A 144,179-nucleotide genomic window follows, 5' to 3' on the forward strand; every position below is an offset into this window, starting at 1 on the left:
AGCGGGCTGCACAGGCTGGTACTGTAGTGATAATGGGAGATTTTAATTAGCGGGACACTTAATTTTAAGAAGGCCATTTTCCCCAGGATGAGGGCTGCAATTCAGGATATAGACTAGGAAGAACTAATGTCAAATAATGGTACAGATGATAAACGGGAGATTTTCAAATCTACTTTGGGTAATTATACTGCAAAATGTATTCCTATAGGTAACAAGTATAAACAACTAAAATTAAACTCCACATGGCTTACACCTTCTGTAAAAAGGGCAATACATGACAAAAAAGGGCATTTGAAAAATACAAATCTGAGGGTACAGCTGTAGCCTTTGTAAAATATAAAGAGCTTAATAAAATCGGTAAAAAGTTAAAGCCTGAAAATATCCCCGTAATTTCAGCCGTCACGGCATGTGCAGGTGCTTGAACGCCGCGTCAATTACGGACGTAATTGGCGCTGCTATTCATTGGAGTCAATGAATAACGGTTATAAGTGGTGTACCCCAGGGTTCAGTGCTGGGACCACTATTATTCAACTTATTTATTAACGATATAGAGGATGGGATTAACCCTTTCACGAAAATGCACTTCCTGGTCGGCTGCTAGTTCCCGCACCAGGACGTGCATTTTCGTCCGCATTTCAAACTGTCACTCTGTGTAAACACAGAGTGACAGATGCGCGCTGACAGCTGTCCTAGACAGCTGAGACATCAGTCTCGCCGGACAGCGGACCATCGCCGCTGCTTTCGGCAGTTAACCCCTTAAGTGCGGCGATGGATTGCCGTCGCCGCATTTAAGTGGTTTGAAGCACATCGGCAGCCCCCACGAAGTGATCGTGGGGGCTACCGATGCTTGTCACGGCAATCGGAGGTCAGATAATGACCTCCGGGTTGCCATGTATGGAAGCCTCGGAGGAACAGCCCCCGGCCGTTCCTCCTCTGCTTCCTGTCAGTGTGACAGTTACGTCACAATGACAGTTAGAGTACATTACACTACGTGTGTAGTGTAATGTACTCTAGCAGCGATCAAAGCTGCAAGTCTAAGTGTCCCCTAGTGGGACAAGTGAAAAAGTAAAAAAAAGTAATACATTTTTTTTCCAAAAAGTGTAAAAATAAAAGTTATAAGTTCTATAAACACTAAATGCTTTTTTTTCCCTATAATAAGACTTTTATTATAGAAAAAAAATGAACACGTTAAAAAAGTACACATATTTTGTATCACCGCGTTCGTAACGACCCCAACTATAAAATTTTAATGTTATTTTCCCCGCACGATGAACACCCCAAAAAAAATCAATAAAAAACTACGACAGAATCACAATTTTTTTGGTCACCACCCCTCCCTAAATAAAGAATAAAAAGTGATCAAAAAGTCGCATGTTCCCAAAAATAGTACCAATAAAAACTTATATCTGTCCCGCAAAAAACAAGCCCTTACACAGCTTTTTTGACTAAAAAATAAAAAAATTATGGCTCTCAGAATATGGTGACACAGAATTTTTTTTTGTTCATAAATAAGTCATTTTATTGTGCAAACGCTAAAAAAAAGGACCAAACCTATATACATCTGGTATCGCCGTAATCGTACCGACCCGCAGAATAAAGTAAAAATTTAATTTATAGCGTACGGTGAGCGGCCCGCAAAAAGAAAACCTAAAAAACGGTGTCAGAATTCCTGTTTTTTGCTCAGGATTGCAAAAAAATTGAACAAAAAGTGATAAAAAAAAAAATCGCACGTACCCCAAAATGGTACCAATGAAAACTACAGATTGTCCCACAACAAATAAGCCCTCACATGGCTCCGGTGGTGAAAAAATAAAAAAGTTCTGGCTTTCAGAATATGGCGATGCAAAATGTTCCAAAAGCGGATAAGATCGGGCGTCATTTATCAGTGCGACACCGGCCACATATCTATGAAATATTATTTATTTACCCCATTATTATACCCTCTTATTATACCCTGATGTACACCGCACAGATTACATATACCCTGATGTACCCCGCACAGATTACATATGCCCCCCACATTATAAACTGAAATACCAGCGAAACCCAAAACAGAAAAACTACCAAGCAAAATCTGCGCTCCAAAAGCAAAATGGCGTCCCTCCCTTCTGAGCCCTGCAGCGTGCCCAAGCAGCAGTTTGCGCCCACACATACGGCGTCGCCATACCCGAGAGAACCTGCTTAACGTTTTATGAGGTATTTGTCTTCTGTGGCACAAACTGGGCACAACATATTATGCACTAAAATGGCATATCAGTGGAAAATTGCAATTTTTCACTTTGAACCATCTGCTGCGCATTAACCCCTTTGCGAACTATGACTTAATTGCCTGTCATGGTGCGGCGGTTGAGGTACGGAGCCGGCTCACGTGCTGAGCCCGCTCCATACGCTGCGGGTGTCGGCTGTGTATTACAGCAGGCCCCCTCGGTACTAACGGACAGGAACAGCGATCGCGCTGTTACAGAAGCCTGTAAGAATAACAATATACTGCAATACATTAGTATTGCAGTGTATAGTACCAGTGATCCAATGATCGCTGGATCAAGTCCCCTAAGGGGATTGATTAATAAAATGTGTAGAAGAATTATAGTTATTAGTAGTGAGAATTTTTTTTTTTAAAGTTAAAAAAACAAAACACCTTTTCGCATTTTTCTTCTAAAGTAATGTAAAAAAATGAACAAAATTGGTATCGCTACGTCCGTAAAAGTCCGAACTATTACAATATACCATTATTTAATTTGCACAGTGCACACCTTAAACAGGGGCGTAGCTAGGGGGGGGCAGGCGGGGGAATCGTGCCCCGGGCGCAGTTCAGAGGGGGGCGCCAGCACCCCCTCCTCCTGCACTATAATTGTACCTGTGTCGCAAGGACACAGGTACAATTAGAAGCAATGAATGACCGGGCACGTTCCGTGCCCGGCCATTCAGCGCCTCTCCACGAATGAAGCGACTGGTACCTTTTGTACCAGTGACGCTTCCGTCGATGAAAGGCGCTGACTGACTGGCAGGGAAAGTCATCCTGCCCAGCCAATCAGCGCCTTTCATAGACGCCGCGTTCAACCCCCTGGAGACCTGCGCAGAAGAGAGCAGGTCTCCATGGCTGCCGGACGGCGTGGGAGCGGGAATAAGGTGAGTTTGAAATGTTTTTTTGTTTTTTTTTTAAATTGTAATAGAAGTGTGCGGCTGTATCTGCGGGGGGGGGGGACGACTTTGTCTACCTACGGGGGGTGTCTATATACAGGGCTGGGCTATATACAGGGGGACTATATCTGCTGGGCTATATACAGGGGGGCTATATCTACAGGGGAGCTATATACAGGGGGACTATATCTACAGGGGAGCTATATACTGGAGTGGGCTGTCTATAGAGCACCATATACAGGGGTGGGCTATATACAGGGGGACTATATCTACAGGGGGGGCTATATACTGGAGTGGGCTGTCTATAGAGCACCATATACAGGGGTGGGCTATATAGTATATAGCCCCCTGTAGATATAGCCCACCCCTGTATATGGTGCTCCATAGATAGCCCACCCCAGTATATAGCCCCCCCTGTAGATATAGTCGCCCTGTATATAGCCCCCTGTAGATATATTCCCCCTGTAGATATATTCCCCCTGTATATAGCCCACCCCTGTATATAGCCCCCCTATGTATAGCCCACCACTGTATATATAGCCCCCCTGTGTATAGCCCACCCCTGTATATAGCCCCCCTCTGTAGATATAGCCCCCCTGTGTATAGCCCACCCCTGTATATAGCCCCCCTGTGTATATCCCAGCCCTGTGTATAGCCCACCCCTGTATATAGTATCCCACAAATAGCTCCCCCTATAGTGCTCCACAGAAAGCCCACCCCTGTATATAGCCCCCTTGTACATATAGTCCACCCCTGTATATAGTGCTCCACAGATAGCCCACCCTTGTATATAGTATATACAGGGGTGGGCTATCTGTGGAGCACTATATACAGGGGTGGACTATCTAGTGGAGCATTATATACAGGGGTGGACTATATGTACAAGGGGGGGCTATATACAGGGGTGGGCTATCTGTGAAACACTATATACAGGGTTGGACTATATGTGGAGCACTATATACAGAGGTGGGCTATATCTACAGGGGGGCTACATACATGGTTGGGCTATCTGTAGAGCTCTATATACAGGGGTGGGCTATATCTACAGGGGGCTATATACAGGGGTGGGCTATCTGTAGAGCACTATAGGGGGAGTTATTTGTGGGACACTATATACAGGGGTGGTCTATATGGGGGCACTATCTACAGGGGGCTCTATGGCAGGCACTATCTACAGGGGGCACAGTGTGTGTGTGTGGGGCACGGTGTGTGTGTGTGGGACAGGGTGTATGGTGCTATTATAATTAGAGGTGCAGTGTATGGCGCTATTAGATTTAGGGGCGTAGTGTGTGGTATAATGATAACTTTATATTTATTTATAGGTGCAGAAATGTTGGAAAAGTGAGAAGCTGAAGACATGTGAGCGGCAAAATGCAGAAATGGTCTGTGACCGGGAGAAGTCATCATAGAGGTCTGGACCAAATGGAGAAAAAGAACTAGAATCTGAGACGTCACCGGTGAGTCACTTAATGTAAATGTTTATTCTGCCTCTAATCAGTAATGTAGTCACTGTATGATCTGCAGCGAGATGATTATGATAGGATTTATTTTTTGTGAAACGGCATCTCCCAGCATATCCTTATCATTGTTCGGGCCATGCTGGGAGCTGTAGTTTTACGCCGTACAAACCTATACGGCAGGGGTTGCACAGCTGTATTTGTTCTGGGGCTGTATATATGTATCGAGCTTGGTTCTGGTGTTGTGTATAGAACCATATTGCTTGTGAAATGTACAAATAATTTTATGCTCGCGTTACATAAAAAGAAATGACACGTCGATTGGTAGAGAAAACAAACACGGCGAGGGGGAAGAAGAGGTTGGGGGGGGGGGTGCCAAACTGAATCTTTGCCCCGGGTGCTGGAGAACCTAGCTACGCCTCTGCCTTAAAAAAAAATAATAATTGAAACCGCCAAAATCGCAGTTTGTTTTTTTTGTCACCTTCGCTCTAAAAAAAAAATGTAATACAACTTTTGAATCACTTTTTATGTACCAAAAAATGGTACCAATAAGAACTGCAGCTCCTCCCGCAAGAAATAAGCCCTCACACCGCTCTATTGATGGAAAAATAAAAAAGTTATGGCTCTTGGAAAGCGGGGAGGGAAAATCTAAAATAAGAAAGCAAAAACTGGATCAGTCCTGAAAGGGTTAATTCATTTCTAATGAAAAAAACGTATGACCCCATGTGGGGTATTTCCGTACTCGGGAGAAATTGCTTTATAAAAAATGGTTGTTTTTTTCCTCCTTTATCCCTTGTGAAAATGAGAAAATGCAACATTTTAGTGGAAAAAAATTTGATATTAATTTTCGCGCCCTAATTCTAATAAACTCTGCAAAAGACCCGTGGGGTCTAAATGCTCACTATACCCCTAGAAAAATTCCTTGAAGGTTTTTCCAAAATGGGGTCACTTTTGGGGGGTTTCCACTGTTTTGGTCCCTCCAGTGCATTGCAAATGCGACATGGCACCGAAAACCATTCCAGCAAAATCATAAATCCAAATGGCGCTCCTTCCCTTCTGAGCCCTGCTGTGGGTCCAAACAGCAGTTTATTACCACATATGGGGTATTGTCGTAATTGGGAGACATTGCTTTACAAATGTTGGGGTGCATTTTCTTCGTTATTCCTTGTAAATAATAAAAATGTCTATGTTGTTTCAGAAGAAAAGTACATTTTAATTTTTACAGACTAATTCCAATATATTTAGCGAAAAACCTGTGTGGTCAAAATGCTAACTATACCCCTAGATAAATACCTTAAGGGGTCTAGTTTTCGAAATGGGGTCGTTTATGGGCAGTTTCTATCGTTCTGGCAGCTCAAAGCTTCTCCAAATGTACAGTAGGGCCTAAAACATTTTCAAGCAAAATATGAGTCCTGAAAGCCTCCGGGTGCTCCCTTCCTTTGGGGCCCTGCCGTGTGTCCAAACAATGCATTAGGGCCACAATGTGGGTATTTTTGAAAACAGGAGAAAGAGGGTGATAGATTTGGGTTTTTTTTTCTTCATTTTCGTGTTCGCTTTACAAAGAAATCGGTCTTCAAACAAATACTTTTATGAAAAAACTGAAATTATTTTTTTTTTCACCTGATATGCATTAAATTTAGCAAAGAACTGTGGGGTCAAAATAATTACTATACACCTAAATAATTACGTTATGGGGTCTAGTTTTCGAAATGGGGTAGTTTATGGGGAGTTTCTATCGTTCTGGCAGCTCAAAGCCTCTCCAAATGTACAGTGGGGAATAAAACATTTTCAAGCAAAATATGAGTCCTGAAAGCCTCCGGGTGCTCCCTCCCTTTCGGGCCCTGTCGTGTGTCTATGCAATGCATTAGGGTCACAATGGGGGCATTTTTGAAAACAGGAGAAACAGGGTGATATATTTTGGGGTGTGTTTCTTCATTCTCATAGTCACTTTACACAGAAATCGGTCTTCAAAGTGATACTTTTATGAAAAAAGTGAAATTATATTTTTTTACGCCTGCTTTGCATGAATTCTTACAAAAAAACTGTGGGGTCAAAATACTTACAACACCCCTTAATAAATACCTTAAGGGGTGTAGTTTTCAAAATGGGGTCACTTGTGGGGGTTTCCACCATTCTGACACCTATGAGCCTCTGAAAACCTGGCTTGGTGCAGGAAAACAAAATGTACTTCAAAATGTATAAAATGATTACTAAATTTGTAAGTCTTCCAAATTGCTGAAAAAAAAAAAAATGTTTTTCAAAAGTGCTGCCAAAATAGAGTAAAGAGATGGAAATATATATTTAGTTAAAAAAAATTGTGCAGTATGTATGTATATATGTGACGTATTGCAGTTAAAAATAGGGAAAAATTATCATTTTTACAAAATTTCTTCAATTTCTCTATATTTTAATCAATTTCCGCAAATCGTATCAGTCTACTTTTACCACTAAAATAAAGTACAACATGTGACGAAAAAACAATGTCAGAATTACTTGGATATTCAAAACTTTCATAGAGTTATTCTCTGATAAAGTCAGACATACCAGATTTGACAAATCTAGCTTGGTCATTAAGGTACAAACATGCCCGGTCATTAAGGAGTTAATAGCACTATTTCAATTTTTGCAGATGACACCAAGCTATGTAATATAGTTCAGACTATGGAAGATGTTTGTGAATTGCAAGCGGATTTAAACAAACTGAGTGTTTGGGCATCCACTTGTCAAATGAAGTTTAATGTAGATAAATGTAAAGTTATGCACCTGGGTACGAACAACCTGCATGCATCATATGTCCTAGGGGGAGCTACACTGGGGGAGTCACTTGTTGAGAAGGATCTGGGGGAACTTGGTAAATCATAAACTAAATAACAGCATGCAATGTCAATCAGCTGCTTCAAAAAGGCCAGCAAGATATTGTCGTGTATTAAAAGAGGCATGGACTCGCGGGACAGGGATATAATATTACCACTTTACAAAGCATCAGTGAGGACTCATCTAGAAAGGATGCCCTGGAGTTGAAAAAAATACAAAGAAGAGCAACGAAGCTAATTAGGGGCATGGAGAATCTAAGTTATGAGGAAAGATTAAAAGAACTAAACCTATTTAGCCTTGAAAAAAGACGACTAAGGGGGGACATGATTAACTTATATAAATATATGATTGGCACATACAAAAAATATGGTGAAATCCTGCTCCATGTAAAACCCCCTCAAAAAAAAAGGGGGCACTCTCTCCGTCTGGAAAAAGAAAGGTTCAACCTGCAGAGGCGACAAGCTTTCTTTACTGTGAGAACGGTGAATTTATGGAATAGTCTACCGCAGGAGCTGGTCATAGCAGGGACAGTAGATGGATTTAAAAAAGGGTTAGATAATTTCCTAGAACAAAAAAATATTAGCTCCTATGTGTAGAAATTTTTTACTTCCCTTTTCCCATCCCTTGGTTGAACTTGATGGACAGGTGTCTTTTTTCAATCGTACAAACTATAGAACTATGTAACATCCAATGCATTCACACTACCTGCCCTCCCCCCCCTCACCAGGTAATGAGACATCCTGGAGGGGTGGAAGCCATAAGAATGAGCACATGGCCTCCCCCCCCCCTCCACTTGCACGTGCATGAGCATGTCAGGTCACACATATGTGAATGGACAAGGTATAAGAGGGTCAACTGTTCCACACTCACTCTCTTCTTCCTGCCTCCCTCATGAGACACCAAATCACCAACTTTGGACCATATGAACAGCGAAGTATCCACGTGTAGCAGCAGCTACACGTAACCCACTCCCCCCTCCTTACTTCAACCCTTTACCTGCATATCCCCTGGTACCTGTACATCCCCTGGTACATGTTGAACCCTTTAACACCATTTACCTGCTATCCCCTGGTACGCAGCAACCCATTCCCCTTGTTAACCCTTTTACCTGATGAACCCTTAGTGTATAGGGACAGTTATATTAGGAGGGAGTGGGACAGAAATAGTGAGCATGTATTGTATTCATACACCGCATTCCAAATTATTATGCAAATGTTATTTTTCGCTGATTTTCCTAAATAGTCGATGCAAATGACAGTCAGTATAATCTTCAAGCCATGAACCGTTGGAGTATAATGCAAATTTTATTGAACAAATCTCCTAATGATAACAGATTTTTTTTTTAGAAGTAAAAAAAACTCAAAATGCACTGTTTCAAATTATTATGCACAACAGAGATCAAAACATTTTAAAGGTTGTAAAGAGAACTAAAATGCTGATTTGTTGAATTTGCAGCATCAGGAGGTCATAGTTACAGAAATCAAAAACTCTTTCAATAAAAAAAAACTAAACAGGCCAAGTTACATGTTAACATAGGACCCCTTTGTAATGATGGGGGTAGGGAAACAGACAAGTGAGCCCTAATCTACCCGCCACTCATTCCCTGCCTACTTGCAACGACCCGCCCTAGGCGACAGGGTACAACTGGGCGACGGTCCCTACGCTCAATAAGTGCATGACAGACAAACAGACAAGGGACACAGAAGCAAAGGGAAATGGGGCAGTTGCCAATGGCAACACCGCGAGCAACAAGAGTGGTGAACGAGCCGAGTCAAACCAGGAGTGTACGAGGTACCAAACGCAGAGCAGGAGAGTAGTGAACAAGCCGAGTCAAAACAGGAGTGTACGAGGTACCAAACGCAGAGCAGGAGAGTAGTCAGTAAGCCAGGGTCAATATGAAGCAGGGTCAAATGGTTCAAGAAGCTGCAGCAGGGCCAGGAAACAAAACAAGAAGAATCACAAGCAAGGAGGGACAGGAAAGGCAGGTATAAATAGACAGAGGGCGGGAGCTAGCTCCGTCTGGCCAGGCTGTGATAGGCTCTCCCACTCCTAAGCCTGCCATCCTGAGTGGTGGAAGATGGAGTCAGTCTCACAGACATAGAAGCAGGTGCAGACTGATTACCTATGGGTGTGGATACAGAAGCTGTGCCTGGCAGATCCTTAACACTGGTAAAAAATAACGCCCATAGAGCTTGTCTCGGGTTTAGCCTCCGGGCAGATTCTAGGAAAACCAGATTCTTGTGGTCGGTAAGGAAAGGACCGTTACCTGGTGCCTAGCCCCCTCCAGGAAGTGGCGCCACTCTTCAAATGCCCATTTAATGGCTAAGAGTTCGCGGTTGCCAATATCATAGTTACTCTCAGTGGGCGAAAACTTCCTGGAGAAGTAGGCACAGGGACGGAGATGGGTGAGGGACCTGGTACCCTGGGACAAGACAGCCCCCACTCCCACCTCGGATGCATCAACCTTCACGATAAATGGCTCCATTTGGTTGGGCTGAACCAGCACCGGGGCCGAGATAAAGCACTTCTTAAGGACCTCAAAAGCCTGGACAGCCTCAGGAGGCCAGTGGAGGAGATCAGCACCTTTGCGAGTGAGGTCCGTAAGAGGCTTAGCGATGACCGAGAAGTTAGCAATAAATCTCCTGTAATAATTAGCGAACCCCAAGAAGCACTGTAACGCCTTCAGGGAGGCAGGTTGGACCCATTCCGCCACAGCCTGGGCCTTGGCGGGGTCCATGCAGAATTCATGAGGAGTGAGGATTTGACCCAAAAATGGTATCTCCTGCACCCCAAACACACATTTTTCGGTCTTCGCAAACAGTTTGTTTTTCCGAAGGACCTGGAGCACCTTCCTGACATGCTCAATGTGGGAGGACCAGTCCTTGGAAAACACAAGTATGTCATCAAGGTACACTACAAGATATACCCCCAGGTAATCTCTTAAAATCTCATTTATGAAATTTTGGAAGACCGCGGGAGCATTACACAACCCAAAGGGCATGACGAGGTATTCGAAATGACCTTCGGGCGTGTTAAACGCAGTCTTCCACTCATCCCCCTCTTTGATGCGGATAAGGTTATACGCCCCCCATAGATCAAACTTAGAGAACCATTGGGCCCCCTGAACCTGATTAAAGAGATCAGGAATCAAAGGAAGGGGATATTAGTTCCTTACAGTGACCTTATTCAAGTTACGGTAGTCAATGCATGGCCTAAGACCACCATCCTTCTTCCCTACGAAGAAGAAGCCAGCACCTACCGGAGAAGTAGAGGGGCGAATGTAACCCTTGGCCAGGCATTCCTGGATATACTCTCTCATGGCTTCACGTTCGGGACAAGAGAGATTAAATATCCTACCCTTAGGGAGCTTAGCTCCTGGTACCAAATCGATAGCGCAATTGTATTCTCTATGAGGAGGTAACACTTCAGAGGCCTCCTTAGAGAAAACATCAGCGAAGTCCTGAACAAACTCAGGTAGCGTGTTCACCTCCTCAGGGGGAGAAATAGAATTAACAGAAAAATATGACGTCAAGCATTCATTACCCAATTTGGTAAGCTCCCCAGTATTCCAGTCAAACGTGGGATTATGCAACTGCAACCAGGGATGGCCTAAAACCAAATCGGACGATAATCCCTGCATCAACAGTACAGAGCACTGCTCCAAATGCATGGAGCCAACAAGGAGTTCAAAAACAGGGGTATGCTGTGTAAAATAACCATTAGCAAGAGGAGTGGAGTCGATACCCATTACCGGCACAGGTTTAGGCAAATCAATCAAAGGCATAGCTAGAGACATAGCAAATTCCACAGACATGATATTAGCAGAAGACCCTGAATCCACGAAGGCACTGCCGGTAGCAGACCTACCACCAAAAGAGACCTGAAAGGGAAGCAAGATTTTATTACGTTTCATATTTACGGGAAATACCTGTGCGCCCAAGTGACCTCCCCGATGATCACTTAGGCGCGGAAGTTTTCCGGCTGCTTATTCTTACGCCTAGGACAGGTGTTCACTTGATGCTTGTCATCCCCACAATAGAAGCAGAGACCATTCTTCCTGCGGAACTCTCTAACGTTGTCGGGGGGACACGGAGGCCCAGAGTTGCATAGGTACCTCCGAGTCTTCCGTGGAAGAGCGAAGCAACGGAACCTCGGGAGGCATCATGGGGGAGTCAGAGGGGAAAACACAAAAACTTTCAAGTTGTCGTTCCCTGGGACGTCGGTCAAGTCATACCGCTTAAGCCATAACCTGGTCTAGGGAGTCAGAAGAGGGATAGCTAACAAGCAGGTCTTTCAGGGCGTTCGACAGACCCAACCTAAACTGGCACCTTAAGGCAGGGTCATTCCACCGAGAAGCTACGCACCACTTCCTAAAGTCAGAACGATACTCCTCAACAGGTCTCTTACCCTGACGTAAGGTCACCAGCTGACTCTCGGCAAAGGCAGTCCTGTCAGTCTCGTCATAAATGAGTCCGAGAGCAGAAAAGAAAAGATCAACGGAGGAAAGTTCAGGGGCGTCAGGAGCCAAGGAGAAGGCCCATTCTTGGGGCCCTTCCTGGAGCCGGGACATAATTATACCCACCCGCTGGCTCTCAGAACCTGAGGAGTGGGGCTTTAAGCGAAAATAGAGCCTACAACTCTCCCGAAAGGAGAGAAAAGTCTTCCGGTCCCCTGAGAACCGGTAAGGCAACTTGAGGTGGGGTTCAAGAGGTGAGGTGAGGGGCACTACCATGGTAGCATCAGGCTGGTTGACCCTCTGAGCCAGGGCTGGACCTGTAGGGAGAGACCCTGCATTTGATGAACCAGGGTCTCAAGGGGGTCCATAGTAGTGTGAGGGACCAGGGTAGACTAGGTATATGGGCTTGTGATTATGTAATGATGGGGGTAAGGAAACAGACAAGTGAGCCCTAATCTACCCGCCACTCAGTCCCTGCCTACTTGCAACGACCCGCCCTAGGCGACGGTCCCTACACTCAATAAGTGCACGACAGACAAACAGACAAGGGACACAGAAGCAAAGGGAAATGGGGCAGTTGCCCACGGCAACACCGTGAGCAACAAGAGTGGTGAACGAGCCGAGTCAAACCAGGAGTGTACGAGGTACCAAACGCAGAGCAGGAGAGTAGTGAACAAGCCGAGTCAAACCAGGAGTGTACGAGGTACCAAACGCAGAGCAGGAGAGTAGTCAGTAAGCCAGGGTCAATATGAAGCAGGGTCAAATAGTTCAGAAGCTGCAGCAGGGCCAGGAAACCAAACGAGAAGAATCACAAGCAAGGAGGAACAGGAAAGGCAGGTATAAATAGACAGAGGGCGGGAGCTAGCTCCGTCTGGCCAGGCTGTGATAGGCTCTCCCACTCCTAAGCCTGCCATCCTGAGTGGTGGAAGATGGAGTCAGTCTCACAGACATAGAAGCAAGTGCAGACTGATTACCTATGGGCGTTGACACAGGAGCTGTGCCTGGCAGATCCTTTACACCCTTCTTTGATATAACCTTCACAGTTCTTGCATCCATTGAATTTGTGAGTATTTGGACAATTTCTGCTTGAATATCTTTGCAAGATGTCAGAATATCCTCCCAGAGCTTCTGTTTTGATGTCAACTGCCTCACACCCTCATAGATATTTTGCTTGAAGATGCTCCAAAGGTTCTCAATGGGGTTGAGGTCAGGGGAACATGAGTTTCTCTCCTTTTATGCCCATAGCAGCCAATGACACAGAGGTATTCTTTGCAGCATGAGATGGTGCATTGTCATGCATGAAGATAATTTTGCTACGGAAGGCACGGTTCTTTTTGTACCATGGAAGAAAGTGGTCAGTCATAAACTCGACGTACTTTGCAGAGGTCATTTTCACACCGTCAGGGACCCTAAAGGGCCCTACCAGCTCTCTCCCCATGATTCCAGCCAAAAACATGACTCCGCCACCTCCTTGCTGACGTCGCAGCCTTGTTGGAACATGGTGGCCATTCACCAACCATCCACTACTCCATCCATCTGGACCATCCAGGGTTGCATGGCACTCATCAGTAAACAACACGGTTTGAAAATTAGTCTTCATGTATTTCCGAGCCCACTGCAACCGTTTCTGCTTGTGAGCATTGTTTAGGGGTGGCCGAATAATAGCTTTATGCACACTTTCAAACCTCTGGAGGACCCTACACCTTGAGGTTTGCGAGACTTCAGAGGCACCAGCGACTTCAAATACCTGTTTGCTTCTTTGCAATGGCATTTTAGCAGCTGCTCTCCTAATCCTATTAATTTGTCTGGCAGAAACCTTCCTCATTATGCCTTTATCTGAACGAACCCGTCTGTGCTCTGAATCAGCCACAAATCTTTTCACAGTACGATGATCACGCTTACGTTTTCTTGAAATATACAATGTTTTCATACCTTGTCCAAGGTATTGCACTATTTCACGCTCTTCGGCAGCAGAGAGATCCTTTTTCTTTCCCATATTGCTTGAAACCTGTGGCCTGCTTAATAATGTGGAACGTCCTTCTTAAGTAGTTTTCCTTTGATTGGGCACACCTGGCAAACTAATTATCACAGGTGTCTGAGATTGATTACAATGATCCAAAGAGCCCTAAGACACAATACCATCCATGAGTTTAATTGAAAAACTAATAATTAAATGTTTATGACACTTAAATCCAATGTGCGTAATAATTTGGAACACAGTGTATGTATGTTTAGGTAAGTGGGTGGTGGTATAAAGTAGGTTTTCGATACCGTGTTTAAACTGTACTACGTATAGTGTGAGTATACTCACTATATATTAACTTGTTATATGTATTGGGGTATACTGATACTATACGGTGATCGGTTACTGTGGTCTGTGTATTTTATATGGAAGTGTGATTATTGTTAGTAATAAATATTACCCTTTATTTTTTATACAATTGTATTTATTGTACGGTCTTATACGCTTACATAGCAGCAAAGCAAGTAGATTAACTTTAATACAAGAAAAAGGTAGGGGAACTAGGTATAACCCTAGTGACCCGGATTATAAAAGGAGGTAGTAATAGTGGGTGACACAAGCAAGTGAAATCCACATTTACACCAGCCCTTTAACAAAAATGTTCGGGAGGACGGCTGGTGAATTTGATACTGTATTCTGAGGATACCACTCCCTGAACCAAACCAGACATTCCGAGATGTTCCGGGATGAATTAGTCTTTCACGTACTCTGCTTGGAAGCCTGAGGGTGTGGGCACCAGGAAGGACGGGGTTTAACCCCTTAATGACCATGCCAATTTGAGCTTTTTGGTTTTCATTTTTCCCTCCCCGCGTTCCAAAAGCCAAAACTTTTTAATTTTTTCGTCGACATGGCCGTATGAGGGCTTGTTTTTTTGCAGTAGTTGTCGTTTTTCACGACACCATTTATTGTACTGCATAATGTACTGGAAAGCTGAAAAAACATTATTTGTGGGGTGAAATGGGCAAAAAACAGCGTTTAGTTTTTTTGGGGGTTTTGTTTTTTCGGCGTCCATCAGGCGGTAAAAACGACATGATCATCTTATTCTAGAGGTTGATACGATTACGTCGATACCAAATGTGTTTTTTTTAAATGATTTACCACAAAAAATACAAAAACCTATTGGTGTTTTGCGCTGCCATACCGTAACGTTTTAATTTTTCTGTCAATTTAGCAATGTGAGCTCTTATATTTCGCGGAGTAAGCTGTAGTTTTTACTGATACCACTTTGGGGTACATGTGACTTTTTGATTACTTTTTATTCCATTTTTTTCGAGAGCTAGGGTGGCCAAAATAACAGCAATTTGCGTGATAAATATACTAGGCCTTCTCAATTAAGTAGATCATCAAAAAGTTAAGTTCAGTAATTCAAAAAGTGAAACTTATATATTATATAGATTCATTACATACAGTGTGATCTATTTCCCGAATTTTTTTTCCTTTTAATGTTGATGATTATGGCCAACAGTTAATGAAAACTCCAAATATAGTGTCTCAGAAAATTAGATTAAATAAGCCCAATTTCAAAATATTTTTAATACCGAAATGTTGGCCTACTGAAAAGTATGTCCAGTATATACCTTCAATACTTGGTCGGGGCTCCTTTTTCATGAATTACCGCATCAATGCGCCGTGGCATGGAGGCGATAAGCCTGTGGCGCTGCTGAGGTGTTATGGAAGTCCAGGTTGCTTTGATAGGGGCCTTTAGCTCGTCTGCATTGTTGGGTCCGGTGTCTCTCATCTGCCCCTTGACAATACCCCATAGAATCTCTAGGTCAGGCGAGTTTGCTGGCCAATCAAGTACAGTGATACTGTGGTTATTAACCCTTTCAGGACCGAGCTCATTTTGGCCTTCAGGACCAGACCCATTTTTTCAAATCTGACATATTTCACTTTATGTGGTAATAACTCCGGAATGCTTTTACCTATCAAAGCGATTCTGAGATTGTTTTCTCGTGGACTTTATGATAGTGGAAAAATGTGGTCGATAAATGTAATATTTATCAGTGAAAAACACCAAAATTTTGTGAAAAATTGCAAAAATTAGCATTTTTTTAAATGTAAATGTATCTGCTTGTAAGACAGGCAGTTATACCACACAAAATTGTTGCTAATTAACATCCCCCACATGTCTACTTTAGATTGGCATCGTTTTCTGAACGTCATTTTATTTTTCTATGACATCACAAGGCTTAGAACTTTAGCAGCAATTTCTCACATTTTCAAGAAAATTTCAAAAGGCTATTTTTACAGGGGCCAGTTCAGTTGTGAAGCGGCTTTTAGGGCCTTAAATATTAGAAACCGCCAAAAAGTCACCCCATTTGAAAATCTTCACCCCTCAAAGTATTCAAAACAGCATTTAGAAAGTTTCTTAACCCTTTAGACGTTTCACAGGAATTAAATCAACACAGAAGTTTTTACCAGAGAATTGCATCTCAATATTTATTGCCCAGATTTTGCAGTTTTTAGAAATATCCCACATGTGGCCGTAGTGTGCTAATGGACTGAAGCACCGGCCTCCGAAGCAAAGGAGCACCTAGTGGATTTTGGGCGTCCTTTTTATTAGAAAATATTTTAGGCTCCATGTCAGGTTTGAAAGGCTCTTTCGGTGCCAAAACAGTGGAAACCCCCCAAAAGTGACCCCATTTGGGAAACTACACCCCTTGAGGAAATTATCTAGGGGTATAGTGAGCATTTTGACCCCGCAGGTTTTTTGCAGAAATTATTGGAAGTAGGCTGTGAAAATTAAAATCTACATTCTTTCAAATAAAATGTAGGTTTAGCTAATTTTTTCTAATTTCCACAAGGACTAAAGGAGAAAAAGCACCGCAACATTTGTAAAGCAATTTCTCACGAGTAAAACAATACCCCACATGTGGTAATAAATGGCAGTTTGGACACACGGCAGGTCTTAAAAGTAAAAGAGCGCCATTTGGCTTTTGGAGCTCAAATTAAGCAGGAATGGTTTGCGGAGGCCATGTCACATTTACAAAGCCCCTGAGGGGACAAAACAGTGAAAACACAAAAAAAAGTGACTCCATTGAGAAAACTACACCCCTTGAGGAATCCATCTAGAGGTGTAGTGAGCATTTTGACCCCACAGGTGTTTCATAGATTTTATTAGAATTGGGCAGTGAAAATAAAAAAAATCCTTTTTCTTCAATAAGACGTAGTTTTAGCTCCAAACTTTTAATTTTCTCAACAAATAAAGGAAAAAAAGAACCCAAACATTTGTAAAGCAACTTCTCTGGAGTACGGCAATACCCGACACGTGGTCATAAACTGCTGTTTGGGCACACGGCAGGGCTCAGAAGGGAAGGAGCGCCATTTTCTTTTGATGTACAGATTTTGCTGCATTTGGTTTCTGGTCGCTATGTCGCATTTGCAAAGTCCCTGTGGAACCAAAACAGTGGATCCCCCCCAGAAGTGACCCCATTTTGGAAACAACACCCTCAAGATATTCACCTAGAGGTGTAGTGAGCATGTTAACCCCACAGGTGTTTTGTAGAAAGTAGTGTGCACACGATGTGGGAGAGTGAAAATGGGATTTTTTTCCATAGATATGCCAATATGTGGTGCCCGGCTTGTGCCACCATAACAAGACAGCTCTCAATTATTATGCGGTGTTTCCCGGTTTTAGAAACATCCTACGTGTGGCCCTAATCTTTTGCCTGGACATTCGACAGGGCTCAGGAGTGAAAGAGTACCATGTAAAATTGAGGCCTAATTTGGCGACATATAAAGTATTGGTTCACAATTGCAGAGGCTTTGATGTGAAATAAAAGAAACCCCTGAGAAGTGACCCCATTTTGAAAACTGCACCCCTCAAGGCATTTATTAAGGGGTGTAGTGAGCATTTTCACCCCACGTGTCTTTTCCATAAATGATTGCGCTGCGGAAGGTACAAATTAAAATTTTTCCCTAGATATGCCAATTGATTGTCAAATATGTCGTGCCCAACTTATGCCACTGGGGACACACACCTCAAAAATTGTTAAAAGGGTTCTCCCTGGTATGGCGATGCCATATATGTGGACGGAAACAGCTGTTTGGGCATGCTGTAGGGCTCAGATGAGTGGGAGCGCCATTTGGCTTTTGGAGCGTGGAATTTGCTTGGTAATAGTTTTGTTTGGAGTATCACTGTTGTTTCCGTTTATAATGTGGGGCATATGTGAGCTCGGCCAGGTACATCAGGGGCATAGTTAGGTGGTATAATAATAAGGTAAAAAAAATAATAAAATAATCCATAGATGTGTATTACGCTGTGATCGATCCTTTCTGCACAGGCCGGTGTCGCACTGATAAATGTCCTTACTTATCCCCCTTTTGGTCCACACTCCGCACCTTTGCAGTTTGGGGGATTTTGCCGGGAAAGTGTTGTCCTGGTATAATACAGGCGCCCTCCCCTTCCTGGTTCCCTAATTTTAGTGCCTTGATACATCGCCTTTTGAAACAGAAGAAACGTTCCCCTAGGGCCGGCAAAACTGCATATTTTTATTTCCTGGCTTATTTGTGCCTTTACTAATTTTATTTTTTCATAGACGTAGTGGTATGAGTGCTCTTTTTTTACGGCACGAGCTGTAGCTTTTATTGGTACCATATTGGGGTACATGCAACTTTTTGATCACTTGTTATCTTTTCTTGGGAGGCAAGGTGACAAAAAAACAGCAATTCTGCCATCGTTTTTTTAGTTTTTAATATACAGCGTTCGCCACGCGTTATAAACTACATGTTACCTTTATTCTGCGGGTCAGTACGATTCCGGCGATACCTAATTTATAGAATTTTTTTATAACTTTTTGCACAATAAAATTACTTTTGGAAAGAGAATGTATTTTTTCTGTCGCCATGTTGTGAGAGCCATAACTTAAATTTTTTCGTCGATGGAGCGGTATGAGGGTTTGTTTTTTGCGAGACGAGGTATAGATTTTATAGGTACCATTTTTGGATACGTGCGACTTTTTGATCACTTTTTATTTCAATTTTTGGAAGACAGTGACCAAAACAACAGTAATTATGGCAGTGTTTTTGAGGGTTTTTTTTTTACGGCGTTCACTGCGCTGGATAAATAACATAATATTTTTATAGTTTAGGTCGTTACGGTCGCAGCGATACCAAATATGTATGGTTTTATTATTTTTTTCAATAATAAATGACTTGATAAGGGAAAAAGGGCAATTGTGTTTTATTTTATTACTTGAAACTTTTATTGTATGTTTTACAACTTTTATTTTTACACTTTTCTTTAGTCCCACTAGGGGACATGAAGGTCCAACTGTTTGTTTGATGTTCTAATACATTGCACTACCTATGTAGTGCAATGTATTGGAACGGTCAGTTGTTCACTGACAGCAAGCCGATCAGGCTCCGCCTCTGGGCGGGGCCTAATCAGCTTACATAATGGCAGACAGGAGTACATTGTTAGGGCTCCTGTTGCCATGGTAGCGGTCGCCAGCCTTGCCATCGCGTGGCAAGGCTGCCGATTTGGTACAAACCTCTAGGATGCATCGATCACAATGGATCGCTGCATCAAAGGGGTTAATGGCAGGAATCGGAGCTAGCTCCGGTTCCTGGCGATAGATCGGGGTGTCCGCTGTAACATACAGCGGACACCCACTGCTGATGACGATGGCTCAGCTTCTGAGCCGGAAGCTGAGCCGGCGCCATCTTGCCGATGGTACTGGAAGCCTCCTGGGCCCCGCCGACGACGGGGCATAGGAGGATTCCGTTACTGGAGGACCGGGAGGTAAGTATTAGCCCTCCGATCGCCTTTGCAGCCACCGGCAACCCAGGGATCACGTTGCTGGGGTGCCGGTGGCTATAAACTCCTCACATGCTGCGATCTCTATTGAACGCAGCATGTGAGGGGTTAATCGGCCGGATCGGATGCTCGCTCCGACCTGGCCGATACCTCAGGGTGCCAGCTGTAACATACAGCCGTCACCCGGCGGTGATGTCGCTGGCTCAGCTCCTGAGCCAGCTTCATCTCCATCAAGTACAGTTACGTTAAAAGGCGGTAAGACACCAGTTTTAATCACGTAACTGTACGTGATTGGGCGGGAAGGGGTTAAACCAGGTGTTGGTACTTTTGGCAGTGTGGGCAGGTGCCAAGTCCTGATGGAAAATGAAATCAGCATCTCCATAAAGCTTGTCAACAGAGGGAAGCATGAAGTGCTCTAAAATTTCCTGGTAGATGGCTGCGTTGACTCTGGACTTGATCTAACGCAGTAGACCAACACTGTTGCTCAGTGGTCCAAAGTTCTGTTTTCAGATGAAAGTAAATTTTGCATTTAACTTGGAAATCAAGGTCCCAGTGTCTGGAGAAAGAGTGGAGAGGCACTCAATCCAAGTTGCTTGCGGTCCAGTGTGAAGTTTCCACAGCCAGTGATGGTTTGGGGGCCATGTCATCTGCTGGTGTTGGTCCACGGTGTTATATCAAGTCCAGAGTCAGCACAGCCGTCTACCAGGAAATATTAGAGCACTTCATTCTTCCCTCTGTTGACAAGCTTTATGGAGATGCCAGCATTGTGAGAAACTAGACATGGACCTCACATTTTATGGAGATGCTGATTTCATTTTCCAGCAGGACTCGGCCCCTGCCCACATTGCCAAAAGTACCAATACCTGGTTTAATAACCACAGTATCACTGAGCTTGATTGTCCAGCAAACTCGCCTGACCTAAACCCCAGAGATTCTATGGGGTATTGTCAAGGGGCAAATGAGAGAAACCGGACCCAACAATGCAGACGAGCTGAAGACCGCTATCAAAACAACCTGGGCTTCAATAACACCTCAGCTCTGCCACAGGCTGATCGCCTCCATGCCACGCCGCATTGATGCAGTAAAGGAGCCCCGACTAAGTTTTGAGTGCATATACTGTACATACTTTTCAGTAGGCCAACATTTTGGTATTAAAAATATTTTTTTTAAATTGGGCTTATATAATGTTCTAATCTTCTGAGATCCTAAATTTTGGGTTTTCATTTAGGGTATGTTCACACGACCTATTTTTGGCCGTTTTTCGGGCCGCAAACGGCCGAAAAATCGGAAGCAGAACGCCGCCAAGCATCTGCCCATTGATTTCAAAGGGATAACGGCGTTCTGTTCCGACGGACCATTTTTCGCTGCGGTTTTTTTACGCGTAAAAAGGCAAGGCATACATAATATCCCTGGGAAAAATTTATTGTCGTGCCGTTTCCACTCTTTGGAGACGGCCTCCTCTTACTCAGAGTGAAAGGGAAAAACAGTTTGCGACAGTTTGCCAGCAGAAAGAGACCGGTTCTGGTAAAGAAGGCGGCTCCATATGAGTCACCTGTGTGGTGTTGCAAACTGCCTTAATGAGACGGTCTACAGTTGAAGGACAACTTAGGGGGTTGTTACTAGTCTAGCTCTGATTAGGAACCAGAAAGCTCTACTTCCAACAAGGCCTTTTTGGAAGTAGAGGGACCCGCTGAATAGACCCCTGGAGAGGAAACGAAGGAGGTCTGAGAGACCAATGGCTGTCGTAAACACCTGGCTTACATTTGAGGCCTACCACGAGAGTTAGTCGTGGATGGAGAGTCTAGAGGGGGCTAATCAGAAAAGCAAAACAAGGTACCCGTCATGGACTGGGTAACAGAGAGGTTACCAACATACCTGGAAAGAGAATGAGTCCACCCAGGTTCGCCCCCTCCATCACTAGGCATGGACAACACTGACAGTAGCAGAACCACAGATGCTTGACCTTTGGCCGGTGGGTATCGCAGTGACGTAGGTTTACCATATGAAAACTTAGTGTTGCATTTAGTGCAGGCATAATAAACAGTGATGGTCGCCTGGTGAGAATTCTCTCCTCTGGGGTAATGAGCCTACTTACACGCAGATCCATTTCTTGCTCCCAGCAAATTTGAAGACCAGGAGCTTGCCCCCAGAGTGAGCCTCCCTCAAGTGAGCGGTCCTCTGCTGGGGAGCAGTAGAGGAGGGGTGCCAGAGAAACTTGCACTCTTGTCTTCATTGGCAGGAGAACAATGGGCAGTGGAAAGGAGGGAAACAAACAATATAAAAAAAAACTAACAGGAACTAAAAACGGATAACCTGCTGTACCAGCAGGAGCGTCTGCCTCCTATGGACACAAAACTATCACAGGATAGCTCTGTCTGTAGGATGGGCGGGCACTTTGTTAATTCTTTTACGCGAAACAATAGTGTAACAACATATTATAAAGACCTTTCCTTTTACACTGATATACTTCATTCTCCAGCTTAAAGTATTATGAACACAAAGTTTAGGCTAAAAAAAATAGTGAAAACCAAGTGACATTAGGAGTGAGATTCAAGGCGTGAAAAGTTGCATAACTCAAACCATGCAAAAGCTGCACCGTGTGATCCGCCTTTCAAAACATTGCATATTAGAAGCTTCCCAGTAGCCAAAATACTAACCGTTCAGCATGCAGCTCATTTGTCAGTTTTTGCCTTACCACAAAGGTTTGTTTTTTTTGCATTTTTTTTTTTTTCAGGGAACCTAATTTTTATTTAATGAAAATACAATACAAATAAATGTTCACATATCAAAAAAAAAAATCACAAAAAAAACCAAAACCCTATCCAACCCACCCACCTCTATGAAACAGAGGAAGAATTTGTATTTTTCTTTTGAGTGATTTTTTTCTTTAACTTTTATTTATTGAAAAATTAGTTTTATTTATGTTAAGTTTTTTTTTTAGAGAACTTTGCAAAATAATTTCATTACCATATGTTTTTAAATTGGACGGGTTGTATTAATTACAGTGATAAATAAGGTGCATTTTAGTTAAAAAAACAAACAAAACTGCACACAAGAACATTTTTAAATAATATTTCTTTGTCCCACAAGGGAACTTTACTTTTTAAATGTTATTTGTTCATTCAAATGCATTGGAATATCTGTTTTCCAATGCATTACTGCCTGTGAATTTTATACATGAACACAGGACAACCCTGGAAGGTCTGTCAGGCCCAAGGCTTCCCTTTAAAGGGATTGTCTCACGACAGACATTTATGGCGTATCCACACGATACGCCATAAATGTCTGATTTATCCGGGTTCCACCTCCAGGAAACAGTGGTTGCTAGACCCCATCCCTCCTGGTGGGGCGGCTGCTGGTTGCCGCATCTATGCTCAGAATCAGTGCAGGACAGGATTCTGTAAACAGCCGAGCTCGTTGAGCTACGTTATTTCCGTAACTCCCATCAAAGTAAATGTGGCTGAAATGCAGTACAAGGCACAGTCGCATGTACGAATGTGCTAAATGTCTGAAACAAGAATAAAAGGCCCTTTGTTTGCTATTCCATAAGTGTTCCAGGGGTCCAACCCCCACGAATATCCCAATTGTTGTCCTAAGGATAGTCCATAATGTGTATTCCTGGAAAACCTCTTTAACCCCTTAATGACCACCCACTCTTGACGGCAGGAGTTGCAGGTGCTTAGTCTACAGCGACGTCATTTGGCGTCACTGTCGAAGAGGCTGATGAGCGCTCCTGTGAGCGCTCATACTCTAAGCAGGAGCTGTAATTTACAGCTCCTGATCTTAGAGCAGCCAGCTAAATACAGCTGGGGTCGGAAAACATTCGGACTCCAGCTGTTTAACACTTTGATCGCCGCGGTCTGTGACCGTGGCATAATCCAAGGGAACTCCCCTCTTTGATCACGTCATTGGGAACCCGGTGACGTGATCGAAGAACGGGGAGTCCCTCTGCATTCAGCCCTGGGGACATACAAAGGACCCTAGGGTTGTCTGTTCAGTTTGCCTGCTGTTATGGTACATCATGTGCTGCCCTAACAGCAGCCTGTGTCATAGTGACACAGTATAATGTATTACCATTACATAAAGTTATGTCTTAATGGGATTGAAAAAAAAAGAAAAAAAGAAAGTCTGTCACATTATAAGTGGCCTATCTTGTACATAATGTGATCAGCGCTGTAATGTAGATTAAAGCAGTTTTTTTTTTATTTCGAAAAACTATCATTTTTGACGGAGTTATGACCTATATTAGCTTTATGCTAATTACTTTCTTAAATGGACAACTGGGCGTGTTTTACTGTTTGACCAAGTGGGCGTTGTGGAGAGAAGTGCATGACGCAGACCAATCAGCGTTATACACTTCTCACCATTCATTTACACAGTAATCTTACTAGAACACACACACACACACACGAACACACACACACACGAACGAACACACACACACATACCGAAGTGTCCGGACAGTGAATAGACATCACTACCAGCTAGGACGTGATGTCTATTCAGAATCCTGACACTTCGGTAACGTTTGTGTGAGATTTACAGCAAGGCAAGCGTAATCTCGTTTTAAATGACAGTTTACAGCGTAATGTCGCGAGATTACGCTTGCCTTGCTGTGAATCTCACACAAACGTTACTGAAGTGTCAGGATTCTGATTAGACATCACCTCCTGGCTGGTAGTAATATCTATTAACACTCAAGACACTTGAGTAATATTAATGTGTGGGTATGTGGCTGCACATAGTGATCTAGCTAGATCACTATGTGCTGTGCAAATGAATGGAGAGAAGTGTATGATGCTGATTGGTCAGCGTCATACACTTCCCTTCACAACGCCCACTTGGTCAAAAAGTAAAAAACACGCCCAGTTGACCATTAAGAAAGTCATTAGCATAAAGCTAATATAGGTCATAATTCAGTCAAAATAGATCGTTTTTCTAAATAAAAAACACTGCTGTAATCTACATTACAGCACCGATCACATTATGAACAAGATAGGGCACTTATAATGTGGTGACTGAGCCTCTTTAAGGCCTTTTCAGGCCGTCATTAAGGGGTTAAAGAATACCTCTTACCTTTCTATTGTATGTGTACATGGCAATAAAGTTTATTTTTGCAACGAGGAGTGGATTCTCTTACACTCAAGAGACACCGCTAGCAGCAATTCGGTTTCCTAAATGTTAAAATATTTCATCTTGTGTTGGAAAGTGGAGTAATAATTTGACATTTGCAAGACAGCGGTCTGTGACAAACATGGATTGAAACACTGTAGTTTATTATATTAACATTTAATCGCATGTTACAGATATAATGCAACATGCAATATAAGGCAAGAACATATCAAGCTACTACATAGATTCCTGATTTTGTATGAATAGAAAATGTATATTCACAATATTATGCCTGCACCGTTGCTACAGAAATATGTCACTCTTTACAATGCTTTTGAAAAATAAGTTTTCTGTTAATATACCTGAATTGTATTAAAGAGAGGACACTCGCATGGAATGGACCAACACAAAAACGAAACTTGATTTATTAAAAATAAAGACTAATTTGAGACTTTTACTTTTATAATAGGAGAGAACCATACCTCACAATTAGCACACATTGGTCTGATTTACAGTCCTGCAAGGAGAACCCATTCAGCCCAGCTGAGCATTATACTGCTGCCCCCTTACAGCAAGAAGGGTTAATAACACAGAACAGTGTATGCCACTCCAGGCAGTGAGCAGATGGGAACAGAACGCCAATACCCAGTCTCATTTCATTACATTTACTCCGTTTGTTTGTTAATCGATTCTAATTTGACCGCCGGGATCGTTTTAAAAACAAAAATGCGAGGAGTCTACTTCCCAAGCTGTTGCCTGCTCCTTCCATGGACGAAACACAGCCACAGCCTCGGGTTAAATACAATTTCATCTAACAAATTGAATTTGCTTTGCGATAATAGTTCTCTGGCTGTGATGGGAAGTTATGGCTGTGAGACCTGCATGAGGAGGAGAGAAACACCACGTCACCAACTATGGCTCCAGACAGGAAAGTCGCCTTTAAGACTAGCATGAGGATGGACTGCTGCCAAGACATGGATTTTTACAAGTATTTTAATAATGATTTTGCTGGAAATATGTGTAGCCTGCCAATATCATCAATTAAATTAGTATTTTGAAAGCGGTGAACAGATTGTTTTGCATTATAATACACGTGTATTAATTATTGCTCCATTCTTTATGCATATTATCTGGAAGTGAACAGATGATTTAATTCCCCACCTTATAAAACACACTATTGGGCTTTTATTTGGTCTTTTCCTTCCTTTAAGCTTCATTTTTTCAAAAGGTATATGATATTTTATAGGAATGTTTTCCAAAAACAGAACATAAGTAAACACCGGCTGCTGCTCCGTCATAAATCCATATTGAAGAACTAAAACACGATCAAATGTCACCATCCTATTCTTCCATGTAAGGTGTTGAGGCAAGAGAGCAATGGTGGGTACGGGTACTTTTTAGATATACTTTGGCGCATACCAGTATAAGCACTCGCTGGTGCCTCATAAAAAATATATAGAGGTAATTTAGACATTACTGCAATAAGCTAATTATCAAACAGATTCACATATAGCCGTCTCCCAACATAGAACATTTCTTTTTTGGCACTAGCTAAATCTACAAAGTATGTACACACCATGACTGATGCTAAAGACAATAAGCAGATTTAAAGCGTACCTCCAGTGATCCATTTAAAAGCCTTTTATGATATGCATCTCAGTGTTCAAGTTTTTAATCTAAAATAATATTAATTTTTTTTTTGCATAGAACACTTTTTTATTTTATTTATTAGCTTTATTATTTACTAGCAGGCTGCACACTCCACCTATTTAATACAGAGCAGAGTAGGAGACTTTAATTACTGCAACCCTTCTACTTTCTGAGACAAGGGTTATATAGCCTAAATAACTTGAATAAATAAACCCAAACAGGGAAATTAGAAGTTATCTGTAGAGGGAACTTGCTAGCTAATAAAGTCCAGAGAGGGCAGAGAAAGGGGTAGCGGGAGTAATGTGACCTAGCAGCTTGTAGACGGTGTGACCAGGACCAGGCTGCAGCTTCACTATCTGTAACATGGCAGGCAATGATCACTTCCTTAATGAGGTGACTGTTTGTTTGGGCTCACCATGTAACACACGGGTTGGTACTGGTTCTAGGGCCCTTATGTTTGGTTATTTCCTGCTGCTTATGAAATTTTACTTGTGCTTCATAACTGATCCATATATATACAATTTGTCTTTCCGTGTAGTTCACTAGAACGGTATTACGGTGTCTATATGACAATCGCATGTCATTTGCTTAGTCCTTACTCATCACCACATTATTGTTTGTCTGTTTTTAGGTCTTGATGGCCAGTCTGTTCTTATGATAACTTTAATAAAGTATTTATATTTTGCAAGGTACATACATTGTACTTTGTATTATTTCTTCTTTGGGATATTGACATGTCCTCGCATAGATTTATAGGTATTGAATGATCACTTCATGTTAGCGAATCAGGAAGGAGAGATATGCAGCACAAATGGCTGAGCTTTGAAGGGAAAAGTTTTGAATATTCTTATGTACAATACTTTTATGTGAACACTGAGGTTTTTATTTTTCATTGGAGGTACGCTTTATCATTTTTTTCTGTCTACAAGACACAATAACATGTGTATTACATAAAGGTTCTTAATTATTGATCATAAAAATACCAAAATAATGCAAATAGCCTTATTAAAAAGAGGTGGCCATGTTATTGTCAGTTAAGCTTTAAAAATGACTGAGGTTGTACTCGTCCGCAAGTCAGAATTCAGGATGGGAATAGAGTCCAGCGACACAATGGATGTTATTGCTTTTTATTGACAGTCACTAGACACTGAAGTCTACAGATGTCCCTGAAACATTCACTGATTTGGCTACACAATCTGTCCGAGCAGTTCTTTATCCGGATTTCAGACAGCAAAGTGAATTTGGTGGAAAGTGACTGTGAAAGGCAGAAAAAGGTATGGAGAATGAGCAGTGAACAAGGAGCAAAGAGAAAGTATGCCCAAAGTAAAATGTACCGACAGGGTAAAAATGGCGGAGGGTAAAATGAAGCAGCCTTCTCAGAAAAATCTTTAACGTTCCTCAAAACCTGGCATAGGGAAGGCACGGGCAAATTTCTCTACACGCTGACGAAGATCTGCCATGCGCTGTACCGTGTCTTGGTTCTCTAGAAGGAAGTTCTTGAAGTCTTGCAATTTAGCTGTAAAATAAAATAATGAGAAACGTTACTGGTGCATTATCCTAGGCTTGCAAGCCAAATACACAACTGCAGTAAAACCTTTGCATAAGACCACCTCTTCAGGAAGACCAGCCTCGTTCCATACCGGATTTCAAATTCCCTCATATTCTATGTATATTGGTCCTCTACTTTGAGAGTACCACTCTCCTAGAAACGACAATTTTGGGTGGCTGTCGTACTGTATTTCTTCAGTCCACAGAGTAGATAGAATGAGTGATTAAATGTTTTAACTTTATTACAACTACCACCAGATTTTTATGGTCTGAACAGGATAAAGAAGTTTAATTATCCAGTTTGAGCAAAGCCAAACAGCACGTAGATATTGGGAAAAATATAAAGGCAGATCATAAGAGGTCAACAATTTTGCTAATCTCCTGATCCCACGTTAAGCATGCGTCAAGTTGTTTGGTTTCCCACAGAAGATTTTGTTATTTTACTAGATGAGAAAGTTGCTTCCAGTGACCTGCAGGAACCCAGAAACCACTTGCTGGCTATAGAAGTGTTTAGGTTTGCTACTAGTAATCCTTCATTTTAATTGTTTTACTTAATGTAAAATTCTCACACAAGCCATCCGGAGCATATACACATAAAGATAGACACAATAACCCCAGCTATACTGTTATTAGTGTTAAATTATAGCAATCAGAATTTTGCTGCAACAGAAAACAAAGCAGGTTTAATGTGCATATCATTCGTGCACTCTTTTTATATTGTACAGTAAAATCTAAAGATCCACAATCAAGTGAGAAGTCCTAGCCACCATCATCCTGTCCTCTGCCAGTAGTGCACACTTCATTTCAATGTGACTTCACTGGACCTCAGAAAGAACGTGGAGATGCAGTGGTGTCATATGTGGGCGACATGCTTTGCGGTCAAGCATTCTGCATATGGCTCAACCAAATTACACGAAACCAAAGAACAATGAAGGAATCGTTTTTTTCCAATTTCAGCTCGCAAATAATTTTTGTTTCAGTTTCCCAGTACATTATATGGTACTTTAAAACGCTACCAATACAAACGACAACTCCTCCTGCAAAAGATATGCCTTCACACCACTCTATTGACAAAAAAAAAAAAAGTTATGGCTCTTGAAAGACGAGGAGTGAAAAACAAAAATGAAAAATGGCTTCGCCCTGAGGGGGTTAAAGAGACTCTGTCACCAAATTATAAGTGCCCTGTCTCCTACATAAGGAGATCGGCGCTATAATGTAGATAACAGCAGTGCTTTTTATTTAGAAAAACAATCTATTTTTACCACGTTAGGAGCGATTTTAGCTTTATGCTAATTACTTTCTTAATGCCCAACTGGGCATGTTTTTACTTTAGACCAAGTGGGCGTTGTACAGAGGAGTGTATGACGCTGACCAATCAGCATCATGCACTTCTCTCCATTCATTTAGTCAGCGCATAGGGATCCTGCTATGCTCTTACAGCAGAGCAAGCGTAATCTAGCGAGCTCACGCTGTAAATGACAGGTTACAGGGAGATTACACTTTGCTCTGCTGTAAGTACCACAGAAACGTTAACGAAGTATCAGGATTGTGAATAGAAATCCCGTCCTGGCTGGAAGGAATGTCTATTCACTGTCTAAACACTTCAGTAACGTTAATGTGTCAGTATAAGACAGCACATACTGATCTAGCAGGATCCCTATGCGCTGACTAAATGAATGGAGAGAAGTGCATGACGCTGATTGGTCAGCGTCATACACTCCTCTGTACAACGCCTACTTGGTCTAAAGTAAAAACACGCCCAGTTGGGCATTAAGAAAGTAATTATCATAAAGCTAAAATCGCTCCTAACGTGGAAAAATAGATTGTATTTCTAAATAAAAAACACTGCTGTCACCTACATTATAGCACCAATCTCATTAGTAAAAGTGTAAAAAAATAAAATAAAAAGTACACATATGTGGTATCGCCGCGACCGTAATGACTCCATTAATAAAGTTAATATGTAATTTAAACCGCAAAGTGAACACCGTAAAAAAAAAACGCAAAAAACTATGGCAAAATTGCAATTTTTTTCCATTGCCCCCCAAAAAAGTCATAATAAAAATGAATCAATAAGTCCCATGTACCCCAAAACAGTACCATTCAAAACTACGTCTTGTCCCGCAGAAAACAAGCCCAAAAAATCACTACATTGATGGAAAAATAAAAAAATTACGGCTCTTGGAAAGAGACGATGCAAAAACAAATAATTTTAGTTCAAAAGTGTTTTTATTGTGCAAAAGTCGTAAAACATAAAAAAACCTCCACATATGTGGTATCGCCGTAATCGTACCGACCCATAGAATAAAGATAACATGTTATTTACGTCGCATAGTGAACGGCGTCAATTTAAAAACGCATAGAACAATGGCGGAATTTCAGTTTTTTTTATAATCCCCCCACAAAAAGGTTAATAAAAGTTAATATAAAAATTATATGTACCCAAAAATGGTGCTATTAAAAAGCACAACTAATCCCGCAAAAAACAAGTCCTCATACAGCTATGTAGACGAAAAAATAAAAACGTTATAGCTCTTTGAATGAGACTATAGAAAAACGAATAAAATAGCTTGGTCATTAAGGCCTAAAATGGGCTGGTCAATAAGGGGTTAAATAAAATATATATCCTATGGGGCCCTCAGTATCAAATAGCAAATATATAAAATAATCCAATATTAAATGCTAGTAAATGATGACAGCGCTATGTTTGGGACATTTCATTTGCACTATATCTCAATACAATTTCGGGTAGCCTTACTATACATTTTTGGCACCTTTGGCCTAGAAAAAAAACGCTTGTCTCTTTATTCACTGTCTAAACACTTCAGTAACGTTAATGTGTCAGTATAAGACAGCACATACTGATCTAGCAGGATCCCTATGCGCTGACTAAATGAATGGAGAGAAGTGCGTGAGTGCATCAGCTAACCTCTTCGCTCACACTGTCCCCCATTCCTTACAATATTACATTAGAGGAGCGCCGTTGTCTTCCTCTCTCCTTTTCCTTCATTCAGATTTCTTTGTGAAGGCATCTTCATGGTGTTCCCTAGGTGTTCTCCAGACCAATCTCTGGCTATCATTGCGTCAGAGACAAAAGCAGGACTCATCGCTGAAGAGGATAGACCTGCATTCCAGCCTCCACTGCTGTCTTGCTGTGCACCACGATAGCCTTTGAGAGCGATGGCGTGTGGTAAATGGAGAACCTGTACCAGGAAATCTGGCTCATAGCCCAATGTCGTGCAAACGCCTTCTGCTGGTTTGTATTGGCACAGGTTGCCGTCCTAGACTTGATGCAACGTCCAATTTCACTTGCAATACAGAATTGATCATTACGTGCCATTCTTCCAATCAGATGATCCATCCGTGCAGAGGTTTTTCTCTGCACACCTCTTGCCGTCATCCCCGTTCGTAGTCCTCCCAACCTCCAGGACACGCAACGTTGAACCCTGCTGACGTCTGCCAGAGTGATAAACAAAGGTCTCTCAGTTCAAGGATTCTGTCCCTCTCAGTTTGCGACAAGTGTCGATAACTGGCATGTCGACGAACAGGGGTGTGGCACAATCATCCCACAACACTTGATTTTTGAGGTTTCATGTGGCTAAAAACCTTGCTTTCAATCTGGCTTTTATGCCCATCCCACATGCCACAGATTAGAGCTAGGTGCTTGAAAATTGATCATTTGCAGATCAAAGCGACACCTGCTGCTTCCTTGATTTGCATAACTTTATGGCTTGCCATTCTTGGTGTTGTAATATCAATGTTGAGGAGTGTATGATGGTGTATATGGAGTTATATTGCCCGGTGACCTCCAGTTACCATTTTGGATCAATGAGATCAATGGTGAGGGAAACGGAAGCTGAGGTTTCAGTTTGCCTTTCTGTTGAGGGGTTAACCCGACGGAACCCCTCAACGGAAGGGCAACGGTGATGTGAAAACAGCCTAAGTGAACAGATTTGTGAATGGAGCTTTGGGCTATAATACAGCCAAGTCAGGATCACAGCAAGTTAAGTTACGCAAGGTATGAGCAAAGCTTATACTGTGTGTTACCCAAAGCTTTTATCTATACATAGACTATAAAAATTTTCAAAGGAGCAAGCGCTCCAAGAAATTAAACATTCTGTGGAGGGAGTTCAAAACTCTTACACAAAAACAGATTTTATTTTATTTAAAACCCAAAAATCTCCATAGTTCTATGATTCAGCTATTAAACCACAGAATTTTTGAACAGTCCCCAAATCCTTCATCTAATCACTGTCAATTTTAACAATTAAATGCATGTCATAAAATGCGATTTCATACAGACCTCCCATGATACCTACCAATCTTCATCAGGATCACGATAAATTGCGCTCTGAAAAAGACTTGTAGTGGCACCTAACCTCATGCTGTACTTCAGAGTTTCAACACATGCCAGTTCTCTTATGCATATGTGTTATTCAAGGTAATGTGTTCTTTCTACCCATTATCACTCACCTGTCTTGCTCTTCACATCAAGTCCGATCTTGATCCCTTCATCAATAAAATCAACCACTTTTTCAAAGTCTGATTCTTTGAAATTGCGGGAGGTAAGAGCAGGGGTACCTTAAAAAAAAGAAGGAAAAGAACATCAATACTCACACTAGCCTTGTATCTTTACACATTCATTCCGATCTAAAAAAAAAATAATAAAAAAAATGCTAATCCAAATCTAAAATATCCCGCACCACACATGGACCTGGTCTTATGGTGCTGCCGTCACTCCTCTTTTCCGCATACCGCTGGAATATTGCAGGACTTTTTACTCATTCATAGTTGACCACATGCACGAAAGACCTGAACCGATAAGCAAAGCTGTGTATTTAACATATATAATGTATTTTTTTTTTTAACCCCTTAAGGACGCAGCCTAGTTTTGGCCTTATGGCTCAGAGCCCATTTTTCAAATCTGACATATTTCACTTTATGTGGTAATAACGTCGGAATGCTTAAACCTACCCAAGCGATTCTGAGATTGTTTTCTTGTGACACATTGGGCTTCATGTTCGTGGTAAAATTTGGTCGATATATTCAGTGTTTATTGGTGAAAAATTGCAAAATTTAGAGAAAATTTTGAAAAAATTGAATTTTTCAGAATTTAAATGCATCTGCTTGTAAAACAGACGGCTATACCACCCAAAATAGTTACTAGTTCACATTTCCCATATGTCTACTTTAGATTGGCATCGTTTTTTGAACATTATTTTATTTTTCTTGGATGTTACATGGCTTAGAAGATAAACAGCAATTTCTCATATTTTTAAGAAAATTTCAAAAGCCTTTTTTTTATGGTACCTCTTGAGTTCTGAAGTGGCTTTGTGGGGCCTATGTATTAGAAACCCTGATAAAACACCCCATTTTAAAAACTAGACCCCTCAAAGTATTCAAAACAGCATTTAGAAAGTTTTTTTTAACCCTTCAGGCATTTCACAGGAATTAAAGCAAAGTGGAGGTGAAATTTGCAAATTTAATTTTTCTTGCTGAATTTCAATTTTATTCATTTTTTACCAGAGAAACACTACTAAATATGTATTGTCCAGATTCTGCAGTTTTTAGAAATGTCCCATATGTGGCTCTAGTGCGCTCGTGGACTAAAACACAAGCCCTAGAAGCAAAGAAGCACCTAGTGCATTTTGAGTCCTCTTTTTTTATTAGAATATATTTTAGGCAGCATGCCAGGTTTGAAGAGGCGTTGAGGTGCCAAAACAGTAGGAATCCCCCAATAGTGACCCCATTTTGGAAACTACACCCCTCAAGGAATTAATTTATGGTTGTTGTTACCATTTTGACCGCACAGTTTTTTCACAGCACGTATTTGAATTGGGCTGTGAAATGAAAAAAATGTCATTTTTTCCAATAAAATGTCATTTGTGATCAAAATTTCTTATTTTCACAGGGAACAAAATACCCCATTTTGTCCTTAGTGTGGCAATACACCATTTGTGTTGATAAACTGCCGTTTGGGCCCATGGGAGGGCTCAGAAGGATAGGAGCGCTATATGTTTGTTGGAGTCCAGATTTTGCTGTATTGGTTTTCGGGTGCCATGTCGCATTTGCAGAGCCCCAAAGGTATCAAAGCAATGGAAACCCACCAGAAGTGACCCCATTTTGGAAACTACACCCCTCAAGGAATTCATTTATGGGTAATGTGACTATTTAGACCCCATAGTTTCTATACAGAACTTATTTGAATTGGGCTGGGAATTTAAAAAAAATATATTTTTTCCAATAATATGTCATTTTAGCTTAAAAATTCTTATTTTCACAAGAAATAAAATACTCCATTTTGTTGCCCAATTTGTCCTGAGTGCGGCAATACCCCATTTGTGGTGATAAACTGCCGTTTGGGACCATGGGAGGGCTCAGAAGGAAAGGAGCGCTGTGTGTTCTTTGGAGTCCAGATTTTGCTGGATTGGTTTTCGAGGTGCCATGTCGCATTTGCAGAGCCCCAGAGGTATCAAAGCAATAGAAACCAACCACAAATGACCCCATTTTGGAAACTACACCCCTCAAGGAATTCATTTATGGGTGTTGTGGCCATTTTGACCCCATAGTTTGTTCACAGAACTTATTTGAATTGGGCTGGGAATGAAAACTAAATTATTTTTTTCAAATATGTAGTTTTGGCTGAAAATTTCTTATTTTCACAAGAAACAAAATACCCCATTCTGTTGCGCAATTTGTTCTGAGTGCCGCAATACCCCATTTGTTGTGATAAACTGCCGTTTGGGCCCATGGGAGGGCTCAGAAGGAAAGGACCACCATTTGGCCTACTTGGGATTTTCTAGTGCGAAGTCATGTATTCAGAAGCCCCTGAGGTACCAGTACAGTTGAAACCCGCAAGAAGTGACCCCGTTTTAAAAACTACACCCTTAAGGCATTCATCTAGAGGTGTAGTGAGCATTTTGATCGGAGACCTACACCCCATAAACTGTAATGTGGGTTCTCCCGGGTATGGCAATACCCTACATGTGGCTGTTATCAGCTGCCTGGGCACACAGCAGGGCTCAGAGGGGAAAGACGAGGGGGGATAAGCTATGCGGAGTGCATCAGGGTAAGTAAAATTGGGGTAAATTATAAACCAAGGGATGTATGATAAATTTTAAAACACTTTCATACAGAGCTCTGGTTATTCGGGACACGTGTCACATTGATATATTGTGTCATCCCTTATCGCCCTCTTATAGCAGACTTTGCACCTCTTGACTTTATTCCTTCTTGCCAGTTTGGGGAACTTCTCCTGGAAAGTGTTGCCGCCATGGTACGATGCGTGTGGCCCCGCTTCCAGAAGTACTGGGTGCCCCCCCTTCTTGGTCCCTAAAGATTAGGTTCTTGATAATCGCCTCTTGAAATTCCAGGAAAGTTCCCGTCTGGCCTGCACATCGACGTAGCACGTACGCATTGTACAAAGCCATCTGTATGATGTGCACGGCCAGCTTCTTATACCACACGGCGCAGTAGGGCTTCAGGATTTGATCTTACAAGTCCATCCCTCCCATGTACCGATTGTAGTCCAGGATGCAGTCTGGTTTGGGGGTGGCCTTTCATTCATATATCCTAAACCTGGAGGTATACCCTTATGCACTCTCACAGCTAATACATCTTCACGCCATACCTTGCCCTCTTACCCGGCAGGTACTCGCGGAATTGAACCCTCCCTTTAAAATGTACCAGGGACTCATCAATAGAAATACACTTCTCGGGGGTGTATGCTTGGGAAAACTGGGCACTGGAACGGTCTAATAAGGGTCTCCGTTTATACAAACGGTCAAAACTGGAGTCATCTCGCGGTGGACAAGGCTCATTATCAGTATAATGTAAGAAGCGAAGTATTGCCTCATTTATTTATTTTTTTAGGTTCCAGTTCAGTTCTGAAGTTGCTTTGAGGGGCCCATATATTAGAAACCCCTATCAAATACCCCATTTTAGAAACTAGACCCCTCAAAGTATTCACAACAGCATTTAGAAAGTTTATGAACCCTTTAGGTGTTTCACAGAAATTTAGAGCAAAGTAGAGGTGAAATTTACATATTTTTTTTGTCAGAAAATCCTCTTTATACCATTTTTTTTTATAATACAAAAGGATTTATCAGAGAAACCCAACTTAATCCGTATTGCCCAGATTCTGCAGTTTTGAGAAATATCCCACATGTGGCCCTAGTGCGGTAATGGACTAAAGCACCAGCCTCCGAAGCAAAGAAGCACCTAGTGGATTTTGAGGCCTCTTTTTTATTAGGCACCATGTCCGGTTTGAAGAGGTCTTGTGGTGCCAAAACATTGGGAACCCCCCAAAAGTGACCCCAATTTGGAAACTAGACCCCTTGAGGAATCCATTGTAGTCTTCTTGGGGTGCATGCGGCTTTTTGATCAGTTTTAATTTCCATTTTTAGGTGGCGTGGTGACTAAAAAACAGCAATTCTACTATTGTTTTTTTATTCTTTTTTTTTACAGCGTTCACCGTGCGCTATAAATGACCTATTCACTTTATTCTGCAGGGCGATACGATTACGGCGATACCAGATGTTTATAGTTTTTTTTTTTTATGTCTTATGGCGTTTGCACAATAAAATAAGTTTTGTAAACAATCATTCACTTTTTGTGTTACCTTATTCTATGAGCCATAACTTTTTTATTTTTCAATCAATAAAGCCGTGCGAGGACTTATTTTTTGCGTAACGAACTGTAGTTTCGATCAGTACCATTTTTCGGTACATGCGACTTTTTGATCTCTTTTTATTCCATTTTTTGGGAGGTGAAGTGACCAAACAATTGTGATTGTGGTACGGTTTATTATTATTTTCTTTTACGGCGTTCACCGTGCGGGATAAATAACGAAATAATTTTGTAGTTCAGGCCGTTACGGACGCGGCGATACCAATTATGTATAGTTTATTTGTTTGTTTATATATTTTTATTAATAATAAATGACTGATAAGGGAAAAAGGGGGATTTTTACTTTTAATACTTTTAAAACTTTTATTTTCTTATTTTTACACATCTTTTTTTTACTTTATTACTTTGTCCCACTAGGGGACTTGAGGGCAGGAGGCCCTGATCGCAATTCTAATACACTGCACTACATGCGTAGTGCAGTGTATTAGAGCTGTCAGCTACTCACTGACAGCAAGCATAGTGGGTCCTGACGTTGTCAGGACCCACTAGGCTTCCGTCTATGGCATAGCCAGACGCCATTGTTTGGTGTCCGGTTGCCATAGTCACCATCGCCGGCCGCTATCGCGTAGCAGGCCGGCGATGGCAGTTTAACCCCTAAAAAGCCGCAATCTCTATAGAACGCGGCTTTTAAGGGGTTAATCAGCGGGGACACAGCGATCGGTCCCCGCTGTAGGAGCTGTGACAGCTGCTGAACAAGACAGCAGCTGTCACAGCTCCTGTATGTGTCGGGAGGAAAGCCGAAACGGCCGTTACTCCCGAGACGTACTATTAGGTCATGGAGCGCGAACGATACAGCTGCCATGACGTAATAGTACGTCCAGGAGCGGGAAGGGGTTAAATGTTTACATGTGCAAGCCTTTTAGATGTCAGTGTAGGTTTTTGAAAACTACTAGTTATAATCTATTAAAAAGTTAAGTCAATCTGGAGCTGAAAAACGTGCATAATTTTGCTTTTATAGTAAACCCTTAACGCATTTTCACGTACATGCACAACACGGGATGCATGTACGTTATGGTAATTGCGCGCGCAAAGAAACTGTGCAAACACATTTACTGCATGAGTCAGACTGTGACTTACAGCTGTTTACCCTCAAACGCTGCGGTCAACAGCGACTGTAGCATCTAAGAGGTTTGACAGAGGGTGGGGGCTCCCTCTGCCACCCATTGGTGGGCCTACCTGCCATGACGGTATGCCTATCAGGCCGTTCCAAAGGAACATCCTAATAGACTGTCAGTTTTACCATGACAGAAAGTAGTATTTTGGTATACATCAGTGATCAGAATATCTCATTGTGAGACAAAAATACTAAATTCAAATAAAAAATAAAATAAAAAACTATAAAACAAAAAAAACGAAATTGCAAAGTAGAAAATAAAATTTTTCCATAAAAAATGGCTATATTTTGTAAAAGTGGCAAAAAAACACCCCACAAGAAAATACATATACATGGTATCGCTGCAATTGTAATGACCTGAACAATAAAGTTAACATGTTATTTAATGCACATGGTGAATGTCAGACTCCAAAAAGTTTAGTTTTTTTTGTTATCCCCCTAAAAAAATAAATAAAACATTAACCAATAAATACCATATACCCTAAAATAGTACCAATGAAAACTACACCTCGTCCCACAAAAAGCAAGCTTACATACGGCAAAATAGACAGTAAAAAAAGTTATGGACTGCCGCGATGCAAAAAAGAAATAATTTTTTGTTTAAAAGTGTTTTTATTGTACAAAAGTAGTAAAAAAAGTAAAAACATCTACATATTTGGTATTGCCGTAATGGTACTGACCCATAGAAGAAAGCGAACAAGTTATTTGCACCGCAAAGTGAACGGCACAAATTTAAAACACGAAAAACAAAAAGCAGGTTTTTTTTTTTACAATTCCCTCCTTAAAAAGTTAATTAATATAACTTATGCATTCAAAATGGCGCAACTGAAAAATACAACTCTTTACATAAAACAAGCCCCCGTATGGTAAGTTGTCGAAATAATAAAAAAAAAAAAATATTATGACTGGGAATGTAACGATGTAAAAAATTTAAAAAGAATGCTTGGTCATTAAAAGTAAAAGGGTGAGGCAGTCTAGATTAGTAGCAAGACCCAGCTCAGATTGAAATGTACGGCCTTCCTTTTTTATTCTTAAAGTGGCGTAATTTTAGGCATTATCTAAGTTAAAGCTAGCTTTTTTGACATATGTTACGACAAATTTATGACTGCATGTTCCTTTTAACAAATCTGTCACATCATACATCACTGTAATTAACGTTCACTGGCTAAAATTACGCCTGTGTGGTGTAGAGATGTAACTTTGCATGGCCAAAATGGCACTAAAAATTCTGGCGCAAATGGTAGACAATTTTGGTGTAGTGTACACCAAAAATGTAACATATATACAAAATAACAAGCATGGAGTAAGCAGAGTAGACACATTTAATTTTAACCCCTGGTCTGCTGTATCTGGACCACCCGTCAACCAGGTGTCACATGAGTCAAGCATTCCAGCATTATTTTGGCAATTGTACCTTGTCCATATTTCAAGGACTGCCTAATCTACAATTTGCTGAGTTAGCTGTGTGAAACCGTAATTGCTACTTGAATGAATTCAGCAGATGGATGATAACTGTAGCATCTCTATGAACAATTACAACTATTAAAAGCATGTACAAGATTTATGTCTAGATCAACAAAACCCCAGGGAAAATGTGGAGATTTTCCTTTTCAAATTTATTTTTTCTGTCCTTTGTACAACAGTGAAATCTGCTCAGATCTATATAATAATTACATTTAAGCGTGATTTTCGAAAAATGAGCAAAGCAGAAAAAGCTAAGTTTCCAGTCTGTAAAAAAAAACAAAAAAACTTTAAAGAGGTTCTGTCACCACATTATAAGTGCCCTATCTCCTACATAATGAGATTGGCGCTGTAATGTAGGTGACAGCAGTATTTTTTATTTAGAAAAACGATCTATTTTCACCAAGTTATGAGCAATTTTAGCTTTAAGCTAATTACTTTCTTAATGCCCAACTGGGCGTGTTTTTACTTTTGACCAAGTGGGCGTTGTACAGAGAAGTGTATGATGTTGACCAATCAGCGTCATACACTTCTCTCCATTAATTTAATCAGCGCATAGGTATCTTGCTAGATCAGTATGTGCAGTCACTTACTTACACATTCACGTTACTGAAGTGTCTTGACAGTGACTAGACATCACTTCCAACCAGGACGCGATGTCCATTCACAATCCTGACACTTCGGTAACGTTTGTGTGGGACTTAGGGCTAGTTCACACAGAGTTTTTTGACATGGAAACCGCGTCGGAAAACGTGGCAAAAAACGGCCGAAAATGCCTCCTATTGATTTCAATGGGAGGCTGAGGGATTTGATTTCCCGCGAGCAGAAAAACTGTCTCGCGGGAAGAAGGGACATGCCCTATCTTCAGGCGTTAACGCTTCTGACCTCCCATTGACATTAATGGTAGGCAGAAGAACCGTATTTCGCTGGGTTTTTTGCGCGCGGCGCTCAATAGCCACAGGCGAAAAACACAGCGAAAATCGGCGTGCAGGCAGATTTTCCTCCTGCAAAATACTCCGTGTGAACCCAGCCTTAGAGCACAGGAAAGCGTAATCTCGCTGTAAACTGTCATTTACAGTGTGATCTCGCGAGATTAGGCTTGCTCTGCTGTAAGTACCACACAAACATTACCAAAGTGTCGAGATTGTGAATAGACATCCCGTCCTGGCTGGAAGGAATGTCTATTCACTGTCAAGACACTTCAGTAACGTTAATGTGTGAGTAAGTGACTGCACATACTGATCTAGCAATATCCCTATGTGCTGAGTAAATGAATGGAGAGAAGTGTATGATGCTGATTGGTTAGCGTCATACACTCCTCTGTACAACGCTCACTTGGTCAAAAGTAAAAACACGCCCAGTCGGGCATTAAGAAAGTAATTAGCATAAAGCTAAAATCACTCATAACATGAAAGTAGATAATTTTTCTAAATAAAAAACACTGCTGTCACCTACATTACAGCGCCGATCACATTATGTAGGCCACTTATAATGTGGTGACAGAGCTTCTTTAAAACTGTTCATCCATCTAGTGATATCTTGTGAATTCTGATGCCATTGAAAGTGTTAATAACATATATCCAATTAAAGTAGATACTTAAAGAGGCTCTGTCACCACATCATAAGTGCCCTATCTCCTACATAAGGAGATCGGCGCTATAATGTAGGTGACAGCAGTGGTTTTTATTTAAAAAAAATGATCTATTTTTACCACTTTATTAGCAATTTTAGATTTATGCTAATGAGTTGCTTAATGCCCAAGTGGCCTCATGCACTCCTCTCCATTCATTTACTCAGCGCATAGGGATCCTGCTAGATCCTTATGTGCTGTCTTATACGAACACATTAACAATACTGAAGTGTTTGGACAATGGATAGACATTCCACGGGATGTCTATTCACAATCTCTGCACTTCGTTACTGTTTCTATGGTAGTTACAGCAGATGAAGCGTGATCTCGTTGTAACCTGTCATTTACAGCGAGATCACGCTTCCTCTGCTGTAACTACCACAGACAGAGTAACGAAGTGCAGAGATTGTGAATAGACATCCCGTGGAATGTCTATTCACTGTCTAAACACTTCAGTATTGTTAATGTGTTAGTATAAGACAGCACATAAGGATCTAGTAGGATCCCTATGCGCTGAGTAAATGAATGGAGAGGAGTGCATGAGGCTGATTGGTCAGCGCCCACTTGGTCTAAAGTAAAAATACGCCCACTTGGGCATTAAGCAAATTAGCTAATAAAGTGGTAAAAATAGATAATTTTTTTAAATAAGCATTACGGTCACCTACATTATAGCGCCGATCTCCTTATGTAGGAGATAGGGCACTTATAATGTGGCGACAGAGCCTCTTTAAAGGAGTTGTCCAGGGTCCCTTCAGAATCTAGGTCCCAGGAAACAAGCTCATTAAGGTGGCAGCCCCGAGATCATCTGCAGAGAAAATAAAGAATTCCAGGGTGCCCATAAAAACGAATAGGCATTTATTGTTTAAAGTGGATGTAGGTAGCTCTCTTAAAAGGATCTGTCCGCTCTCCTGACATGTTGGTTTATGTAAATACTTGTATTCCCCATGAAGCATCTTTTCAAGGAACTCTGCGTTTTGATATTTCTCGGTTATACCTCCTGGAATTATATAAATAAATATACAACTGGGCGTTAACATACCCCTTGTCAAACGGACAAGTTCCTACACATTTTGACATTGTAGAATCAATTATATTTTATGAGGAATACAAATATTTACTTAAACGCACGTCAGGAGAACAGACAAGTCCACTTTTATCCCTTCCCGCCCACACCACGTAAGTTAACAGGCTAATAGAATGGTCCCTGAGCCTGTAACCCGTTAATTTACATGCCGAGTTTCATGGAACTGTGCACTCCTGCACACTATGCCATTGGCAGTATAGGGCTGTCACAGAGACCATTTGATCCTGTACTGTGACAGGGGAAAAAAATAAGCACTTTCCTATCACAACAAGCCCTGAACAGTGTTCATATTGAGCACGGTGTTCATAAATGTAGAAGCCGCCGCTTCTGCTTTGGGCAGTTGCTAGGGAACCCCGTGATGTTAGAAATGAAGATCTGCGTCTAACCCATACGCAAAACTTTTAGACATACTGCGTGACAAAAAGCATGAAAAAACATAAATAAATCAACTGTGCATGCTCAGTCATTATGAGCCGTGAATAGCAGGTGCTTCTATAGTGGAGAATGGGCGCAGGCGCAATGGCTAGGTGAGTGAGTCTGGGAAGCCAATCGGCGAACGCTCAGCAGAAGATGCTGAAAAGGCCGGGGGGTGTGCGTGACATCAGCGGAAATAGGCATTTCCACAATCGGCATCAAGTACGGAACAGCGGACCAAACGGGGGAAGTAGTAGGTTTTTGGAAATTAAAGTAATTTACTCATTGCTTGGATAGGAGATTGAAGGATGGTTCCTCTTGTCGGACAACCCCTTTAAGTAATTAGAAAGGCCCTTGTGTCCCACTTTTTTGTTTTTTAATCAAGTAAATTTTTATTGCAAAATTTTAGCAACATATCACCTTAGAAACAAATAAAAACAAAAACACAAAATAATCCCCCCCTCCCCTCAATGTACAGATTGTATTAAACACAAAATAGTGTGAAGTACAACAATATAATATTTGCACATCTTTCACAGTTTAAATTATACAAATAGCATTACTAATGAGATTGTTCATGAGAGGCCAAAGCAATATTTACCATCATGTATATAATAGAAGTCTATCATTCAATCGGTCACAACCCAGCTGCAGCTTCAGGTAAAGAGTCTGACCCCTGTCTCTCTAGCCAGGGGACCCAGATTTTGTCAAATGTGTGCCTTGCATTCCGAGATGTATATATATATTTTTCCATATGCGTTAACCAATTGACTTTATTACAAAATTCCAATAGAGTGAGTGGGGTGTTGCTCATCTATCCAATGTTGTGCAATAAGCTTCCTAGCTTAGCACATTTAGCACATTAACAATGTATAGAGTGTATTTCTAATTAATTTAATGTTATCTTCATTGAAAAAAACTGTGCTTTTCTTGCAAAAATAAGGAAATTTCTAAGTGACCATAAACTTTTGAACGGTAGTGAATCCTCTACGTATCCCAGAATACATACATATGGGTTGAAATCTACAGAGACCCGATATATGGAGGAAATAAGATCCCCCACTTCCGACCAAAACTGCTGCAATTTCGAGCATTGCCACCTCATTTATATCAGAGTACCCGGCTCCACACTGCACCTAGGACATACAGGAGACTCTCTAAACCCAATATCATGTAAAAAGACCGGGGTCCTATAAATGCTATGTAGCAAATATAAATGAGAAATACGATGTGCCTCATTCATGGACAGTCTAGGGGTTCGTGATAGAACATCATTCCAATGAGTTTCCTCTATAGGCCCAATATCTCTTTCCCATTTGCTTCTCAGAGAGGGAAATCTATCCAGGTACCCCAGCAATAAACTTTTATATATAAAAGGGATATAATTCCAGAAGTGTGATCCACATTACGAACAACTCCAATCAGGACATTGTCCGTTACCGACAGGTCTTGATTCTTGCTTTCAACTTCATAGGCATGTCAAAGCTGAAGGTACTTATAAAATTGGGCATGAGGGAGATCAAATTCAGTCTGTATACGAGTTAAAAGTTTAAGACCTTGATCATCTATCGGCTGGACCAATCTGCGCACACTTCTCCTCTTCCACATTTCGAAATGAGTTAGTGCATGTAAGCGAGTCAAACATGGCATGTCCCATATAGCTGTGTATTGTGTACAACCCTTGATGTGCTGCATATCTCTAACACACCACCATATCTTATGTATCAGATATAGTGTCGGGAAATTCTTAGTATGTACTTTAAATTTATGTGCCTCCAAAGCCTCAAGAGGGGGGCACCCAGTACTTCTGGAAGCGGGGCCACACACACATCGTACCAGGTCAACACTTTCCAGGAGAAGTTCCCCAAACTGGCAAGAAGGGAAAAAAGTCAAAAGAGGTGCAAATTCTGCTATAAGAGGGGGATAAGGAAGGACACAATATATCAATGTGACACGTGTCCCGAAAAACCAGGGCTCTGTATGAAAGTGTATTAAAATTTATCATACATTCCCTTGATTTTTGATCTACCCCAGTTTTACTTAACCTGATGCACTCCGCACAGCTTATCCCCCTCATCTTTCCCTTCTGAGCCCTGCTGTGTCTTTTACACAATACCTGTGCTGTCAAAATGCTCACAACACCTCTAGATGAATGCCTTAAGGGGTGTACTTTTTAAAACAGGGTCACTTCTCTGGGGTTTCAACTGTACTGGTACCTCAGGGGCTTCTGCATACATGACTTCGCACCAGAAAATCCCCAGTAGGCCAAATGGTGGTCCTTCCCTTCTGAGCCCTGGGGTGTGCCCAAACGGCAGTTTATCACCACAAATGAGGTATTGCCGCACTCAGGACAAATTGGGCAACAAAATGGGGTATTTTATTTGTTGTGAAAATAAGAAATTTTGAGGCAAAACTACATCTTATTGGAATTTTTTTTAAATTAACAGGTCAATTCAAATAAATGCTGTGAAAAAACTGTGGGGTCTAAATGGTCACAACACCCATTAATGAATTCCTTGAGGGGTGTAGTTTCCAAAATGGGGTCACTTCAGGTAGGTTTTCATTGCTTTGATACCTCTGGGGCTCTGCAAATGCGACATGGCACCCGAAAACAAATCCGGCAAAATCTGGACTCCAAAAGAACACATAGCGCTCCTTTCCTTCTGGGCCCTCCCATGGGCCCAAACGGCAGTTTATCACCACAAATGGGGTACTGCTGCACTCAGGAGAAATTGGGCAACAAAATAAGGTATTTGATTCGTTGTGAAAATAAGAAATTTTGAGCCAAAACGACATCTTATTGGAAAAAAAATTCATTTTTTTTTTCATTTCACAGCCCAATTCAAATACGTGCTGTGAAAACGCTGTGGGGTCAAAATGGTAACAACAACCATAAATAAATTCCTTGTGGGGTGTAGTTTCCAAAATGGGGTCACTTTTGGGGGATTCCTTCTGTTTTGGCACCTCAACACCTCTTTAAACCTGGCATGCTGCCTAAAATATATTCTAATAAAAAAAAAGGAGGCCCCAAAATGCACTAGGTGCTTCTTTGCTTGTGGGGCTTGTGTTTTTTTCCACGAGCACACTAGAGCCACATGTGGAACAATTCTAAAAACTGCAGAATCTGGAAAATACATATTTAATAGTGTTTCTCTGGTTAAACCGTCTGTGTTACAGAAAATAATGGAATAAAATTGAAATTCAGCAAGAAAAATGAAATTTGGAAATTTCACCCTTACTTTGCTTTAATTCCTGTGAAATGCCTAAAGGGTTAAAAAAAATGTTCTAAATGCGGTTTTGAATACTTTGAGGGGGTCTAGTTTTTAAAATGGGGGCGTTTTATGGGGTTTTCTAATACATAGGCCCCTCAAAGCGACTTCAGAACTGAACAAGTAGCTTAAAAAGGCTTTTGAAATTTTCTTAAAAATATGAGAAATTGCTGTTCATGTTCTAAGCCTTATAACGTCCAAGAAAAATAAAAGAATGTTCAAAAAACAATGCCAATCTAAAGTAGACATATGGGAAATGTGAACTAGTAACTATTTTGGGTGGTATAAACATCTGTTTTACAAGCAGATGCCTTTAAATTCAGAAAAATGCTTTTTTTCCCCTAAATTTTGCAATTTCTCACAAATAAACACTGAATATATCGACCAAATTTTACCACTAAGATACAGTCTCAGAATCGCTTGGATAGGTTTAAGCATTCCGAAGTTATTACTACATAAAGTGAAATATGTCAGATTTCAAAAATGGGCTCTGAGCCTGAAGGCAAAAACAAGGCTGCGTCCTTAATGGGTTAAGGATATTTGGACACCTAAATATTTAAAAGGATGTGACACACTTCATAGGAAGATCATCATGCGGTAGCCGTATACTTGGGGCATCCAACTCAATCATAGCAGATTTGGACCAACTAATTGTCAGACCAGAGTAACGGCCAAACTTTTCAACAGTAGACATACTGGGAACTTTTCAACAGTAGACATCAAGGCAAACAGCACGATCTTCTAAAAAAAGCAGCATGTCATCAGCATATAATGCTAGTTTATCTTCCAGATCTCAATGTCTAAATCCCACAAATATTTATTGAACCCCTAATCAAGGCTGCCAGCGGCTCTATGGCTATTGCAAAGAGCAAGGGGGAAAGTGGGCATCCCTGCCTCGTGCTTCTACCCAATTGAAAGGTATCTGTCAAAAAGTTATTTTCATGAAGTCTGGCCAAAGACCTGTCAAACATCATCTTAACTCAAGAGATAAAGGATTCTCCAAAGCCCATTTTCCAAAGTACTGCCCATAGATATGTCCATTCCACCATAGCAATTGCTTTAGTCATGTCAAATGAACAGGTCACCTGGCTGCCAGAGTTATCGGCTGGAAGTTGTAAATTCAGAAATAGCCTCCTAAGATTGATAGTGGTGGATTTATGAGGCATAAAGCCGGTTTGATCAGGATGTATTAATGTCGTGATAATTTTAGAGAGACGAGTAGCTATGATCTTGGCGATAATTTTAATATCAACGGGTAATAAAGATATCGGTCAATAGGACTCGGCCAACAGAGGGTCCTTTCCCGGTTTTGGAAGAACGACTATCACTGCTTCTCTCATAGTGTCTGGCAAACCTTGGCCCCTAACCGCTGAATTAAAAACATCCAGAAGGTGTGGCAAAAGTGTCACCAAGTCTTTTAAATATCTCTGCTGGAAGACCGTCTGATCCCGGAGCATTGTTAGCTAAAGATGCTACCGCTTCCTGAATTCTGCCAATTGTACTGGGGTCTCTAAAAACTCTTTGTCTGTAGAAGATAAAACTGGCATGGAGATAGATATATATGCCTCAAGTTGTGCCCATGTGTCCCACTTTAAAAAAGGAACAAAACATTTTGGAGGAGACCAAAGAAAACTTTCGAATGTAGCATTTCAAAAGGTGAAATTTTGCTCTGAGTATGAAGTCCAAAACATCCCCGATTTAAGCAGACGGCTCTGCTGTATAAGGTATCGAAGAAAGGAACTGCAGCACTCAACATAATCCGAAGAAGTGTATTTGATTTATTCACCAAGCATACAAATACTTGCAACGTTTCAACCCATGAATGGGTCTTTATCAAGCATAAAGACCCGTTCAGTTCCTTTCTTTGATTGCATATTGATGGTCTCCCTTGGACCTGAGATTCTTTGCTGCGTGCTCCACCCATGTTTGGGGAGTTGTCCTTTCACACTGAAGAATTTTTTGTGGCTGTGCCACTGTTTTCCTGAATATCTGCTGTATAAGGTTTTCAACCACCCTCTATCGACTCATGAAGTCAAACTTCTATAGCCCTGCTTTTCAGAACACTTATGCACACAGAGGGTGCAACCGATAAGAGCATTACATTCGCAGAATGCATTTAAAACAGCTATAAAATAGATCTACACTTACGAGGGAAATTTGGATTAAAAAACCCACAAGTTTTCCCACTGTAAATATTCATCAGGGTGCTTCGAACTCTTGCTCTGCATGTATAGAGCTAGCTATGCAGTGTCCATACGAGTTCAGGCAGCTGGTTAGCATCCAGCAAGCATGACAAATCTGGATCAGGATGCTCTTGTAGCTTCTATTTTGTTGATGTGATGGTAGCAAAAATTCCTTCCCCAGCCACACTTTGTAGACGATGTTGCTAGGCCTAGAGCTAGTAGTTCTAGGTGAGTTTTTTTTAACTTTTATACGTACTGTGTGGGAACTTGTAAAGGGGCTAGACAGACATTGGCTCTTTGGAAGTTGTTTAATTTAATAGGCATGTCTACATTGAAAAAAAATCTCTAAATCCGAGGTATACATCAATAGGATCTACCAACATATACCATTAATATAAGGCTGCAACGTATGCCACTGTATAAGTATACCGCTCAGTATACGTTTTGTATTGTACAGTGTGCCATGGAATAGCAGGACATTACAGGACGTTCTTTTGACATTCCTCAGGTAGAATGGAGCCCTTTGGATACGTTCGGCGCAATCACCTTTGAGCTTTTCCAGCGCACAAGCCAAAACATAGGGAAATGATTAAGTGTGAACACAGCCTAACATGGAAAATACAAAGCCATTTATAAAAAGGACTTACCCAGCCTTAGGCCTCCGGGAGTTAGTGCACTCTTATCTCCAGGACATGTGTTCTTGTTGGCAGTTATAGACACAAGTTCAAGCACCCTCTCAGCTCGAGCTCCATCCAGACCCTTAGGCCTCAGGTCTACTAAAACCAGATGGCTATCAGTACCTCCTGAAAGAAAAAGAGAGATCATCATAGCACAAATAAAAAGGACTCTCTAGGACTCTTAGGGCCTGTTCACATCAGCGCTGGCTTCCGTTCAACCTTTCCGTCAGAGGAAAAGATGAACGGAAAGCCAAATGGAAACTACCGCCTCCGTTTGAATTACCATTGATTTCAATTGTATTTTTTCTCTTTCAGTTAGCATTAGTTTGCCTTGTTCTAAATTTCCCTTTTTGTTTTTATGGAAACAATAGCATAGTCGACTACACTATTTTTTCCATGGAAAAAAAACCCTGAAATCTAGCGGAATGAAGGCAAACTGATACCAACTAAAAAAGAAAAAATACAATTGAAATCAATGGTAATGCAAACTTAAGCGATAGTTTCCGTTTGGCTTTCCGTTCATCTGTTCCTCTGATAAAAAGGTTGAACGGAACAGATGAACAGGAGCCAGTGCTAATGTTAACAGGCACTAAGTAAATTTAGAACACAAAACTGACTGCATAACAAAGAGGCCAACATTTAACCCCTACCCGCACCAGGACGTAACTGTACGTCGTTGCGGGAAGTTACTTCCCGCACGAGGACGTACAGTTACTGAGTTAATCCCGGTGCACACTGTCGGCGACAGTGTGCACCGGGAACCAGGAGGTCAGCTGTCGCCGACAGCTGACACTCCCCTCTTGCCGGCCAGCGGTCCTTTGCCGCTGATTTCGGCGCATTAACCCCTTAAATTCGGCGATCGGGTGCAATCGCCGAATTTTAGGGGTTTCTAACATATCGGCAGACCCCCGTCCGAAATCGCGGGGTCTGCCGATAGTTAGTATGGCAAACGGAAGCCAAACAATGGCTTCCGGGTCTGCCATGGACAGAAGCCCATCAGGACCAACCTTCGGCTGGTCCTGATAGGCTTCCTGTCAGAGTGACAGAAAGTCACTGTGCCGTTCCCGATGCACACTGTCGGCGACAGTGTGCATCGGGAACTTGGAGATCAGCTGTCCCCGACAGCTGACACTCTCCAGTGTTGCCGATCAGCGGCTCATCGCCGCTGATTTCGGCAATTAACCCGTTACATGCGGGGCTCGATTGCGATCTCCGCATGTAGCGGGTTTGTAGCGCATCAGCAGCCCCCATGCAATCGTGGGGGCTTCTGATGCTTGTGATGGCACCCGGGGGCCAGACAACGGCCCCCAGGTCTGCCATGTATGTCAGCCTATGAGGATCAGCCTCTGTTGATCCTCGTAGACCAACTGTCAGAGTGACTGTGACGTCACACTGACAGTTGGAATACATTACACTACCTAGGTAGTGTAATGTATTCTAGCAGCGATCAGAGCTGCAGGTCAAAAAAAGAAAGTGTAAAAAGTAAAAGAAAAGTTAATAAACAAAAATATAAAGTGTAAAAAGTAAAAAAAAGTTAATAAATTTTTTTTATAAAAGTGTAAAAATAAAAGGTTTTGTTTTCCTATAATAAGTCATTTATTATAGGGAAAAAATGAAAACGTTAAAAAAAAAGTACACATATTTGGTATCGCCGCGTTCGTAACGACCCAATCTATGAAACTATAATGTTAATTTTTCCGCACGGTGAACGCCGCAAACAAAATAAACGGAAAACTGTCAGCATCGCTATTTTTTAGTCACCACCCCTCCCAAGATATAGAATAAAAAGTGATCAAAAAGTCGCATTTACCCCAAAATGGTACCAATAAAAACTACAACCCGTCCCGCAAAAAACAAGACCTCCCACAGCTTTTTTGACGAAAAAATAAAAACGTTACGGCTCAAAATAGCGTGTCCCAGAAAATAAATTATTTTATAGAAACTTAATTTTATTGTGCAAACGCTGCAAAACGTAAAAAAATCTATACACATATGGTATCGCCATAATCGTACCGACCGGCAGAATAAATTAAAACGTAATTTATTGCGCACGGTGAACGCTGTAATAAATAAAGAATTTAAAGCGCCAAAATCGCTGTTTTTTGGTCACCTTAGCTCTAAAAAAGATCCTGAGGGGCCAAAATCTCACTATACCCCTAGAAAAATTCCTTGAGGGGTGTAGATTCCAAAATGGGGTCACTTTTGGGGGGTTTACACTGTTTTGGTCCCTCCGGGGCGTTGCAAACCCGACATGGCACTGAAAACCAATCCAGCAAAATCTGCGCTCCAAAATCCAAAAGGCGCTCCTTCCCTCCTGAGCCCTGCTGTGGGTCCAAACATCAGTTTACGACCACATATGGGGTATTGCCGTAATCGGGAGAAATTGCTTTACAAATTTTGGGGTGCTTTTTCTCCTTTATTCCTTGTAAAAATGAAAAAATTCTATGTTTCCACAGAAAAATAGGTGATTTTCATCTTCACAGACTAATTCCACTAAATTCTGCAAAAAAACTGTGGGGTCAATATGCTATCTATACCCCTAGAAAAATGCCTTGAGGGGTGTAGTTTCCAAAATGGGGTCACTTTGGAGGGGTTTCGGCTGTTTAGGTACCACAAGACCGCCTCAAACCTGACATGGTGCCTAAAATATATTCCTAAAAAAAGGAGGCCCCGAAATCCACTAGCTGCTCCTTTGCTTCTGAGGCCTGTGTTTCAGTCCATTAGGACACTAGGGCCACATGTTGGATATTTCTAAAATCTGCAGAATCTGGGCAATAAATATTGAGTTGCGTTTCCCTGGTAAAACCTTCTGTGTTACAGATTTTTTTTTATTACAAATGAATTTCGGCAAAAAAAATGAAATTTGTAAATTTCACCTCTACTTTGCCTTAATTCCTGTGAAACGCCTAAAGGGTTAAAATATTTTCTGAATGTGGTTTTGAATACCTTGAGGGGTGCAGTTTTCAAAATGGGGTGATTTATGGGGACTTTCTAATATATAAGGCCCTCAAAGCCACTTCAGAACTGAACTGGTCCCTGAAAAAATAGCCTTTTGAAATTTTATTGAAAATATGAGAAATTGCTGCTAAAGTTCTAAGCCTTGTAACGTCCTAGAAAAATAAAAGTACGTGAAAAAAAATGATGCAAACATAAAGTAGACATATAGGGGATGTTAACTAGTAACTATTTTGTGTGGTATTACTATCTGTTTCACAAGCAAATACATTTAAATTTAGAAAAATGCAAATTTTTGCAAATTTTTGCTAAAATTTGAAGTTTTTCACAAATAAATATTGAATTTATCGACCAAATTTTTTCACTAACATAAAGTACAATATGTCACGAGAAAACAATCTCAGAATCGCTTGGATAGGTAAAAGCATTCCGGAGTTATTACCACATAAAGTGACACATGTCAGATTTTAAAAAATAGGCTGTGTCCACAAGGCCAAAACAGGCTGTGTCCTAAAGGGGTTAAGTTTATAAAAAAAAAAAAAAATCACACACAGACATACATATAATTTTACACTTACAACAATCTGAAACTTAGGCGATGGTGGTATAGTACACTGTACCTGACACAAGCGTGTAACCCTTCTTGAGCAGGGAGGCTGCCATGGCCTTGGCATTTTTCAGGACTTGCACAGCATATTCATGGAACATCGGAGAACTGGCCTGTAGATTCAGAAATAGTTCCCGGTATCATTGTTTTATTTGCCACATTTTCAGCAGCTTTATACAGAGAAACATTATTTTTAGCAAATCTGTGGAAAAACCTGGATGCAACTTGTGAAAACAGCCAAAGGGTAAGTTCACACAGTTTTGTGATTCGGAAACCGCGTCGGAAAAACCGCCAAAAAGGTCTCCTATTGATTTCAATGGGAGGCAGAGGCGTTTTTTTCCCGCGAGCGGAAAAAACGGCTCGCGGGAAAAGGAAGGGACATGCCCTATTTTGACATCAATGGGAGGCAGATAAAGCGTATTTCGCTGCGGTTTTTTGCCCACGGCGCTCAATGGCCGTGGGCGAAAAACACAGCGAAAATCGGCGTGGAAGGCAGAGCAAAATCTGCCTCAAAATTCCAAACGGGATTTTAAGACAGATTTTCTGCCTGCAAAAAACTCTAAGTGAACCCAGCCAAAGAATACTGGCCATCCAAATGAAAACAGAAGAAAATGCAAACCCCCGAGAGGTCAATCAGCTATCCCAAAATCCCAAATGGCAAAACAGCCTAGTTTCACACCTACATGGGAATTAATCGGTGCATAGCCGGGTAGACTCGCCACATAGGACATTGGGAAAGGTACATGCTATCAGAAATACGGATATTTAGGGTCTTTTTTATTTATGTGGAAATGCGTTTTCAGTATTGTGGCCATAACTGTGAAACGCATGCATTGCTATTGATACACACACACACGTTTTCTTTAATAGTATTACTTAAAGGCTATGTACACCTTTGAAACCAAACTTCACATTTCAATAAATATTGAATGTTTTAGGTGATATAAAGCAACTATTAAAATTGACTGATGACACACACACTTTTAAAAAAAACAAACATGTTTTAAAATACAGCTGCTATGTATCCTGTATACATAGAAGCTGTACCTTGCCGTCAAAGCGGTTTCTGTCAGGTCAGCTGGACTGACAGCTCGTCTGAAAGCTGGACTTAAATGTGTTCCTTATTAGCTTGCCTGACTGAATTGGTTTTGAGGGCAGTAAACAGCTTCTATGTATACAGGATACATAGAAGCTCTAGCTTAAAATATTTAAAAGATTTTTAATTAAAAAGTCAATTTAAAAAGCTGCTTTAAAATGACCTAAAACAATGTTTTATTTTTAAATAAATAATAAAAAAACAAAAAAACATATTGGGCTTAAAGGTGTACATCATAGCCTTTAAATTCTTAGAACATACCTCATGGATATCCTGCTTCATTTGTAGAGTTGTGTCTGGCGTCTACATGCAAGCTTTAAAAGGTCTCCTTTTTACATCTAATGGTTATTTTAAAGAAAAATAGCCACTTCCTTTAAGACATGGATTCCATTTGTAGTCAGCAATTTATAATTTCATGGGGTGAGGCAGTTTTGGTTCTGCAGTATTCGAGCGGTGTCACAATTTGATTAATAACTGCATTTCCTATTGGAATCACCTGCTCTGTGGTTATCGGCCAGCAGGTGTTTCACACGAAAGGAAACAGTTATTCCATTTAACAAAGAAAAGGTTTATTAATAGATTTCTCAATGTCTGAATTGTAAATCAGTATATGAGGTCAGGAGATGTGTGTTTATATTAACATAAAACACACGTGTATAAATTAGTGAGCTTTAGTAACACACCTTATACTAGATAAGTATATGTAAAAGATCAATATTACAGTCATCCCAAATAGAGATGAACAAAAAAATAAAATAAATAAATATTATATATACACATACATGCATATATATCTATCTATCTCTTAGGCAGCACTACTGATCGATAATTTAGTGCGCATGTGAGAAAAGGATCTGTGATCCATACAATCCAGTTCACAAAAATGCTACGGGACAAAAAAGCACTTCACGCAGTTAAGAAATGTAAAAAGTAATATTCGGTATGCGTGTGCCAAAACAAATTTTGTTTAAAATAAAAAAATAAAAAAAGCATTCCATAGTTCAGCACTATATAACAGTGCCATTTAAAACAGGGATTAGTCATCGAATAGAAACTAGTCTTAGCTGCACAGTGATGCAAATTTCAGCAAATGACCCTATTTAACCAATTTTATGTTTAAAAAAAATAAATAAAAAAAATATGAACATTGAAAAATAAAAATAAAAAGAATGTTTGTCAATTGTGCTGCATTGGTTCTGACAAGTATTAAAGACGGACCCCCAGCAAGAGGGTAGCAGAGGTGGGGAGGAGGAACATTATCTAGGGTAAAACCCAAAAGCAAGCTAAATAAAGGACACTTAAACATCTCCATTGGACAACCGTGGTCCATATGATTTATAAGTACATCATAGAGAACAGTCCCCCGCTTGTGACCATGTAGTAGAATATAGTCACCCATTCACATAAATGAGCAGTGTACTACTACATATCAAGAGAGAGCAGCTGACCGCCAGGGGTTTTAGCAGCAGATGGAAAGTCCGCTTTGATATTTCAGCTGTTTTGACTACCCAATCTTTGGCACGGCAAAAAATGTGACAAAGTGTGCTGAGATTGCGCCAAGAAACTGGCACAAAATTCTGTCACAAAATAAGCTAAGTCAAAGGTGGTATAAGATTGGGAAAAGTGTCTAACAGCTCAGGCAAGATGCGCCAAATTTATCATACAGAATTCACCACTGTGATACCTCCTGTCAAATATTTATCTGAATAGCTCACCTGCTTCAATGCTACGGCCACTGCTGCTATCGCATGATTGTGAGGACCTCCTTGGATTGAAGGGAAAACTGAAAAGTTTATTTTATCTTCAAAGTTGTAAGGAATTTCTTTTCCAGTTTTCTTATCCACAGATTTCACACCTCTACGATAAAATATCAGTCCAGACCTAATTCAAAAGGAAAAAAAAGGTTCAAATCTGTTGCTTCCCGATGCTCATAGGTTAGGGTTATCTCAAACAAGACACGAACACTAAATATTTTAGTTGCGTAGAATTTCTGTAGCAGAAAATTACTCCATGTTACCCAGTGGAGGAAAAAAAAGACAAAAAAAAACAAAAAAACACGCAATCCATACATGCCATCATTTTCCATGTGTCATTTTGTCTGCCATGGGAAACCTTCGCACAGCATGCAATTCGTTTTGCAGATTTTTAATGCAAAATTTCTTTATATACTTCAATACCTTAATTCAGCAACACAAATATGAAGCAACAAATGCCACATAAAAAAATGCAAAGTGATTCCACAAACGCTGAAAATTCGACATGTCTTCAGAAACTGGCGTAATTTTAATGGGGAATTTTTTGGCCGTATTTTTACGTCATGTGTGAATTCAACCGGTCATGTGATCACGGTGGGAATGTTCACATTTTATTTGCCCCAACGCATCCAAAAGGTAAAAATAAAAAATAACTTTGCAGATAGTTTTAATTAAAGACTTGTTTTCTTTCTATGACGACCTTTCATGGTAACAGACTACAAATAAATCCAGTGTAGTCAGATGCTGCAGTCTCCCTTCTATATTTCCCTTACATCTTGCTAACCTACCAAACGTATAGTACCAAAACTAGCGACAGAATAGGAATGTTTATTAATCAAGACCTATGGCAAAGTGGTTTCCTTATTTTAGATGCTCGATGACAAACCCCTTCGGAAGCCGTGAATCTAAGCATGTTGGTTGTCACCCAGCTTTACTAAACTCCTGAGCCGAACCAAAAATGTTTAATTCTTTAATGAAATTAAATCCCCAGAGACCTGCTGTTGCTACTAGGTTTATTTCTACAACTACTGCTTAGGTACTATGTAGGCTCCAAGTATCTTTGTGGAAGAACTGATAACCTGTGCTCATTACTTTAGAAATTGAGCAGACACCCATAAAAAACTATATTAGAAAAAAGATCAATATCATGTATGCTGCTGCACTAGGATTTCTTATGAGCAAACGTTCTCCAGGCTGCATAATAGAAAAAGCATGAGATAAAAATAAATCTACAGTAGCCTAGGGACAGGTAAAGCAAAGCATAGCAAATCATTAAATATAGTGACTTGAGAAGACTTTGCCAGCTACATATTGTCTTTATCAATGATATAATTTCATAAACAGGATTTGACCCCGGGTTCCTTTAACGTCACATGCCGTTTTTGGAAATCTTATACCATATGAATCGGTCACCGATCTGCTGCATTCTATTTGGAAGACGTTGTACAGCCTTCCTTGCCGCTCTTCATTTTGCCTTACGTCGCAGACATAAAGCATTTTGTAGGATGAAGTCAACAGATCTCTGGAGCAAAGAAAGGGTGAATGAAGCCCAGCGTGAGGACTGAGGACTCCTGCTGCTCAGTTTCACACAGTTTTCTGCTTCACGCTCAACTTCAGGGTGTGAAACTGACGGAAGCAAGAGAGGTGGCAAAAAATAATAATAAAGAAAAACTCCAAAGATCAGGAAAAACCAGGGGAGGCGAGGGCAGAGACATACGTGCGCTGAACCGGTTTGTTAATTGCTTTGATTGGAAGGTGAGGAGAGCAGCATGAAGAAACGCTGGCAGTGTTCTCACCATTTCTTCAACATTATAATAACGTAAAGTACCGGATATCACACAGCTGACGGCAAAATGCTGCTGCCTTTTATTATTAGAATCCACTCTTGATAGAAGCCAGCAAATAATTAAAAATATGTATTTGTAGCTAGCCTTAGAAGAAAAATATCTGCACTGCTAATAAGCAGCGATAACCAAGAAAAAAAGGACGTTGTAATAATTATTAGTTGTCCGCTTGATCATAATGACACGTGAGGTCCCACATGCTTAGTGTTACTAGGTGTCCTGCATTGTAGTTCACTTCAACCACTGGAACATTATAATAATTATATTTCCTGGCATTGTTCTAAAAGGTTAGTCAAAGCGTATAAAATACTAGCATATTAGGTGCGCTCTTGTATATTAAGATCATACTCTCATTCTTTTTCAAAAGACATTGCTTGACAAGTAATGTTTTTTCTAGGGCTGCACCGACTCAGACATAAAAAAATTGCTAGTATTACCTTCCAGTCTGTCAACTTTAATATTTTAAGGTGATCCCAACTATGGGTTTTAGGTCACTGCAAAAAGTTAAAAAATCTGCATGTGGCTTCAGTTTCTACTTCACATTACTGCTATGGTCAGCAATGTGACGTGTTCATGTAAATACAAATTATGGCAATGCCTAGGAAAACAAGACACTGTGTATGCGGGAGGGATGCACTGCACTGACTGCAAGGAAATTGGCATTTAAATTCCATGCTAACTTATTACATTTTGTTAGGAGTGAGTTGGAGTATTCGTCCCAAATTTATTAAAAAGCTGTATACCTCACAATATGTTTGGTGCATTTGGGACTGTCTAATAGAGAAATATATCTATGCCTGGTAGAGCAACGTGCCCAAATTTGCCTAATTTTTGGCTTTCTTCACAATAAATTTGGTGGAAATTACATATCCTTGAAGACCCCATCCTCTACTCGACACTTTTCAAATTTGGCAAGTGCCATAAAAAGTTAAAATTTTTAGAATAAATTTGGGCCGGTGTGCGATCCCAGCTTTGGTAGAAACAAGCATTTAGTTATGCATATGTAGTTGCAAAGTTCATATATCCATATGGGGACTGTCATTAACAAAGTGAAGCTGAAACCAGCGGTTACGGCAGTAGTTCGTAAAATAACTCACAAGAGTAAATAACTTCCTTAGATCAGTCTGGGTGCGGCATCGGGCGCATGTGCATAGCGCACATCAAGCCGTGGACAGTACTCTGCATGCGCAGTGAAGCAAGGTGTACTCCGCTTCATGTGTGCGATCCCGCCAGACTCCTAAGTAACTTGTAAGGTATTTTACTAACTATTGCATAAACAGCTGGTTTTGACCACTAAACCTCATCTGTACAACAACAACATGCTGTCGGTTTAGTGGTCCCGAACATAGTGGCAAGTTCCCTTTGAGGCCGAATTGTGCTAGTAAACTTGTTGAACGACGCTGCACAGAGCAAAGATCATGATTGTTCCTTAGATTAGGAAAATTGGCTTTTGCCTCATGGGGTTTTTGCCTTTCTTTGGATCAATATTGCAAGAGGATAGGCTGAACTGGATGGACATCTGTATTTTCTGCCTTACAAACTATGCGTGAGTGTTTTAAACGAGAGTGTATTTGGTCTTAAAGGGGGTAGTGTCACCACAAGTAATACCCTTTATATGCCTCCTTATCTGCTAATAAAAAAAACGTCTAAATTGGACTTTAACGAAAAATGCTTTGCTCCTCTGATAAAACGTCAGTTATTATTGGGGATCCTTTGTTATGCTCGGTTGCCCCTGGTCTTGGTCCTTCTGATGTGTACTGCTAAAAAGGACAAGCAGGATCTTTAAAACAGTGTATAGCGGCCCCATGGCATGCGCACTGAACATCCCTCTCTCCTCCTCCTCCTCTGAACCCTGTGAGCAGGATGGCTCTGTGCAGCTCTGCACCGTCAGTATTGACACAGACAGGTTCAGACTTTGAGCCGTGCTGCCACACAGTAAAGTGTTTATTTTGTTGAGCCGTGCTACAGTGCACCCCGAGCTGCTACCCCCTCCCTGTTCTTATTACTCCACTCCCTCTGTACTTCCTAAAGAGAGAAGTCATCAGAAATAACTTCTGGTCTCTCTTTTGGGATTGTCTTGCAGTCGAGAGAGACGTTTGGACTTACAACTCCCTACTTCTACCACCACCAATCAGCAGGTGGTATATGTACAGTACCAGCGCTGAGTGGAGTCACGTGAGGGAGAGCCTACATTGATGTTGGGGGGAGGGCGGTACAGCAGAGACCTAGCCAAATGCACTCCATTATGTAGTGCAAAGGACCTGTTAAGCAGACACATGAGGGCTGGGGTATTAGAAATCCCTCAGCCAGGAAATGAAAGTAACATAGCAGCAATCGAGGAGCAAAAGAAGTGTTAATTAAGCTTTTATTTTCTTTAGAACATACACGGTCGAGTCACATTATTATGACCACCAGTTAACATCCAGAGTAACCGCCGTGTGAAGCATGGACAGCAGATAGACAGGATGGGAATGACTCAATAAAGGTGCTGGTAGGTTCTCTCAGGTATCTGGAGCCATGCTAACTGCAGTGCATCCCACATTTGCTGGAGGGTGCGTGGGGGAGGATCCATAGAGCGAACAAAACGATGGAGGGGGTCCCACAGATGCTCAAATGCGTTCAAGTCTGGCGAATTAGGCGGCCAGCCAGGGAAGTACTTGGAAATTTTGGTCATGCTCTTCCAAACCACTGTCAGACATTACTAGCCGTGTGACATTTCACATGGTCTTGCTGGAAGATTCCATCTGCTTCAAGGAAAGACAAACAGCATGTATGGATGGACGTGATTTGCAATGATGGATTTATACTCAAATCAGTTCAAAGTGCCTTCCACATGGATGAGTGGGCCCAGAGAATGCCATGAAAAAATTCCCCAGACCAAAATGCTGCCACCACCAGCTTGTATTCTTCCAGCAATGTTTGCAGAGTGTTTGTTTTCTGATATTTCTCGCCTGTTATGCCAATGTCCATCCGTTCGATGAAGCAGAAAACGTGACTCATCAGAGAAGGCAACCCTTTGCCAATCATCTGTGGTCAAAATCAGATACTGCCGTACAAATGTAAGCCTTTGTTCCTGATGCACCTTTGTTAGCATAGGAGCAGTGACCATCAGTCTGCTTCGGAGCCCCCATATGCAGTAGGGTTCGCTGAACTGTTTTAGACACATCTAGTAGCCCCCTTGTTGATTTTCACGGTGAGCTGCTCCCCTGTATCGTGTCGTTCGGGCCTCGTGCGCCTTCAAAGCCATCATTCACCTCTCACATCAATGGCACGTGGTGCTCTGCAGTTTCTACACCATTTATTCCCAATGATGCCATTTGTCCACTCACGATACACTTTGACCACAGCAGCACACGAACAGGTAACAAACTGCGCTGTTTGAGAAATACTGACACCCTTGGCGCGAAAGCCAATAATCATCCTTTTTGCAACTCTTATTAATTGGCCCTTTTACTCATGGCAACGAGTAATATGTGTTCCGACAGCCTAGTGTACACCTTATATACCCACCAAGCCAGCCCACGACACATCACTTCCTTCATGGGCTGCACGCTGACAAGGTCGAAAGTAGGAGGTGGTCATTAATAATGTGACTTGACTCTGTATATATTTCTCTTTTCTTGCAGCAGCTTACTTGACAACCTTCACTTCATTTTTTTTTTTTTGTAGGTGAGACAACCCTTTTAAGTTTGCAACTTGAGATCAAGTGACTAAATCTCCCTGAATCCAAAAAGGGAATTACTAGTGTCTATTTACGGTTTGCCTCAATTTACGTGTATAATTTACTGCGTTTTAAGCTACTATATCTATGAAACCCCATTAGTAACAATGTGTTCCATACTAACGGTGCTGTCTAGTGTGCGGCTTGTGCAATGTATGCAGACCTTGAACAGCCGATAGAGGGTACACACTGCTGTGCAAAATGTGTGCAGGGTTCAGAAGTTTAGGCAGTAATCTTAGGGTAAGGACCTCAAATCTAGTATTTTCTGAAAGGCTACCTGTACCAGATGCTACACCAGAAAGGCAGCGGGAGATCAGGAAACTAAACTCAAGAATTGGTATAGGAAGTAAGGGTTTGGGTTATTGGAGAACTGGGCCAACTGCTCTGTTTGGCTACAGACTCTACGGTAGGGATGGGCTGCACCTGAACGGGGAGGGTGCAGCTGTGCTTGGGGAGAAGGTTGGAGGAGTGTTTAAACTAGGGATCAGGGGAAAGGTAACTATGCATGTCATGTAGAGGGCAAGATCGAGAACTGGGACGTATTTATGAAACTGGGTTTGGAACAGAGGGAGCGGTTAGAAAAGTTATTAATGATAATTCTAAGATAAAAAATTACCTACTATCGCTAAAATATGCTAACCAGCAATAGATGCCTCACAAAAAAAAAATAATGAACAGGAATTAATAATAGAAGTGAAAACGTATGACATAGTGGGGATAATTAAGACGTGGCTGGATGTAAACGGTGACTGGGAAGCTAATTTACGGGGTTACAGTCTGTTCAGAAGGGAAGTAATTAAGTACAGTGATAGACACCATTATTTCTGATATTTAAGGATTCTATAATGACAGGGTCTGTTCCATAGGACTAGTGGATAGCAAATGTTGTCCCAAGGTGTCAAAAAGTGAGCCCGGAAATTATAGGCCTGTAAATCTAAAGGCGTTATTAGGGGCTGCAAATGAAATAAAACAATACTTGTTTGCCCCTGGCAATCCAGTGTCGTCACTCCGGCGGCAGTCATGGTGCTTGTTTACATGCACGTAGAATGTAACCGCTGCAGCCTGGGGGCTCAGCGGATTAGGTTGGATTTCTGGGATTATTGCAAATGCCAGAAATAAGATTAGTCACCAGAGAGCCCCACTAAGCCCTTTAAATTTGGCTTCAGCGGTTAACCCCTTAGTGACCAAGCTTGTTTGGACCTTAATGACCAAGCCAAATTTGTCAAATCTGGTATGTGTGACTTTATCAGAGAATAACTCTGTGAAAGTTTTGAATATCCAAGTAATTCTGACATTGTTTTTTCGTCACATGTTGTACTTTATTTTAGTGGTAAAAGTAGACTGATACGATTTGCGGAAATAACTTAAAAAATAGAAAAATTGAAGAAATTTTGTAAAAATTATCATTTTTCCCTATTTTTAACTGCAATATATGTCACATATGTACACACATACTGTACAATTTTTTTTATTAAATATATATTTCCATCTCTTTACTCTATTTTGGCAGCACTTTTGAAAAAAAAAAATAATTTTTGAGCAATTTAGAGGACTTACAAGTTAAGTAATAATTTTATAAATTTTGTAGTACATTTTGTTTTCCTGCACCAAGCCAGGTTTTCATAGGCTCATAGGTGTCAGAATGGTGGAAACCCCCACAAGTGACCCCATTTTGAAAACTAGACCCCTTAAGGTATTTATTAAGGGGTGTTGTAAGTATTTTGACCCCACAGTTTTTTTGTAAGAATTCATGCAAAGCAGGCATAAAAAAATATAATTTAACTTTTTTCATAAAAGTATCACTTTGAAGACCGATTTCTTTGTAAAGCGACCATGAGAATGAAGAAACACACCCAAAAATCTATCACCCTGTTTCTCCTGTTTTCAAAAATGCCCCCATTGTGACCCTAATGTGTTGCCTGGACACACGACAGGGCCCGAAAGGGAGGGAGCACCCAGAGGCTTTCAGAACTCATATTTTGCTTGAAAATGTTTTAGGCCCCACTGTATATTTGGAGAGGTTTTGAACTACCAGAACGATAGAAACTCCCCATAAACGACCCCATTTAGAAAACTAGACCCCTTAAGGTATTTATCTAGGGGTGTAGTGAGTATTTTGACCCCACAGTGTTTTGCTAAATTTAATGCATAGCAGGTGAAAAAAAATAAAAATTCACTTTTTTAATAAAAGTATCACTTTGAAGACCGATTTCTGTGTAAAGCGACTATAAGAATGAAGAAACACACGCCAAAATCTATCACCCTGTTTCTCCTGTTTTCAAAAATACTCTCATTGTTGCCATAATCTGCTTATTAGACCTGTGGCTGGGCCAAAAAGAGAGGGAGCACCCTTTGGCTTTCAGGGCACAATTGAATAAATTCTAGGCCCCATATCATGCATTTAGAGGCATTGAGCTGCCTGAACAAAAAAAAACCACGCAGAAATGACCCCATTTTAAAAACTAAACCCCTAAAGGTATTCATCTAGTGGTGTAGTGGGCATGCGGACCAAAAATGTTTTAAATGAGGAAATAATGGGTATCATTTCAGACACTATGGGTATATAATGTTTTCTTCAAGCTTTTATTACGTTTCCACATGAAATAGAGGAGACGTGGTAGAAGGTTATTTTGTTAGAAATACGCCACATTAATAAATTTGTGCGGCACAGAATAGAAGTGAAGCCGTGTATTCATAATGGATACATGTCGCTATAGACGTATTTGCCTGTACTTATGACTATGTCTTGCTGAAGAAGCAGTTGGTGCCATTATGATGTCATTGTGGACAGAATTCTGTCCTAATATAAAATCAGTCAGAGAGGAAAAAATAAACTGTACTGGAGTGACGGGCAATATCTTCAAACAAATGGAGGAAAATGTATCCAACTATGTTGCAAACTCGAGTCTGTTCACTAGATAGAAGAACACCTGCAGGGCTGTCATGACAAGGATTTTTTTTTTCAGTGACTGGTTGTACAACGTCTCTTTAGCTCCATCAATCCTTATGAGGGACGAATGTGCCAAGTGACGCGGTACACCATAACAGACCCCTGCCCGGCAAGGTAGGAACCGCTATGTGCACAAAACAACCAATCACCTACAGAATATATAAAAGGACAGTGTCCAAAACCATCTATAGGAACAGTAAAGGATCACTAATCCCCAAAATGATGTCAGTATTTCCAGAAGAACCGTAACAAAGCCCATGGTGTATTGATAAGGAACAGCTCAATTATTAGAGATCCTCCAAATAAAAAAAAAAGATCATGCCCGTATCACGGTACAGAATTAGGAATGTAACAGCTGTATGTGGCAGGACATAGTCATAAGAACAGTCAAAATAAAAAAATTGTGGATGTGGGATTTTGTACTGGACAATTAATTCCAGCACTTGATCACCCACAAATAAATAAAAAAAATCATAAGGGGTAAAATTAGTTTCACGGTCTGAAAAAAATGTGCTCTACAACCTCTCCCACAAGAAATAATCCCTACTTGGAAAGCCCACGAACTAAAAAGAAAATATAAAGAAATTGACTCCCTAAAAAGGCCCCCAACCCATTATTTTTTTTTGTGTTAAATTCTAGTAATTTGCAACCGTGTGAAAGGTTTCGAAACAGGGATAGTTACAAAGGGCTGGTTTTGATGGACACATGGGGCAATAAAAGCGGGTATCCCTCCTCCTGCCATGCCTGCTACATACCCGACACCTTTTTTGGGGATATTTTTGGGTCTCAGTGGAGGGAATAGGGTGTAAAAAGTGGCGCTCTGAAAGCCTGCGCACATCCTCAGATTCGCAGGATTGTGCCGGTATAGTGGACTCAAAAAGGAGATGCTCAATGACCTTCTCCTGAAATTGAAGGAAAGTGAGCGTTCCTTGGGCTTTTTTGGAAATAACAAAACTGTTATAGGTAGCAACCTGGATGAGGTAGAGTGCTACCTTTTTGTACCAGGCCTTATTTTTGCGCTTCACCAGGTAAGGCTGAAGCACCTGGTCGGAAAGGTCTACACCCCCCATAAATTTGTTGTAGTCTGTTACACAGACAGGTTTCTGCTTTGCAGTGGTAGCCCCCCTCTCCGTAATTGCCACAGTGGTGTCCGTGTGTACGGTGGACAGCATGTAGACATCCTTCTTGTCGGCCCACTTCACTGCAAGCAATTCCTGACTTGCAAGGGCCATGGATGTTCCCTTTCCCAAACGCCTGGACACCAACTGTTGTGGGAGTCCCACTCTGTTCTTCCGTACTGTCCCACAGGCCCCTGTATTTGCAGCATGGAGGGCTTTATAAAGGGCAACGCTGGTATAAAAATTGTCTGTATAGACGTGGTACCCCTTGTGCAGAAATGGCTCCATTAGGTTCCACACAATTTTGCCAGAGGTGCCAATAGTTTCTGGGCAGCCTGGGGTATAAATTTGGCAGTCCCTGCCTTCATAGATTTTGAAACCGCAGGTGTAACCCGTTGTGCTCTCGCACACTTTGTACAATTTCACCCCATATCTGGCTCGTTTGGAAGGGATGAATTGACGAAAGGAAAGACGCCCTTTGAAGCTCATGAGCGATTCATCTACTGACAAATTTTTGTCAGGGGTGTACAACTTTAAAAATAAATCATTTAGAAGGGTGATTAATGGCCTTAATTTATTAAGCCGATCATAAGCTGGGTCACTTCTTGGGGGGACTTGGGAATTATCAGTAAAATGCATGAATCGCATTAGGGCCTCATAGCGGTTTCTGGACATCACTGCTGCAAATACAGGGGTAGCGTGGACAGCACTACAAGTCCAGTAGGACCGGACAGAGGGTTTTTTAACCAAACCCATATTGAGGGTAATGCCTAAAAATTTTTTTATTTCTGGGACACTTGTGGGGCTCCACATTCTGGAGTACATAGATGCAGGCTTTTGTAGAACAAACTGCCTAGCATACAGATTAGTCTGCTGGACTATCAAGTCTAGGACCGTATCACATATAAATAAATTAAAAAAATTATAGGGGGTAAAATTTTGGACGTCGACACTAATTCCTGGGGTCGCTTCAAATTGGGGTACTTGGGGGGAAAATGATAGTGCAGGATCCCACATCACGGGAGGGACTGCAACACTCGGCCCTGCACTTGACACCTCTACAGCGACTGACGTATCCACCACCATAGGACTATGGGGTTCAGCGGTGGAATTAGAATCGTCACTGTCACTGTCTGGAACAAATTCTGAAGCGGTGTCTGTTTCGCTTTCAGAAGTGTCGGAACATAGCAAGGCGTAGGCTTGCTCCGCGCTGTACATACGCTGAGACATATTTAGAGATGTGTATGTATATATATATATATATATATGCCCTATAAGTCCTAACCCTAAAGTAAACCTAAAATCGACACAAATTTTTTTTTTTTTTTTATATATATATTTTTTTTATATTTTTTTTTTTTTTATATAACAGACGTAAAATTAATTCTAAACGGCCCTAAACACGAACGCTAAACTAGCCCTAACCCTAAAGTAACGCTAAACTAACGGTAAACTAGCACTAACGCTAAACTAGAACTAACGCTAAACTAGCACTAACGCTAAACTAGCGCTGACGCTAATATAGATTTGATATATTATATATATATATATATATGTATGTATAAGAACGATGATTTTTTATCACTTTTTTTCTTTCTTCACAGCACAGGACTTAGACTGATTTCTCTCTCCTCTCAGAACAACTACAATGGGAGGAGAGAGAAACACAGCCCATGTCCTGGCTGTGTTTTGAAAATAACTGTCAGTGATCTCTGTGATAGGTTTTATCACAGAGATCACCTGATCAGGGACCAGTCACAACGGTCCCTGATTGTTGCTGTGCCAGATGACGACACAGGTAAGTTATGCAAAGCGCACTCGGGCGCCATTTTGGGGGGGGGGAAATCGGACCGTGGGGGGGGGGATCGGACCGGGGGGGGGGGGATCGGACCGGGGGGGGGGGGGGATCGGACATGAAGGGGAATCGGACGGGGGGGGGGGCGCACTATTTACCCGTTCTCTCTCCTCTCTAAGGAGTTATTCCATGAGAGGAGAGAGAAATGGCGATTATCCGCCGGTTTAGCGTGAACGCCGTGAAATAGCGATTCACGGCGATCACGTGACCAGAGACCACTCGTTATGGTCTCTGGTCGTTGCCCCGAACTCTCAGCTACCTCCGGTAGCTGAGAGAACGGAGCCCCGATCTTTAATTTCGGCGCTACTTTAGGCTAATGCGATCACGTTAAAAGGCGTCGCATTAGCCTAAAGCCCATTAGTGAGGAACGTAAAAAGGCGTACTGTTGGTCACTAAGTGGTTAAATAGTATGAGCATGTAAACAACAACCAGGACTGCCACCAGAGTGAGAGCGCTGGAACGCCGGGGGCAAGGATAGGCAAGTATGGATTATTTGTTTTTTTGGCATTTGCAGTCCCAAATAAAGGTTTAACAGTGCTAAATGTAAGATTATGCACTTGGGAAGGGAACACATTACCATTCCATACTAAATGGTAAAATTAGGGTTATTTAGTTTAGAAAAAAAGACGGCTGAGGGGAGACCTAATAACTATATATAAATATGTAAAAGGTAAATACAGAGATCTCGCTCATGATCTATTAATACAAAGGACTGTAACTATAACAAGGGGACATCCTCTACTTCTAGAGGAATGAAGGTTTCTAAACATAGAAGGGGATTATTTACTGTAAGAGCAGTGAGACTATGGAACACCCTGCCAGACAAGATGCTACAGTGAATTCACTGAAAAAGTTCAAAAGGGGACTGGATGCCTTTCTTAGTGTAATATTACAAATTATGTTTACAAGATTACTGTAGATTGGTCGTTGATCCAGGGATTTATTAACTGGTTCCCGACCGCTGACTGTATTTTTACGGCCAGCGGTCAGGGTCCTTAAAACCCGAGCCATAGACTTTTTACGGCTCGGGTTTTAACTTGCTGCCCGCGCGATCGGGCAGCGGAATGTCGGGTCTCCCGCTGTCAGTGACTGCCGGGGACCCTGAGGAGAAGATAGGAGCAGCTTTCGTTGCTTCTGTCTTCTCCTATGTCTTTTTACACAGCGCTCAATGAACGCTGTGTATAGGAATAGAGACAGCAGCAGCGGCGCTGTCTCTATTCCTCCCGGTGATCATGTGACTGGTCACATGATCGCCGGGTGCCGTTAGTGACAGACTGCTGCTGGGTCTTACTAGACCCAGCACAGCCCTATTAGTGACAATCGTCACTATGAGAAGGCTGATTTCACCTGTAACTGGGGCTGCTGTGCAGCTCCAGTTACAGGGGAAAAGCCTGGTGTAAAAGAAAGAAAAAAAATATATAAAGTTCCCCAAAGGCCTTTTTTGACCTTTGAGGGACAGACCATAGTAATAAAAAAATAGTAAAGTCAAGTGCAAAAAAAAAAATTAATAATAAATACACATAAAATACCCACCGCAAACCCCCCCCCCCCCCCACCAATCATTGTTGTAACGCTAGTGCTGACCCAATTACCCTAATATAGACATATAATATATTAAAATTTACGGTAGACAATAACGATCACAAATAAAAGGTCTATTTTAGGGTAAAACTATGTTATTACCAAAAAAAATAGCTGAAACGTAAAAAAGCTTACTTTTTTACTATTATTTTCAAACTTTATGAATAAAAATTCTAAAATAGCAAAAAAGGTGCGTATAAAAATGATAAAATAAGAAACCTGCATGGTCTACGGAAAAAACGTCGCAAAAATCACGTCGTTAGCCCAACAAATAAAAAAGTTATAGCCATTTAACTAACACGTGCTAAAAATGGCTAAACGGTGTCTGGTCCTGAAGGCGCAAAATAGCCCGGTCCTGAACTGGTTAACATTGCCATATTGGAGTTGGTAAGGAGTTTTTCCGTAAGATGGGAAAAATTGGTATTTGTCTCATGGGGGTTTGGATCAACACTGCAGAATAATAAGCTGAACTGGATGGACATATGTCTATTGCTGGCTTTACAAAACTATAAATCATAACAGTCAAGCTACTTTATTGAGAAGACATGTAATTCACTTCTACCTCGCTCCTCGGAGAGTCTTGTGAGTTGTTGTGGTGACCACATCAGCATGATCAAAGGGAGATGGAATAACATCTGCTGCTACAAGCCCACTGATGTGTGCCATGTCAGCCAGTAGGTAAGCCTTCACCTCGTCACATACCTGTAAGCAAAATGAGGTCATGAAAGATCTGCATACATCTTATCTTATAACTGAAGCTGCGATTGCATGTGATCAAAAGATTTTGCAAAGTACAAGAAAAAAAACCATAAGGCTGTCAGTATTCAAAAATACATGTGTTCCCCGCTTGTATAGACCAGGGCCGTCGCTAGCACAGGAACTCTGGGGCCCAAGCCCTGGATCTTTGGCCCGGTGCCCCGGGCGACTGCCGCTACAGGGGTCACCGTTGCAACCGGGCCGCTATAGGGATTTACCATAGTAACTGAGGTCTATGTCATAAAAAACACGGGCCACTGTTACTATAGTAACGACACATACTTACCCTCCTTCCCGAGCGCAGCGGAAGTCCTGACGTCTTCTCGAGTCATGACGCTGTGCGCTGCGCATGACATCACGACACTGGATGGTGTCTGGACATCCGCTGCATCAAAGAGCTGGGTAAGCGTAACATCATTACGGCCTGCTGGGGTCCTGTATCTAAGCATGCCTTGTGGTAAGCTTAGATACAGGGTCCAACAGACATCATCACACATGGGCTTAGATACAGGGCCCCAGACGACAGTAATCTTATACTGTATAAGATTACAGTCTGCTGGGGTCCTGTCTCTAAGCCTGCCTTGTTGTAGGCTTAGATAAAGGGGCCAACAGACAGAATTACACATGGGCCCTGTATCTAAGCCTACCACATGTGTTTTTTTTTTTGTGTGCTTTTTCACAGGTTTGATTCGAGGACTACGTCGACGACGGCTTTTTTTTTTTTTAATACAATAGTTAATAAGGGTTGTGTGTTTTTATTTTTTATTTTAATAAAATATATTTTTTCTATGTCCTCGTATTTTCTTTTAAACTTCATTACTCCCACCTTAGTATTGGCTGCTGGACAGCGTCCATTACTAAGGCGAGGCTTAGTGTTAGCCGATTCAGAGGCTAACATTAACCCCCATTATTACCCCGGTGTCCCCAGGGCTACCGGGAAGAGCAGGGTCCGATCCAGTACCCGACCATCTGTAGTGATGGTCGGGCACTGGGGCGGCCGAGGGCTGGTATCATTAGGCTGGGAAAGACCAAAGACAGTGGCCCTTCCCACCCTGGTAATGCTAGGGTGCTGCTGCTGTGTTTTATCTGGCTGGTTATGAAAAATGGGGGGGGGGGGAAACCAGTCTTTTCTAAATTGAATAAACTTTGTGCGGTCCCCCCCCCCCATTTTTCATAACCTGGCAGCTACAACATGGCAGCAGCAGCCTAGCACTACCAGGGTGGGAAGGGCCACTGTTTTTGGCCTTTCCCAGCCTAATAATACCAGCCTATAGCTGCCTCAGTGCCCGACTTGCACTACAGATAGTCGGGTACTGGATCGCATCCAGCTCTTCCCGGTACCCCTGGTAGCAGTGAGTACCAGGGTAATAATGGGTTTAGTGTTAGCCTCTGCACCGGCTAACACCAAGCCTCGCCTTAGTAATGGATGTTGTCAATCAGCCAGCGGACATTACCAAGGCGGTAGTAATAAAATTTAAAAAAATACAAGGACATAGAAAAAATATTTTATTGAAATACAAAACCCACACAATCCTCATTAACCATTTTATTGAGAATAAAAAAAGCCGTAATCGAAGTAGTCCTCGAATCCGACGTAGTCCAACTGGAGAAACTGTGAAAAAACACGAACACAAAAAAAATTAGTAACCCATAAAAAAGCAAAACAATTCTTATACTTACCTTTCCTTCATCCAGCGCTGGAGCCGCAATATCAGCGAGCTGGGCCCTATATCTAATCCTATCATGTGTAGTACTGTCTGCTGAGCCACTGTATCGGATCTTATCCATAGGGGTGAACATATGTTAGTACAAGGATACTTACTGCTGGGGCCATGTATCGAAGTCTATCATGTATGATACGGTCTGTTGAGACGAGGTGGATATGTGGGACTACCTACAGGGGACTACATGGTACGGTCTACAAGGGGGATGTATGGCAGGGGGACTGTGTGTGGAACCATACAGGGGGGGGGGGGGTTTGTGACACTATATACAGGGGGCATTGTGTGGGGAACGCTCTACAGGTTTCTTTGATCAGAGCCCTGAGACTTAACTTTGCTTGGGGCCCCAGAAATGCCAAATTAGCCCGAGGGTTAGTACAAGGATACTTACTGCTGGGGCCCTGTATCTAAGGCTTCATTCACACGAGCGTGACAGATTTAAGTGTGTAAAAAAACGCTCATAAATCTGGTCATGTGCGTTGCGTTTTGCATGTGTGTGCTTCGTGTGTGGTACGAGTTTCATGTTCTCGCAAGCACTCTTTTTTTCAGTGTAATTGATGCATGAAACATGGACAGCACACAGATATCGTCCGTGTGCTGTCCGTGGTTTTCACGCACCCATTGACTTCAATGTGTGAAATACACCAATATAGGACATGCAGTGAGTTCCACCCTGTGGACACTCGCTGTGTGAAAACTCACGCATGTGTGAACGTCCCCATTGTATCGTGAATTGTTTCAACGCACAACACACAGACGAGAATCACGCTCGTCTGAATGAGCCCTAAGCCTATCATGTGTGATACTTTCTGCTGGGGCCATGTATCCAAGCCTATCATGTGTGATACTTTCTGCTAAATATATGTCTCGGGGCTTGTTCCTCTGATCTTTTAAGACCCTAGCAACGCCCCTGGTTTGGACTAATAGATCAACAAAACAAAAACTTCTAAATGCCTCAAATGCACAGATGTGTTCCGCCTTTCTTTCGCTCTAAATGCGACATAATCCAAAATGTAAAGCGCAAGATTTAAAAGTGTAAATGTGTTTTTACTGGATGTCCGTGACAGATGTCACTGATGGATGTCATGTGTCGGCCATAGACTCAAGTTAGCATAAGTGTTTTTTTTTTGTTTTTTTTACTAGATGGCCCAAGATGGTATTGATTTGGTATAATAACAAATTGTTTAACTTCATGCAATTTAAGAAAAAATAAGGGTTGACACATTTGTATACATGAGCAGCAATAAAGTAGGCCTAGTGCCTAATATCTAAAGTCCCCAAATGTAGAATATAGACAAATACATTGCTATGGATTTAGAATCGGATGTCCAAAGAGCTCCTGTAGGCGTAATGTGTAGGTGTCCCAAGAAGTCTGTCCACATAGCGTATATGGATTTGTAACAATCTCAAAATTATCTTCAACCATAGTAGCAGGACATTACAAAACCTAGATTCCTGTGTTTAATTCCTTTGTGCAAGTAAACTTTCTTCTCTTACTAGAATTTTCAACAATTGTCCTTGTTTTACCATTTTAGAATTAAAATCAATTCTGCTTCCATACGTCAGCTGTAAATTTAGTCTTAATTCAGTCTTCTGAGAGATTTAGTCTGGTGATTCTCCAGGTGAAGCTTCTCTGGTTTTTACGATTAAAACTTCAGAGAATGTTGTGCCCAGACTGGCAATACTTTACTTAAAATAGCCAAAAATCCTTTTTTTCAGCCTATGATATATACCCCAAAGATCAGAATGTCAGCAGAGACTCAGTTCAGGAGTCTACAAGCATGAATCAGGTCCCTCAGGTACTCACTGCTGATAAACACGCTAGATTAGCCTAGATATACTATCAGCACTGTGCCCGGCTCTACTAATTTGCTCAAGAAGAGATTCCCCACAAAAGAGAAAGCAGAGGAGAACAATAGAAAAAAAGCCATATTAGCTCTCTCACTATTGTACACATTCAAAACCATCTCTGGGCAAAAAAATTTAATCTAACTAAACTAAATTTACATCTCCAGCTCTCCATAAAGTTTCAATTACATGGGGCTTTGCAATATGGAGATCTCATGGATTCTCCTGACCAGCTTCCGCTCCCCTTGATCATAGACCATTGACTACCAGTACGAAAATGCTATGATGGACCACCCTGTACACGCTCTACTTGATCAGTAATATCCAGCAGATGGAGTACTTATTTGTACAGATTACACCCAATCATGCAGGTTACGAGGTAGTTGATCAAGAGACCATCCCCAAGCTTGCCATGTAAGGAACCAAAGAATGGGTTTGATTATACTTTATGAATCCAAATAATGGATTGCATCTAGTGATATTAGAAAAAAGGAAAAGAGCCTCCTATTATATTATTAATTCTTGCCCAGGTGTACACCACCTATATAAAATTCATAGAAATATGGGTATGGGAAAAGAAGAGAGAAGGGAAAAGAAGAGAGAGAAGGGGGAAGAATACTAGATATTAGGTCGCCTTCAATTGTTATATAGATTGATACAGACAGTTATAAAGGAAGGAAAATCCAGTGAAATTACCCCTTTGCATTGCACTGGTAGAGTAACCAGCTTTATACTTTTTACTTTTGTTTTTACTTAAATATTTTTAATTTATTTTTATACCATTATATCTCATGGGCAAAGAGAAGATTCAGTATTAACCGACTCTTTCTTAAGTTAGACCATAGTGATTGCCATTTTCTCAGGCGGCGTTCATGATCGAGAAGAGGGACCACCATTTTTAGAGGAAGCAGCCAAAATTAGAAGACCATTGAGTCCATTGTGGCTCACTGAGTTCACCATATAGATCCACTTGCTTTCCTCTTTTAGCAAGATGGAATCTATATTGCCACCTCTTATCCCTGTAGTCAGGTGAGAGATGGCCCAGGCTGATCACTCTTTTAGCTCAGGAAACTCTCACAACAGCACCGCTGTGAGACCTTATAACGGCTATTTTGCTACACTCAATTCTGAGTTGGATACTTTGTATCTACTCACATACATTCATTCGCACCGCGGGCACTAAACATCGTGTTGCCATTTGAGGGAGAGTATAATATGTCAATATGATCTTATGGATGAAGGTCAATTAAGGCCATCTCTATGTGAATACATTGAACATTAAAATTACACTTTTCTAGCTCCATTCACACAGGATTGTGTCTTAACTCAATGGGAATTGAAATAAGAAAAATATAATACAGTAACATTAATAAAAATGAAAAAATAAAAATATTTAAGTAAAAACAAAAGTAAAAAGTATAAAGAAAGTTACTCTGGCAGTGCAACACAAAAGGGGACATTGCACTGGATTTTCCTTCCTTATAACGGTCGGTATCAAGCTATAAAACAATTGAAGGCGACCTAATAACCAGTATTCTTCCCCCTTCTCTCTCTTCTTTTCCCATACCAATATTTCTATCTAGTGATATTAGCTGCATGTAAATGACCTTTTGGGACAATCATCGCTGCCATTGTGACTGAAATGAATCGGACATGTTAAAAACTTATTTTGTGAGACCGGCCCCCACAATATGACAAAGAAGAAAACCAACCTATAGGCAATGGGTTGTTCGCTCTTGTAGATTTTTCGGGTTATCTTTAATGATGCCTATTGTATCTTCATATCAAACAAAAGCCATTGAAAAGCCACGAAAAAGTCAAGCTAAAATTTCTTGCCACTGTGTATTTAATGCGTTAAGAGCCAAGATAAAGACTGCTACATCTGTAGGAGATACTAAAAAGTGTTGCAGAATCACACCTCTTGATACGTATGTATTACTATCAAGCTTTTTGTGTTACAATTTGAACCCAACAGCAAACTTATTTTGAAACGGGTTTGGACTGAGTGATATATATATATATATATATAGATAGATAGTGATATAGATCTGTTTGTTTTTTTGTTTGTTGCTGTGGAAATTATTAATATCCTGAACAAACAAACCTTAATAAAATCTTGATGAACAGAGATATTGGAAAGGTCGTGCACATAAAAACCCATACAGCAGGGTCTACTGAGCCATATGTGACATAAGTGGGCAGTCTTAATCCAGATATATAAATCCTGGTGTTTTCATATTCTAAAAGTTACATCAAAACCATACTATACATATAAAACAATAGGTTAGGTATAATATTACAATTGTATCCTGGAATAATACAGATTTAAAAACACTGTCACATGAAAGCCATATAATCTGCATACCTTCCGCATCCTGGCGTAATCAATCAGTCTTGCATAGGCGCTAGTCCCGGCGATGATGAGTTTTGGACGGAAGAGTCGGGCCGTCACCTCCAGTTGGTCATAGTCAATCAACCCACTGGCTGGCTTAGAAATAAAATGCAGGTATAAATGAAGGGGCACGACCTTGTTGCTCATTACATAGGGTTCACAATTTACTTCTATTCAGTGTAAACCTATAGAAACAGCATAGTGTTGGCTAGTACTAATATTTTCATGGATTATGAAAACTAAAAAGAGACTTAATGGTGACATCACAGCCAAATAGTTACAAGTTAGCATTCAGAGCACTGGATCAGTCATCACAACAAATACAAAGCGATCAGTATTGGACACGGCAGGGGAGGCGGCGGAGCAACCAAGTTTAAGGATTCAGTTACAGTACCGAAGAAGAGCAGTCTTGTTCCAGTAGTGCAGATGGGTTGATGAACACAGGGACAGGTGAGGTGTCAGCTACAACCAAGAAATATCGTGGTTTTTTTAATCTATGGAGGCACAAATCAAGCAGTGAAAAAAAAAAAAAAAAGGACTGAACATTATTGGTGGAATGATGCAAGTCACACGTGATAATAGGAATGAGTTGTGAATGACATCATGGAAGAAAATTGGTTTAATAGTCTTAGCGATGACATGATATCAACTACCTGAGACTGCAGATCACTTATTTTGAAGGGGGAAAAAGTAACCATAAATAATGGCTCATGTTTTCCCAGACAGATGCAGTGTTAGAATTATTAAAATAGACAAAAAAAATAAAATAAAAAAAACAACAACAACAAAAAAAAAAAACAGCATTTGTTGTACCTCCATAGCAGAGACAAAGAAGGATGGGGGAATAATTTTGTTTTAAAGAGTGCAATATCTGCACTCACTTAAAAACGGGTTAATGGTATAACCACAGGAGTGCTGCTTGATCAGCTTTCTGTAACTCCCATTGACCGCAATGCAAAGCCACATGCCAGTATGGCCACCTCTTCATGGATTTCAATGGTAAAAGCGGCCCCATTTGAATCACATACGTGTCACAGGACTCCATTCTTCTTATAGGTTATGTGCCCAATGGGACCCATATCCTGAGGATACGCCATAAATCCCTATGATGGGAATACCCATTTGAGGAAGAGATTTCACTTGACTATAGATGGATGTAGCACCACCCCTGTTGCAGCATTTCATTCCACCGAACAAGAATCGGACAAATATGGCCACATCTGTGTTGAATACTAATTTTATGTTTCACTGCAGCACAAAATCACATTATATACACTGATGTAACCACATATCTGGAAATAACATTAATAGCACTTGTTGGAGCGTTAAAAGTCTCTCTCTGACGATAGTTTCAGAACTATTTTCTATGTTAGTTGATGAATGAGAAAAAAAAAAAAAAAAAAACACAAAAAAAACACAAATAAACATCACCATTTGCCAGCAATAAATGTGCTGATGTTTCACCAGACAATGCAGAACAAGCAGATGAGATCATGAATTCCAGCAAACAATAACGGATGGGATTGTGAGGGAGGATCTCCCTGACTACTTACACAGCATGAACTACACAATCAGATACGGCATGTAAAGACTGACAATTCCTAAACATGAGAAAACCTGGCTCTATGGACTTGTAATAAACTGTATCCATAAAACCCCCAAATGTTGCCAACCTCAGCACAGAGCTTGGTTGAACTAGGAAACAGCCTTATTACATTGAAGTCCAAGATGTCTAGGAAGACTTGAAGACACTATTTTGTACGGTGTACATTATCCTAGTGTTGTATTCGGGAGACCACTAGTTGTTACAGTGTTCACTTTATTATAGATAGTATGGGCTAGAACAGAGGTTGCCGACTCTTCCTTGCTCATGAGCCACTTTCAAATAGGACATAAGGAGTGGAGTCACACTAAGGCCCTGTTCACACGGCAGATTTTGAGTGGCGGGTCCCGCTGCAAAATCAGCCACAGAACTATTTTTGCCCATTGACTTCAAATGGGAGGATGGGGCAGAATGCGTCCTGCTCGATCTTCGGGCAGTTCTTTTTCAGACTAGCTGAAAAAAACAAAAACAAAAACAGCTATCGGGAAATTGAAGCGTCCGACCCCCATTAAAATGAAATGGGAGGTGGACTTTTTGCAGCGGATCCGATGCAAATTTCCTCCGTGTGTACATATCCCAAGTTATATCTTTGATGGACTTCTTCCCATTTAATACGGAGTCATATAGCTCTTATCAAACGGTGAACCTACAGATATGTTATAAACCTAGTACCCCTTCACATTGATGGTGCCACTAGGGCACAATACCATTTAGAGTTGCCACCAGCTAAGGACAAAAAGCAATGTCACAGTTTTCAGAAATATCAAGTCTATAAACCAGCGGTTGAATACGGCTCTTAACTACAGAGAACATTTCCCATAAAAGTAGCCACCACAGACAGGAAAGTGTGAGCTGTAGAAGGTGGTGCATACAAGGTTAGAAATCAATTCTACCACTGACAAAAGATTCAAATGTGAAAAAAAAAAATCGCTACAATAGACTTTTTAAATGGATAAAATCCAAACCCACATTGCCTCCGCAATCATTTTATTGTCTGCGATACAAAGAGTCTTCATCAAAACAAACAAAAAGTAGCTATCGGGGCTTGGAACAGGTTCAATTTTCTCTCTGTATTGTTATGCGTGGGTATTACATATTCTATTGTGTACATATATATGCGTGCATCGCTATAGATAATATTTAGATGGATATCTATCATTGTGTACCTATCGGTTATCTTTTTTTTTATAGAATAGCAAAAATTTCAGGTGGTTAATTTATTTCAACATGACTGTGAGCCTGATGCACTCGGGGCAGGCAGACGGCTATTTGGAAACTATGTGAAACGTTCTAGTTAAGGCATTTATAATTCTAGTTTTATTTAACCATCAATAAATAATTTATTCATCCATTGTATACGTCGACATTAACAGATGAATAAAATAACTCAAGATTGGCCCCCACTGTTCTGCTCTGAACCCTTCCTTTATGTTACATAGATCATTTTTTGACAATTCACAGCACAACCCGCTTACTTATGCAGCCCTCCCTTGCCACTTTCTCCAATGCAAAAGACATTTGTTCGTGTCAGAGAAAGGGAGCATGGCACAGCTGATTTTATTGCTCCTTTTCTAAATAGATGCATGCCAGTGAACAATGTCAGGTACAACCTGGTCTTATTCAAAAGCCTGTTCTGCCACGTTAAGAATTACAGTACACACTGCACTAGTTGTTCAGACTGGAGCCTTCTACAGTAGCACGCCGGTCATCATACATGTGCCCCCATGCCTTGAAAATCTAAATTAAGACATATGCCAACTACACACAAGAAAGATCTAAACAGTCCTCATTCGTACATACATTTGGGGAGATTTATTAAGACTAGAGTACCAATCCAAGCTAACCGGAATCTGCAGAGTAGTGAATATCATACCCCTAATAAGGCTTTGGGCCTGGAAACCTTCATTAACTTGTTGTCAACATACAACGAGAATACTTGTCCTGAGTGGCGGGTATTTGGCGCATCAGGACAAGTATTCTCGTCCTGTGTGACAGCCAGTGCCTGCGTGCCACGATAAGTGTGGGGTAACGGCTGTAACACATAACCACAGCCCCGCTCTAATGGCGGAGTGAAGAGAAACCTCTTCTCTGTGCCATTTAGCTTTGAATGCTGCGATCAGCTTTGATCGCGGCATTCAAAGGATTAAGTGAGAAGGAAGTCTCCCCTTTGATCGCATCACAGGAAATCCCTGTGACATGATTCATGGCTATACCTGGTATAGGCAGACAGCCCAGGGTCTATTGAAGGACCTCAGGGCTGTCTGACCATATTTCCTGTTGTTCGGGCATACGGAGGTATGCCCTAACTGCCTGTGTACAATCAGTACACAGGCTAATGTACTGGCATATCGATATATTCCAGTACATTAATGTTCAAAAATCAAAATGAAAAATCCCTCTATGGAATTAAAAAACAAAAAAAACAAACAGAAATACACATTTTTATAATAAATAATCTTTTCAAAATATAAGTCCGAAAACATTAAATATACGCATATATGGTATCGCCACGTCCGTAACAAACTGTGCAATAAATAAAGTTATTTATTATGATCGGTGTAGGTTGTAAAATAAATTAATGAATAAAGAAAACTGCAGCGGAACTGCATTTTTTTCAAAATTTTTGCCAAAATAAAAAATGTATATAATTTAAACGATAATGTACTTTATGTAGGTACCATTTTGTGGTACATTTACAACTCACCCCACAAAAAAAACAAACAGTCTCATACAGCTATGTCGGACATAAAATGAAAAAGTTATGAGCGCCGGGATGCAAAGAGGGGAATATAAAAAAAAAAAAAAATTGATCGGTCCTTAAGAGGTTAAGGAGATCTAGTTTGAAAATGACGGTAAAAGTGTTGGCTATAGGAGGGGTGGTTCATAAATATTGTGTTAAAGAGGCTCTGTCACCAGATTATAAGTGCCCTATCTCCTACATAAGTTTTTTGCGGGACAAGTTGTATTTTTTAATAGAATCATTTTGGGGAACATTATTTATTGATTAACATTTAACTTTTTTTGGGGTGGGAATAGAAAAAGACCTGAAATTTCGCCACTTTTTTTGCGTCCTAAATCTACGCCGTTTACCGTGTGGTATAAATAACACAATAACTTTATTCAACGGGTTGTTACGATTGCAACAATACCAAATTTGTATAGATTTTGTATGTTTTACTACTTACACAGTAAAAACACTTCAAAATTATTTGTTTTTGCGTCTCCATATTTGAAGAGCCATAACTTTTATTGTTCCGCCGATGCAGTTGTATCAGGGCTTTTTTTTTGCGGGACGACTTTTTATTGGTACCCTTTTGGAGTAGATGCGACTTTTTGATCACTTTTTTTTAAAGTCAGGATTCACAGAAAACAGCAATTTTTCCATAATTTTTTACGGCGTTCACCGTGCAGGTTAAATAATGTAATAGCTTTATAGTCGGGGTCGTACGGACGCGGCGATACCAAATAAGTGTAATTTTTTTGTTTTATTTTGTTTGTTTTTTAATAGTAAAGCATTTGGTAAGGGGAAAAAGTGGGTTTTTCATATTTTTTTTTATTAACTTTATTAAACTTTTTGTTTTACTAGTCCTACTAGGGGACTTTATTATAAAAGCGATCGGATGATCGCATATTACACTGCAATACTTTTGTATTGCAGTGTATTACTGCCTGTCCGTTTAAAACTAACAGGCATCTGCTAGATCATGCCTCTGGCATGACCTAGCAGGTATTCACTACAGGCAGTACTGGGAGTATTCCCCGGCTGCCATCGAAGACACTCGGCGATCTTATCGCCGGTTGTCAGTGGGATGAGAGGGAGCACACTCCCTCTCTCCAAAACCACTCCGATGTGGCGCTCAATATGGAGCACCGCATCTGAGGGATTAAACGGGTGAGATCGATACTAATATCGATCTCACCCGTTCAAGCAGGGATGCCCCCAGCCCTCAGCTACCTCTGGCAGCTGAGAGCAGGCAGATTCAACGACTCCCTGCTCTGTATATTTATTCTGATGCGCCGTGAAAAGGCTATTGCATCAGAATAAAGCCCACTAATGACCGCCGTGAAAAGGCGTATCGGCGGTCATTAAGGGGTTAATAGACAACTTGGCGTGTTTTTACTTTTTACCAACTGGGTGTTGTAAAGAGAAGTGTAGGACGCTGACCAATCCGCGTCATACACTTCTCATTGTTCCAGCCCAGCTTCTTTCACTGCACTGATTGTGCAGTGAAAGAAGCTGGGCTGGAACAAGTAGTGTATGACGCGGATTGGTCAGCGTCATACACTTCTCTTTACAACGCCCAGTTGGTGAAAAGTAAAAACACACCCAGTTGTCTATTAAGAAACTAATTAGCATGAATCTAAAAATTGTTTATATCTTGGTCAATCATTCTCTTTACAAAAGTAATTTTATTGTGCAAAAAGTTGTAAAACATAAATAAGTGCCATAAATGATTTATAGCCAGAATCGGACTGACCCGCAGAGTAACGTTAACATGTAATTTATAACGCATGGTGAACGCTGTATAAAAAAAAAATCTAAAAAAAGCTATGCCAGAATTGCTATTTTTTTGTCACCTTGCCTCCCAAAAAAAAAGGATAAAAAGTGATCAAAAAAGTCGCATGTACCCCAAAATGGTACCAATAATAACTACAGCTCGTCTCGCAAAAAAACAGCCCTCATGCCACTACGTCTATCAAAAAATAAAATAAAGTTAAGGCTTCAATAAGTCAGGAAAGAAAAATATCCAATTGTGCAGCCCGAGGGGAACATTTCTTCTGTTTCAAGAGGCGAATTATAAAGGCCCTAAAATTAGGGAACCAGGAAGGGGAGGGCCCAAACATATCTGCTGGAGACGAGGGTGCCCGTATTATACCAGGACAACACTTCCCAGCAAAATTCCCCAAACTGCAAAGGTGCGAAGTGTGGATCAAAGGGAGATAACAAAGGACGTTTATCAGTGCAACACCGGCCTGTGCAGAAAGGATTGTGTCACAGTGTAACACACATCTATGGATTTTATTATACCTTATTATTATACCACCTGACTATGCCCCTGATGTACTCTGCCCGGCTTAAATGTACCCCCACATTATAAAACGGAAACACCAGTAAGACTCCAAACAAAACTACTACCAAGCAAAATCCAAGCTCCAAAAGCCAAATGGCGCTACCTCCCTTCTGAACCCTACAGCGTGCCCAAACCGCAGTTTACTTCACATATATGGCATCACCATACCCGGGAGAACACCTTTAACAAACTTTGTGATGTGTGCCTCCAGTGGAACAAGCTGGGCATGATATATTTGCCACTGAATAGGCATATCTAGGGAAAAATGAAAATTTTTACTTTGCACCTTCCGCAGCACAATCATTTATAGAAAAGACCTGTGTGGTGAAAATGCTCACTACACTCTTTAATTAATGCCTTGAGGGGTGCAGTTTCCAAAATGGGGTCACTTCTCAGGGGTTTCTTTTATTATTTCACATCAGAGCCTCTGCAATACTTTGTAAGTCGCCAAATTAGGCCTCAATTTTACATGGTGCTCTTTCACTCCTGAGCCTGGTCGAATGTCCAGGCAAAAGAGTAGGGTCACATTTAGGGCCTGCTCACACGTAGTATTTTGACTAGCTGTTTGGAGCGGAAACCGCTCCGAAAAACTCATCAAAAACCGGCCGAAAATGCCTCCCATTGATTTCAATGGGAGGCGGGGGCGGTTTTCTCCCGCGAGCAGTAAAACCGCCTCACGGGAGAAAGAAGGGACATGCCCTATCTTCGCGCGGTTACGCCTCTGACCTCCCATTGACATCAATGGGAGGCAGAGAAAGCGCATTTCGCAGAGTTTTTTGCACGTAGCACTCAATGGCCGCGGTTGAAAAACGCAGCAAACGAAGTGCAGGAAAGACAAAATCTGCCTCAAAATCCCAAACGGAATTTTGAGGCAGAATTTTCCTCCTGCAAAAAACGCTGTGTGAACGAGGCCTTAGGGTGTTTCTAAATCCGGGAAACACAGCATAATAATTAGAGCGCTGTCTTGTTATGGTGGCACAAGCTGGGCACCACACATTGGCATATCTAAGGAAAAATTCCCATTTTCACTCCAACATCAAGTGCACACTAATGTCTGCAAAACACCTGCAGGGTTAACATGCTCACTACACCCCTAGGTGAATAACTTGAGTTTTGGTGTTTCCAAAATGGGGTCACTTCTGGGGGAGGGGGGATCCACTGTTTTGGTCCCACAGGAAATTTGCAAATGCGACATTTTCCCCCCGAAAGCGATCCAGCAAAATCTGCACTCCAAAAGCACTTCCTTTCTGAGCCCTATGCTGTGCCCAAACAGCAGTTTATGACCACATATGGGGTATTGCCGTACTCAGGAGAAATCGCTTTACAAATGTTGGGGTTCTTTTTTTCCTTTATTTGTTGAGAAAATGAAAAATGTTGAGCTAAACACGTCTTATTGAAGAAAAAGGATTTTTTTTATTTTCACTGCCCAATTCTAATAAAATCTATGAAACACCTGTGGGGTCAAAATACTCACTACACCCCTAGTTGGATTCTTAAAGGGGTGTCGTTTCCTAAATGGAGTCCCTTATGGGCTTTGCAAATGTGACATGGCCTCCGCAAACCATTCCTGCTAAATTTGAGCTCCAAAAGCCAAATGGTGATCTTTCCCTTCTAAGCCCTGCCGTGTGTCCAAACAGCCGTTTATGACCACAAGTGAGGTATTGTTTTGCTTAGGAGAAATTGCTTTACAAATGTTGCGGTGCTTTTTCACCTTTAGTCCTTGTGGAAATTAGAAAAAAACGAGCTGAACTTACATTTTCTTTGAAAGAATGTAGATTTTCATTTTCACTGCCTAGTTTCAATCATTTCTGCAGAAAACCTGCAGGGTCAAAATGCTCACTATACCCCTAGATAATTTCCTCAAGGGGTGTAGTTTACAAAATGGGGTCACTTTTGGGGGATTTCCACTGTTTTGGCACCGCCAGAGCCCTTCAAACCTGACATGGTGCCTAAAATATTTTCTAATAAAAAGGAGGCCCCAAGATCCTCTAGGTGCTCCTTTGATTCTGAGGCCTGTGCTTCAGTCCATTCACACACCAGGGCCACATGTGGGATATTTCTAAAAACTGCAGAATCTGGGCAATAAATATTGAGTTGCATTTCTCTGGTAAAACTTTGTGTTACAAAAAAATAGATTAAAAATGAATTTCTGCAAAAAACAAAACAAAAAACAATTTGAAAATTTCACCACTACTTTGCTTTCATTCCTGTGAAACGTCGAAAGGGTTAAGAAACTTTCTAAATGCGGTTTTGAATACTTTGAGGGGTGGAGTTTTTAAAATGGGGTGACTTATTGGTGGTTACTAATATATAAGGCCTTTAAAGCAGATTCACAACTGAACTGGCCCCTGTAAAAATAGCCTTTTGAAATTTTCTTGAAAATGTGAGAAATTGCTACTAAAGTTCTAAGCCTTGTAATATCCTAGAAAAATAAAAAGGATGTTCAAAAACGATGCCAATCTAAAGTAGACATATGGGGGATGTTAATTAGCAATTTTGTGTGTTATAACTTCCTGTCTTACAAGCAGATACATTTACAAAAATGCTAATTTTTGCCATTTTTCACTACATTTTGATGTTTTTCACTAATAAATATTGAATTTATCAACCACATTTTTCCACTATAATAAAGTGCAATATGTCACGAGAAAACAAACACAGAATCGCTTTGATAGGTAAAAGCATTCCCTAGTTATTACCACATAAAGTGACATGTTAGATTTGAAAAAAATGGGTCTGGTCCTGAAGTCCAAAATGAGCTTGGTCCTCAAGGGGTTAAGTAAGAAACATAAAACATTGTTTAAAAACTGGTGCAAAGGAAAAGTAGAATAGTTCCCTAAAAGAAACCAATAATATACCAGCTATAGTTTTTTAGAACTTCTTTTGAAAATTAAAGAAGGAATCAGATTTATTCCTATGGGCAACTGCTCCACTTTCCCCTAGCACCAGTTTTGATAAATCTCCCCCATAATCATCACCAATATATGACAAAATACTATGGACAACTTTGATATCGAAAAATTTGTTTTTATATAGGTTAGTGGTTACCTGGAGTAAAAAAAAGTTGCACTAAGTTTCAGACTGCTATCTCCATTCATTCATTTTCTGACTCCCTGATATGCAGTTTGAAATCTGCTCCTAGTTTCAGATTTTTCTCTGTTGGAGGTGATCTTCCCAGTAATTCATGGTGGATGTGAGGTCTATGCGCCCATGATGCTGCTGCCTTCATTAGCTCCCATGTACTAGCACAGCTTCAACCCTGCACTGGTTTCCCCCTCTACAGTCCATGAGGGATCTTTTCTCCCTTGTCCTGAGAGATACTGATGCTGAAGAGTGTGAGTGTAATCTTCCCTTGCAAATTGTCCATAGGTTCTCTCCATACGTATAGCCTGTGTGATTTTCCCTAATTCCCCTGTTCTTTCCTCCTTATGTATACTCTATACTGACAGCATATGTGATCTGGCCTCCTCCTTCACACACTGTTCTTCTGTATAAAACCTCCAGTCCCTCCCTGCTTGTATCTCTAAGGGTGAATTCAGATGACCGTTAAAACAACGCCTGTCACACGGACGCATGTATTTCAATTGGACCGTTCACACGGCTGTTGTTTCAACAGACCGTGTGAAGGGTCCTTTGGAAAAATAGAATATGTCCTATTTTCGTCCGTTTTCATGTATCCTCCGATGGACTCAAGTCTATGAGGGTTCCGTGAAAACGGGACCCGCATGGGTGAAAGTCGGACGTGAAAAACTGCCATTTTGCACATCCGAGTTTGCACTCTGCCTGAATTCGGCCTAACAGAGTCGGGAGAGCAGAGAGCTGACACAGCTAAGAGCAGTGTGCTGTCGGATGTACGTCATAGTCAGCAGCACATCCAGCTATTGACCGGAGTTACAGCCTGGTATGACATTTTTACTGAAGGCTATTTAGAAAGTTGCTTAATTTTGCATTTAGGAAACAAAAAAACAAAAAAAGTAGTGCAAATGTGTCTATAGCTTTTAAATGTTACTATTATAACTTTGACTAAAGAATAGTTTGACGTGGATCTCGGAGTGATTACCCCAGCACACAAGAGCATTTTTCAACAATAATCAAATCTACAACTCTTCTGGACAAAAAAATAAAATAAAAAAGTGTTCGTTATACCACAGAATACTTCTAATAGTCTATGTTCTAATTTTCCCACTACTTATGCCTTACACATGCCAGTTTTATGCTTGTATTTTTTACTTGGCAAAGACTGTATATGGTGCGGTTCCAACTCCATACAGATTAACAAGGAACAGCTGGGGTGCTGAAACCTGCACTTGCCTGATGTGTCAGAACTGAAGTACATAAACTTTGAGGCCATTAAAATTATTTCAAAAATTATTTATAATATGGATAAAACAGTTTTCCAGTGGTCATCTCCATTTTAAAAATAAACTTTCTAAATACCTTGCATTTGTGTTCTGTAGTAAAAGACTTAAAAATAGCCCCAGGAAGCAAAAGTAGCGGGAGACTAAATGCTACATTATAAGCAGGCATGGAAGAATAGGGTTTATGTTTAAGAGTTGTTGCAAAGACGATTATTTCTTTACACTTATTACAAAGACCACAAATGATCCATCACCAATAAGAAGTTTTTGGTTTTTATGTGCGTCGGTCTGTTTTTATAGCCATTGATACAGTTTCAACTGACTGTATTTCTCGCTATTCACACTTTATTACTATTCCATATGTTACACATTGCCTCACCTTTTTTCACACTTCTAGGTTTCCATTGTAGTTTTGGAATGCCTCCAAATTTACCAACTTGTCTTTGAGGAGTAAGTAGTCACCCATCTATCCTACAGGAACCACATATACTGTATAGATTTCATTTCTTAGTCATCTTCCATTTGACATGTGTTCAGAAGCCACACACTTAAAACAGCCATTTCTCCGGAATCCGCCATAAAGTGTACAGGTTTACCCCACAGAAGAGTTAGGATTAAGCCACTGATAACTTGATGGACATGTGTCTTTTTCAAACCGTTGTAACTATGTAACCGCTGACAGTTTATCTCCCACATGAACAAAGGATCGGCACGTTGGATTTGAAGTCCAATACTTTGTTCCACCGACATCGGGAAGCCCCATACACGAGATAGTCGACCAATCCCGCGAGATTGGCAGGTTCAGCCGACCTCAGGTGTATGGCCAACATTACTCAATAAGGCATGTTTTAGTGGAAAACAATTGTCACCTTCCTATGCTCAATGGTCACAAGTTCTTGCCGTGGTTAGAGATTTGCAATTTTTTTAAATTCAAGATTTAATATTAATCCGGATACATTGGTGAATTGATTCACCGGGTTTAAGATTCGCTTTTGGTGATTTTATGAGAATAGGCAAATTGATTCTCACTCATTGTACTCAATGGAACATCAGTCGGCTCATAGATGTGTATTACAGGAAATACACGGAGTTGCATGTATTTCCAATTTTTCATAGAAGGAAGACATGGAGTGAAAAGTTAGCTACTGGAATCTGTTACATAACAAGTCAGTGTATAGGCCGAGTTCTAAGAGTATTTACAAGTGAAATAGAAGCGACTTTTTCTTGGTACTTACATTTAGCTTGTAAGGCATGGATTCAAAGTAAATGGAGGTTGCAGATATGCGCTTCACATCAGACATGTACCCGTGAGTCAAGCTTAGAAGAATAAGACATTTTGGAGGTTAGAATAAAACCACGGTAAAGCAAAGCCTTCTATTACATGATCTTTCAAAACTGTCTGAAGGTATTTGCATAACCATCATATAAAATAAAAAAATTATGCGGAAGCGAAAGATACAGCAGAGATCAATAGCTCCCATTTTCAAGTAATAAGATTAAGCTTTTCGGGTCAGAGTAAAAATGTCAGAAATGTATAATTATTTGATTAAATCTTATGTTGTATAAAACCATAATATTAGCAGATGACTAATAGTTCTTTAACCCCTTGGTGACTTGCCATTCATTCATGGTACTAGGAACATACATTTACAGCGTATACTACACTTGACACTGCTACAACAGTCGGGATCAGTAATAACTCCGATCCCAGCCGTTAATCCCGCCTCCAAAAAAAAAACCGGAAAAATTAAAGTTGTATGCACCCCAAAATGATACCAATGTAAACTTCAACTAGTGCCGACGTTCAAATAGGGAGCAAAAAGGAGCTGCACAGCAAGAGGTAGTGGGTGCTGGACCTCAGGAGATCTGGACCATGGATCTCAGACAGAGCCAAACAAAGTTCCCCAGGAGTCACCCCAAAGGAAAGGAGGCAGCGCACCAGCATGGATTCAAAGGTGTCTATTCATTGATGAAGGCATTTTCCTCTGGGGTGACTCTTGGGGAACCTTGTTTGGTGCACTCTCAATATATATATATATATATATATATATATATATATATATATATATATATATATATATATATACACATATATATACATACATACACACACACATACAAATTTGGTATTGCCGTAATTGTATCAACCTGCAAAGAAAAAAATAAAACAGAACAGCAAATCCCCAAAAAATCCAGGGCGTAATTGCGTTTTTATCTTTTTTACAACATTTTATGTACACCAAAATAGTGTCATTGCGAAAATACAACTCATCTCGCTAAAAAAAAAGAAAAAAAAAAAAGCCATCATACAGCTACATTGAGGGGAAAATATAAAATAGTTATGGCTTTCTGAATGAGGAAAAAAAACAAAAAACAGAACTGTACGTACCTTAAGGTCCAAACTTGACCATGGTAAGAGGTTAACGGCTAGAGAAACCTCAGGAGTCAGCTAGCCAATGTGTTTAAAAATGTACTGCTGGCCCTTAGTTTTATTTTAACTTTTCATTTTTAAGAGAAACTGTTCACAAAAGGTCCGAAAGGACAGAAATGTTCCATTAAAAAAAGTTAGCTCATATTTATCAGAAGTCCATTTAATATCATTACTTTGGAAATAGCCAAGTCACATCAATCTACAGTTGCTGAATGCAGTGTGAACTAAAAAGTGACGACACATAAGGCACCTCCCGAGTTTTAACAAATAAGACTCCTACAGAGCTTTAACTACGTATTATATGGTTATAGCAGGTAACTATGATTGGAATAATATCTCTCTCAGATATAAAAACCTGCCCTCAAATCACTGATGCAAATTAAACATTATATCATTTTTTTAAACATTTTGGTTTAATCACTGAAGGGAAAGTACTCAGGCATTGCATACTTACTGCCCTCCATCTGGAAGATCGAGCCCCATGAGACGGTCATGTGGCTGTAGCAGAGCTGTGTATGCTGCAAAGTTAGCTGGAGACCCAGAATATGGCTGCACATTCACACCCCACTTTTCTGGGTCCAACCTGAAGGTCTCCAATGCTCGTCGCTGACACAGCAACTCTATCTGGTCCACCACCTCAGCCCCTCCGTAATACCTGAAGACACACATAGAAGCACAATTGTTCCTTAAAGTTTTTACTGCAATTGCACACGATTGTCAATAACTGTACATTAGCCCCTTCAGGAATGAGCCTGTTTTGGCCTTAAATAGAACCTGTCACTGGTCTTCTCTAAATCACTAAACTATCAGAGGGCAGCATAAAGTCAGTGACGGTATGTGGAAAAATCCTGCAAAGAAAGAATGCTTTCAAAAATAGATATGTTCATTTATTTTTCAATAAAATAAATAAAAAATACAAAGACAATGAACAGAAGATAAATCTAAAATCTAAAAGGAAAGGCCAATAATAGCTGACGGGTCGGGTCTGACTCCCAGGACCCCCGCCGATCAGCTGTTTTGAAGGGGGTGCAGCGCTCGTACAGGCACCGCTTCCCCTTCATTTCTTCATGCTCACTGTGAATCTGGGACACGCATTTAGTGGCAATTCACAGGTATTGCAGCCTTTTCTCCTATTGAAGTGAATAAATGTGTGTCCCAGATTCACAGTGAGCATGTAGAAATGAAGTTGAAGCAGCGCGCCTATGAAAATGATGATTATTATCACCTGTTTGTAGAATTGGTAAACCATACACTTGACTAAAACCCATTACTTTGTGCAAGTGTACCTAGAAGAATTGATGCTGTTTTGTATTCACTTTGCATTTTGATTAAAACTATTTACACTTCTATAATTTAAGGCATTCTTACTTTGAAGCATTTTTCCACAACTGCCTAAAACTCACACAGTAGTGTATATGTATACTTTACTAATGTCTTATGAGATTTATATTTCCATCTCTACTTTACTTTAATTTTGACATCACTGCATTTAACACATCTTAAGTTTTTATACATACTACAAAACTTCCAATTTTGACAGAAATTTTATACATTTTGAAGTACAGTTTTTCATCCAAGTAACGGTTGTAGAGACTCAGAGTTGCCAGAACATAGGGAATCCCCCAAAAATTAGCCAACTTCAACTACACCCCTAAAGGTATTTAACAAGGGGTGTACTTACTACTTTGAGCTCACAGTCTTTTGCAGGAATAGAAAGTAGGTGTTGAAGTAAAGTGTTCACTTTTTTCACAAAAGCATAATTTGTAGGACATTTTAATGTACTATGTGCAAAAAACGAGAAAATCCCCAACATGTATTGCGCTGTTTCTCCTGTGTTTAAAAATACCTCCATTTAGACCGTAATCTGCTGCACGGTTTAGTCAAAAGCAAAAAGAACCCTGTGGCTTTATGGAAAATAATTTCAGCTTGAATAACTTATAGGTCCAAACTCCATGCCTGTAGAGGATTTGAGCTAGCAAAACGATGCAACATCCGCACAAGTGACCCCATTTTTAAATAGACACCCCTATGGTATTCCTCTAGGGGTATAATGACCATGGCGAACACAAAGTATTAGGTGGGATATTGGTGTGATTTTTTTTGGTATCCAAGATATCTTTTTTGGGACATAAATTAGTTGTCTTACACAGTACATGAAGCTATAGAAGCACACCTTTGAATTCATTACGATGTTGATCCTATTTTTAGACAAATGCAGCATACTTCTGGATTAAACCCAAAAAACGTGGCTCTAACAGAAGAGACAATTTGTACTCAAAAAGGAGACTTGTTCCCAACATTGTATTTGCCTGTACATATGACCGTGTCGCGCTAACAAAGCAGATGACCAACAAATGTCTCAGTTCATAGCCGTTAAAATCAACAACCCCCTCTAAATAGTTGTCATTTTTTTTCTCTATTTTTACTTACTATATATCAAAGCAAAAGGGCAACGGTCTGTACATACGACAGGGTTCAGAAGGGAAGAAGGGGCATGCAGCTTTCATGGTGAATAGCATTGGCTATTTTCAGAGGGCCCCGAAGCAGCAGAAAAATAGAAACCGCTAAGAAATGACCCCATTTGTTATTGTTATTACGGCCGCGCCAATACCGAATATGTGTATATTTCACGTATTGAGACTTATTTTAATGTTTATTGTAAAAAAGGCGTATGTGTATTTTTTTTTTAAATCTAACATTACTTAATGGTTTTTACTTTTTTATTTTTAAACTTTAATGTACTGGCATATATCTATATGCCAGTACATTAGCCTGTGTACTGATAGGCATGTCCTAACAACTGCCTGTGTACTAAGTATGTCCCAACAGGAAATATGGTCAGACAGCCCTGGGGTCCTTCAATGCACCCTGGACTGTCTGTCCATATATGGTATGGCCCTCAATTGCATCACAGGGATTTCCTGTGACGCGATCCAAGGGTCATCCCCCCCTTCTCATTTTCCCCTTGAATGCTGCGGTCAGCTTTGATCGCAGCATTCAGGGGAATAGCGGCGGAGATGAGAGATTTCTCTCATCTCCACCGTTAGAGCAGGGCTGCGGCTGTGTAATACAGTCATTACCCCGCTCCCGACAAGAAGTGCACACGCACGGACAGCATGAGGTGATGCGGTCGGCGCTGCACTAATGAGCGGCAACGCCGGCAATGAGGACAGAAGATGGGGGTGTTTTGCGGTGCGCCAGTCATGTTCGGTCTTCAGTGCCGCCGCTCATTAGTGCAGTGCTGGTCGCATCACCTCATGCTGACCGCGCGCACTTGTCAGGACTCAGGATCGGGGCAATGGCTATATAACACAGCCGCAGCCCCGCTCTCATACATTCATGTGTTACATTGCTAAGCTGTGCGGCCGCACAGCTTAGTATCGAAATACATGAAATAACGGTATCGACCCATTTGAGGGTGCACGGTATCGAAACAGTATCGAAGTTTGGATGCATCGTGCAATCCTAGTAACCAGTGACGCTCTCTAACACCTTCTACATTTTATCCTGTTCCGAGACCTTTTGTTTGCCGGGTACTGTCTGAATTGAAGTCTCTCTTTAAAATTTACGAGGGATTAATCAACCACTATATTTTCTTGTGGTCGAAAACAGGCCTGGTCTTAATCCGCCTATCATAATTGAGGTTGGGGGTGAGCCATAGGAATTATGACACTTGAGCAAGGATCTCAAAACATGTCCTGCTCATTACCGTACCATAAAGGGGCGTATTGTACAAAGCATCACAGGACCAGTAGTCTCTGAAATGCGTTCTGAGAAAAAATTGGTCTGCTGGACCATCGCAGAAAAGAGTTCTTCAGAGAAGAAAAGAGAGCAAAGAAATCGAATTCTCTGAACCCCGCTCTCTACTTGAATCCCTGAGGAGGCATTGAAGTTGGGAACCTAGGGGTTATAATTTACAATGAGTACCCACATTTCATTTGAATAAGGCTTGCACAGGACCATCTCCACTTATGCGTTGCGAGAGGGGGGGGGGGTCATCGGACTGGCTAGAGGAAGATGGAAGTGCAAATTGATGGAAGTGTCTGTGCCAGAGTATCATGGGCCATATTAGTATAGTAAGTAATAGACATGTTATAAAAAAAATCTAAAAGATAATATAAAAATATATATGTATTAGATAGACAGTAGCATTATCCACTCTACACCCTAACGGTATAACGTAAACAATATAAATTACATTTATATTTTTCTTTTATAGTAAGCCCGTTAGCGGTAAGGGACTGCTAAAAAGGATGTACAGTTACGCATATATGCGGCAATTGGTTTGCAAAATCCACGCATATGCTGCAGAAACAACCCCATTCACATGGATAGAATTACATTTTTATGTCGCATAAATTTATGCAACGAATCTGCCACATGTGACTATACCCTAAAAGAGCCCTGCATAATTCAATTGTGGGCACAACTGTGGACATCTAGCATATACGTATTAAAAATTTTACTTTCAGCAATCACACAATACAATGACAAATGGGATCATTACTGGTTGTTATGGGCTACTGAACACTTTCAGCTTTTATATAGGTGCTTTGATGAGATTTTCAACTTATGGTGGTGCTTTGCATGTATTAAAGGGGTTGTCTGATAATAGCAATAGTCTACTTTTCCAGAAACAGTGTTACTCTTGTTCATGGGCTGTCTCTCGTATTGCTGCTCCGCCACATTCAAGTGAATAAGTCTGAGCTGTAAATACCAGACAAAGCCCACAAATAGAAGTGGCACAATTTCTGGAATAAGAGCAGACCATTTTTTATTCTGACAAACCCTTTAAGCTTCACAAAATGTAATTGCAACAACTTTAGAGTTTGGCTATATGTACAATTTTGGTGTAGTAAAGCCATCTAAATGTGTATTCTTCTTGTTGGGGGATGGAAAGCATAACAAACACTCCATCTATATGGTCATCTAACTGTTAATGACGACAAGTTAAACCTACCAGTTCAGTCTGACCTTAGATGTACAGCCAAATCCGGATGCTAAAGCGGAACATAGACATATAGAAAGTAGTTTAACTGCCAGCCAAAATTGGCTCGGCCCACACTTATTACACCTGATATCCCCATTCACGTGCATATACAGAGCAGCCAAATGTTAATGCATTTTCTCTGAAGTGAGGTGGTGTGAAAGGTTTCTGGACATCTCCAGTGCCACTCAAGCCAAAGGAAGACAGAGGACCGATTGTAAAAAACCCAACATGACCAATCGTTTTCTACATTCAGAATGAACAGCTGTAATATCCGGAATCTGAACACATTAGATCGTTGACACTGGATCCACTTAGGAAAATGTATTCGGGTAGCTTAAAAAGGATGGAACCCTGTCTTAGCGGTTTCCGTCACCATTGAGTTCAATGGTGAGGGAAGCGGAGGTTTCTGTTTGACTTTCCACTGAGGGGTTAACCTGACGGAATCCTCAGACGGAACCCCTCAGCGGAAATGAACGGTGATGTGAAGAGGCCCTAATTCTTCTCACAGCTAAAGCGTGGATACAATTTTACCCAGTCTATGCGAATCTCTGAACTAAAACCAGCAGTAGAATATTTGCTTACAATGTGCGAGTGTGTAGGTAAAACGTATCAGCCAAGCTGTTCAGCACACAGAGAATGGCCTATAGTGATCACAACTATAGCACAATCACAGCTGCGTGTACAGAATTTCAACCCCTGGATATTAGCAATGATTTCATCTACTGACAGCAGATGTTGAAACTGGTGAGGAATTAAAATACTAAGTATATTACAAATAATCAGAACAATGACTTAACAGGTTTAGAAAAACCCTTCAAAGAGCCGGCACAGACCCCGATCAGCCATAACATTTAAAATACCTGCCTATTATTCTAGTCCTCTTCGTTGCGCAACAAAAGAGCTCTGACCTGTCAAGGCAATGACTCCACAAAACCTCTAAGGTGTCCTGTGGTATCTGGCAGCAAGACGTCCTGTAAGTTGCAAGGTAGGGCCTCCATGGATCAGACTTATTTTTCCCACACATCCCACAGATGCTCAATCGGACTGAGATCTGGGTAATTTGAAGGCCAAATCGACACTATGAACTTTGTCATGTTCCTCAAACCAGTCCTGAATAATTTTTTGTACTGTGGAAGGCCCATTATCCTGCAGATAGAGGCCACACCACTGTGATGTGTCAAAGTAACATACCAAGCCAACTTCTTCTATTGCTCACATGCCCATCGTAGGCGCTTTCAGAAGTGGACAGGGATCGGCATGGGCAACCTCACTGGTCTGCGGCTACGCAGACCCAAAAGCAGCAAGCTGAAATGCACTGTGCATCCCGACACCTTGCGGTCATAGCCAACGTTAACTTTTCCTCAGTTTGTGCTACAGTAGCTCTTCTATGGGATCAGACCAGATGAGCTAGCCCTCACACGCATCAATGAGCCTTGGGCACCTACGACACTGTGGCCAGTACACCAGTTGTCCTTCCTTAAATCCCCTTTTGTTAGCTACTAACCTGCGCATGTCAGGAACAGCCAACGAGACCTGCAGTTTTGGACAAACTCCAGTGGTTAGGGCATTACAATTTGGCCCTTGTCAAAGTTGCCAAGATCCTTATGGTTGCCCATTTTTCCTGCCTCCAACACATCAACTTCAAGGACTGTTCAATTGCCGCCTAGTATATCCCTCCTCCCTTGACAAACGCCATTGTTACGAGACAATGTTATTTAGTGAAAAGTCATGTTTTTGAGGTACATAAATCCTGCGTTTCGTCTGGGAAGCACAAAAGGAAACTGGGTGGTGAAGGCCCTTAGTCTCATGCTTCTTTTGCCTCCCTATAATACAGCCTTGTCAGTGGGGGTCTGAAAGCGCAGAACCCCCCACTGATAATGTGGTCCACATTACTCCAAACTAACTGCAGCGACCTCTCAGTTCTCATGATCTGTGATAATCCCTATTATCCAAAACAGAATAAAATGAATCATACAATAACTTGCAGCTAAACGTGAGATATTATCCAAGTTCCAATTCTTAAGTTAAACCTTATAACGCTACCATATTATAACTCTAGGGGAACCCTTGAAACAGAAGGAGGTAATAGCTATTAAATGGAGCTGAAAGACGCCAATGTAAGTAAAAGCATAAACAAAGCTTAGTTACATAATTGATAAGGTTAGAAGAAAAAAAAAAAAAAAAGAAAGCCGTACCGTGTTGACCCAGAAGGCGGCAATAACCCCTATGAGGCGGATGCCAATTGCCCCATATTAAGGGGAAAAAATGGCTTCCCGACTCCAAATATGGCGATCAAAGTAAATCCCAGAAGAAACGGCCCATTTTCAGAATCCAGTACCCAGAAGGAGCGTGTTTAATGAACAAAAAAAATGATTACTGGAAGAAAAGGATGCTGCAGGATACGTATACAGCTGCGTCCTGTTGCCATTCCCTTCCATTGACTTCCCTTTCTTGTACTATGCACTAAAAAAGTTTTAACTGTGTGACAAAAATGTAGCGAAAAATTACCTTGGTCTGAAAAACGACACCAAACCCAACAGTACATCCTCTCACGGTAAAAAAAGAAATAAATATTGTTTGGTGTTGCAACTCACCTCTTCCCGGGATAGCCCTCAGAATACTTGTTGTTGAGGCAGGAACCAAGTGCTTCCAGAGCCGCTCGACTACAGAAATTCTATAAAAAAAATAAAAAAAACAATTTGTAGTATCGTGACAAATGTATAAACAAAGTTAAAGCGTATAACAGCACAGCTATAAAGAGTTAGGCCCCATGCACACGAACATGCTTTTGTGGCCGAAATTCCCCCGAAAATCCACGGGAGAATTGCGGCCTCATTCATTTCTATGGGGCCATGCACACGACCGTAGTTTTTACGGTCTGTGCATGGCCCGGGAGCCCGTACCACAGAAAGAACAGACATGTCTTATTACGCTCATTGAAAATAATGGGCCATGTTGATTTCCCCTTGATTTGCGGGCGGCTTGCGGCTGACAGTCCGCTGCCAGCCGACCCGAAAATCACGGGCGTGCACATGACTACGGTAGTGTGCATGAGGCCTTACTAACATCATTTACACATATCAATGTTAACGTTTCTGGAGGGTCTCATAAATGGAGATATGCGAGATAAAGTAGTCATCAAGGGGGAAGACTTTTTCTAGACCTCCAGTCAGCAAGCCAATTTAAAAAAAAAACACGAAAAAAAAAACCACTACATACTAGATTTAGCTTTTCCTAAGCTGAATATGGGTTTGCACATACAAAATGTAATTCAACTGCACAGTAAATGAGGATATTAACGTGTAACCACTTAATGACATAGAACGAGTCTGCTCATCCTCAGTGGCAGGAAGCTGCCCATGCTTTCTGGGGTGTAGCAATGACGGGAACACAGTCGCAGGCCCGCTTACACGGCAGAGATCATAGACACCTCTTATCCCCATCGTTACCCTTTAAATGATGCGGTCAATAAAAATGTTTGACAGATGGAGGGGGCTCTCTCTGTGAGACAATCTGTCCACACATCACGATCGTGGGTTACCGATCAGTGTACACTGACAGAAAATAATGCTTTAGAATACTAAATCATCAGTACATTTTTTATTAACACAGTCTCTCTCTATTTGTTGTGGGTCATCCCAGCTGATCAATTTGTAGGAAAGGCCAACGAATTGCAATAATGTCTTATATGAAAGTTATTTAGGTTTCAAGAGAAAAATTACAAAAATTCCAGGGAATCCAACATATTGAGCCTAATCTAAGAGGGGGTAACTGGGACAGGGACTGTTACAGGTTGAAAGTCGATGGATTCATAGAATGAGATCAGTGGCCCCAGAAGGCTTGAATGAAAATTTGAACTCTGATATGCCTATGAATACAACCATTATTGTAATGATTCACGATGGCTCAAGAGAGGGATCTGTGTGAGGATGGAGATATAGATGTCTTTTTGATGGGGCAATCATACTCCCATAGTGGAGTATGTAACTTACCATCCCTATATTTACTATGTGGAGTTGTTCACCCAGAATATGCAAAAACAATAATAATTTGAAAACCATATTTTAATAATGGATCTAGTGTCCTATTTTTGGCAATATAGAACATTACAGCAATGTATGGCTAGAAGAATGGAGCTCCTCGAATATGCCGTAATGAGCACAATGATTAATGTTTACGCACACTATGAAATAAGGAAGCATTTAGCCAATAGGAACATCGCTGAAGAAATCCCTGTATAGACACGGATAATCCGGCCCACTGGGGAGGGAGTGAGGAGGCGATGTCAATGTGAGACTGATGACGTATCAGTGCTCGCAACTGATTGGCTGTCCGGTGACCAAGCCCCCGGAAGAGGCGGAGTTACCTGACATAAAAGGAGTGTGTTTAGAAGCACTCGCTGCCACTGCGAGATGAGCTACTAAACTGCTATGCTCAATACCTCCCTGACAAACCAGTATGTAACTGGGGAAACGCGTAGGAGCTGGAGCTTCAATCAGGGAAACGATCACAATATTAGGGATAGGTTCCAGAGACAACAGGGTCGTTCTTTTCAGAATGACTGCCCGGTGTATTGTCAACAGTGAGGGTTGCGAGTGAGGCTTAAGGGACAGACAGAATGCCATTGTGCAAGCTCATATGATCCAAGCCTACCCTGTTGTACATTCAAGGAACTATAACCCTGTATTCATCACTGTGAATAGATATTGATGTGTATGTCCAATAATATAACAGTATAAACAATACTATATTGATATTCCATTTTATATGGGTTATATTAAAAGCTGTTTTAGATACTAATCCTTCTACTAACAAAAAAAATTACATAACCTAAATCTGGGGGACATATGTCAATAGTGAGCTCAAAAAAAAAAAAGCTTACCTCAGAAGCAATCATCTCCAGTCCACGACATTGCCTGTCCTTCTCTTTCTGTACAAGATTCCACATTTCAGGGTCATTTTCAGCCAAGCTTTCCTGACCATTCCAGAACTGGTTCCCAACTTGAGATGCCGATTTCGTATGCTGGGCTCGAACATGGCAGCATCTCCTTAAAGGCTAGTATAGATGAAACGATTACATGGTTACTGCATTTTCATAACAGTGTAACAGACATGCAAAACTGGCTACAAATGACGCTTAATAAAAATCCTCACAATCGGGGTCGCGATAACACCTCTAATTCAGGCGCTTGTACGCTCTGAATACAGTTTCATGCGTATTTCCACACGTGAGACTTGTATTGAGCCAGCGCAACTCAAAGTTAAAATAAGAACATAAGAAAAGGTTTTGAGATCTTCTTCTTCTGTACTTTTGGTAACTCTCCTATAGAGGTGACAGCGTGGGTCTGCAGGGCGGGTGAAAGTGTTGTCAAAATAAATAAAAAAAATATGTATACTCCTTCAGGCCCAATGCACGTGACCTGACCGTAAAACCGCGGACCGTAACACGGTAATACTTTGCATGGGAGCACGACCAAAAATTCACCCGCCGTGCCTGCAATCGCGGGCCATTATTACGGGTACGGCCGTGTGCAAAATAAGATTTGTTAGATTGGTATACATGGAGATATCCAATAAAACATATTCGTTTTGCATACACAAAACCAAATATAAAACCAAATATAAACAAAGTATAAACATCCATATCTGCAGTGTGTACTTAAAAGGGGTTTTCCAGCCAGTAAAAATTGATGGCCTATCCTCAGGATAGGCGATCAATAGCTGATCGTTTGGGGTCCGACTGCCTGCTTTTATAAGTGTATGGGATTTGAGTTCTATCAGAGCTGAATATGTTCTTGGTATACAAACAGTTGGGAATGCGCCTGAGGAAAGAAGACATGTCAAGATTACTGTATTAGGATCTATCAGCTGTGCTGACCGTCAGAGAAAAGTCATTCCAAATATCCCAGATTTAAGAGAATTTTTGTGGACAGCCAGTTTAAATATACTAGTTTTTCATATGAAAGGAATTAACCAAACGGATCCACTGTTTAAGGCACCATTCACGTCAAGTTTTGGCCTTCTATCGGAGGTATATGTTGGGAAGACTCCCGACGTATACCTCCGACAAAAGGACAAAACGTATCCCACTGTTTGGCATACAGTGGGGTATGTCGCCAGGAGAAAGGCCCTGGGAAAACTTCGGACGTCACTGTCCATATATGGACAGGGACATCAGGAGCTTTGCCAGGGCCAGAGCATCTACTAGCGCTAAGCCTGGGAACTGCAGAAGCTCCCGCTGTCTCCTTATACAGACAGTGATGTCGGGAGCTCCCTGAGGTATACATTTAACATATACCCGTGACAGATGCCATACAGTGGGCCTCCGTTACCCATAGGTTCCCATGTTAAGTAAAACGTATATCGTATGTGGTATACGTTTTTTTTGTGGGATCCCCCAGGATGGAGTAGCATAGTCTGCTATTCCAACCGTCAAAAAAAAAAAAAAAGGTATACCGACGTATAGCAGCCCGATGCGAACCAAAAGTCGGTCTTCGTCGAGATAATTGAGCCCGATGAACACGTTTATTGCGTACGTCAGGAGCTTTCCCAACATACAAGATAAACGGCTAAAATGTGATATGAATGGGGCCTAAAGTTTGGGGGATTTTCATTCACCCATTGAGCTATAGTTTTCCTTGCTATAATAAACTCTCAAACAAATTATTGCATGATGTTGCCATAATTCTTCGTCCAATATACTTCACATACAAATTTTAGGGTCTAGAGGTACATGCAATAAAGATGATAAGAGAAACTCTCTCTGACCAGAAAAATGGTCTGGGGGCACATGTCCATACCATGGGCCAAAATTCTGGGTTTTACATCTCAGACATTCTGAGAAGGGCAATCTCTCATATGGAAAAATCTAGAAGGGGGTCAAGTATGATTGATGTAAGTCTATTTCCATTTTTTCGGACCTTTTATTTTATTCTTTCAGTACAACTTTTTTTGACCAAGCAGAGTTTTAAAACAACGTAGGGTCAGAAAAAAAAAAAATGAATAATGGGCGTGCATCATTCTTGTCTATAGGTTTCCTGAGATTTAGCCCTTCAAAATATCTCTCTCACTCCCATAGATGTTGGGCTAGACGCAGGTCTCTGGCTTCACAAAGGTTAGAAATGATGTGCTACTGGTCTGTTACAATAAGCCACCGGCTTAAAATTCTGATAGACTTATTTTCTACGCTAGTTTTCTTCTAGTATAAGATGCGACACCATCGCCCTTTCCACCACTCAACACTTTTCTTAAAAGCTAAGAAGAAGGGGTGGCCAGACAAGTTTGTCATAATTTACGCTTGAAACTGGTGTAAATTAAGGTGCAAATCTACTTCAGCTCAAAGCTGGTGTAGAATTGTCTCTCTGGCGCACAGACGGCCGGAGATACGTCTAATTTATCAAGAGGCGTGCGCCTCTTAATAAAGTAGATGCATTTTACTCAAACTTTCTTTATATTAAATCCGGCATATAAAACGCCAGTCTTAATAAAATCGGAAGCAGTATGCCTACAGACATCTGCCCATTGATTTCAAATGGGAAAAAAGGGCATTCTGTGCCGACGGGCCGTTTTTGGGCACGGCCGTTTTGAAAAACGGGCACGAAAAATTGAGTCACTTCTTGGGTCGTTTACATAGACTATTGAAAACAGCTCCAAAAACGGCCGCGAAAAACACAGAGAAAATCGCGAGTGGCTTAAAAAACATCTGAAAATCAGGAGCGGTTTTCCATTGAAAACAGCTCCGTATTTTCAGAAGTTTTTGAGTTTGTGTGTGAACATACCCTTAGGGTGACTTTAACAGCAGAGATCTCTGAAAATTTGTCACAAGCTTTCCTCCTCACTCTAATTCAGTGACCATTTCAATGGGGAACCCCTAAAAATGTTCACTCCCATGGAACCCCTACTTCCCTTCCTACCACTACAAAAGTTTGTTTGAGGGGCAGGTAAAATATTCTATAATTTGTGCCTAATGCTGTCTGTATCCTGGCCAAGAATAGGTGACTGCTTTTCCAAGCAAGATGCAAATGTAGTTCATTCCTACTGTAAGGCCCAATGCACATGACCGTGCCTGTAATCAGTCCGTAAATACAGGCACGGCCGGCGACAGATGTCCGCATTTGTGGGCTCTGCTCCCATTATAAAGTATGGGAGAACGGTCCCTAAAATAAAAAAAAATAGGACATGTCCTATTTTTTGCAGAAGGTTTCTATGGCATGGACACCTGCCCGGAAATACACGGAAAGTGTCAGTCGGCCATAGAAACAAATCGGTCCGTAATTACGGATAAAACCTACGGTCGTGTGCTTGGGGCCTAAAAGGGACAGGTGCTGCTGTTTCTGGGGAACTCTTGATCAGATTCCTAGAGACCCTGGTTGGGAAATACTGCTCTACCTTCATTTTATCATTTATAAAGATAAAATAACGGCCTCTAAATTTCTAAAGCACAGTGCAAATAAAACAACGTTAGGATGAGTTCCCATGGAGTTTTTTGCCTCCAATGGGAGGCATTTTCAGCAGTTTTTTGACGCGGTTTCCCCGTCAAAAAAACTGTGTGTGAACAGGGCCTTAAAACTCTGTTTTCTGCAGTATGTTATACAATTTCTGGGTGGAGGGGCTGCACTAAAAGATTTAAAGTGGGGTAAGTCATAATACATACATTTAAAGCTGTATTCCCATCTTGAAAAGGGAGGTCGGACCCCTACTGACCATAAAGTTATGGCATATCCTAGGGATATGTCATCACTTTATAAAACTGTATGACCCCTTTGTGTAAAAAAAAATCTCAGTAACAGATCATAGGATAAACTACTAATCTAAAATTAACAAGGACGTGTAACATCCAGAATGCCGCCTTAGGCTACATTCACACAAGCATGTCCGATTTGCATGCGTATAAAACGAAGCGTATTTACAGAAGTTCATGGCCGTTGCGTATAGAATCGGTGTGCTTTGCGTGTGGCATGCGTCTTTCACGTCCGTGCAAGCAATTCCTTTTTTTTTGTTTCTTTGCTTTTCTATGTAACGGATGTGTGAAACACGGACAGACACGGATGTCGTCCGTCTGCTGTCTATGATTTTCACGCACCATTATAGGACATGCAGTGAGTTACACGCAACAGACAATCGCTGCGTGAAAACTCTTGCATGTCTGAATAGCCCCATTGAAATGAATGGGTCCGTGCGCAGTCAGTTATTTCAACCGACAGCACAGGGACGAGTCTCACGCTCGTCAGAATGAGCCATTAGGGCTCATTCAGACCAGCGTGTTCCGTGTGCTTCCGTGTTTTACACATCAGCTACATAGAAAAGCAGAGAAATTAATTTAAGAAAAAAAAACAAGAATTGCTTGCACGAATGTGAAAAACGCACACCACACGCTAAGCACACTGACAATACGCAACGCACACGGACATGAAATGTAGGAAAAAATCACTACGTTTTTTACGCGCGCAATTCGTACACGCGTACCATTGTAAAAGATGTTTAGGTGCATTGAGATCCCTGGATTTAACTCTGTACATATTATTTTGCCTGGTTTTCAAAGCTAAATTAAACAATCAATATAACAGACAAAAAAAACAAAATGAAAAAAAAAAATATCTATGTATCAATTATTGAAACTTTATTGTTGGCAAGTGTCTTCAGATCGTCATCCAGAAGCTTACTCAGTGCGACCTGCCACGTGTGCTCTTCACCTCAGCTTGCCCCCAGCCTACAAGATCTGAAGAGATGATGAAATCGGCATTCCTAAATTGCATCAGCTGCATAATATCTATGCAGAACTCACCAACTCACCATCTTCTACTAAATTCCTCTATAGAAAAGTGATCTTAGAGACAGGATTATTGATAAGGCATTAGCAGCTCAGCCTTAACATAACAGCTGATAAGAAGCTGCCAAAAATAGTGATAACAGAAAAACATCGCAGTAAAAAAAAAAGTTTTTATCTCATAATAGTCAACCTGAAAGCGTAAAAAAACAAAACCAGAAGGTGCTTTATTGTTACATACCAAAATAATAAGTTATCCAACAAGACCAGCATTACTGAAACTGACCAACCAGATAAGCAATGGACACGATAAACATATTCTGCATTCCATTATTTACAATTAGGGTATATTCAGACGCTGCACTCAAGTCCCCAAAAAAACATCGCAAGCAAGCTTGGCTGTTCCCGTAACTCCTATAGGAGTCAAAAGATAGAGTCGCAAATATGCACGGCCACCTCATTGATTCACCGGCTGACAAGGCGGGCTAGGGGTCAGGTGACCCCGATCTGGAAATAGGTGCGGATCCTAGATCCTGTGGTATGCCATAAAAGTGTTAGATGGGAATACGTCTTTAATCAACTTGAATGTGTATTTTTCTGGTTGTAAGGCTGAATTCACACTGGTCAGAAATGCTGCAGATATTTCAGCAGCAATTCCGCAGCAAAATACTCACATTTTATGTACGTTCAGTATTTAGCTGCAGATTTCCTGCCATCTACGTAGAAAAGGCTGAAATCCGCTGTGAACCTTTACAACAGAATGAGAATGTTGCGCATTTAATAATCTGCAGCATGTTCTGATTCCCATCCGGAAAATGTTCAGCAGCACGTGGATGAGATTTGTTCAAATCTCATACACGTGGCTGGGACTGTTAAGTCAGATTCACACGAGCGTGTTCTGTCCGTGACATACGGTCCGTACGTTGGCCGTATTTCCCGGACCGAACACACTGCAGGGAGCTGGGCTCCGAGCATCATAGTTATCTATGACGCTAGGAGTTACTGCCTCGCTGCAGAACTACTGTCTCGTACTGTAATCATGTTTTCAGTATGGGACAGTTGTCCTGCAGCGAGGCAGGGACTCCTAGCGATGTACATGACTATGATGCTAGGAGCCCGGCTCCCTGCAGTGTGTTCAGTCCGGGAAATGCGGCCAACGTACGGACCGTATATCACGGACAGAACACGCTCGTGTGTGGGAGGGTTTAGGCCTGTTAACAGTGCAGATTTGCATGCATTTTTAATTTAGCAAAAACCCGAATTGGATGCAGAAGAAGAGACACTTTAAGGCTTTTCTTTATAGGGTAAGGCCAAACAGAGCAGCCCTGACACGGTCGCGAAGCGGCCAATAACCGCACCGGCACCATGTTCGGTGCAGCTGTCAAATACTGCGTTATTGCAGGTACAACGGCCCTTGCTTGAAAAATCGTGCAGCCATAAAGGGTGTACTAATTAATGGCTGCACGATTTTGCAGATAAAAGGAAGTTTTACCCGCATTAAAGAGGCTCTGTCACCACATTAGAAGTGCCCTATCTTGTACATAATGTGATTGGCGCTGTAATGTAGATTACAGCAGTGGTTTTTATTTCGAAAAATGATCATTTTTGACGGAGTTATGACCTATATTAGCTTTATGCTAAGGAGTTTCTCAATGAACAACTGGGTGTGTTTTACTATATGACCAAGTGGGCGTTGTGGAGAGAAGTGTATGACGCTGACCAATCAGTGACCAATCAAGATCATACACTTCTCTCCATTCATTTACACTGCACATAGCGATAAAGCTAGATCGCTATGTGCAGCCACATAAACACACTATAACGCTACTCATGTGTCATGACAATGAATATACATTACCTCCAGCCAGGACGTGACGTGTATTCAGAATCCTGACCACTTCTGTAGCATCTCTGTGATATTTACAGCAAGGCAAGCATAATCTCGTTTGAAATGACAGGTTACATCGTAATCTCGCGAGATTACGCTTGCCTTGCTGTAAATATCACACAGACGCTACAGAAGTGGTCAGGATTCTGAATACACATCCCGTCCTGGCTGCAGGTAATGTATATTCATTGTCAGAACACTGCAGTAACGTTATAGTGTGTTTATGTGGCTGCACATAGCGATATAGCTATATCGCTATGTGCTGTATAAATGAATGGAGAGAAGATTGGTCAGCGTCATACACTCCTCTGTACAACGCTCACTTGGTCATATAGTAAAACACGCCCAGTTGTCCATTGAGAAACTCATTAGCATAAAGCTAATATAGGTCATAACTCATAAATGATAGTTTTTCTAAATAAAAAACACTGCTGTAATCCATATTGCAGCGCGGATCACATCATGTACAAGATAGGCCACTTATAATGTGGTGACAGAGCCTCTTTTTAACGTGCGGTCATTAACAGGGTATTTGACAACCACGCTTGACATGGTGCCTGCGCAGTTGTTGGCAGCGTAACGCCCATGTCAGGGCCGCACCGTGTGGCCTTACCCATATATTTCTTCTGCTTAGGTTCTGTTCCTGGTTTTGGCTTAAAAAATACATGCAAAATCTGCAGAAAATCTTCAGCGTGTGAACAAGGACTACTACGCTGTGGTTTTTCCACACGTAAAATAAACAGTATTTAGCTGGTCACATAGGTGAATTACACCAACTACGATGGACAGTGGACTGAGCTCTGTTTTTACTGATACAGAGCTCCAAATCCCCTGCTGTACTTCTTATAACCATTGAGTTACATAATAAAGTGTCACCGTCCTCCAGCAACCACTAAGCTGTTTAGGAGTTTGCTGCATACAAATTTATTATAGAGTTCAATGGGAACTATAAATACATGATTTCTTATATTTCTACATTATATTAGACTGATTTACCCAGGTAAGTGTGCGGCAATAACCTGAAGTTTATTTTTCTCACTGGTGGTGTAGTAGTCTATACTTTATAATAATCTTGCCCTTGCCTTAAGTGTTTATTCAAAAGATGCGGTCAAAGTGCGGTATATTGCCATGACTAATGCAAAATCGTGCCAAAATGCAGCAGTTTTGCAAAAAGCATTGCATTTTGCCATAATTTTGCAGCAACTGTAGTAAAAACGCTATTTAACCGCACCACGTGAATAGGCCGCAATGGAAATCAGCTCCTTGTTCACCTACTGCTTGGTGAGCTTCTGAGAGATGGAATTATACACATCAGCCAATCTGAAGAAGCAGAACTGCAGTGTGGAGGGAGCAGCAGCCTGTACCAATGAGGACACAGGAGGTGAATGTTTAGATTACCTTAGGCCCTGTTCACACAGAGTTTTTTTTTGCAGAGTTTTTTGCAGGCAGAAAATTCTGCCTCAAATTTGCGTTAGGAATTTTGAGGCAGATTTTGATATGCCTGCACGCCTTTTGCCGCGTTTTTCGCTTGCGTCCATTGATCGCCACAGGTAAAAACACAGCGAAATACTTCTCTGCAACCCATTGATGTCAATGGGAGGTCAGAGACGTAAACGCCCGAAGATAGGGCATGTCGCTTCTTTCTCCCCCGAGCATTTTTTTCCGCTCGCGGGAAAAAAACTCCTCCTCCGCATCCCATTGAAATCAATGGGAGGCATTTTCAGATGGTTTTTGGCGCGTTTTCCAACGGTGGTTTCCGCGTCAAAAAAAAGTGTAAAAAAACAGTAGTCACAGATCACAGCTCTGTCTTAATGGTGTCAAGCTAAAAAACAACCAAGAAGCAAACACAGAGGAAAATAAATATCAGGCATGCATCAGCTATAGTTACAGACTAAGGCTCTATGCAAACGCCCGCAAAACCGTAGACCGTAACACGGTCTGCGGTTTTACAAACCCATTCAGTTCTATTGGCCGCGGACACCTTTCCGTATTGCTACGGATTGAGGTCTGTGCCGTAGAACTGTGGCGGGAATTATGGAGCCTGTCCTATTTTTCGGCTTTGTATGAAAGCACGGCCCGAAAACGTGGGTGGAAAGTTGTGCGGATTTTGCTGCGTTTTCCTCAATGCTGTGAGATGGTGACATCTCCTCTGGAAAACGCAGCAATTCAGCCACTTTCTGCAGCAGGAATTGACGTGCTGCAGTATGAAAAATACGCACCGCAGGTTAATTTCCGCAAAGAGATTTTACGCAGCGTGTGGATGAGGTGTTAAATCTCACCCACTTTGCTGCTACTGTATTCTACTGCCTATTTTCCATCTACAATTCCGGACGAAAAATACGCAGCAATTCCGCTACGTGTGGACAAGCCCTCACTTTAAAAAGTTAGTTGCAATGTACGAAATAATGAAAGCACGCACTGTCTCCATAGACCTACCAAGTGGCGTCCAATTACAAGAAGCTGCCTGTCACACCTCACTATGGACGGCCACTTATTGACTGAACGCCTCTATAAACAAGGCACGTTTCCCCATCAGCGAATCCTTTCACTCGAGCGGTTACAGAGTCCAAGTCCAAAGAATAATAGCACGTCCTGCGTTTACTTCTCCAGCTCAATGACTTGGTGCCATATCTGCTCCGCTATTTCCCCCCTCCCGAACAGTGCCCATGTTCTAACAATCAAGGACCAGCGCTTCCAGATAATAAGAAAATACACACTCAGAGCAGATACACTGGGGCCGGCCGGCGGAGGCTGGAAAATGACTTTTATGCAAGAGATGTGCAGACGTACCTACACAGCTGCAAGGCACAAAGCCAACAAAATTGGGCTATAAAGTCAATGGAGCGTGCCGTGTCTCTGAAGAGATCATAATAAACCCATCTCCAGCCCACTTACGCCAGCACACAACACCATGCCAATTCTGCTTGTGCATGCCACTCCGGTAATGTCATTATTATTAACCCTTATACCAACAACGCCGCCCACTGTGGAAGACAAGCAACATGCCGGATGTGGAGGAAACGTTAATTAAGACATTTGATCATCACATGCGACCTATTTATTCAATGAATGCTCCTTGTACTGCGAAGCACTGTACAATTTATTATACTGAACCGTATGCCGTTTTAGCTCCAGCATATATCAAAGAGCTAATGTTATATAGAAGTGGCTTGGGGGGGGGGGGGGGGGGGGGGGAGTCTATGCATAGGCCTGCTTCTGCTCTGGTTTCTCTTTATTTGTCCTGTGCAAAAAATGGACATAACTATGCAAGGGATATATGAAGACCAAGTAGTTTACTATAACATCGAGGGTAAAAATGTCCCTTACTGTATAGTACTCTTAGGCTACGTTCACACAGGGCGGATACGCTGCGTAACTGTACACAGTGTATCCGCCCTGGCGGCCACAGGCAATTCTGGGTTGTAGTTTTTCAGTCGGAATTTCCGCCGCAGAAAACAAAAAAAAAAGGAAGAGGAAAAATAGAATAAAAATCGCATACTTAACCCCTGACGTCTTGCAGACCGACCTCCTGGGATGACGTTTCATCCCAAGTGACCGCTGCAGCCTGTGATTCATCCCAGGAGGCTAGCCTGGACGAAGAAGCACAAAATTCTGGGTAAGTATACGATTAGGTTTTTTTCGGAGTTGCGATTTTGCTGCTATCGCAGCTTTTCTGCTATTTGTTGTGGGTTTTACATCCTCATTGAAAATATGAAAAAAGCAGCGAGTCCGCACATGCAATTGACATGCTCTGGATTTAAAAATATGCACCGCAGGTCTATTTCTGAGAGGGTTTTTCCGCAGCGTGTGGATGAGATTCGTTCAAATCTCATACACTCTGCTGCTACTGTATTATACTGCGGATTATCCGCAACTAAATCCGCTGAAGAAAATCACAGTATTTACGCAACGTGTGAACTCACCCTTACGCTGAATACACACGTTGTGTGTGGACAAGCCCTTATGTATTTTGGTGCGTTTTTCTTTAAAACTAGACAGACAACTCGCAAGCGGAAACGCAAGATAAATTGACATGCTGCAGATTTTAAAATACGCACCGCCGGTCAATTTACGTGCAGGAAAATTCTGCACCGTGTAGATGAGATTTCTTGAAATCCGCACGTAATACGCAACGAGTGCATTGACCCTTAAGGTGGGCTTTTTCACACGCTGCGGAATTACAATAGCAGCATAACGCCACATGCTGCGTAAAAATTCAGAGCAGAAATTGACCTGCGATGCATATTTTTCGGACCGCAGTACATCAATTCCTGCTGCGGAAAGTGGACAGAAGTGCTGCGTTATTATGGGGAGATGTCTCCATCTCCTAACATTGTGGAAAACGCAGCAAAATACGCACCATTTCTTGCCGTAAAAAACGCAGGAAATTGTGCGTTTTTACCACAGCGGAATGTCTGCATTTTTCAACGTAATCGATGCTGAAATTTTCTGCAGCAATTCCGTTACATGTGGACGAGCCCTTACTGTGTCCTTGTGAGCATAAACGTGTTAGGTAAGGTCCCGTGAACACGGCCCGTGATTGCGGGTACAGCCAGCTGCTGACAGCCGCCCGCACAAAGTATGGGAGCACGGCCCGTAAAATACAAAAAATAGCATGCTCCATAATTCCCGGCACGGTTCTACGGCACGGACACCCATCCGTAGTGATACGGAAAGGTATCTCAGGCCAAAAGAACTGAATGGCTCCGTAAAACTGCAGACCGTGTTGCGGTCTGAGGTTTCACTGTCGTGTGCATGGAGCCTTAGTCCGTAACTATAGCTGATGCATGCCTGATATTTATTTTCCTCTGTGTTTGCTTCTTGGTTGTTTTTCTGCTTGACACCATTAAAACAGAGCTGTGACCCGTGACTAGTTTAGCTGTAGTGTCTGTGCGGAGCCCTTAGATTTGCAGAGAAATGTACTCTTTTAGTCAATATTCTAGTGTGATGGGTAGACAATATTATTATTATGGGGCTACTAAAGCCTTGACCAAGATCTGATATCGTAAAGAATAAGTCTAATATTTAAGGGACTCTATGTATTTGTCCTGGACACAAGCAGCGCCAGAGGGGTCCAGCAGCTGCTCTGCTTACCATCGCCATACAAGGAATATGCAAGGTCCGCCGCAACAAACATGAATGTTATTGGAGGCAGCAGCCATTTTAATTGTTGACTGAAACGTTTTAGGCCAACAAGCACATGAATCTAACAACTGACTGCAGGCATTTTCTACCCACAAATATCTCAGAGCATCTAATATGGTTCAGGAGCCACCAGACGTAGCAGCAGTAATGGGAAATACGGCTATTACTGAGATACAATTAGAAGGCATAAATGAATTAAACGATAATTCATTTGTTAAAGACACTGTTGTAGATTATGAATTACACCGTAGCATATCATGCTAAAGAGGAGGCTGAGAATGACACGAAGATCAAACTCCATGCACTTCCAGTAATAGACCTCATGTGACCAGTTATAGGACACTTTATAGGTTTGTTACACACGAGAATTCAATGCCCCTCATGTACAACCAATCAGAGCAGAGTTTTCTTCATTTTAAACTATACTTGAACATGAAACATGGGCTCCGATTGGTTGCTCAGAAACTGAAATGATATAGCCAAGAATGATACCCTGTGAACAAAGCTTTTGCCTCTGGCAACACTCTTGAAAAAAAGGTGGCCATACACTTTGGATGGCCGTCAGCCGGATGCTCATATGGTCAACAGCTATTCCTCCCTACTCCCCCATTAGCACACGTCAACCAGAGTCCAAATCCAAGTTTCACCCTATTCATTAAAAGGGTGAAGTCGGATATTTAACTCTGCGGCGTGCTCATTATGTTGCGGAAAAGACGCAGACTTTCACCCAAGCAGCATACTCCTATTATCCGGGTGGAATTTTTCTGCTACGTGTGAATGGGGTTTGAAGACACATCCACATATGTATTGTAAATTGCCACGGATTTGAGCGTGGCCTTCGCTTACGACCCATTTCCTTCTCTTATATCAGCCTGATAGAGAATCAATGTTGGGGACATATTTTTAATTAAAATATCACTTTTGCATAAAAAATAAAAAAAAAGCGTTCTGTTCATCCTTCAATACAGAATGTACATCAGCCACATCTTGGTAGGAAACAATGGGGGAAATATCAAAACTTGTGCATAGCAGCCGGTCACATCCTCAATTTTCAGTCTCTTTGAAAAAAATTAAATCAGGACCTGATTGGTTGCGAAGGGAAACGATTCTCTTTTACCTCTGGAGGAGAAATGCGAATGGGATTAAATGTGTCTGATTGTGGCAGCTAAAAAAAATAATGGGATTTAAAAAACCTAAAATCCTATTCTAAATAGTGTAACATCAGACCACGGTAGTAACGCACCGCAGCAGAGTATACAAAAATTATCTATATAGCACCAACATAGGCTCTAGTGCTGTACACAAAATACATCACTTTATTTCATGCACTGAGTGAAGTTTGGAAAGAAATGTCATTCTAATCTGATTGTATCACTGCTTCGTGGACATTTTAGCTAATCGGTTGTATTAGGCATCTATGGAGCAGCAGCAGGCTGTATATACTGAGGAGGAGCAGCAGCAGACTGTATATACTAAGGAGGAGCAGCAGCAGACTGTATATACTGAGGAGGAGCAGCAGCAGGCTGTATATACTGAGCAGCAGTAGCAGGCTGTATATACTGAGCAGCAGTAGCAGGCTGTATATACTGAGGAGGAGCAGCAGCAGGCTGTATATACTGAGGAGGAGCAGCAGCAGGCTGTATATACTGAGGAGGAGCAGCAGCAGGCTGTATATACTGAGGAGGAGCAGCAGCAGGCTGTATATACTGAGGAGGAGCAGCAGCAGGCTGTATATACTGAGGAGGAGCAGCAGCAGGCTGTATATACTGAGGAGGAGCAGCAGCAGGCTGTATATACTGAGGAGGAGCAGCAGCAGGCTGTATATACTGAGGAAGAGCAGCAGCAGGCTGACATTATATATACACATCTGACAGCCCGATACAGCATCAGTGTCACTGCTGTGCGCGTGTCCTTCTCCACTTACCTGAGCCAGACGCCGTAATGAGAACGGTAACATGATGTGTGGCTGCACAGGAACCAGGACCCGGGGCCTCCCGCACAGCAGTGATCAACAGCAACTGAAGCACCGGGGAAACACGTGTGACAGAGGCTGCGCACTACCAACCTGCCACGCTAGTACTCCATGGCACCGCGCATGCGCCACCCGCAGTGCATTCTAGGAAGGCGTCCGAGCTACAGGTTGTGTGTGTGGAACGCGCTTCGCGCCGCTGTGCTGATGCTGCAGCTCCGGCCATGGAACCGCCCAGTAGTCATGGAAAGTGAAGGGGAAAGTGCTGGTGTTAGTGGCAGTATTGGACAGGACTGAATTTTGGTAAAGGGAGGCAGCCGGTGGAGGGGTGAAACAGGAATGTTAGGAGAGATGAGTGCAGCGCCCTGCAGGGAACAGACGTCTCTTCACTTGTAGTCACAGAGAAGGGTGAAATCCAGCAGAATGTAGGGCTTATGCCTACTCACCTATTTGTATCGCCGATTTCATACAGTTTTTTCCTGTATTTCGGGTAATCTTTAGTAAAATAACTGCTTCTAGAGTAAAATATCTCTGTAAGGACTTATTCACACAACCATTTGAAAAAATATCTATATTGCGTCCAGAGTAGAACGGGCATATTTTCATTGGCATGTTTGTATTCCGACCTCATGTCCATGTGATACCCGTATTGGATCTTTATGTCCATGTTCCTATTGTCCCAACTGTATACAGTGCCGTATAAATGCAACATACGGCAGAACGTGAAGTGCCTACAGTATTAGGCGAGATCCACACGACGGTGGGGAAACTCGGATGTGACAAGCGTGATGTTTTTCACGTCCGAGGTGTCCCCGTGCAGGTTCCGTTTCCACGGATCCCCTTACACTTGAGTCTATGGAGGGTTCTGTGAAGACGGAACAAAATAGGACATGTTCTATTTTCAATGGACCCTTCACACGGACCCTTGAAACAACGGCCACATTAAAATACATGGATCCGTGTGACGGCCGTTGGTTTAATGGCTGTCACACGGATGTAACCTGCGCCCGGTGAATCAGGCCATACAGTGCATGGAGTAGCATTCTACTTGCCTAGGGCTGTTTTAGGACTTTATGGTGATCTAAAGCTGACCGTATGTTTAGATCGCTGTCGGCCGAACGCTGCTCCTTCCGACTCCCCCGTTCACATGCATGCTCGGCTGAGCGTACATGTGTTTTCAGATAGAAAGCTGCTGCACTTCTTTTTCGCAGGCGTCTTTTTACGTGCCGTTTTTGAAAAATGGCCGCGTAAAAAAACGCCCCGTAGGAACAGAACACCGTATTTCCCATTGAAATCAATGGCCAGATGTTGGCGTTCTGTTTCCGATTTTTCAGCCGAAATACGCCTGAAAACACTCCGTGTGAACATACCCTTACCAGTTCTGTAAAACGATACCATTATTTAAAGTGAACATACCCTTACCAGTTCTTTAAAACTATACCATTATTTAACCCTTTCCCGCTCCTGGACGTACTATTAGGTCATGGTAGCTGTATCGTTCGCGCTCCATGACCTAATAGTACGTCCAGCAATCAGCACAGCGGTGCCCGGCGCGTTCATGAGCTGTGATAGTTTCCGACAGCAGGCTATCACAGCATAATGTGCCGGGACCAGTTACTATGGTCCCGCCTCGGCGATCACCGCTATTGGCTAGTCAGTGACTAACTGACCGATAGCAGCGATCAGTCTCATTCAGCACAGCGGTGCTCGTGCCCGCGCATTCATGAGCTGTGATAGCTGCTGTTTCTGACAGCAGGCTATCACAGCATAATGTGCAGGGACCAGTTGCTATGGTCCCGCCTCAGCGATCGCCGCTATTGGCTAGTTAACTGACCAATAGTGGTGATCGGTCTCTTCACTTCTTCTCCCTGACATCACATCCTGCTGCAACCGCCCTGAACGCCTTTGTTGGAATTAGCGAGGCGTTCAGAGCGGTTGTGAGCAGAGAGATAGAAGAGAAAAAAAACACCTTTTTTTTTGCTTCCCTCCTCCCCATCCACTACCCACTCCTGTTCCCTTCCTCTTTGAGTTCCACCCACGTATTTGGTCAGTGATCTCCTATCACTGACCACTTTTCAGTCTTCAGGACCAAATTTCTTGGTCCCTGGGTATTTTTTTTTTCTATATAAGACATATGAAACAAGAAAAAAAAAATAATAATAGTTCGTTTAGCCAATTTTGACAATTTAACTGGTTAGTTTAGTATTAGGGTTAGTTAGTGTCAGGGAACTGTCAAAAAGCGTAGTTAGGTATAGTGTCAGGGAATTTAGCGTCAGGAATCGGTCACCCTAGTTAGGTTTAGCGTTAGGGATCCATCACTGTAGTTAGGTTTAGTGTCAGGGAAGCTCGGAATAATCTAGAAAGGTTTAGTGCCAGGGAATCGTCGCCGTAGTTAGGTTTAGCGTTAGGGAAGTTCACATAAAATTTAGTTAGGTTTAGTGTTAGGAACCCTCGCCCTAGTTCGTTTTAGTGTCAGGGATGTCCACTTGCTGTCTAAAAACAAAACACGCGTTTGTTCTAGTTGTGCTAGCCTATTGCTCCCAGTTAGGGATTTATTTTTTTGCTGTATATACATTTTGTCTTTGCACAACAAGCATGTCCCAACGGACATTTACTGCTGAAGAGGCATATTTATTTCTGGCCTCCGACACAGACTAGTCGGATGGTGAGACACTGTTTTATTTGTCTACCTCCTCATCCAGCGATGAAGAGGAGGGACCCCCTAGGAGACGCCCCAGGACCACCACCATAGTTGAAATCCCTGAGAGAAGTGACCCCACAACATGTGATACCCCTGAGCGAAGTGACCCCATTTGGACCCCCACACCAGACAATTATGAACCCAAAATCCCTGAGTACACGGGCAGCCCGGGGATCAAATTTAACACAGCAGGGCTCAGTGAGATGGACTTTTTCAAGTTCTTCTTCACTGATGACTTTATAGAGCGTATGGTCTCCCAGACAAATTTATATGCCCAACAGTATATTACTAAGAACCCCACATAATTTTATGCCCAATCCCACAGGTGGACCCCTGTAGGTGCAGCAGAGTTGGGCAAGTTCTGGGGACTTCACTTGAACATGGGGCTTCTGAAAAAGCCATCCATTAGGACCTACTGGAGCACGGACATCTTATACCACACCCCGATATACCGTATGGCCATGTCCAGGATGCGTTATGTGGCAATACTTTGCTTCCTACATTATGCCGATAATGAGCAGTGCCCACCCCGAGATGACCCCAGTTTTGACCGTTTGTATAAACTGAGACCCCTAATAGACCATTTCAGTGCCCGGTTTGCCCAAGCATACACCCCCGAGAAGTATATTTCTATTGATGAGTCCCTGGTTTATTTTAAAGGGAGGCTTCAATTCCGCCAATACCTGCCGAGTTAGAGGGCAAGGTATGACATGAAGATGTATAAGCTGTGCGGGAGTGCATCAGGGTATACGTACAAATTTAGGATATATGAAGGGAAGGGCAGCAGTATTCAGCCCCCAGAATGCCCCCCCCCCCCTTTACAGGGTATTAACGCAAAAATTGTGTGGGATTTGGTGCACCCACTGCTGGACCAGGGTTACCACCTCTACCTGGATAATTTTTATACCAGCATCCCACTCTTCAAGTGCCTCGCTTCCAGAAGTCCTGCGGCATGCGGCACTGCTAGAAGAAACCTGAGAGGCCTCCCTAAGACTCTGCTTGGGCAAACACCCAGAAGGGGTGAGAGCAGGGCACAATCCAGCAGCAACATATTGTGTGTCAAGTACAAGAGAGAAGTTCTTGTATTGACAATAATACATGGCCACACCAGTACCCATGTACCTGTACGAGGTACCAGTACAGACACCCCCAAACCAGACTGCATCCTGGACTACAATAGGTACATGGGAAGGGTGGACTTGTCAGATCAAGTCCCGAAGCCCTACAGCACCATGCGGAAATTGAGGGTGTAGTATAAGAACCTGACCGTGCACATCATACAGATGGCATTGTACAATGCGGACGTGCTACGTCGATGTGCAGGCCAGAGGGGAACTTTCCTGGAATTTTAAGAGGTGGTTATCAAGAACCTCATTTTTTGGGACCAGGAAGGGGGGGCACCCAGTACTTCTGGAAGCGAGGCTACAAGCATCACACCAGGGCAACACTTTCCAGGAGAAGTTCCCCAAACCGGTGGGAAGGGAAAGAGTCAAAAGAGGTGTAGAGTCTGCTATAAGAGGGGGATAAGGAAGGACACCATATACCAATGTGACATGTGTCCCGAAAAACCAGGGCTCTGTATAAAAGATTGTTTTAAAATTTACCATACATCCCTTGAACATTTAACTTACCTTGATGCACTCCGCACAGCTTATCCCCCTCATCTTTCCCTTCTGAGCCCTGCCGTGTGCCCAAGCAGCAAATAACAGCCACATTGAGGGTATTGCCATACCTATGAGAACCCACATTACAATTTATGGGGTGTATGTCTCCGGTGGCACATGCTGGGCGCAATATATCGGACACTGAAATGGCATATATGTATAGGAAATTGCAAATCTCACTTTGCACAATCTGCTTCGCATTATCTTTTACACAGTACCTGTGGGGTCAAAATGCTCACAATACCTCTAGATGAATGCCTTAAGGGGTGTAGTTCTTAAAATGGAGTCACTTCTCGGGGGTTTCAACTGTACTGGTACCTCAGAGACTTCTGCATACATGACATAGCTCCAGTAGGCTAAATGGTGATCCTTTACTTCTGAGCCCTGCCGTGTGTCCAGGCAGCAGATAACAGCCACATGTAGGGTAGTGCCGTACCCGGGAGAACCCACATTACAATTTATGGGATGTATGTCTCCGGTGGCGCATGCTGGGCACAATATATCGGACACTGAAATGGCATATACAGTGAAGGAAATAAGTATTTGATCCCTTGCTGATTTTGTAAGTTTGCCCACTGTCAAAGACATGAACAGTCTAGAATTTTTAGGCTAGGTTAATTTTTTCCAGTGAGAGATAGATTATATTTTAAAAAAAACTGAAAATCACATAGTCAAAATTATATATATTTATTTGCATTGTGCACAGAGAAATAAGTATTTGATCCCCTACCAACCATTAAGAGTTTAGCCTCCTCCAGACCAGTTACAGGCTCCAAATCAACTTGGTGCCTGCATTAAAGACAGCTCTTACATGGTCACCTGTATAAAAGACTCCTGTCCACAGACTCAATTAATCAGTCTGACTCTAACCTCTACAACATGGGCAAGACCAAAGAGCTTTCTAAGGATGTCAGGGACAAGATCATAGACCTGCACAAGGCTGGAATGGGCTACAAAACCATAAGTAAGACGCTGGGTGAGAAGGAGACAACTGTTGGTGCAATAGTAAGAAAATGGAAGACATACAAAATGACTGTCAATCGACATTGATCTGGGGCTCCATGCAAAATCTCACCTCGTGGGGTATCCTTGATCCTGAGGAAGGTGAGAGCTCAGCCGAAAACTACACGGGGGGAACTTGTTAATGACCTCAAGGCAGCTGGGACCACAGTCACCAAGAAAACCATTGGTAACACATTAGGCCGTAATGGATTAAAATCCTGCAGTGTCCGCAAGGTCCCCCTGCTCAAGAAGGCACATGTACAGGCCCGTCTGAAGTTTGTAAATGAACAGCCGTGTTTGGAGGAAGATAAATGCTGCCTATGACCCAAAGAACACCGTCCCCACTGTCAAGCATGGAGGTGGAAACATTATGTTTTGGGGGTGTTTCTCTGCTAAGGGCACAGGACTACTTTACCGCATCAATGGCAGAATGGATGGAGCCATGTACCGTCCGTCAAATCCTGAGTGACAACCTCCTTCCCTCCACCAGGACATTAAAAATGGCTCGTGGCTGGGTCTTCCAGCACGACAATGACCCGAAACATACAGCCAAGGCAAAAAAGGAGTGGCTCAAAAAGAAGCACATTAAGGTCATGGAGTGGCCTAGCCAGTCTCCAGACCTTAATCCCATCGAAAACTTATGGAGGGAGCTGAAGATCCGAGTTGCCAAGCGACAGCCTCGAAATCTTAATGATTTACAGATGATCTGCAAAGAGGAGTGGGCCAAAATTCCATCTAACGTGTGCAAACCTCATCATCAACTACAAAAAACGTCTGACTGCTGTGCTTGCCAACAAGGGTTTTGCCACCAAGTATTAAGTCTTGTTTGCCAAAGGGATCAAATACTTATTTCTCTGTGCACAATGCAAATAAATATATATAATTTTGACTATGTGATTTTCAGTTTTTTTTTAAATATAATCTATCTCTCACTGGTAAAATTAACCTAGCCTAAAAATTCTAGACTGTTCATGTCTTTGACAGTGGGCAAACTTACAAAATCAGCAAGGGATCAAATACTTATTTCCTTCACTGTATGTATAGGAAATTGCAAATCTCACTTTGCACAATCTGCTGCGCATTATCTTTTACACAGTACCTGTGGAGTGAAAATGCTCACTACACCTCTAGATGAATGCCTTAAGGGGTGTAGTTCTTAAAATGGGGTCACTTCTCGGGGGGTTTTAACTGTACTGGTACCTCAGGGGTTCTCCATACATGACTTAGCACCAGAAAAGCTCCAGTAGGCCAAATGGTGGTCCTTCCCTTTTGGGTCCTCCCATGGGCCCAAACGGCAGTTTATCACCACAAATGGGGTATTGCCGCACTCAGGAGAAATTGGGCAAGAAAATGGGGCATTTTGTTCCCTGTGAAAATAAGAAATTTTGGTCCAAAATTACATCTTATTGAAACAAATGTCATTTTTTCAATTTCACAGCCCAATTCAAATATGTGCTGTGGAAAAACTGTGTGGTCAAAAAGGTAACAACAACCATGAATGAATTCCTTGAGGGGTGTAGTTTCCAAAATGGGGTCACTTTTGGGGGATTCCTACTGTTTTGGCACCACAACACCTCTTCAAACCTGGCATGCTGCCTAAAATATATTCTGATAAAAAAAAGAGGCCCCAAAATGCACTAGGTGCTTCTTTGCTTCTGAGGCTTGTATTTTAGTTCACGAGCGCACTAGAGACACATGTGGGACATTTCTAAAAACTGCAGAATCTGGACAATACATATTTATTAGTGTTTGTCTGGTAAAACCTTCTGTGTTACAGAAATAAGTTGAATAAAATTTAATCTCTGCAAGAAAAATGAAATTTGCACATTTCACCTCCACTTTGCTTTAATTCCTGTGAAATGTCTAAAGGGTTAATAAACTTTCTAAATGCTGTTTTGAATACTTTGATGGGTCTAGTTTTTAAAATGGGGGTTTCTAATACATAGGCCACTCAAAGCCACTTCAGAAGTGAACAGGTACCTTAAAAAAAAGGCTTTTGACATTTTATTAAAAATATGAGAAATTGCTGTTTATGTTCTAAGCCTTGTAACGTCCAAGAAAAATAAAAGGATGTTCAAAAAACGATGTCAATCTAAAGTAGACATATAGGAAATGTTAATTAGTAACTATTTTGTGTGGTATAACCATATGCCTTACAAGCAGATGCATTTAAATTCAGAAAAGTGCTATTTTTTTCAAATTTTCTCTAAATTTTGCTATTTTTCACAAATAAACACTGAATATATCGACCAAATTTTACCACTAACATAAAGCCCAATGTCTCACGAGAAAAGTGAAATAGTGTTGGGTACCGGGGTAATAATGGTGGTTAGTGTTAGCCTCTGCACCGGCTAACACTAAGCCTCGCCTTAGTAATGGACGTTGTCACTCAGACAGCGGCCAATACTAAAATGGTAGTAATAAAAGTTGAAAACAAAAGACAAAGATATAGATAAAATATTTTATTGAAATAAAGCACCCCCAACACAACCCTCATTAACCATTTTATTGTAGAAAAAAATCCGTCACCCAAGTAGTCCTCGAAACCGACGTCCAACGACCAAACCTGTAAAAAAACACTAAAAAAAAAGTTAATAAAACATGTCGTAGGCTTAGTTTCAGTTTCATGTGTGATACTGACTGTTATACCATGTATAGAAGCCTGCCGCAAAGTTGGCTTAGATACAGGGCGCCAGCAGACAGTATCATACATGGCCATACAGACATAATAATAATAATAATCTTTATTTATATAGCGCCAACATATTACGCAGCACTTTACAATTTGGAGGGAACATGAAACAAACAATATCAGACATTACATAGTGACAAAGTTCATTTACAATTCAAACCTGGGGAGTGAGGACCCTGCTCGCAAGAGCTTACAATCTATGAGGAAATAAGGGAGGCACAAAGTGTAATAGTGTTTGTTCTGTACAATAGTCCAGCCATTTTTATACACATGCGGTGATAACATAAAGCTGCATGAGCCGGTCACCAGCCAGTATCTGTGTATGACGGACATGAAGAGAAGGAGTGTGAGGGAATCTTATTCTGATGACTAATCTAAAAGGAGGGCCATGGAAAGGAGTCAGATTAGGGAATGTTATAGGCCTGTAAATAGATGTGTTTTCAGGACACGTTTAAAACTGTGGATATTGGGAATTAATCGGTTTGTCTGGGGTAGCGCATTCCAGAGGACGGGTGCTGCACGAGAGAAATCTTGGAGACGGGAGTGGGAGGTTCGGATTATGGAGGATTTTAATCTAAGGTCGTTGGCAGAACGTAGAGCCCGAGTAGCGTGGTACACAGAGATGAGGGAGGAGATGTAAGGAGGTGCAGCACTGTGGAGAGCTTTGTGGGTGAGAGTAACAAGTTTGAATTTTATTTGGAAGGGGATGGGCAACCAGTGCAGTGACTGGCACAGATTAGAGGCGTTGGTGTAGCGGTTGGTCATAAAGATGAGCCTGGCTGCTGCATTGAGGATAGATTGGAGAGGGGAGAGTTTAGTGAGGGGAAGACCGACTAGTAATGAGTTACAGTAGTCAAGACAGGTGTGAATCAGAGCAACAATGAGACTTTTGGCGGTTTCCTCCGTAAGAAAAGAGCGGATTCTGGAGATGTTTTTGAGGTGAAAATGACAGGAGCGTGAAAGTGATTGTATGTGAGGAGTAAAGGAAAGATCTGAGTCAAAAATAACCCCGAGACAGCGGGCGTGCTGCTTAGGAGTGATGGTAGTGGCACACACAGAGATGGAGACATCAGGTTTAGTGAGGTTAGTAGATGGTGGGAACACAAGGAGCTCAGTTTTAGAAAGATTCAGTTTCAGATAGAGAGAGGACATGATGTTAGAGACAGCGGACAGACATATATACAAACAAACATACATACATATATATATATACATACACAAACATACATGCATGCACGCACATATATACATGCAAACATACATGCATGCATACATACATGCCAACATACATACATACATATATACAAGCATGCACATATATACATGCAAACATACATATATGCACATATATACATACATGCCAACATACATACATGCAAACATACATGCATACACACATATATACATACATACATACAAACATACACACATATATACATACAAACACACACATATATACATACATATATACGAACATGCAAACATACATGCCAACATACATAAATGCATATATATACATGCCAACATACATACATATATACACATACATACATATATATATATACACAAACATACATGCAATCACATATATACATGCAAACATACATGCATACATACATGCCAACATACATGCATACATACATATATACAAGCATGCACATATATATATGCATACATACATGCACATATATACATACATACATTCAAACATACATGCATACATACACACATATATACATACATACAAACATACACACATATATACATACACACACGTATATACATACATACATACATACGAACATGCCAACATACATACATGCACATATATACATGCCAACATACATACATACATATATACACACACATACATACATACATACATACATACAGTGAAGGAAATAAGTATTTGATCCCTTGCTGATTTTGTACGTTTGCCCACTGTCAAAGACATGAACAGTCTAGCATTTTTAGGCTAAGTTAATTTTACCAGTGAGAGATAGATTATCTAAAAAAAAAAAACTGAAAATCACATAGTCAAAATTATATATATTTATTTGCATTGTGCACAGAGAAATAAGTATTTGATCACTTTGGCAAGCAAGACTTAATACTTGGTGGCAAAACCCTTGTTGGCAAGCACAGCAGTCAGACGTTTTTTTTTGTAGTTGATGATGACGTTTGCACACATGTTAGATGGAATTTTGGCCCACTCCTCTTTGCAGATCATATGTAAATCATTAAGATTTCGAGGCTGTCGCTTGGCAACTCGGATCTTCAGCTCCCTCCATAAGTTTTCAATGGGATTAAGGTCTGGAGACTGGCTAGGCCACTCCATGACCTTTAATGTGCTTCTTTTTGAGCCACTCCTTTTTTGCCTTGGCTGTATGTTTCGGGTCATTGTCGTGCTGGAAGACCCAGCCATGAGCCATTTTTAATGTCCTGGTGGAGGGAAGGAGGTTGTCACTCAGGATTTGACGGTACATGGCTCCATCCATTCTCCCATTGGTGCGGTGAAGTAGTCCTGTGCCCTTAGCAGAGAAACACCCCAAAACATAATGTTTCCACCTCCATGCTTGACAGTGGGGACGGTGTTCTTTGGGTCATAGGCAGCATTTCTCTTCCTCCAAACACGGCGAGTTGAGTTAATGCCAAAGAGCTCAATTTTAGTCTCATCTGACCTCAGCACCTTCTCCCAATCACTCTCAGAATCATCCAGATGTTCATTTGCAAACTTCAGACGGGCCTGTACATGTGCCTTCATGTGCGGGCACTGCAGGATTTTAATCCATTAAGGCGTAATGTGTTACCAATGGTTTTCTTGGTGACTGTGGTCCCAGCTGCCTTGAGATCATTAACAAGTTCCCCCCGTGTAGTTTTCGACTGAGCTCTCACCTTCCTCAGGATCAAGGATACCCCACGAGGTGAGATTTTGCATGGAGCCCCAGATCGATGCCGATTGACAGTCATTTTGTATGTCTTCCATTTTCTTACTATTGCACCAACAGTTGTCTCCTTCTCACCCAGCGTCTTACTTATGGTTTTGTAGCCCATTCCAGCCTTGTGCAGGTCTATGATCTTGTCCCTGACATCCTTAGAAAGCTCTTTGGTCTTGCCCATGTTGTAGAGGTTAGAGTCAGACTGATTAATTGAGTCTGTGGACAGGAGTCTTTTATACAGGTGACCATGTAAGACAGCTGTCTTTAATGCAGGCACCAAGTTGATTTGGAGCGTGTAACTGGTCTGGAGGAGGCTGAACTCTTAATGGTTGGTAGGGGATCAAATACTTATTTCTCTGTGCACAATGCAAATAAATATATATAATTTTGACAATGTGATTTTCTTTTTTTTTTTAAAGATAATCTATCTCTCACTAATAACATTAACCTAGCCTAAAAATTCTAGACTGTTCATGTCTTTGACAGTGGGCAAACTTACAAAATCAGCAAGGGATCAAATACTTATTTCCTTCACTGTAGTGCTCCACAGATAGCCCACCTCTGTATATAGCCCCCTGTAGATATAGCCCACCCCTGTATATAGTGCTCCACAGATAGCCCACCGCTGTATATAGCTCCCCTGTAGATCTAGCCCACCGCTGTATATAGTGCTCCACATATAGCCCACCCCAGTATATAACCCCCCCTGTAGATAGAGCCCCACCATAGAAAAAGCCCCCCCTGGTAGATACAGCCCCCACCCCCTGGTAGATAAAGCCCCCCCCCCTCTGTAGATAAAGCCACCCCCGTAGATAATGGCACACACTTTTTTATTACGATAAAATAACAAACTTCAAACTCACCTTAATCCCATTCCCACGCCGTCCGGCAGCAATGGAGACCTGCTCTCTTCTGCGCAGGTCTCCTGGGGTTGAACGCTTCCCTGTCAATCAGCGCCTTTAAACGATGCAAGCGGCGCAAAGTATCGCGCCGCCTCACTCGTAGAAGGGTGCTGAATGGCTGGCAGTGGTGGATTAAATAGACCATATGCCATGTGCTGTTCCACAAACTTGGGCCCCCCTTCCCCTCCGCCGCCCTGCCGTGTCTATAGTGAACACCACCTTTTTGTGAGAGCATTGACAAATGTTTGTTACGATTCCCCTTGTCAAAGGGCTGTGTCCCTACATACTGACAGTCTCCCATCATCGCTGACAGTATCACACTGTGTAGGGACACATCCTCCTGACAATGGGAATGGTAACACGCATTTGTCTATTACTCCTGGATAGACAGAAATACAGAAATATGTAGAATACAAGGATTACCTGCAACAGACATGTCAAGAGAGGAGATCCCCTATAGATCCAGTGACGTCTTCTCTGATGGGAGACGTTTTCTTTTCTTCTCCATCTGACGCAGACCGTTATGGCGACTTCTCCTGATGAGACATCTTTTCCCATCACTTCTGCAGCCATTTCCAGCCCCTATAGAAACACACATATTTAGACACCAAGGCCCAGGACCATACATTAAAGGGGTGGTGCGGGCACAGACCGTTTTTTATACTGATGACCTATGTGCCCGGACAACCCCTTTTACTCAGACTAATAAATTTGGACCACAGACTGGATCATAGAATACATACAGACCCAGACCTTCTAAACTATTGCAGTCCCCAGACCACACCCCCTAAACAAATACAGACCCCATCACAAGCACACTGAATAAATACAGACCTCAGACCGGACCCCTAAATAGAGACACCAGACCTGACCCCCTACACGAATAATGACCCCAGACCTGACTCCCTTAATACAGACCTCAGACCAGACCCCCTAAACGAATACAGACCCCTAAATAAAGACCCCAAAACTAATACAGACTCCATAAACTAATACAGACCCCAGACCACACCCCCAAATACAGACCCCCCCTAAATACAGACACCAGTCCCCAAACTAATAGACCCCCTAAATACAGACCCCAGACCAGACCCCCTATTCTAATAAAGATCCCAGACCAGACCCCTAAATACAGACCCCTAACTTAATACAGACCCTAGAACCGGTCCCCTAAATAGACCCTGTAAACTAATACAGACCCCAGATCAGACCCCCTAACTACAGACCCGTAAACTAATACAGACCCTAGAACAGGCCCACTAAATAGACCCTATAAACTAATACAGACCCCCTAAATACAGACCCCTAAACTAATACAGACCCTAGAACAGGCCCCCTATATAGACCCTATAAACTAATCCAGACCTCAAACTAAAACAGACCCCCTAAATACCGACCCCAGACCACTTAAACTAACACAGACCCCTTAAACTAATAGACACCAAACCTCCTAAATACAGTCCCCAAACTAGGCCCCCTAAATACAGACCCCCTAAATACGAACCCCACACCAGACCCCCTAAATACAGTCCCCCTAAATACAGACCCATTAAACAAATCAATCCCCTTATACTTACATAGTCAGTCTTCTCTGTTTAGTCTTGCTTCTGCTGCTGCTGCTGCTTGAGCTCCTGCGGTGATGTGACCCGCAGGTCTCTAAGCAATAGTAAAAACTTCAGAGATGAGGTCATGTGACCTTATGTCTAAAGGTCCTTTTGCAGGACATACACATTGCAGTTTCGTCGCGTTTTATGCCGCGATTCATGGCAAAATCGTGACAAAACTACAATGTACCATGATAATCCGCCATTGATGGCCGGGCACGGAACGTACCCGGCCATTCATTGGTTCTAATCGTATCTGTGTCCTATAGACGCAGGTACAATTATAGTGCAGGAGGGTGTGGCGCTGGCGCCCCCCTCTAAGTTGCACCTGGGGCACATGCCCCGCATGCCCCCCTAGCTACGCCCCTGCTCTAACTGACCGCGGCATCTGGGTGGTTAGACAAAAGCAAGGGGCTCCCTATGTAAATTCATCACCACCCCTACAAAGCGATCGCAGGTTCGCAATGGGTTGCTAGTTGAGCCAGGGGACATTGCTTGGTATCGCTGCATGCAGAATGAACTGAACGTTAAAATTATTTAACCCGCTCTGTGACCACTATGAAAAAAATGTTTTGTGTTTATCCTCCCTCCAAAAATGGAATAGAAAGCAAACAAAAAAAATCATATGTACCCCAAAATGACACAATGAAAATGTCAACTCATACCACAAGAAACAAGCCCTCACACAGTTTCTTCATCAGAATTTTTTTTTTTTATAACTCGGAATATGCAAACACAAAAACATGATTTAAAAAAAAATTGCATCGTCCAAAGTTGTAAAACATAAAAAAAAAAAAAAATTGGTATCGTTCTGACTCCCCGAATAAAGTTAACATATCATTTGTACTGTACAATGAAAGCTGTAAAAACGAAACCCAAAAAATTATATCGGAAATGCAGTTTTTTTTTCCATCCCCCTAAAAAAAAATTATAAAAGTTTTTCGAAACCGGTACCATTAAGAATACAACACGGCCTGAAAAAACAAGCCCTTCTTCGGCTACATCGTCCTAATAGCACACCTCCCAACCGTCCCGGATTTAGCAGGACAGTCCCAGATTCCAGGCGCTGTCCCGCTGTCCTGGGCGGCCGGGGGTATATCCCGCTGTCAAACTAATTCTGAAGCAGGGAATCATCAGCCCCCTGTTTCAGAATTAGTTCATAGCGGAGAAGCAGAGGGAGCTCCTCCACTGGCCGAGGACTCACCGGGCTCAGTGCTACTTTAAGCGCTGTGCTCGGGGAAGCCCTTGACGTTACTGTCCATATATGTTATTGTCCCGGCCAGTGTTGGCAACGGGGATTCCGCTCAAGGTGTAGCCACTGACGTCATTGTCCATATATGGAGTGTACCGTCAAGGGCTTCCCCAAGCACAGCGCTTAAAGTAGCTCTGTGCCAGGGGAGTCCTCGTCAAGTGGAGGAGTTCCCTCTGCTCCTCCTCTCTGAACTAATTCCGAAGCAGGGAGCTGATGGTTCCCTGCTTCAGAATTAGTGGCTACTGCATGAGCGGAATCCCCGTTGCCGGTGATCTGGAAACCCTTGAGGTCACTGTCCATATATAGACAGTGACGTCAGGGGCTCCCAGGCCAAAGTCGGCAACAGGGTTTCCGCTCATCGAGTAGCCACTGACGTCACTGTCCATATATGCCCAGTGACATCAGGGCTTCCCTCCAGGAGCGGAATCCCCGGTCTATGCTCTGGCTGGGGATTCCGTTCCTAGAGAGAGTCCCAATGGCGCTATCTACAGGGGGGGTGGCGCTATCTTCAAGGGGGGTGTGGCACTATCTACATGGACACTTTGACACTATATAGGGGCACTGTCTACAGGAGACACTGTGGCGCTACGTACATGGCTACTATCTACATGGGCACTGTGTAGCTATCTACAATGGCACTGGCACAAGGGGCAGCTAAGGGGGCATTATATTCTATGGGGCAGCTATGGGGGCATTATGCTGTATGGGGGAATTAGTTTGGGCATTATACTGCATGGGGACATCTGTGTGGGCATTGTACTGCATGGCAGAATCTGTGTGGGCATTATACTGTATGGGGCATTTGTGTTTGCTTTGTACTGTATGGGTGCATCTATAGGTCAGTATACTGTATGGTGGCAGCTATGGGGGCTTTATACTGTATGTTTTATACTGTGTGGGGGCAGATATTTGGTATTATATTATGTGGGAGGCACTATGGGAGCATGATACTGTGTGGGCTGAATTGGGTGTGTATGGGTGGGGATTGGGTGGGATTAGAGGCGTGGCTTAAAAAAATAGTTGTGACGCACTGCACGCTCCGCATTGGTTGTCCCTTTTTGTGATACTTAAAAGTTGAGAGGTATGCTTATAGGGCATTTTAAAAATGTGAAAGCAATTCTTAATTGTCAGAGATTGAAATTGGAGTACTTCTTCTAGAAGAGTTTCTTTGTTTTCAAACTGTTTTTATTGAGAATGTCACAGAGTCATTAAATACAGCATATACCATACATTTTTACAAACTCAGTTTTACATTGTGGAAAAGGTACATTCCTTCAATCAATCCTTGAACATGTATGTATTCATTCAGAGATACAATAGTGCCTAAATATTTGGTACATAGATATAAAAGGAATGAGATAATAACCAAAACATTAACATTAACCTGTCATATGGTATTAATTGTTGCATCTTTACCTTCTTGCGGAACCGCCCTGCTCCCCCTCCTTACACCAGTATTCCATTCTACGTCACATGTAAGGTAAATTTTTTCCTAATACATTCCTCTGGGAGATCTGGCTCTATTCATGTAGGTCAACCAAGGTGACCAGATATGTAGAAATCTGGATCTATCTTGTCGTTCCCAGTACGTAAGTTCCTCAAACCTACGTATCTCTTGTACTTTCTTCACCCAATCTTCCAAATTAGGTGCCCTGATAGATTTCCACAGTATAGGAATCAACAACTTAGCCGCCGTTATTAAACTTGTCACTAAATCATGTCTCCTGGGCGTAAAGGATCCTGATGATAACCATAAGAGAATCACATGTGGGGATACCGGAACTGCTGTTAAGCATATCAAATTTATTTCAGAGATAACCCCTTGCCAAAATCCCTGTATCAGTGGGCATTCCCACCATATATGTAGCAAAGTACCTTTATTGAGTAAACACCTCCAGCATGTATCTGGTATATCTGGGTTTATCATATGCAGCCACATCGGAGTTTTGTACCACCTAGTTATCAGTTTGTAAGAGTTTTCTCTAATTTTAATGCATTGCGAGAACCCGTGTGAACGCTTCAAGAAAATTCGTTGTTCTTCTTCCGTAAAAGTATATTGTAGGTCCTGTTCCCATTTAGTGATTAATTCAAGTTTATCTTCTTTCTCCTCCGATAATAGCCTGTCATATGATCTAGCCAGAGCACCTTTCTGGGATGTAGTTTGTTGTAATCTACTTTCAAACGGGGACAAATTTATATACTTGGCAAAACGGGTTTTGTACTTGTCACATACCGTGTGGAAATCTTGTTTCTGAATGAAATCTGATAGGAGAAGACCTGTAGTTCTAAGCAGTAGAGCTACTAAGGCCTCATGCACACGACCGTAGCCGTGTGCACGGCCGTGATTTTCGGGTCGGCCGGCTGCGGACTGTCAGCGGACTGTCAGCCGCAGGCCGCCCGCACATGCACATGGCCGCGGCCATTGTTTTCAATGAGCCCGGACCGCAGAACCGGGCCGTAATAAGACATGCCCGTTCTTTCTGCGGTCCGGGCTCCCGGGCCGTGCACGGACCGCAAAAACTACGGTCGTGTGTACGGCCCCATAGAAAAGAATGGGGCCGCAATTCTCCCGTGGATTTTCGGGGGAATTGCGGCCGCAAAAACACGGTCGTGTGCATGAGGCCTAAATCTTGGGACTCCGTCTTAAAAAAGTCTGCCACTTTTATATTATCAAGGTGTCTCCAGAACGATATTACTGGCATTCTCTTTGTATCGACCAGATAGGGTAAAAGGCTCAAAGGCAGTAGCGGGTAATTGTCAGATAATAGAGACTCCCTTGCGTTAACTTCTTGCCACTCCCTTATCATGCCCTTCACTAGGATGCTAGAGCAAATCGAATTTGGAGAAAAGTATCTCAGGCCCCAAAGGAAAAGCTGATCTGACAATCTAAGCAATTCTCGTTCTAGTTCCACATATAGAGTGGATTGTGCTGTATCCATCAGAGCTTGCCATCTATTTAATTGATTTTCCCTATAGTAGGTAGCTACATCCGGTACCCCCAAGCCTCCGAAATGCGGTTTCTGTATAAGTAACCTGTATTTAAGGCGTGGCTTAGCATTATTCCACAAGAAGGCCGAGAGCATCCTCCTAACTTTATCAAAAAATGTTCTAGGTAGCCATATCGGTAGTGCTTGTAACAGATATATAAGCTTAGGTACAATAAAGGTTTTTAAAAGATTTTTGCGACCCATCCATGATAGATATGGGACTTTAAGTTCTTTTAATTGTTTTTGTATAGACCTGAGTAACGGTATGTAATTGCAGTTATATAATTGTGCTGGATCTTTGGTAATCTGAATGCCTAGATATGTCAGATTATTATCAGGCCATTTAAATAAGGAATTAGCTTTAATGGTATTAATGACTGGGTCTGGAGTAGAAATATTTAAAATCTCTGATTTCCCAAAGTTTACTTTAAAGTTAGAAACTTCCCCGAATTCTCTGAACAGTCTCGTAAGGTGAGGAATCGAGGTCTCTGGATTGGTAGTCATTATTAATAAATCGTCGGCAAAGGCTGCTGTGGTATGTGTGTATGATCCCACTATAATACCTTGTATTTGAGGGTCCTGTCTTATTCTTTGAATCAGAGTCTCCATAACCATAATGAACAAGGAAGGTGAAAGCGGACAACCTTGCCGTGTGCCATTATTGATGTTAAAAGGTCTGGAGAGGGTCCCATTAACTCTAATTCTCGCACTGGGATCTTTGTATAGTGAAAATATTGCTTGAATGAACAGTTGAGGTATCCCAAATTTCTTTAGAGTAGCATCTAGATAAGCCCAACTAACCCTATCAAAGGCTTTTTCTGCGTCCGTGCCCATGAGGACAAGAGGAACCCCCCGAAGCCTGGCATATTCTATCAGTCTCAGAACTCTGCAGGTGTTATCTTTACCTTGTCTTTCTCTAACAAAACCAGTTTGTTCTTTTCCTATAATTTTAGGAAGCAGTGGTCCCAATCTGGCAGCTAAAGCCTTGGCCCACCATTTTATGTCTGTATTCAAGAGGGAAATGGGTCTGTAACTACCACAGCATGTGGGGTCTTTCCCTTCTTTAGGTAAGATTGTGATGTGGGCTTCTAAGGACTGTTTTGGAAAATGCTCGCCTCTGAGCAAGGAATTACACAATTTAGTAAAGTGGGGAAGTAATGTGGTCCTAAATTTTTTATAATATCCCACCGTGAAACCGTCTGGGCCTGGGCTTTTCCCCGAAGGGATGGACATCAAAATGTTTTCCAGTTCCCCTTCCGTAAAGGCATCCATGAGAGCATCCAGATCAGCCCCCTCTATTTTGGGAATTTCAATAGTTTTAAGGAAGTTAGTTATCAATGAGGCCTTGTTGGGACCAGATTCTAACAAACTTGAAGTAGTCTGTAAATTATATAAATTATGGTAAAAGTCTTGAAATGCCTCTGCGATTTGAGCAGTGTCTGTAGCCACCCTCCCTGTCCCTAGTTTGATCTCTGGGATAAAAGTCCTTGTTTGTTGTTTGCGAATTAAGGCCGACATCATCTTATTCCCCCTGTCCCCATGGGCATATTGCTTATATTTTGATATTTGAAGGAGATGTGCCGATTTAACATTAAGTATGTCTTTAACCTTTTCTCTAAGGTCAGTTAATTCCTTCAATGAGGAAATAGCTATTGTCTTTTTATGTACCCTCTCCAAAAAAGTAATCTGAGAGAAAATGTCATTTAATACTGCATTTGTCTTTTTCTTCACATGCGTTCCAAGTGAAATAAGTTCACCCCTCATTACTGACTTATGTGCTTCCCATATAATCGGGTCTGAAATAGAATCTGATGTGTTGTGTTTAAAGTATTGAGATATATGGTTCTCTACATTCTGAGCATTAATCTTATCTGCAAGAAGAGTATCGTTCAATTTCCAACACCAATTGCCCTTGGGAATGCCCATCAAGCTGAGGGTCACTGATATTGGGGCGTGGTCAGATAATAAAATTTGTCCTATGTCCGCTGATCTGACTAGCGACGTGTATTTCTGTGGCAGAAAAATTTAATCTAGTCTGTGGTACGTATTATGAGTAGATGAAAAATATGAATAATCTTTATCTATTGGGTGTAGTAATCTCCAGATATCTGTTAAGTGTAGGGAATGTAGTACTTTATTCAGTTGCGCGAGCCTCTTGTATGATGTGTGCTGAGATCCCGTGGTATCTAGAATCGGGTTAAGCGGTAGATTCAAGTCTCCTCCCACCACCAGAATCCCCTCAGAAAAATCCCTCAAGACGTTCAAGGTACGGATAAGCCAGGAAGACTGCCCAGTATTGGGGGCGTATAAATTAGCAAAAGTATATACAGTATTACCAATTTTCCCCTTTATGAACAAATATCTACCTTCCAAATCTTCTATTTTTGTTAATAGCGAAAATGGTATACCCTTATGTATGGCTATGCTAACCCCTCGTGCAGCTGACCTGTATGGGCTGTGAAACCATAAATTAAAATCTCTGGAGGGAACATTAGGTACATGTGAACGTTTGAAATGTGTCTCTTGTATAAGGATTACTTGTGCCGCCTGCTTTTTCCACAATCTAACTACTTGGCTACGTTTCTGCGGGACATTGAGACCTCTCACATTGTGAGACACAACCTTAAGTTCCGCCATATTACTCATATTTCCTCCGCATGATCTGTTCATACCACATGACATAACAAAAATAACATAAAAATAATATAATTGTGATCAACCATATTCCATAGTGGAATAAATGAATAACTTGGTAAATGAGTGAAATTCTATCAGCTACCAAAACTTGTAGCTTCACTCTAAGATAAGGAAGATTCTCCTTATAAGAAAAGGCCAGGGGGGTCATTCTATATCGTATGAGATTGACCTCAAGACGCAACAACCCTGACCCCTCCTGAGCGGCTTTTTATATATCTGTTATAAAACCAACAAGACACTTCAAGCACATATTCAGAGCCTGTTATCAACATGGGTGAGGACCTGATCACCAGCCATTATTCTCTGCTAACCGAGCCAAGATGGCTATATAACCCTTTCGGATCCTAGACGTGGGCTAGGAACACTGAAAAGAAAACATTCATAATGCAGAGGATTATGCAAAAAACATGAAACATTATTATATCTTTGGGACCTCAGTTGGGGTCCCTTCTCTGGGTTGCAGGTACTTTTCTTCCCTGATGATGGGCGTGTTCCAGACACCGCCGTCCAGGGACCAGCATCTTGTAAAAACGGAATTTTCGGCGGGTATGCCAACGGAAGCCATGAGGGAATATCCATAGGTTGCAGTCCGAGTATTTCCCAGGCCGCTTGTAGATCCTCAGGATTCCTGATTACAATGTGTTTATCCTGTTTATGTATCGCTACTCCAAAGGGATAAAGCCAACGAAACGGGATGTTATTAGACCTCAATTGATCCAACAGAGGTTTTAATATGCGACGTTTAGCAAGGGTTGAGGCAGCCAAATCTTGAAAAAGAAGAATAGAGGTTCCCTCATAGCAAACTCCATCCGAAGACCTTGCTTGTTTCAGAAGTGCAGCTGTATCCACATAGCTGAGCAGGCCACAGATTACATCCCTAGGTGGATCTTGTGAGCGCGGCTTAGCTCTCAATGCCCTGTGTATACGCTCAATTTGAATTGGCGCTGTTCTCTCTTCCCCTAAGATAGATACAAAAATCTCTCGAGCTGCTGTAGGTAGTGCCTCATGAGAGATGGATTCTGGGAGGCCGCGAATCCTAATATTTTTGCGGCGGCTTCTATTCTCTTGGTCTTCCGCATGTAATAAAGCTGTGTTAATATGGTCATGCTGAACACACAGAGTCTCTTGTACAGCTTCTCCAAATTTGACCACCTCTGCATGATTTGTTTCTAGTGTGTCCACTCTGTCTCCTATATGTCTCAAGTCTGCCTTTATTTCAGCCAGGTCTTTTGCTAAGGGGCCAAGTGCTTTAAAAAGGACTCGTTTTATGAATCCCCTTGACACAGGGACAAAATTGGACTCACCCCCAGCCTCCGATTGATCTCCTGTACTGCCGACATCCGAGTCCTCTGTTGTCTCATGGCTGCATGCTGCTTCCGGCGCCATCTTGGATTTTCGCGCCGGGGAGCGCTCCATCGTTTTCTTTAGAAATCTGTCCAAGTCTGCTTGGTTTTTCCCCGGTTTCGGGGTGCCTGAAGGTTCCCTGCTCTTCTCCTTCCCGGTCCTCACCATTTTGCTGTGTCTTGCTGTGCTGTGAGCTCAGGTCAGTCGGGTTGCTGCAGGAGCTCCGTTTCAAGCCACCTTCCCTGCTCGCGGTCAAGCTCCGCCCCCCTAGAAGAGTTTCTTTGTATCCCTGCAACAACCCTTCCTGCTTGTTGGCTCTGGTAGCTTAGTGCTATCATAGGAGCAAACAATAAAAATAGAGATTTCACTTTTTAATACAGGTAAAATTAAAAACAACATATGACAGGTTGCTGTGAGAAACTGAAACCATATGATCACCTCTAGCTTCAAAAGCATAGAAACCGGAAGAATTCTCATAGGGACACAGGCAGAATAGCCGTCAGGCTATCTAATAATATGACAATAATATATACATTATATATTTTAAGATCATACTAATGGGACTTCAATATTGTTGGTTTTAGTAGTTCTTCTCTTAAAAGTAATTATTATAATGGTTATTTTTTCTGCAACCTTTGAGACAGTATTTTTAGTTCAAGGTATTTACAAGATAGTAGAAATTCTCTCAATGTTTTCTGTCACCACATGAAATTGAGATTTGCAGAAATCTGTTTATTAATTTCACCTTGAATATTATTTGAATTGTTGTTCTTTCCATACATATGTAGTCTCTCTAAATTTCAAAGAGATAGCCTTGAAAGAAAAGACTTAATGCATCTGTTTAAAAAAAAAAACATTGATAATGTCTTCACTCAGTGAATGTTGTCACGCCTGTGGGGTATGTGGACCCACTACGCCACTCCGCCGTAGCAGAGAAGCAGCTGGCCAAACAACAGTCTATAACAGTCTCTAGGGCAAGAGTACCTGAGAAGATAATCTGGCAGATATTCGGAGTGGCAGGAACTTGGCGTAGCAGACACTTGGCACAGATGATGCTTGGCATGGCGGATGACACTGGACATGACGGATGAGAGACACATGACTCCAACAATAGACTTTAGCTCAGAAACAAACACAGCAACAGGATACAGGAAGCAGGATATGCGAACACTGGGAGCAGGATACAACTAAGGGACCATTTGTTTAGACGAACATGGGAATACAACAACTATGCTTAGGCAAGGAGGGGAAGGGAAAAGTTCTTTATGTAGTCGAGGGGGATCTGGGGATTGGGTAGGGAACATATTGTTGCGTGTGCTGGCCCTTTAAGGCAGGGGATGAGCGCGCGAGGAAAGAGTAGCAGAGTGCAGCTGCGAGTACTGGTGTCGTCTGGGAGGGAGGCACCGGCAAGTTTCTTGTGTCCGACAGGTTCAGCTGCCAGTAAGTACAAAGTGCCGGCGGTCAGCGACCGCGGGCACGATGGTACCCCCCTTACGCCCCCACTTCTTAGGTCCGGAGTGTAGGAGCAACTTTTTGATGAGAGTTCGGGCATTGATGTTCTCCTCTGGCTCCCAGGTCCTCTCCTCAGGACCAAACCCTTTCCAGTCCACCAGATAGAAAGTCTTTCCTCCTACCCTGTTGTAGTCCAGGATCTCCTTCATCTCAAAGATGTTAGACAAACCACTGGGAGCAACTGCAGAATGAGGAGATTTACTGTAGCGGTTCAGAACCACAGGCTTCAAGAGGGACACATGAAATGAGTTGGTGATTCTGTGGATAGGAGGCAGCCGAAGCTTATAGGACACAGGGTTTATTGGTTGCAGGACTTCGAAAGGTTAGAGAAACCTGGGAGCAAACTTGTGAGAAGGAGTCTTGAGACGGATGTTTTTAGAGGACCGTCAGACCTGGACTCCGGGAGGAAACTGAGGAGGAACTCTTCCCTTTCTATCCGCATACTTCATGCGATTGACTGCAAGAAGAATTGCAGATTTGGTTTGCTGCCAGACATGAAGGAAGGTCCCAAATGAAGAATTGGCTGCTGATACTTAGTTCGTAGCTGGCACAGGCAGAGGAACTCGTGGATGCTGACTGTACACGATGTAGAATGGAGAAGAAGCAGTGGACTCACTTGTATGGTTATTATAAGAGAATTTGGCCCAAGGCAGAAGCTGTACCCAATTGTCATCTTGGGCAGAAACAAAATGACGACGATAATTCTCCAATATTTGATTAGTCCTCTCCACTTGACCATTAGACTGAGGGTGATAGGCAGAAGAGAAATCCAGCTTCACATCTAGCAGCTTACACAGGGCTCTCCAAAACTTGGATGTGAACTCTGCATCCCGGTCAGACACAATATGGAGAGGTAGGCCAAACAGATGAAAGATATGCTGTATGAACAGATTTGGCAGACACGGAGCAGAATGAAGGCCAGCTAAAGGGAAGAAATGTGCCTTTTTTGAGAATTTGTCCACCACTACCCAGACAGTAGTACATCCAGCTGAAGGAGGAAGGTCGGTAATAAAGTCCATTGCGATATGTTGCCAGGGGGGCATCAGGCACTGGCAGGGGTTGGAGCAGACCAGTAGGTCTGTAATGAGTCAACTTATTTGAGGCACATTCTGTACAAGAGGAAACAAAGTCCATAACATCCTTTGGCAGCATGGGCCACCAGTATTGGCAAGCAATAAAGTCCCGAGTTTTATCAACACCAGAGTGCCCAGCCAGCATGGAACTGTGTTCCTAGTGGAGAATCTTCTTTCTGTCTGCAAGACAAACAAAGGTCTACCCTGGGGGAATTTCACTAATTAGAAGAGGATTGACGGAAATAATCCTGGAAGGATCAATAATATATTGAGGGGTCTCCTCAGAGTCATCGTTGAGCATACTGGAGGTAAGTGAGGTTCTTGTGGTCCACATAAATGATGATAGGGTGTATGGCACCCTCCAGCAGATGTTTCCATCCCTCCAAGGCCAACTTGATGGCCAGTAACTCCTGATCCCCAATGGAGTAATTGCGCTCTGCAGGAGAGAATAGTTTTGAGTAGTAGCCACACACCACTGCCTTACCCTTGGAGTTTCCCTGAAACGGAAGTGCTCCTGCACCAACAGATAAGGCGTCAACCTCCAGAGAGAACTGTCGAGATACATCAGGATGTCGAAGAACTGAGGCTGAAGTGAACGCACTCTTGATACTGGTAACTGCTGACTCTGCCTCCAGGGTCCACACTTTGGCATTCACCCCCTTCTTAGTAAGGGCAGAGATAGGGGCAGACAGCTACGAGAAGTTTGGGATAAACTGGCGGTAGAAATTTGCGAATCCCAGAAATTGCTGTATAGCCCGAAGGCCCTGAGGACGTGGCCACTCCAAGACGGACTTCATCTTCTCTGGATCCATCTTTTTTTTTAACGAAAAAGAACCCGGCTACGGCCGGAGAAGATTTCCGGATGAACCCCCTCTCAAGGTTCTCCTTGACATAAGCCGACATGGCCTTAGTCTCTGGCAAGGTGAGAGGATATACCCATCCACGAGGAGGTGAGACGTCTGAGAGCAGTTCAACAGGGCAATCGTAGGAACGATGGGGAGGAAGAACTTCGGCCTCCTTTTTACTAAAGACGTCTGTGAAGTTGGCATAGTGTGTGTGTTGTCCAGAGAGTGGCTGAGGCAGTGGAGACAGGATAGGATGAACCTGTGGCAGACGGCAGTGGAGACACTTGGAGCCCCTTTGGAGAACCTCTCCGGAGTTCCCATCAAGAACCGGAGCATGTAGACGAAGCCAAAGCAGGTCCAGCAGAATGGGGATGACAGCTTTGGGCAAGACGAAAACGACAATCTGTTCTGCGTGGAGGACTCCAACTTGTAGTTTCAGCGGTTTTGTCATGAGAAGTATCGGATCGGGCAGTGGTTGCCCATTCACAGAGGCGACTGCCAGGGGTCTCTCCAGCGGAACCGTGTGAAAATGGAGACGATCTACTAGATCCTGCTGTATAAGGTTTGCAGCTGCTCTGGAATCCAGATAGGCAGAGTGATTATGTGATTTCTCGCCAGAGACAATGGTCACTGGAATGGACAGTTTGGGAGAGGAGTTGGCGTGGTTCCACCTAGGGTTGTCTCTCCAACCAACCCTAGGTGCTGGACTTTCCCGGTTTCTGTGGACATTGACGCTCAAAATGGCCTCTGTGGCTGCAATACAAACACAGACCAGAAGTGAGTCTACGCTGTTTCTCCTGATCGGACAATTTTAGTTTGTACACCTGCATGGGTTCCCCAGGTGGAACAACAGGAGAGGACAGCATGGGATGTGGGAACTTGGGTGCCAGTTTAAAGAGCTTTCTGTCTCGGCGGACCTCCTGGGCCCGTTCCTGGATTCTCATGTCAATCCGAGTCGCTAACAAAATGAGGGCATCCAGGTTGGATGGGAGGTCACAAGCTGCAAACTCATCTTTAATTTGCGGAGACACTCCTTGCCAGAAAGTAGCAACTAAGGCCTCATTGTTCCAGGCAAGTTCAACTGCCAGGGTGTGGAACTGGATAGCATATTCTCCAACCGTGGTTGCTCCCTGATGGAGGGTCAGAAGAGATGCAGCTGCGGAAGATGACCGACCAGGTTCCTCAAAAATAGTAGGAAAGTCTGTAGGAACAACTGAAAATTGGAGGGCTCTAGATCCTCATGTTCCCAGATGGGATTATCCCATGCCAGGGCCTTGCCAGAAAGAAGAGAGACGATTAAGGCGATCTTGGTCACATCGGAGGGAAACAAACTTGCGTGCAACCTGAAGTGGATCTGGCATTGGTTAATAAGGCCTCTGCAGGTCTATGCATCCCCGTCGTAGCGAGGTGGTAGCGGCAGAGAGATTTCGGAACTAGCACTGACAGGAGGAGCAGCAGGAGGAGGGACCGTGGCGGTTGCAGTAGGAAGATCCAGACGATGCACGATGCAGTTCACTGCCTGTAGGAGCTGATCCTGCCATGCCCGGAGGTCACGCATGTCTGATTGCATCACCTAAAATGCCGTTGTAGTCTTGGGCTGACCAGGGGGGTCCATGGCCTGAGCGTACTATCATGCCTAGAGGAAACCGTAACGGAGTGCAGCCGTGAGTGCTGTCGTCTCCTAAAAGGGAGGCGCCGGCAAGTTCCTTGTGTCCTGCGGTCGCCGGTAAGTACAAAGTGCCGGCAGTCAGCGACTGCGCGCATGACAGATGTCATCATCCATGTGACCATCCTGGACCCACGGAGCTTCAGAATTAACCATGGAGCTACATTTATACATTCTTATTATTCTGTTCTGCATTTATTAAACATTATTTATTCTCTGCTTTAACAATGCTAATATTAAACCTGAATCGGTCATTTAGGTAGCCAAATATAGTGCAGTCAATGTGCGAACAAGGAGGTGCTGCTGCCCCCTTTTCATCAATGAGTTGTTTGTCTGATTGCTCTTCAAAGGAGTTGATTGAATTTGCAGAATCAATTTGTCAATACTCTGACGGTTTTAAGTCTCCAGATGGATCGGATAAGTTCTGAGCATCAGATCAAAGACCATTTGTTTTATAAGGACGAAAAAGAATGAAAAACATCACTTACAGAATTTACTACTAACTGCTACATGTTGATGTCTGTCTGAGCAGTTCAAAATCAGACTGACCTAATCCCCTGTAAAATATATTACATAAATGGAAGCTAACATCATAATTGCATAGACAAAATGTTATTCTGTGTTTGTTGATTTTATTAAATTGGTATAGACTTTACAGGATACGGATGGAATATTCTTGTTCATATGTAAAGCCACCCAAAATACATATCTATTTTTTCTGTTCTTACAATAGAGTTGTATTGAAATGACTGTGCTGACAATTGTAGATTTTTCATCGTTTTGATTAAATTAACCATGGTCATACTGTTAACATATCCCTATATTTTTCACATGCAGTATTAGGTTTTTGGAATTTGCTGCACCAGACAATCCGATTAATTTCTCAACATCCTCATTTCTCTTAGGCCTCATTCACACGAGCAAATAAGATTCACGCGCGTGAAAATTGCACGTGAATCTGGTCTGTGTGTGTTGCGTTATGCATCAGTGTGCTTTGCGATTGGCATGCGTTATTCATGCACTCGCAAAGCACATCTTTTTTTTAAATTATTATTTTCAATTGATTTGATGCATTAGTGTGCGGTGCGTGGTTTGACTTCAATGGGCACGTAGGTGCGTGATAACGCACCAATATAGGACATGCAGTGAGTTTCATGCAACGCACTCACGCTGTGTGAAAAATCACGCATGTGTGAATGGCCCCATTGAAAAAAATGGGTCCGTGTGCTGTGCGTTGTTTCAACGCACAGCACACAGACGTGATTGACACTCGTGGGAATGGGGCCTTAAGGCTCCTAGTCCTTGCGTCTGAACATATGGCCGGAGGCCGTGACCGGAAGTCGTCATCTTACTGTCCGGCCGCGGCTTCCGTTCCACATGAAAATGGCGCCGGATGTCGCTCTGCCAAAGACTTTCCTTTTGGTCTGTGTGGGAGCAGTGGCATGCGTACGCTATAGTGAATGTAACGGCTCCCGTTCGCATTCTCTATGGGGTTGTATGTGCCGTATTCCATCTCTGTATGTGTCGTTAATCGACACATACAGAGATGAAAAAAAAAATGGTAGCCCCCATAGAGAAGTAAAAGAAAGAAAAAAGTACAACACAAAAACATTTATTTTAATGGCATACTTAAAGCAATAATATATATAAAAAATAAATAATTTGTGACACCTTCCCTTTAACTGGTGCGTCCGTTTAGTTTGTTATGCTTCTGATTTCCAGGCCCCCTCTTCTGTAATCCAATATGTAATTATTGATTATTTTAATAATTAACATGAGAATAGTCAATTTAGTCATTCAAATAAAAACTTAAAGGTGATTGTTTTAGATGTTCAAGAACAAAATCACTTATGTGTAACAAATCCTGCCTTGTATTTTAATTTGTTATAAGAATAATTCATATCTATTACTTGAATGCTAGTAGAAAGTACACGCATACAAATAATTGTAAAAAGATATGAGCCATATCTTTACATGGCTGTTTACATGTTTGGAAAGTGAGAAGATCCCTGACAGGTGTGAAATTAACTAGCTCAGGCTAGATTGAAATGCTTGAACCCCTCTTAACCCCTTAAGGACACAGCCTGTTTTGGCCTTCAGGACACAGCCTATTTTTTCAAATCTGACATGTGTCACTTTATGTTGTAATAACTCCGGAATGCTTTCACCTAGCCCAGCAATTCCAAGATTGTTTTCTCGTGACATATTGTACTTGATGTTAGTGAAAAAATTTGGTCGATAAATTCAGTATTTATTTGTGAAAAACAACATAATTTAGAGAAAATTTGTGAAAATTAGCATTTTTCTAAATTTAAATGTATCTGCTTGTAAGACAGATAGTAATACCACACAAAATAGTTACTAGTTAACACCCCCCATATGTCTACTTTATGTTTGCATTGTTTTTGAACCTCCTTTTATTTTTCTAGGACGTTACAAGGCTTAGAACTTTAGCAGCAATTTCTCCCATTTTCAAGAAAATTTCAAAAGACTATTTTTACAGGGTCCAGTTCAGTTCTGAAGTGGCTTTGAGGGCCTTATATATTAGAAAGTCCCCATAAATCACCCCATTTAAAAAAATGCACCCCTCAAAGTATTCAACACAGCATTCAAAAAGTTTCTTAACCGGGGGCGTGGCTAGAGCGCTAAACAAGATGGACGTGTGAACGAAGAGCTCCACAGGAGAAAGAGAATCTAACTCCATCTGCTCGATTCACTATCTAAAAAACGTACCCGACAAATACTGCAGATCATCGCAGGACGTCTGGTGCTGATAGAGGAGGAATTTCTCTGGTCGACAGGGATGGGTACGTGCGGAGTATTGAGCCAAGAGTTTGCGGGCAATAGGGCAGACACGTGGGGATCTCTCCGGCTAGCCAGCTCCCTCCCTTCAATTTCTCCCTCCGGCGATCTTACCAGTGATCGGCCCTAATACGCAGCAGAGCTGGGGAGCAGTGTAGAGCGGGCAAGACTTTGCCACGACGGCTGGAGTGAAACGGAGGCCGGGAGCGCCGATCACACCGGAACATATACAAGAACGTAGCAGGCTGGTCATTGTTGCAGCGGCCTGCGCGAGACGCCACTCCGCGGCCTAAATTTGGATTTCCAAGCTAAACGGAGAGGAACACTAGCACTGTAACCATGTCAGCTGTACCTTGACTGAAGCAGCGGACAATAGAGGAAGGGGACGCACAACTGCCACTGTGAGTACAACTGTAAATTGATGTCGGCTGCCAATACAACTATTACGTGGCTTTACAACCAGGGCATGTAGCAGAACCGAGACCAGGATCTCAAGTTCATAACCTGTATAGCGAGAGAACAAGGAGGAAGAGAGAATTTGAACTGGTCTGACTGTAGTAACTATACAGTCCAAAAGTGACCCTGTGTAAAGTGTTCCCTGGTTGCTGACTGGGCATAGCTCAAATTTTTACTGAGGATCCTCGAGGCCTCTACAACATTCACCTTCAAACCTAACTGGCTGGGGTCTGTGGCCCAATTTTTTGCTTGTCTGGGACTGTGCTAAATGGTACCAACCTGAACGACAGAACTAGGAGAGGGGAGATTTATTAAAGAACACAGAACGTAGGATTCTAGGCACCTTGACCGCGGACCAGAGCTTTGACATGGTCAGAGGCCATAAATCTGAAAGCTGGGACACCCCCAAACAAAAGAAAAAAGGTCAAGCCGAAATGGATAAATTTCTGCACAAACGGGATTCTACATTAAAGAAAGACAGCCATAAAAATGGGCAAGCTCCTTCTCAAATACCTGACCAGAGAGACTCATCTGATGATACTTCAGAGGACGAAACCCCGAGGGGCGCTAGCTCCATAAATATATCAAAGGCGGCCATGCAAAAAATTATTGAGAACGCCCTCAAACCAGTGCTGAAAGAGTTGGTAGATCTTAAGCAGGAAGTGAGGCAAATGCACAAAAGGGTCGAGGTGCTGGAAGAGACTCAAGCCAAAATGCTAACTCATAGTACAGCAACGAATACTGCGATAGCTAATTGACAGATTTATCTGAACAGCATTCTCTCATATGTTGAAGACCAGGATAACAGAGGTCGGAGAAATAACCTGAGGCTGAAAGGGATCCCAGAGACAGTCATGCCATCTGATGTCTTAACAACGGTATCAAGTATGCTGCAAACACTATTGCCAAATGACGCAGCGGAAGCTCTAGTGGTAGAGAGAGCTCACAGGGCCCTGAGGCCGAAACCGAAAGAAGGGGATCCCCCTAGAGATGTGATTTGTCGCCTTTTAAACTCCACACACAGAGACCTAATACTCCGTAAAGCGAGAGAATCTCACACACTGTCATACAACGGCTTTGTTTATACGATATATCAGGACATTTCTCCGGTTACCTTGAACAAGAGGTGCCAACTCAAACCGCTGACTGAAGCTCTGAGAGCCAAAGGCATCCCATACCGCTGGCTATTCCCCTTTGGGATCGCTTTCGTGTTCGCCGGGGCCATGCAAACCGTCAGATGTCCGGATGATTTGACTCCCTTATATGAAGACCTTGGCATGGATCCTCAAAGGCCTTTGTCCTGTCTCCAAATAATTGATGTGGCGCCGCTCCCGAGGCTCCCGCAACTACCCAGAAGCCCAATGCAGGCAGTGACAAGGGGGAATCAAAGCCGTCAGAGACTCTCACCACTGGCGGAAGAAGAACCAGAGGAGCCTTCTTGAAGCGGACTGGATGGCTCTTTGGGAAGATGTTTTGTTATTATATTGCTCCTGATTGTTTCCCCGGAATATCTAGTCAGATGAGTATTGCTGCATCAATGTATCTTTTTCTCCATAGCGATCTTGAATGTTCTGTATACTTTGCATAATCTACATTTTCCCCCACATGGTTTCTCATATAGAGTAACTTAACTGCATCAGTAGACCACTGTATAGAGATACCTTTGTTACAACACCTGATATTTCACGAATTTACATTTCATTGTACCGAGTTAAGGCACATTTCTGTTACATATGTCTGACATACAAATAACCACATGGAACGTGAAGGGGATGAATTCTCCTACTAAAAGATCCAGACTTCTTCAGGTATTGTGATCTCAGAACACGGAGGTTGCAATATTTCAAGAAACACATTTTGTAAAAAGAAAGATGCCCCAGTTATCCACCACATATTTTAACAAATGGTTCCACTCACAGCACCCTGAGTTGAAAAAGTGTGGAGTATCTATAGCCTTTAAGAAGTCCGTACCCTTCACATTTCTCTCTCAACTGTCGGATCCAGAAGGTAGATTCCTATTTGTTAAGGGATTAATTGCAAATACACCAGTAACGATAGCGGGTATATACGCTCTAAACAGCCAACAAGTCAGTTGGTTGGTATCCACTCTGCAAAAACTGAAATTATTTCAGGCTGGGATAT

At 41.9% G+C, this 144,179-nt stretch overlaps 1 protein-coding gene across 1 annotated transcript; it reads right to left on the reverse strand.

Moving 5' to 3' along the window:
* Positions 1-24,906: 24,906 nt before the first annotated feature.
* SHMT2 (serine hydroxymethyltransferase 2) lies at positions 24,907-112,010 on the reverse strand. The gene is made up of 12 exons (XM_075852005.1): positions 111,855-112,010; positions 98,014-98,187; positions 95,726-95,805; positions 88,596-88,796; positions 86,946-87,027; positions 74,651-74,773; positions 68,523-68,662; positions 54,853-55,018; positions 52,055-52,154; positions 48,450-48,605; positions 32,433-32,540; positions 24,907-27,927 (listed from the first exon to the last, which is right to left on the reverse strand). The coding sequence occupies exons 1-12, from the start codon at positions 111,885-111,887 to the stop codon at positions 27,800-27,802; spliced, it is 1,491 nt and encodes a 496-aa protein (XP_075708120.1). The 5' UTR covers positions 111,888-112,010; the 3' UTR covers positions 24,907-27,799.
* Between the last annotated feature and the right edge of the window lie 32,169 nt (positions 112,011-144,179).

Source organism: Rhinoderma darwinii, chromosome 2 (assembly GCF_050947455.1).
Source record: "Rhinoderma darwinii isolate aRhiDar2 chromosome 2, aRhiDar2.hap1, whole genome shotgun sequence".
Classification (NCBI taxonomy): domain Eukaryota; kingdom Metazoa; phylum Chordata; class Amphibia; order Anura; family Rhinodermatidae; genus Rhinoderma; species Rhinoderma darwinii.

Coding starts and splice junctions, on each gene's coding strand:
- SHMT2 (XM_075852005.1), bottom strand. CDS start 111,887: ATGTTACCGTTCTCATTACGGCGTCTGGCTCAG. Junction 95,806..98,013: donor TGGAGATGATTGCTTCTGAG/GTAAGCTTTTTT, acceptor TTTTTTTTATAG/AATTTCTGTAGTCGAGCGGC. Junction 32,541..48,449: donor TCCCGGAGGCCTAAGGCTGG/GTAAGTCCTTTT, acceptor CTTTTTTTTAAG/GTACCCCTGCTCTTACCTCC.